The sequence below is a fragment of the Ranitomeya imitator genome, chromosome 2 (genome assembly GCF_032444005.1).
Source record: "Ranitomeya imitator isolate aRanImi1 chromosome 2, aRanImi1.pri, whole genome shotgun sequence".
Classification (NCBI taxonomy): domain Eukaryota; kingdom Metazoa; phylum Chordata; class Amphibia; order Anura; family Dendrobatidae; genus Ranitomeya; species Ranitomeya imitator.
The window spans coordinates 628,713,270-628,827,161 of NC_091283.1; the positions used below are offsets into that span (position 1 = coordinate 628,713,270).

At 43.6% G+C, this 113,892-nt stretch overlaps 1 protein-coding gene and 1 pseudogene across 1 annotated transcript; one reads left to right on the forward strand and one right to left on the reverse strand.

Annotated features, from left to right (window-relative positions):
* Positions 1-23,107: 23,107 nt before the first annotated feature.
* LOC138665257 (zinc finger protein ZFP2-like) lies at positions 23,108-88,307 on the reverse strand. Its single transcript, XM_069752571.1, has 9 exons — positions 88,221-88,307; positions 61,806-61,912; positions 59,717-59,896; positions 59,508-59,631; positions 38,461-38,558; positions 31,268-31,346; positions 30,793-30,890; positions 30,554-30,665; positions 23,108-24,864 (listed from the first exon to the last, which is right to left on the reverse strand). The coding sequence occupies exons 2-9, from the start codon at positions 61,881-61,883 to the stop codon at positions 23,711-23,713; spliced, it is 1,923 nt and encodes a 640-aa protein (XP_069608672.1). The 5' UTR covers positions 61,884-61,912; positions 88,221-88,307; the 3' UTR covers positions 23,108-23,710.
* Positions 88,308-90,149: 1,842 nt separating this feature from the next.
* LOC138665252 (zinc finger protein 665-like) lies at positions 90,150-103,921 on the forward strand (annotated as a pseudogene).
* Positions 103,922-113,892: the final 9,971 nt, after the last annotated feature.

The following is a 113,892-nucleotide window of genomic DNA, read 5'->3' on the forward strand; positions in this document are numbered from 1 at the left end:
GGGGCTCTGTGCCATGTGGGGCCACCTGTGCTGTGTGAGGGGGGCTCTCTGTGCCATGTGGGGCCACCTGTGCTGTGTGAGGGGGGGGCTCTCTGTGCCATGTGGGGCCAACTGTGCTGTGTGAGGGGGGCTCTCTGTGCCATGTGGGGCCACCTGTGCTGTGTGAGGGGGGCTCTCTGTGCCATGTGGGGGCACCTGTGCTGTGTGAGGGGGGCTCTCTGTGCCATGTGGGGCCAACTGTGCTGTGTGAGGGGGGGCTCTGTGCCATGTGGGGCCACCTGTGCTGTGTGAGGGGGGCTCTCTGTGCCATGTGGGGCCACCTGTGCTGTGTGAGGGGGGCTCTCTGTGCCATGTGGGGCCACCTGTGCTGTGTGAGGGGGGCTCTCTGTGCCATGTGGGGCCACCTGTGCTGTGTGAGGGGGGCTCTCTGTGCCATGTGGGGCCACCTGTGCTGTGTGAGGGGGGCTCTCTGTGCCATGTGGGGCCAACTGTGCTGTGTGAGGGGGGGGCTCTCTGTGCTATGTGGGGGGCACCTGTGCTGTGTGAGGGGGGGGGACTCTGTGCTATGTGGGGGGCACCTGTGCTGTGTGAGGGGGGGGGGGGCTCTCTGTGCTATGTGGGGGGCACCTGTGCTGTGTGAGGGGGGGGGCTCTCTGCTATGTGGGGGGCACCTGTGCTGTGTGAGGGGGGGGGCTCTCTGTGCCATGTGGGGCCAACTGTGCTGTGTGAGGGGGGGGCTCTCTGTGCTATGTGGGGGGCACCTGTGCTGTGTGAGGGGGGGGGGGACTCTCTGTGCTATGTGGGGGGCACCTGTGCTGTGTGAGGGGGGGGGGGGGGCTCTCTGTGCCATGTGGGGCCACCTGTGCTGTGTGAGGGGGGCTCTCTGTGCCATGTGGGGCCAACTGTGCTGTGTGAGGGGGGGGCTCTCTGTGCTATGTGGGGGGCACCTGTGCTGTGTGAGGGGGGGGGACTCTGTGCTATGTGGGGGGCACCTGTGCTGTGTGAGGGGGGGGGGCTCTCTGTGCTATGTGGGGGGCACCTGTGCTGTGTGAGGGGGGGGGCTCTCTGTGCTATGTGGGGGGCACCTGTGCTGTGTGAGGGGGGGGGCTCTCTGTGCCATGTGGGGGCACCTGTGCTGTGTGAGGGGGGGGGGCTCTCTGTGCTATGTGGGGGGCACCTGTGCTGTGTGAGGGGGGGGGCTCTCTGTGCCATGTGGGGGCACCTGTGCTGTGTGAGGGGAGCTCCCTGTGCCATGTGGGGGCACCTATTCAGTGTGAGGGGAGCTTAAATTAAAAAGATCTAATTTTTCTACCAAAAATGTTCTTTTAGCCCCAAATTTTGCATTTTCACAAGGGTAACAGGAGAAAATGCACCTTACAATTTGTTGTGCAATTTCTCCTGAGTATGCAGATATCCTATATGTGGAGGAAAACAAATGTTTGAGCGCATGGCAGAACTCAAAGGGAAGGAGCACGGTGTAAGTGTTAGAACGCACAATTTGCTACAATCATTAGCGGATGCCATGTATCTAGAAGTGAGTTGAGCACCTTGATACCCAAGGTGCTTTACAGAAGTTTATAACATTGAGCCGTGAAAATAAAAAATCCTATTTTTCCCACAATTTTTTTTACCCCAGATTTTTTATCTTCCCAAGGCTAACAGGAGAAAATTGAATCCAGTTACCCCATATGTGAGGGAAAACTGTTTGGGCACACGGAAGGGTTCAGAAATGAAGGAGTGACGTTTTAGGGACGGACTAAACTGCATATTGGGATGATGCGATGATGGGATGATGGGCTGCAATACTAGACTCCACCACTAGATGGCAGCACATTTTACAAATGCAGCCCAGGAAATGACTTCTTGTAATATAGCAAGAAGGGAATATGGGTATAATTATTGTTCTGTATGGGGATTATGGGTGAAATATCACAAATACACATGCCCAGGAACATATTTCATCTACTTCTGATAGGAATATGAGTATAATTATTGTTCTGTATGGGGATTATGGGTGAAATATCACAAATACACATGCTCAGGAACATACTTCATCTACTTCTGATAGGAATATGGGTATATCTATTGATCTGTATGGGGATTGTGGGTGAAATATCAGAAATACACATGCCCAGGAACATACTTCATCTACTTCTGATAGGAATATGGGTATATCTATTGATCTGTATGGGGATTATGGGTGAAATATCACAAATACACATGCCCAGGAACATACTTCATCTACTTCTGATAGGAATATGGGTATATCTATTGATCTGTATGGGGATTATGGATGAAATATCAGAAATACACATGCCCAGGAACATACTTCATCTACTTCTGATAGGAATATGGGTATATCTATTGATCTGTATGGGGATTATGGGTGAAATATCACAAATACACATGCTCAGGAACATACTTCATCTACTTCTGCTAGGAATATGGGTATAATTATTGTTCTGTATGGGGATTATGGGTGAAATATCACAAATACACATGCTCAGGAACATACTTCATCTACTTCTGATAGGAATATGGGTATAATGGTTCTTTGTGGGTATTATAGGTGATATATCATGAATACACATGCCCAGTGTCATATTCGATCAATTCCTGGTAAGAACGCGTATGTGTACAATTATTGTTTTATATGTTGATTATTGGTAAAATATGATGAAACATTTCATTAACTTCCGGTAAGAATATGGGTATATTTATTATTCTATATGGGGTTATGGTCAGAATGCTATGGATATACAGATCCTGTAACCTATTTGCATCTGACAGGATTACATGTCCATTGACTTCTCCCACCCCTGGGAGATGTGAGCCCTGGCATCATAGACCCAGTGTTCCCACCTCCTCATTAGGCCGGCCATGTCATAGAGATGAGCAGTCTTGCACCATACTTCTTGCTTATATACCTATATTATTCTCAATACATTGTTCTTTATAGGATGTTGGATCTTTTGCAGGATTTTATTGGTTACTTAGGTTTGTTGACATCAATAACTTTTAATGGAGATATATAGATTTTTTTTTAAATAACTTTTAATAAAATAATAGGTTTTATCTTAACAAAAATATTTGGAAATGGAACATGTATTTTAGTGTATACTGGTCTCTAGGTTAATACGAAGGCCATCATAACAAATCCAACAAAATAGCTTTCATGGAACAATAAATGATCCTGCTTACGTTCACATGTCTGATATAGGACTCGGTATTGCTTCTTCGTCAGTAGGCAAGGCATAATTGAATCTTATGTGCCTGTTTTCCATCCAGGTTCACTTGAATGGGAATGGAAACTTTCATATTGTTCCCCGCTATACAGGGCAGATTTTTTTTTTTTTTTGTGTGTGGCTGTGGGAAAAAGATGAGGGTAACGTATACAGTCATGGCCAAAAGTTTTGAGAATGACACCAAAATTATATATTCACATGATCTGCTGGCCTCTGGTTTTTATTAGTGTTTGTCTGATGTTTATATCACATACAGAAATATAATTGCAATCATATTATGAGTACCAATAGATTATATTGACAGTTAGAAGGAGTTAATGCAGCAAGTCAATATTTGCAGTGTTGACCCTTCTTCTTCAAGACCTCTGCAATTCTCCCTGGCATGCTCTCAATCAACTTCTGGACCAAATCCTGACTGATAGCAGTCCATTCTTGCATAATCAATGCTTGCATTTTGCCAGAATTTGTTGGTTTTTGTTTGTCCACCCGTCTCTTGATGATTGACCACAAGTTCTCAATGGGATTAAGATCTGGGGAGTTTCCAGGCCATGGACCCAAAATCTCTATGTTTTGTTCCATGAGCCATTTAGTTATCACCTTTGCTTTATGGCAAGGTGCTCCATCATGCTGGAAAAGGCATTGTTGGGCGCCAAACTGCTCTTGGACGGTTGGGAGAAGTTGCTCTTGGAGGACATTCTGGTACCATTCTTTATTCATGGCTGTGTTTTTAGGCAAGACTGTGAGTGAGCCGATTCTTTTGGCTGAGAAGCAACCCCACACATGAATGGTTTCAGGATGCTTTACAGTTGGCATGAGACAAGACTGGTGGGAGCGCTCACCTCTTCTTCTCCGAATAAGCTGTTTTCCAGATGTCCCAAACAATCAAAAAGGGGATTCATCAGAGAAAATGACTTTGCCCCAGTCCTCAGCAGTCCACTCCCTGTACCTTCTGCAGAATATCAGTCGGTCCCTGATGTTTTTTTCTGGAGAGAAGTGGCTTCTTTGTTGCCCTCCTTGAAACCAGGCCTTGCTCAAAGAGTCTCGGCCTCACAGTGCAGAAGCACTCACACCAACCTGCTGCCATTCCTGAGCAAGCTCGGCACTGCTGGTAGTCCGATCCCACAGCTGAAACAGTTTTAAGATACGGTCCTGCCGCTTGCTGGTTTTTCTTGGGCGCCCTGGAGCCTTTTTGACAACAATGGAAGCTCTCTCCTTGAAGTTCTTGATGATGCGATAGATTGTTGACTGAGGTGCAATCTTTGTAGCTGCGATACTCTTCCCTGTTAGGCCATTTTTGTGCAGTGCAATGATGGCTGCACGTGTTTCTTTAGAGATAACCATGGTTAACTGAAGAGAAACAATGATACCAAGCACCAGCCTCCTTTTAAAGTGTCCAGTGATGTCATTCTTACTTAATCATGACTGATTGATCGCCAGCCCTGTCCTCATCAACACCCACACCTGTGTTAATGGATCAAGCACTAAAACGATGTTAGCTGCTCCTTTTAAGGCAGGACTGCAATGATGTTGAAATGTGTTTTGGGGGTTAAAGTTCATTTTCTGGGCAAATATTGACTTTGCAAGTACAGTAATTGCTGTTAAGCTGATCACTCTTTGACATTCAGGAGTATATGCAAATTGCCATTACAAAAATGAAGCAGCAAACTTTGGAAAAATTACTATTTGTCTCATTCTCAATACTTTTGGCCATGACTGTACAGCACTTTGCCAGCCAATTTACTGCTTTATCCAAGCATCCAGGCGGCTGCCCAGGGCTCCCCTTTTAGACACAAAAAATGGACAAAAGCGGACACTAGAACATAAAAGAGAGGTAGGATGACACAAAAGGAGGATACTCAGAGGGACAGAAGGATACAAGAGGGACAGGAAGACCCAAAGCGGGACAGCAGGATACAAAGGGGGGCATTTTATTCAGTTGTTTGAGTTATCCCAGTTTTTCACAAATCCAAGCACCCTCTGCTCCCGTTTAGCTTGGATAAAAGAGACTCTACTGGATATTTTTATCAGGTAAAGGATAAATATGGGAGTTGGGATTTGTAGCCATGTTATCCAAATCATAATCCCCATATAAATGAATATTGATAATAATCAATAATATAATCATCCACATCTGATGATCATATCACATTACATTTTATGTGAAATTAGTGGGGTAAGGTGTTTGTTGGTTGACAGCACACGCTATGCACGATTGAGCAGCTAAGTATTAAATTTCACAAGGAAAACACAGGCTATTTTCAACTCGACGCTTTAAAGAGGACCTGTCATCACATTCAATGCCACCAAGCCGCAGCTATGGTGGCATAGTTGACAGGTCCAGCTATGTGGAGAGACCTTTGTCCACCTCCCTGGGTGCCTCATCATTGAAATACTAAACTTTATTGCCCCCTTGGCGCGCGTAACGGGAATCAAGAAGTGGTCCTGTTGGTGTTTTGGAGTGTGAACCAATCAGTGCTTGAGCCCTGCGCTGTGCCGCGTCATCAGTCGCTGGGCAGTAAAAAAAATTCCTGCCCAGCAACTGATGACGCAGTGCATTGTAGATAGCGCAGATTTGTTCACACTCCATCGGACCGATACAGATACTTCATGCTTCCAGTGGTGCCCGTCGAGAGGAATAAAGTGTAATATTTTAGTGCGGAGGCACCAGGGAGGCGGATAGACGGCTGTCCACACTGCTGGACCTGTCAGCTATGCCACCATAGCTGCGGCTTGGTGGCATTGAATGTGATGACAGGTCAGCTTTAAGCCTTTTTTTCAGTACTGAAGATAAGCAGTTAAAAGTCTCTTAAATCAGCCTTTATTTACTTATTTCAGCAACCTTGACGTCCAACCACAAAATATATCAATAAAGTCACAAAAGCTATTTTCAAGTCAATGCTTCAGACAGTTTTCACAATCTTGAAGAAAAAAAAAAAAAAGCAAAAACTTTGTTAAACCCGTCTTTCCAGGCCTGTTTCAGCATCTTTGAGCGTATAAACACTGCATATGTCCAGGAAATCAATGCAGATATTTTCAAATTAATAGTTCAAACTGTTATCGCTATATTAATGAAAAGCCGTCATATAGAGACAATAAACAGCCTATACTGACTTATTACAGCGCTATTGAATGCAGAATTACCAAGCTGTAAAAGGAAATTACTTAGCCTATTTGACGCTGTAATATAAATCTACATATAGGTATTCATTTATTATGGAGCTTAGGTGCCCACAAGTTTTTAAAGATATTTTTTCAAACAAAGCTGCAAAATTATTTGGCCTCTGTAAATATAATATTTCACATTGAATTACCATGGAGGTGAATAATTCTATTCATATTATTATGGGAAATTCATCAAATGTGGTACTGGGCATGACTATTTGGGATAAATATATATGTTCTTAAAATAATGATAAAATATGTTCCTGGGCATGTGTATTTGTGATATTTCACCCATAATCCCCATACAGAACAATAGATATACCCATATTCCTATCAGAAGTAGATGAAGTATGTTCCTGAGCATGTGTATTTGTGATATTTCACCCATAATCCCCATACAGAACAATAGATATACCCATATTCCTATCAGAAGTAGATGAAGTATGCTCCTGGGCATGTGTATTTGTGATATTACACCCATAATCCCCATACAGATCAATAGATATACCCATATTCCTATCAGAAGTAGATGAAATATGTTCCTGGGCATGTGTATTTGTGATATTTCACCCATAATCCCCATACATATCAATAGATATACCCATATTCCTATCAGAAGTAGATGAAATATGTTCCTGGGCATGTGTATTTGTGATATTTCACCCATAATCCCCATAAAGAACAATAATTATACCCATATTCCTATCAGAAGTAGATGAAGTATGTTCCTGAGCATGTGTATTTGTGATATTTCACCCATAATCCCCATACAGAACAATAGATATACCCATATTCCTATCAGAAGTAGATGAAGTATGTTCCTGGGCATGTGTATTTGTGATATTTCACCCATAATCCCCATACAGATCAATAATTATACCCATATTCCTATCAGAAGTAGATGAAATATGTTCCTGGGCATGTGTATTTGTGATATTTCACCCATAATCCCCATAAAGAACAATAATTATACCCATATTCCTATCAGAAGTAGATGAAATATGTTCCTGGGCATGTGTATTTGTGATATTTCCCCAAAATCCCCATACAGAACAATAATTATACCCATATTCCTATCAGAAGTAGATGAAGTATGTTCCTGAGCATGTGTATTTGTGATATTTCACCCATAATCCCCATACAGAACAATAGATATACCCATATTCCTATCAGCAGTAGATGAAGTATGTTCCTGGGCATGTGTATTTGTGATATTTCACCCATAATCCCCATACAGATCAATAATTATACCCATATTCCTATCAGAAGTAGATGAAATATGTTCCTGGCCATGTGTATTTGTGATATTTCACCCAAAATCCCCATACAGAACAATAATTATACCCATATTCCTATCAGAAGTAGATGAAATATGTTCCTGGGCATGTGTATTTGTGATATTTCACCCATAATCCCCATACAGAACAATAGATATACCCATATTCCTATCAGAAGTAGATGAAGTATGTTCCTGGGCATGTGTATTTGTGATATTTCACCCATAATCCCCATACAGATCAATAGTTATACCCACATTCCTATCAGAAGTGGATGAAGTATGTTCCTGGGCATGTGTATTTGTGATATTTCACCCATAATCCCCATACAGATCAATAATTATACCCATATTCCTATCAGAAGTAGATGAAATATGTTCCTGGGCATGTGTATTTGTGATATTTCACCCATAATCCCCATAAAGAACAATAATTATACCCATATTCCTATCAGAAGTAGATGAAATATGTTCCTGGGCATGTGTATTTGTGATATTTCACCCATAATCCCCATACAGAACAATAGATATACCCATATTCCTATCAGAAGTAGATGAAGTATGTTCCTGGGCATGTGTATTTGTGATATTTCACCCATAATCCCCATACAGATCAATAATTATACCCATATTCCTATCAGAAGTAGATGAAATATGTTCCTGGGCATGTGTATTTGTGATATTTCACCCATAATCCCCATACAGATCAATAATTATACCCATATTCCTATCAGAAGTAGATGAAATATGTTCCTGAGCATGTGTATTTGTGATATTTCACCCATAATCCCCATACAGAACAATAATTATACCCATATTCCTATCAGAAGTAGATGAAGTATGTTCCTGAGCATGTGTATTTGTGATATTTCACCCATAATCCCCATACAGAACAATAATTATACCCATATTCCTATCAGAAGTAGATTAAATATGTTCCTGGGCATGTGTATTTGTGATATTTCACCCATAATCCCCATACAGAACAATAATTATACCCATATTCCTATCAGAAGTAGATTAAATATGTTCCTGAGCATGTGTATTTGTGATATTTCACCCATAATCCCCATACAGAACAATAGATATACCCATATTCCTATCAGAAGTAGATGAAATATGTTCCTGGGCATGTGTATTTGTGATATTTCACCCATAATCCCCATACAGAACAATAGATATACCCATATTCCTATCAGAAGTAGATGAAGTATGTTCCTGGGCATGTGCATTTGTGATATTTCACCCATAATCCCCATACAGAACAATAATTATACCCATATTCCTATCAGAAGTAGATTAAATATGTTCCTGGGCATGTGTATTTGTGGTATTTCACCCATAATCCCAATACAGAACAATAGATATACCCATATTCCTATCAGAAGTAGATGAAGTATGTTCCTGGGCATGTGTATTTGTTATATTTCACCCATAATCCCCATACAGATCAATAATTATACCCATATTCCTATCAGAAGTAGATGAAGTATGTTCCTGGGCATGTGTATTTGTTATATTTCACCCATAATCCCCATACAGATCAATAATTATACCCATATTCCTATCAGAAGTAGATGAAGTATGTTCCTGAGCATGTGTATTTGTGATATTTCACCCATAATCCCCATACAGATCAATAATTATACCCATATTCCTATCAGAAGTAGATGAAATATGTTCCTGGGCATGTGTATTTGTGATATTTCACCCATAATCCCCATACAGAACAATAATTATACCCATATTCCTATCAGAAGTAGATTAAATATGTTCCTGGGCATGTGTATTTGTGATATTTCACCCATAATCCCCATACAGAACAATAGATATACCCATATTCCTATCAGAAGTAGATGAAGTATGTTCCTGGGCATGTGTATTTGTGATATTTCACCCATAATCCCCATACAGAACAATAGTTATACCCATATTCCTATCAGAAGTAGATGAAGTATGTTCCTGGGCATGTGTGTTTGTGATATTTCACCCATAATCCCCATACAGATCAATAATTATACCCATATTCCTATCAGAAGTAGATGAAGTATGTTCCTGGCCATGTGTATTTGTGATATTTCACCCAAAATCCCCATACAGAACAATAATTATACCCATATTCCTATCAGAAGTAGATGAAATATGTTCCTGGGCATGTGTATTTGTGATATTTCACCCATAATCCCCATACAGAACAATAATTATACCCATACTCCTATCAGAAGTAGATGAAGTATGTTCCTGGGCATGTGTGTTTGTGATATTTCACCCATAATCCCCATACAGATCAATAATTATACCCATATTCCTATCAGAAGTAGATGAAATATGTTCCTGGCCATGTGTATTTGTGATATTTCACCCAAAATCCCCATACAGAACAATAATTATACCCATATTCCTATCAGAAGTAGATGAAATATGTTCCTGGGCATGTGTATTTGTGATATTTCACCCATAATCCCCATACAGAACAATAGATATACCCATATTCCTATCAGAAGTAGATGAAATATGTTCCTGGCCATGTGTATTTGTGATATTTCACCCAAAATCCCCATACAGAACAATAATTATACCCATATTCCTATCAGAAGTAGATGAAATATGTTCCTGGGCATGTGTATTTGTGATATTTCACCCATAATCCCCATACAGAACAATAGATATACCCATATTCCTATCAGAAGTAGATGAAATATGTTCCTGGCCATGTGTATTTGTGATATTTCACCCAAAATCCCCATACAGAACAATAATTATACCCATATTCCTATCAGAAGTAGATGAAGTATGTTCCTGGGCATGTGTATTTATGATATTTCACCCATAATCCCCATACAGATCAATAGTTATACCCATATTCCTATCAGCAGTAGATGAAGTATGTTCCTGGGCATGTGTATTTGTGATATTTCACCCATAATCCCCATACAGATCAATAGTTATACCCATATTCCTATCAGAAGTAGATGAAGAATGTTCCTGGGCATGTGTATTTGTGATATTTCACCCATAATCCCCATAAAGAACAATAATTATACCCATATTCCTATCAGAAGTAGATGAAATATGTTCCTGGCCATGTGTATTTGTGATATTTCACCCATAATCCCCATACAGAACAATAGATATACCCATATTCCTATCAGAAGTAGATGAAGTATGTTCCTGGGCATGTGTATTTGTGATATTTCACCCATAATCCCCATACAGAACAATAGATATACCCATATTCCTATCAGAAGTAGATGAAGTATGTCCCTGGGCATGTGTATTTGTGATATTTCACCCATAATCCCCATACAGATCAATAGATATACCCATATTCCTATCAGAAGTAGATGAAATATGTTCCTGGGCATGTGTATTTGTGATATTTCACCCATAATCCCCATACAGATCAATAGTTATACCCATATTCCTATCAGAAGTAGATGAAGTATGTTCCTGAGCATGTGTATTTGTGATATTTCACCCATAATCCCCATACAGAACAATAATTATACCCATATTCCTATCAGAAGTAGATGAAGTATGTTCCTGAGCATGTGTATTTGTGATATTTCACCCATAATCCCCATACAGATCAATAATTATACCCATATTCCTATCAGAAGTAGATGAAATATGTTCCTGAGCATGTGTATTTGTGATATTTCACCCATAATCCCCATACAGAACAATAATTATACCCATATTCCTATCAGAAGTAGATGAAGTATGTTCCTGAGCATGTGTATTTGTGATATTTCACCCATAATCCCCATACAGAACAATAATTATACCCATATTCCTATCAGAAGTAGATGAAGTATGTTCCTGGGCATGTGTATTTGTGATATTTCACCCATAATCCCCATACAGAACAATAGATATACCCATATTCCTATCAGAAGTAGATGAAGTATGTTCCTGGACATGTGTATTTGTGATATTTCACCCATAATCCCCATACAGAACAATAGATATACCCATATTCCTATCAGAAGTAGATGAAGTATGTTCCTGGGCATGTGTATTTGTGATATTTCACCCATAATCCCCATACAGAACAAAAGATATACCCATATTCCTATCAGAAGTAGATGAAGTATGTTCCTGGGCATGTGTATTTGTGATATTTCACCCATAATCCCCATACAGAACAATAATTATACCCATATTCCTATCAGAAGTAGATGAAGTATGTTCCTGGGCATGTGTATTTGTGATATTTCACCCATAATCCCCATACAGAACAAAAGATATATCCATATTCCTATCAGAAGTAGATGAAGTATGTTCCTGAGCATGTGTATTTGTGATATTTCACCCATAATCCCCATACAGAACAATAATTATACCCATATTCCTATCAGAAGTAGATGAAGTATGTTCCTGGACATGTGTATTTGTGATATTTCACCCATAATCCCCATACAGAACAATAATTATACCCATATTCCTATCAGAAGTAGATTAATTATGTTCCTGGGCATGTGTATTTGTGATATTTCACCCATAATCCCCATACAGAACAATAATTATACCCATATTCTTATCAGAAGTAGATGAAGTATGTTCCTGAGCATGTGTATTTGTGATATTTCACCCATAATCCCCATACAGAACAATAATTATACCCATATTCCTATCAGAAGTAGATGAAGTATGTTCCTGGGCATGTGTATTTGTGATATTTCACCCATAATCCCCATACAGAACAATAGTTATACCCATATTCCCTTCTTGCTATATTACAAGAAGTCATTTCCTGGGCTGCATTTGTAAAATGTGCTGCCATCTAGTGGTGGAGTCTAGTATTGCAGCCCATCATCCCATCATCCCATAATCCCAATATGCAGTTTAGTCCGTCCCACGTTTTAGAAAGCTGACTTTGACGGAATGGTCTGCGGGTGTCATGTCGCGTTTGGAGAGCCCCTGATTTTGCCTAAACAGTGGAAACCCTCCGTAATTGACCCTATTTTGGAAACTATGCCTCTCAAGGATTTTTATCTAGATGTGTGGTGAGCACCTTGAGCCCACAGGTGCTTTACAGAATTTTACAGCCTTGGTCTGTGAAAATCAGAAGAAAATATTTTTTCCCACAAAAATGTTTTTAGCCCCAATTTTTTTCATTTTCACAAGGATAGCAGAAGAAAATGGACCAAAAAATTTGATGTGCAAATTTTCATGAGTACATAGATACCCCGTATGTGGTTGAAAATGACTTTTGAGGCACAATGCAAAGCTCAGAAGGGAAAGCGTGCCATATTATAATGCAGATTTTACTGTTATGGTTTGCGGGTGCCATGTCACATTGGCAGAGCCCCTGAGGTGCCAGAACAGAATAAACTCCCATAAGTGACTCCATTTTACAAACTACACCTCTCGATTAATTAATCTAAGGCTGGGATCACACATGCGAGAAATACGTCCGAATCTCGCATGGTAATACCCGGCATTGCCGCCATCACTCAGGAGCGGAGCGTGCGGCTGCATGTATTGCTTTGCGGCCGACGCTACGCTCCTGAGTGACGGTGGCAATGCCGGGTATTACCATGCGAGACTCAGACGTATTTCTCTGTGATCCCGGCCTAAGGGTGCAGTGATCATATTGACACCACACCACAGGTGTGTCACAGAATTTTCAACCATTGGGCAGTGAAGGAAAAATAATTCCAATTTGAAACCAAAATTTTGTTTTAGTCCAAGATTTTACATTTTCACATGGGAAATGATAAAAATGGCACCAACATTTGTCCCACGATATGTGGCTGTACAGTACTGCTTAGTAGCCACATGGTGAGACTCGGGAGAGACTGAGCGTTATTTGCCTCCGGGAGCGCAGATATTTCTAGAATAGTTTGCGGACTCCATATACAGAGCCCCTAAGTGCTAGAAGAGCCAAATCCCCCCTCGAGTGACCCCCATTTTGCAAATTATTCCCCTTTAGGAATTTATCTACAGGTGTAGTGAAGATTTTGACTCCATGGGTGTCTTCCAGAAATAAGCAGCAGTGGATGTTGCCAAGTGAAAATTGCAAATCTGCCGTTGTAGTGCCCAGCTCATGGTTCTGGAGTCAGGCACCTGTAAATTAGGCGGGCTCTCATAGCTACAGAAATGCTAAACGTGGATACTAAATGTAGTTTAGGCACACTCGCGCTTGGAATGGAGGAGGGCATTTGAATTTGGGAGTGCAGGACTTGCTGAATTTCTTTTGGGGGCGAGGAGGCATTTAGCTTTTCCAAAGCCTTAGTACTACCAATAACATGGAAGCCCCTTATATTTCTGTTAACTGACCCGAGGTGGGACTTCCTTTTGTTGGGAACATTTTACAGTACATTTTGGATCACATTTATCTGGCGCTCTACACTGAGCACTTACTTTGGGGTTTCCATCTAAATCTCAAAATGACTTGATTCAGATGATACATACATGCTAGCCACCTTAGGGAGAGACCCAAGTTGGGCTAAATGTAGCGGGACGAAAGAGACCGAAAAGCCCTCTACTTAAAGGAAATACATAGTGGATGCTTTCCTGAAACGGAAAGTACTTGCAAGCAGCATAATACAAAGAATAGCAGGTTTACCCAGAATCCTTTGCAGTAGGCGGAGCTATGCAAATCATCTCTTGTTGATTCAGATGAAAACCCCGAGGGATCCATTCATTATAATGAGGCAGCAGAGTTACTCTGGATTCTGTCTGGCCTCTGTTCCGCGGTCTCCTTTTCAGAGGTGCACAAAACTGTTGTTGACCGTGCTTTTATGCATGCCTAAAAAGCCGGACACCGCTGGATTATAGGTCAGACGTGTCCAATGTCTCCATCTGCCTCATTATATGGAATCTTCTGCCTTGGGTTACGCCTAAATCATGTACTTCAGAGACTTACACGGTGTAAGCTCTTGGCGTAGACCGCAGGATAAATGTGCCTTACCGCAGTCTTTGTGGGGTTGAATGAACAAGTCAACAGTAAGTCAAGAATTGGTTTTATTTATTTTTTACGCCATTCCTTGTGCTGTATAAGGCTGCCGTCACACTAGCAGTATTTGGTCAGTATTTTACATCAGTATTTGTAAGCCAAAACCAGGAGTGGGAGATAAATACAGAGGTGGTGCATATGTTTCTATTATACTTTTCCTCTAATTGTTCCACTCCTGGTTTTGGCTTACAAATACTGATGTAAAATACTGACCAAATACTGCTAGTGTGACGGCAGCCTAAGTGATAAGACAAATTTATTCTTCTGCTGGGTGCGATTACAGCGATACCAGATTTATATATTTTTTTTCTGTTAAGCTGCTCTCACACAATAAAAAAAAATTAAAAAACAAATTTTTGTATCACTATACTTTTGAGAGCTATAATTTTTCCATATTTTGGTCAACAGTCATGTGAGGGCTTGTTTTATTACAGGAGGAATTGATGTTTTTATTGGTACAATTTTTGGACACGTTTTTTGATCGCATTCTATTCCAACTTTTGGAAGACAGAATAAACAGAAACCAGCAATTCAGGAATTGATTTCTTATTTTGTTTTTTATGTCATTCCACTTGTGGTAAAATTGATAATGCAGCTTTGTTCTTCGGGTCAGTACGATTACAGTGATACCTCATTTATCTTTTTTTCATGTTTTGGCGCTCTTACACAATAAAAACCTTTATAGAAAAAAAAGTATCATTTTTTGCCCCCACCACCACCCCCCTCCCCACCCTTTTTTTTTTACAGTGTTCACTCAAGGGGTTGTAATATAAGATTCATTTGTTAGTTTATCTAGATTTGATATATTATAGTGCCAATGCACTACAATATGTAAGAGTGAAGACAGTTGCACAATATTACCGATGCAATGCAACAAAGTGTGTGTGTGTATATATACAGTGTATATATATATATATATATATATATATATATATATATATATATATATATATATATATATATATATATATATATATATACAGTGGGGCAAAAAAGTATTTAGTCAGTCAGCAATAGTGCAAGTTCCACCACTTAAAAAGATGAGAGGCGTCTGTAATTTACATCATAGGTAGACCTCAACTATGGGAGACAAACTGAGAAAGAAAAATCCAGAAAATCACATTGTCTGTTTTTTTAACATTTTATTTGCATATTATGGTGGAAAATAAGTATTTGGTCAGAAACAAAATTTCATCTCAATACTTTGTAATATATCCTTTGTTGGCAATGACAGAGGTCAAACGTTTTCTGTAAGTCTTCACAAGGTTGCCACACACTGTTGTTGGTATGTTGGCCCATTCCTCCATGCAGATCTCCTCTAGAGCAGTGATGTTTTTGGCTTTTCGCTTGGCAACACGGACTTTCAACTCCCTCCAAAGGTTTTCTATAGGGTTGAGATCTGGAGACTGGCTAGGCCACTCCAGGACCTTGAAATGCTTCTTACGAAGCCACTCCTTCGTTGCCCTGGCGGTGTGCTTTGGATCATTGTCATGTTGAAAGACCCAGCCACGTTTCATCTTCAATGCCCTTACTGATGGAAGGAGGTTTGCACTCAAAATCTCACGATACATGGCCCCATTCATTCTTTCATGTACCCGGATCGGTCGTCCTGGCCCCTTTGCAGAGAAACAGCCCCAAAGCATGATGTTTCCACCACCATGCTTTACAGTAGGTATGGTGTTTGATGGATGCAACTCAGTATTCTTTTTCCTCCAAACACGACAAGTTGTGTTTCTACCAAACAGTTCCAGTTTGGTTTCATCAGACCATAGGACATTCTCCCAAAACTCCTCTGGATCATCCAAATGCTCTCTAGCAAACTTCAGATGGGCCCGGACATGTACTGGCTTAAGCAGTGGGACACGTCTGGCACTGCAGGATCTGAGTCCATGGTGGCGTAGTGTGTTACTTATGGTAGGCCTTGTTACATTGGTCCCAGCTCTCTGCAGTTCATTCACTAGGTCCCCCCGCGTGGTTCTGGGATTTTTGCTCACCGTTCTTGTGATCATTCTGACCCCACGGGGTGGGATTTTGCGTGGAGCCCCAGATCGAGGGAGATTATCTGTGGTCTTGTATGTCTTCCATTTTCTAATTATTGCTCCCACTGTTGATTTCTTCACTCCAAGCTGGTTGGCTATTGCAGATTCAGTCTTCCCAGCCTGGTGCAGGGCTACAATTTTGTTTCTGGTGTCCTTTGACAGCTCTTTGGTCTTCACCATAGTGGAGTTTGGAGTCAGACTGTTTGAGGGTGTGCACAGGTGTCTTTTTATACTGATAACAAGTTTAAACAGGTGCCATTACTACAGGTAATGAGTGGAGGAATGAGGAGACTCTTAAAGAAGAAGTTACAGGTCTGTGAGAGCCAGAAATCTTGATTGTTTGTTTCTGACCAAATACTTATTTTCCATCATAATATGCAAATAAAATGTTTAAAAAAAACAGACAATGTGATTTTCTGGATTTTTTTTTCTCAGTTTGTCTCCCATAGTTGAGGTCTACCTATGATGTAAATTACAGACGCCTCTCATCTTTTTAAGTGGTGGGACTTCCACTATTGCTGACTGACTAAATACTTTTTTGCCCCACTGTATATATGTATTTGTGTATGTATATATATTACAGTGAGGAAGATCATTGCGAGGGTTGATATGGGTCCCCCACGATGCGCATAGAGGCTGCTGGAGTGCATTGCAGTCACAGGCATAGCTGTAGCTGCAGTGCAAACTAAAAGTACGTGTGGACCTGGTCATGTTATTTTCCAAGGCAAGGTTTAGGAAAACCGGGTTAAGGCCACGTGCACATGTTGCGGAAAGTGGTGCGGATTTTTCCGGACTGATTTTGGTAAATCCGCAGGTAAACCGCACTGCGGAATTATTGCGGATTTAGCGCGTTTTTTTTGCGGATTTTGTGCAGATTCCACTTGCGGTTTTACACCTGCGGATTCCTATTATGGAGCAGGTGTAAACCGCTGCGGAATCCGCACAAAGAATTGACATGCTGCGGAATAAACAACGCTACATTTTCGTGCGTTTTTTTCTGCAGCATGTGCACTGCGGATTTTGTTTTCCATAGGTTTACATGGTACTGTAAACTCAGTGAAACCTGCTGCGAATCCGCAGCGGACAATCTGCTGCGGATCCACAGCAAAATCTGCAACGTGTGCACATACCTACAGGCTTTTCTTTTTGGAGCAAACTACAGGATGGTAGTGGGGTGGAAGGCTCTCTCCAGCCGGGTTTTACAAGTGGCCCATGGCCACAAATTTCATTTAAAAACTCTGCAGTAAAGGGTTGGGTATGTCAGCCTTGGTTTGCAAACTGCAGAGCAGGTGGCTCTGCATGATCTGGCTTGTGTGAAGTAACATGGAGCCAAGCAAAGCCAAAACGCCTGGCACCCCTCAGCATGACAAGGTCGTGCAGCCACCAACGGCAACCGGTCTCGGAGGCGTACTGTCTTGATGCTCCGGCTGCGATCCGTCTCCGCAAGATCACCCGTCCAATGTATTGGACGGCGTGATTTCACACGGTTCAATGAACACATGCAGAATCAACTGCATTCAAAAGTCAGCAGCGCTTTGGACGCAGCAGAAATGTACTGCGTCCAAAGCGCTGCCTAATACTGACCGTGGGGACGTAGTCCAACACTCCCCCATCACGATCAGTGAATTTTGCTTTATTTTGTCGTGCCCCTCACTCTCCTAAAAGGAGATATTTGAAGACCCACATGTGAATGCTGCCACAGTGCGTATGATCGACCACAGCTGCATTTACATGGTGCCCTACAGAGCTACGATTTTCAGGATTATGGGGGTCCCAGTAGCCAGATCTCCGGCAGTTGGAAAGTTGGAGAGGGAATTACTTGGGATAATCAATTTAACCTTGTTTTCCAATATTTTATTTTTATTTGGCCATAGTAATATTGAAAATACTTAACCAATATTGACCCTCCCAAAGTCCAATGTCGACCTCTTTGACAACAGCACAGGAGAAGTGGTACTGTGCAGTGCATACAGAGCCACCTCCAGGTTTTCGTGGGCCCAAGGAAAAAGAGTTTCAGTAAGCCCCTTTAACACATACCACAATTCATGATGCACAGATACGGCAGAGAAATACAGGTATAGTACAATGCCGACTATTTCACTTCTTACATTACATGACATATCTATTGTACATTCTGCAATAGCTCAGAAACCGGACAGTATTGTCCTCCATACAGTATTATGGTCATCACATAGTGCGCCAAACAGAATAATGAGCTCCATATTTTGCTCCATACAGTATTATGGGCACCACATAACGCTCCATACAGAATAATGAGCTCCATATATTGCTCCATACAGTATTATGGGCACCACATAATGCTCCATACAGAATAATGAGCCCCATATATTGCTCCATACAGTATTATAGGCACCACATAGTGCTCAATACAAAATAATCAGCCCCATATCTTGCTCCATACAGCATTATGGACACCACATAGTGCTCCATACTGAATAATCAGCCCCATATACTGCTCCATACTGTATAATGAACCCCATATATTGCTCCATACAGTATTATACACACCACATAGTGCTCAATACAGAATAATCAGCCCCATATCTTGCTCCATACAGTATAATGAACCCCATATATTGCTCCATACAGTATTATGGGCACCACATAGGGCCCCATGCAGAATAATGAGCCCCATATATTGTTCCATACAGTATTATGGGCACCACATAATGCTCCATACAGAATAATGAGCCCCATATATTGCTCCATACAGTATAATGAACCCCATATATTGCTCCATACAGTATTATGGGCACCACATAGGGCCCCATGCAGAATAATGAGCCCCATATATTGTTCCATACAGTATTATGGGCACCACATAATGCTCCATACAGAATAATGAGCCCCATATATTGCTCCATACAGTATAATGAACCCCATATATTGCTCCATACAGTATTATGGGCACCACATAGGGCCCCATGCAGAATAATGAGCCCCATATATTGTTCCATACAGTATTATGGGCACCACATAATGCTCCATACAGAATAATGAGCCCCTTATATTTCTCCATACAGTATTATAGGCACCATATAATGCTCCATACAGAACAGTCATTCCCATATCTTGCTCCATATAGTATTATGGACACCACATAGTGCTCCATACAGAATAATGAGCCCCATATGTTGCTCTATACAGTATAATGAGCCCCATATATTGCTCCATAGAGTATTAAGGTCACCACATAGTGCTCCATACAGAATAATGAGCCCCATATATTGCTCTGTACAGTATTATGGGCACCACATAGTGTTCCATACAGAATAATGAGCCTCATATATTTCTCCATACAGTATTATGGTCACCAAATAGTGCTCCATATAGATTCATGAGCCCCATATATTGCTCCATACAGCATTATGAGCATCATGTAGTGCTCCATACAGAATAATCAGCCCCATATATTGCTCTGTACAGTATTATAGACCCCATATAATGCTCCATACAGTTTTATGGTCACCACATAGTGCTCCATACAGAATACTGAGCCTCATATATTGTTCCATACAGACTAATGAGCCCCATATATTTCTCCATACAGTATTATGGTCACCACATAGTGCTCCATACAGATTAATGAGCCCCATAAATTGCTCCATACAGTATTATGGGCACCACATAATGCTCCATACAGAATAATGAGCTTAATATATTGCTCCATACAGTATTATGGGAACCACAAAGTGCTCCATGCAGAATAATCAGCCCCATATATTGCCATACAGTATTATGGTCACCACATAGTGCTCCAGATTGAGCCCCACATATTGCTCCATACAGTATAGGCACGACATAATGCTCTGTATATTATATATACAGCAGTCCATATGCATTATATAGGAGATACTGCGACTGCTACAAATAAAATATATTGGGGATATTTCTGTATATCTGGGTACTGGCCAGCGTCAGGCAGAAGAGCCCAACGTGCACCGCGGCGGCCCTTCCAAACTTGTGAACGGAGGCCCTGTTTGCGTGCACTCTCATACTTGCATACACTGAAAGGGCCGCAGCCGCGTGCACACACTGACAGGTGGCCCTTTCAGCGCGTGCAAGCGAGACAGCGTGCGAAAACAGGACCTTTAGTAAGACCTTTTGAAAGGCCAGCGGCCTACCTGGCATCTTCGCGCCTTGGTAGGTTACCAATCTGGGCCTGACATATACACACACACTGCATTGTGGTCCGATGCTACATATAAATCTATAATATAACGCTGGGAGCGTCACTCTGTCCGAAGCCTTTATAGACTGCGCAGGCGCGACGCTCCTAGCGTTACATTATAGAGTGTCAGGAAAAAAAAATTGTGCCGGGAGCAGGGGGTCGGGAGCAGGGGGACACCGTGCACATATTTGCGCCCTGATTATGCTGTGGCCCTTCATGCCACAGCAATTTGTTACTTACGCCATTCCTTTCCGCCCATTTTCTTCGTCCTCCTGCTGCCGGAATCGGCGCCGGAAAGCGCAGGCGCCGATTCCGGCAGCAGGAGGACGAAGAAAATGGGCGGAAAGGAATGGCGTAAGTAACAAATTGCTGTGGCATGAAGCTGTGGCACTTCATGCCACAGCAATTTGTTACTTACGCCACCTGATTCCTTTCTCCTGCTGCCGGAATCGGCGCCTGCGCACTGCAGTGTGTCTTCAAGAAAATGGCGCCGGAAAGCGCGGACTGCGCAGGCGCCGATTCCAGCAGCAGGAGGACGAAGAAAATGGGCGGAAAGGAATGGCTTAAGTAATAAATTGCTGTGGCATGAAGCTGTGGCACTTCATGCCACAGCAATTTGTTACTTACGCCACCTGATTCCTTTGTCCTGCTGCCGGAATCGGCGCCTGCGCACTGCAGTGTGTCTTCAAGAAAATGGCGCCGGAAAGCGCGGACAGCGCAGGCGCCGATTCCGCCAGCATGAGGACCAAGAAAATGGCGACGGAAAGGAATCAGGTGGCGCAAGTAACAAATTGCTGTGGCATGAGGCTGTGGCACTTCATGCCACAGCTATTTGTTACTTACGCCACCTGATACGGGGCATATACTATGGAGCATCTTATGGAGCAGCGTATGGGGCATATGGATGGGAGCAGCAAATTAAAGAACGGTGGCGCAGGATGGGAGCAGCACATGACAGAACGGGGGCGCAGGATGGGAGCAGCATATGACAGAACGGGGGTGCAGGATGGCAGCAGCACATGACAGAACGGGGGTGCAGGATGGAAGCAGCACATGACAGAAAGGGGGTGCAGGATGGGAGCAGCACATGACAGAACGGGGGAGCAGGATGGGAGCAGCACATGACAGAACGGGGGCGCAGGATGGGAGCAGCACATGACAGGATGGGGGCGCAGGATGGGAGCAGCAAATGACAGAATGGAGGCGCAGGATGGGAGCAGCACATGACAGAATGGGGGCGCAGGATGGGAGCAGCAAATGACAGAATGGAGGCGCAGGATGTGAGCAGCACATGACAGAACGGGGGCGCAGGATGGGAACAGCACATGACAGAATGGGGGCGCAGGATGGAGCAGCACATGTCAGAATGGGGGCACAGGATGGGTGCAGCACATGACAGGATGGGGGCGCAGGATGGAGCAGCACATGACAGGATGGGGACGCAGGATGGAGCAGCACATGACAGAACGGGGGCGCAGGATGGGAGCAGCACATGACAGGATGGGGGCGCAGGATGGGAGCAGCAAATGACAGAATGGAGGCGCAGGATGGGAGCAGCACATGACAGAACGGGGGCGCAGGATGGGAGCAGCAAATGACAGAATGGAGGCGCAGGATGTGAGCAGCACATGACAGAACGGGGGCGCAGGATGGGAACAGCACATGACAGAATGGGGGCGCAGGATGGAGCAGCACATGTCAGAATGGGGGCACAGGATGGGTGCAGCACATGACAGGATGGGGGCGCAGGATGGAGCAGCACATGACAGGATGGGGACGCAGGATGGAGCAGCACATACCAGGATGGAGACCATATACCAATATAAATGCTCACCACCCGGGCATAGAACGGGTTCAATAGCTAGTATATGTATATACAGTGGGGGAAATAAACAGGCGATGGTTCAGGGGAGATCGGAACCTAGAAAGGATCCGTTGCCCCCATTCGCTCCGTTAAGGGAGAAATAGAATAAAAATGGTGGGGTCTGAAAACAGACCCAAGTGCCTCCTACAGACACTAAGCAAGAACTGGTTCACTTGGAGCCATCAGGAGGGTGTATACTGCAGGGGAAGAGCTATTCTTTCTGTATTAGTGTCCTCCTAGTGGCAGCAGCATAACACCCATGGTCCTGTGTCCCCCAATGAGGCGTAGGAGAAATATAATTTTAAGGGTAGGTTAATTTTAACATTGACAGATAGAATGTTAAAAATAAAATCCAGAAAATCACATTGTGTAAATGATATAAATTTATTTGCATTTTGCAGTGATAAATAGATGCATAAAATACATAATTTCTTTAAAGTTTTTAATTGGTCCTAACTCAATTCCTACATAATTAACATGTAACAGATCCTCCTTGTGGGAATTCTCTGTTGCTGAACAAGCTCTAATTCCTAGGTAAAACATTCTGATCATGAATATTAGTTCTTCCCATTCGGAATTCTCTGGTGATAAACAAGACTAGGTTTCTTGTAAAAAAAACAACAAAAAAAAACAAAAATATTCACACTCAGAATAAGTAAATGGCTTCATCCCAGTATGAATTATCAGTCAACAAGAATAAAACTTTTCCTCCGCGTTAATTCGATGATGTTCAATGAGATCTGATTTCTGCGTAAAATGTTTTCTACAATCTGAATATAAAAATGGTTTCTCTCTCGTATGAATGCAATGATGTTCAACATAAACAAATGTCTGGGTAAAACGTTTCCCGCGTTCTTTATTTCTTCCAAAACCATTTTCCACACACTGAACACAAGCACAGCTGCTCCAAGTGAATTTTTTGATAGTGAACAAGCTGATTCCTGGATTAAACATTCTCTTCATTCTGATCATGAACATGGCATCTCCCCTGTATGAATTCTACGGTGATAAACAAGACTTGATTTCTTGGAAAAACATTTTTCACACTCAGAACATGCGAATGGTTTCTCCCCCGAGTGAAATCGATGATGTTTAATAAGATGTGATTTTTGAGTAAAGCCTTTCCCACATTCAGAACATGTGAATGGCTTCTCCCCAGTATGAATTCTCTGATGAACCTTGAGTTTTACTTTAGTGATAAAGCATTTTCCACAATCGAAACAAGAATAAGGCTTCTCGCCTGTGTGAATTCTCTGATGTTCAACAAGATCTGATTTTTGTGTAAATAGTTTTCCACATTCTGAACATAAAAATGGTTTCTCTCCCGTGTGAATACGTTGATGTTCAACAAGAACTGATTTCTGGGCAAAACGCTTCCCACATTCTGAGCATGGGTATGGCTTCTCGCCTGTGTGAAATCGTTGGTGTTTAACAAGATTTGATTTCCGGGCAAAACATTTCCCACATTCCAAACACTTATGTAGTTTCTCACCTGTATGAATTTTCTGATGTTCAACAAGACCTGATTTCTGAATAAAAGCTTTTCCACATTCAGAACAAGAGAATGGCTTCTCCCCTGTGTGAATTTTCTGATGTTCAGCAAGACCTGATTTCTTGGTAAAATATTTTCCACATTCAAAACATGTTAGTTCAATTGGTTTCTCCCCTGTATGCATCATTTCATGTCTGAAAAGTAATGATTTCTGAACAAAGCTTTGCCCACATTCTGAACATGAAAATGGCCTCTGTGCTGTGTGATTTCTCACATGTTGGTCAAGGCTAAATTTACGGGTAAAGCATTTTCCACATTGTGCACAAGAGTATGGCTTCTCCCCAGTGTGAATTCTTTTGTGTACAAAAAGATTTGACTTTTTTGTAAACAGTTTCCTACATTCACCACATTGAAACACTTTGTTCCGTGTGTGATCTGTACTTGGAGTAACAATCTGTGATTGCTCAGAAGGTTCCTTATGATTTGGGGAATTGGATGATAAATCTGTAATGTGATTGCCTGGATATATAGTTAGAGTAAATAAGTTTTCCACTGAAGAGTGTAGCATATCTTTCTCTTTTGTTTGATGTGACAACAGGCAGTTCCTCTCTGTGTTTCTGCTGAGATGATCTGTTAAGATTAAAAATGGATAGGATTATTATTTTCAGTTTTTTAGACTAAAGTAAACATATACTGTATGTTAAAAAATCCTATTCTAAGTCATCTTTTGTCAAGTCTACAATCATGGGCCACATTTATAACACCCAGCCTCAACAAAACTGTGAAGGTACTTCTGCACTGAAATAAAAGTTGATTTTTCAATGCTGAATTTAAGAATATAAATTTGTTTCAAACCAGCTAACATTGTTGCACTATAGGTGGATTGGGTTATTTGTAAATAATCTTTTTCAGATTTTTCATATAAGGACAACATTGGACATCACCAGACCTATACAGTATTGAGCCCTAATGACATATATAAGGCTAGGTTCACACTGCGTTCAGTGTCTCCGTTTAACGGACTACGTTACACCGCGGCATAACGTAGTCCGTTAACGGCGCCATTGAATGCAATGTTGGGTGCATCGCTAGCGCACGCCCACAATGACATTGAGTGACGGACCCGAGACGCGGGCTTCAGCGTTTCCGGGTCCGTCACCGCTAGCGCAGATGGAGCTAGCAGATGATCCATCTGTGCTAGCGCTGTGCAAAGTCGGCACTCGCGTCAGCACAGTCCGTTTAACGTATGCGTTGAACGGACTGCGCTAACGCAATGTGAACCTAGCCTAAAACATTTGGGGCTTATATCCATTGGAAAGCAAAAGCTTAAAACAGGCACTGGGACACAGTAGATGCCAGGTCCGCTTCCTCATTAAGTACTGAACTCAGCGAGTACAGAGCAGAGTATGGAATATGCATAGTAACACAACCTTGGAATGGATGGACAGTTATAGGGGAAGCAAACCGGCAGCATGGCAGGAAAGAAAAGCGTAAAAAATTGTAATGGAGTGCATCTAAAGAGAACCTGTTAAATCGTTGATAGTCCTTAAACTGCCCCCAGTGTGCGGTTAGTGATGCAATGTACTTTGAAACAAAAGGTATGTGAGGGAATCCCTTAACGATATAGTCAGAGGAGTGGAGCTTTTTTTGTTGCAATCCCCTAATTATATGAAGTGTTTTTTTTTAAACAGAATACTGGGAGCTTTTCTTTGAGAAAACCATGTTAGTGATGCTACTTGCATCACTAACAACACACTGGAGGCAGTTTAATAGGTAAAAACGACATGACAGGTTCCCTTTAAAATATGTAGTAAATCGCTCAAGCTACTATTCCATGAAGTTAAAAAATAAATTACAGTTACTCTACAATTACGGTGACACAGTTCATGATTTTGTTTTTAATATTTTACTATTTTTGCACAAGAAAATCAGTAAAAAAAAATCACCCACTTTTCCCCTCTTTAATAACAAAGAAATAATATAAAGGAAAAAGAATAAGAAGATTTGGTATTGCTGTACCTGTAAGGGTATGTGCACACGTTCTAGGTTTTTTCGCGTTTTTTTCACGTTTTTTCGCGATAAAAACGCATTACAAACTGCAGACATATGCATCCTATCATTTAGAATACATTCTGCAATTTTTATGCACATGATGCGTTTTTTCCGCAAAAAAAAAATGCATTGCGGTAAAAAAAGCAGCATGTTCATTAATTTTGCAGATTTTCTGCGTTTTTCCTGCTATTCTATGCATTTGGGAAAAAACGCACCAAAATCGCGAAAAAAACGCATGCGGATTTCTGGCAGAAATGTCCAGTTTTTGTCAGGAAATTTCTGCTAGAAAATCCTGACGTGTGCACATAGCCTAAAAGTCATATCTTTCAAAATATAACTCAGATTAATCAATATGATAAATGCGGTAAAGATTTTAAAAAAATATTGAAACATCAGAATTGCGTTTTTTTAGTTGCCACCTCCCTAAGTTATTTAGAAGAAAAAATAACACAAATTTTGGTTTTTGGAAAAATGGAAGGAAAGAACAGAAGCACCTGGTCGGGAAGGGATTAGAAGAAAATCACTTTAAACTCCCTGTCACACGTCCTGGTGATTCCGCTTCTAGAAAAACCAGTACGGGTGATGTCCATGGTTCATGTGCCATTCATGTGGCATACATATGTACATGTTCGTGTGTCTCATCCATGTGCACCATCAGTGTGAAAAGCACTGGAATAGAATGAAGAATACAAATGACAGACGTTTAGGTGTTAGATGTTTAAAGATAGAGTTAAGAAAGATAGATATAGGTCAGTGAGGTACCATATTTTTCGGCTTATAAGATGCACTTTTTCCCCCCAAATTAGGGGGGAAAATAGGGGTGTGTCTTATAATGTGGATATACCTTACTAGCAGAGGTGAGGCAGGGTCCCAGGGTCGCTGCTGGGGGAGGCAATAGTGGAGCGTTGCTGCAGGCCGTAAGCTGGGATGAGGAGGTGTTCGGATGTGCGGCGCGCCGCTGCGGGTGTCCGATGCTGTGGGGGCTCTGCCGTCATTTTGTGAACGGCCTGAGCCCCTGCAGTTACAGGGTTTCCTATGCGGTGGACTCTGAGTAAATGGCTGCCGGGGGCGGCGCATGCACAGATGGATATCACGGCACCAAGATCTCGGGAGATGAGATCTCAGCGCTGAAATCTCATCTCCCGAGATCTTGGTGCCGAGATCTCCATCTGTGCATGCGCCGCCCCAGGCAGCCATTTTCCCGGAGTCCAACGCATAGGAAACCCTGTAACTGCAGAGGCTCTGGCCTTCCACAAAATGTCAGCAGAACCCCCGCAGCACCGGAAACCATTAGCGGCGTGCCAAACATTCGATCACCCGCAGCACTGAGCACCCGCAGCGGCCCACCGCACATCTGAACACCTCCTCATCCCAGCCTGCAGCAACACTCCACTCTTGCCTACTCCAGCAGCGACCCCGCTTCACTGCAGCCACCACCCCCGGTAAGCAAGAAGACGCATGGATTATAAGAAGCACCACCATTTTATTAAAAGAAGGTTTTTATTTCCTATTTTTCTCTTCAAAATTTGAGGTGCATCTTATAATCCGTAGCATCTTATAATCCGCAAGATACGGTATATAATCAGTGCTTTGTGTGTGTAGTTTTCTGTTTTTGTATTTAGCACAAAAATAAATGAAAAAAATGGCATTAGCTCCCCCTTATTTTTAATAACCAGCTGAGGGAAAGCAGAGCTGTGAGCTGGTGTTATTATTCTGGAACCAGACCAATATCCATGGAGCATTCCAACCTATTAATAACAGCTCTCACAGCTGTCTGCATAGCCTTTACTGGTTACCGTATTTTGACAAATCATAGAAGTCATCAAAACTATTTATTACCCCGATTGGCACCGCATGGGTATTAGGATGTGCCCGGTAAAGCCCCAGAATTGGCGCATCTAATGTGATGTGCCAATTCTGGAGTGGCTGCAGGCTTCCATTTTTTGACTCAGGATGGGCCATTAACCATGGACCGTTCCAGCCTGATAACAGAAGCTCGCAGCTGTCTACTTTATCTGCGCTGGTTTTAAAATATAGGGGGAACCCTATGCTGTAGTTTTTTTATTTAATTAATGGACTGACTACAACAGTGGTCCCCAACTCCAGGCCTCGAGGGCCGCCAACAGTGCAGGTTTTCAGGATTTCCTTAGTATTGCACAGGGGTTGGAATCATCACCTGTGCAGATGATCACATTACCACTGATGCAATACTAAAGAAATCCTGAAAACCTGCACTGTTGGCGGCCCTCGAGGCCTGGAGTTGGGGACCCCTGGACTACAACTATCTTCAGCGTCGCCTGGTCTCGCTGACAGCAGGGAGACCAGGAGAGGATGAGAGTTGTAGTCAGAATCCGGCACCTGGGACAAGCGCTATCTGTACTGCTTTTCACAGCCGCCGGAGCTTTTCACTAGTGTACGTGTCACACAGGCATCACTCGAATGTCATCTGTACGTCATCACTGTGCACGTGTGCTGCACGCATTTCCTCCGTGCTGTCCATCTGAAAAACCTGACATGCGCGTCACCACTGAATACAATGGGTGTGTGTGTATTTGTATATGCGTTAAAAAAACGGACCACATATGGACCAAAAAAATGGACGTGTGAAGGGGGAACCTAAGGGTATGTGTAGACTGTGACTTTTTCGGGCATTTGTTTGAGCAAGTTCGCTCATAAAAACGCAGAAAAGAGTGCTAAAGAAATCACTAAAAATAATTGTCCTATTTCAATGGAAAAATGACTTGCTGTTGATTTGTTCTAGATTTTGAGTATCTTTAAATGCACCAGGGTTTCAAAGACGCCAAGCATTTAAGAGCTGTGACCTGTCCATTCTACAGGCATTTTCCACCAGAAAGACACTATATGATGTACAATAGAAGCAATTAATAAAGCTAAAAAGAAGACTGGGCGTCTTTTTGAGCAATTTGTAAGTGTATTAGAGACAAAACTCATGAATGTTTTAGTCACTGCTTAATGGATTTCAAAACACTTCAGAAACGGGCCAATAAAAAGACACTCAAAGGAGACTGAAAATATTTTTTTTACTCAAGGTAAAATCTCTTTCTCTGAGCCTTCATTGGGGGACACAGAAAACCATGGGAATACTATTCAAAAGTATTCTTCTCGAAAACTGACAGGTTCAGGGACCACCCGCACACAACGAGACCCTCTTGCCCGATAAGGTCGGCGACTCAGATGTCCACTCCTTGGATGTGCACCACTGAGATTGCCAGTACGTTCCTTTAGGCCCATGACAGGATCTGAGCCACCCTTGACATCACCGCTCAACTTCAAGTTCCTCTGGACAACTGGAGAGAAGGTTCTGCCAGTGTTCCAGAATGTTGATGGGAAGGGACGATTTCTGAGCATTCCATTTGCCCATGACTATTAGGTGTCGAAAATCTGCTCCCAACCGAGCAGACTGAAATCCGTTTTTACAACCTTCCAAAGCATTGGAAGAAACGATCTTCAGTGACGGATGAGGGGGCAGCATCTCCACCATTGCAGGGACTTCTTGATCTGGGAAGGAAGCGCGACAAGTTGGTCCAGGGAGGATGCGGACTTTTCTCATCTTGATACAAGAAAGAGCTTTAGAGGGCGTGTGTGGAACTGTTTCCATTGAGGCTACCATCTTGCCCAGTATGCTCATGCAGAACAGGAGGGAGCAAGGGAAGAGACTTCTGAGAAAGTGAATCCCGTGTAGCAAAACTTAGTACTTTTTTGGGACAGAAACACACTTGCCCGCATGGTGTCAAAACGCATTTCCATGGTTTCCTGTGTCTGCCTATTAAGCTATATAGAAATGTTAATCAAAAACATCAGCGACAAAAACGTCAACAAAATGTTTTAGGAAATGACCAAAAAACATTAACAAAAACCATTCAGGCTTGCATTACCCTAAAGGAGTTGTCAAACTATGAAAACTCTTTTTCCTAAGCATGGACTTTTCCAAATGTATTAATGGTAGCTTCCATCATCCCCATGGATCCAGTCAACATCACTCCGAAGTGATGTTTGCACTTTACAAGTTTGACAGGACAAAGAAGCCTGTGATAGGCTGCAGCGGTTAGATGACATACTGTTCTAGTCAGCTGATCACTGCCTCAGTTTATTATTTTGAGAAGATCCATGTCCAGGAAAAAAAATGTTTGCAAACATTGGACAATCCCTTCAACAAGGAAACAAAGTAATTCGATTGTGTCAGTCTTAACCGTGTTGACATATGTGGAGTAGTCTGCTTCGGTTTACCCCCATGGTTATTACTAACCTGTGCCAAGAAATACTGGATTTTTTTCCTCCTTCCACAGCTGCACACCTTTCACAAACTCCCCCTCTTCTTCCGCTATTCTGTCCACTTTTAAATCAGAGAGTTCTTCACCCTGATTTGACATATGTACAACTGAGAAGACATTTGGAGAAGTTCAACTTATTCTTCTAAAACACAGCAAAAATCTAAGACTACATTTTTGAATGACCAAGAGGTTTCCAAAATTTTAATCCATCTACCTGATAATTTTGTGGGATATTGTGATCCTCTTCTGGATAACCATGGGAATACAGAGACCTGAGATGTCCCTCGGGTGGATTTCTCGGACTAAATTCATCTGTAGGAAATGCGAAGAGAGAATTATAATATTGATGTACAATGAACCGATGATATCTAGATGACTCTCAAATCACCTCTCTCCTTTTCAATTAAAATAACTAAACATTAAGATTTTTTTTTATATAGATCAGTAAGGAACCCAAGACCCCCATTAAACATTCAAAATCACTCCTGTATAAGCACGCACAAAGCAATATGTAGAGACCATACTCTTGCCAATGAGTACACCCCAGGGCGCTTATGTACAGTCCTTTTGAGCAATTGATAGTGTTTCAAGATCCGAACCCCTGCCAATCTACTAGACTTCATATTTTTAGAAAAGAACACATCTATAAAAGTTTAGTTACACGTTAAACGACTTCTCTGCCTTCTTACATTGGTAATCAGAATTCTTGAAAGGCTCCTCTTCCACTTCATCTTTTACTTCAACTTTAATATCAAAAATTGCTTCTCCCTAAACAAATAAGAAAAATTATTGTAAATCATTAGAAAAATATTTAGAATTGAGAGTCCTCAGTGGTTGATACCTTTTAATGGCTAACTGAAAAGATGGTAACAAATTGCAAGCTTTCGAGACTACATACGTCTCTTCATCAGGCAACGACTAAAAGAAATTCTGAAGATTCACATATTTATGCACAACATAGCACAGAAAAAAAAAAGGAAAAACCATGGATAAGACAGGAGACATGAAGCAGAATTACCATGAGTGATAAACAGTTATGTCCATAAATATTGGGCCAGCTCTTAGATAAGGAATGTTTTATTGTCCTCTGATTGGGTCTGTTTCTGTTGTGATGACCCCTCATAGTCTGAGGTAGCAAGGTCCTTAGTTGATGTAAAAAGACATAAATCCGTGCGACACATTCATTCCTGCAGTGAGACTGTCAAAGGTCGTCATCAGTTTATATTCCCAATGCTAAAAAATGCATAGAAGTAGATAACCATTTACCTGAAGCGGAGGATGGTGCTGGAGATAATGTTCATATATGCATAAAGCAATAATATTCAGACTAAGGAAAGGAAAAGAAAAAATGGATCTATATATAATCCTCAGGAAAAATAAAACATGTGCAGTGTTATATGTTCAACATATAACTTAGTAAATAAATATAGATGGTAAAAAATATATATATATATATATATGTGCGATATAAAAGGGCAACCAATAATATGAAGGCTTACACCGTAAAAGCTTCCTTCAAAAAGCACACAATGGTAATTCAGGAACGATTATACGTACTGTCCATTGTAGCGGCACATAGGTCTGAAGGATATCAACAGGAGCAGCAAACGTGGAGCGGTAAGATAAAGACTTGATGTTTACTTCCCTTAGATATTTGTAGTGGAGTTCGGAGGTAGTAGTCCCTCGGCGCGCTGTCCCGGCCGGTGACAGCCGCCCTTACAGCAGGAAGTAGGTAGGCTGAGCGCTCTAGTTCGTTGCAGCTGACAGGACCTGTAGAGACTTCGGGTCACGTGTCCTGTATGTCACGTGGTGCCCCTGTTGAAAGTACGGAGCACCGTAGGAGCCAAGAATAACCGACGCGTTTCGGAATACCACAGATTCCTTCTTCAGGAAGGAATTCAGGAATCCTTCAGGAAGAAGGAATCTGTGGTATTCCGAAACGCGTTGGTTATTCTTGGCTCCTACGGTGCTCCGTACTTTCAACAGGGGCACCACGTGACATACAGGACACGTGACCCGAAGTCTCTACAGGTCCTGTCAGCTGCAACGAACTAGAGCGCTCAGCCTACCTACTTCCTGCTGTAAGGGCGGCCGTCACCGGCCGGGACAGCGCGCCGAGGGACTACTACCTCCGAACTCCACTACAAATATCTAAGGGAAGTAAACATCAAGTCTTTATCTTACCGCTCCACGTTTGCTGCTCCTGTTGATATCCTTCGGACCTATGTGCCGCTACAATGGACAGTACGTATAATCGTTCCTGAATTACCATTGTGTGCTTTTTGAAGGAAGCTTTTACGGTGTAAGCCTTCATATTATTGGTTGCTCTTTTATATCGCACATATATATATATATATTTTTTACCATCTATATTTATTTACTAAGTTATGTGTTGAACATATAACACTGCACATGTTTTGTTTTTCCTGAGGATTATATATAGATCCATTTTTTCTTTTCCTTTCCTTAGTCTGAATATTATTGCTTTATGCATATATGAACATTATCTCCAGCACCATCCTCCGCTTCAGGTAAATGGTTATCTACTTCTATGCATTTTTTAGCGCAGGTATATACTAATTATTGCAATTCATTGAGTTTTACCTCTGCCCTGTGTGGTTAAGGGCTATACTTGCTGCTTCTTTATGCCTTTTTTTCACTAGCGCCGCTGCATCTTTTGTTTTTTAGTTTATATTCCCATACTCTCCTGTCTCTCTTAGATTTGAAGCTACCTTTTAACACAAGTAATTTCATGTCCATAATGTTATGATTTGGGAGACAAAAATGTATTGTCACAGGTAGATCCATTCTTTTTGCTCTTATTGTGTGGCGGTGAGAATTCATTCTTGTTCTAAGCTTTTGCCCTGTCTCCCCCATACACAGACCCCCAGTTGGACATTTAGTACAAATAATTAGGTACACCACATTAGAAGTGACGCAGCTGAAAGTGTCTGGTATTTTGTAGTCCTGATGTGAATTGGGGATCTTTATCTTGTTCGTGGTCATTATAAATGGACAGGTTTTACATTTTTTCTGATTGCAAGGAGCTGCAGCTGTTGGAGAGGACAGGGAGCTCTTGACAATGATGCTTCTTAGATTTGGGGGCTGCCTAAAACACAGTAGTGGGGGGTCTGGGAAAATGGATTGTAAGCGGGCATCTTTTTGTAGTAAAGGTTGTAATTTCCGTGCAGCTCCCCTTATCACCTCCAGATTTGGATTGTAAGTAACTACTAGAGGTACCCGGTTATTTTCTTCTTTAGCTTTGTAATGTAGCAGGTGATTCCTTAGTATTCTGATGGCTCTTGTAATCTGGTTTTCAATTGTTCTTGGATGGTAGCCCTGATTCAAAAAGGTCTTTCTGAGGCGACCAAGGTGTTCATCCCTATCCACTGGGTTGGAACATATACGATTGTAAAAAATGTAAAACCTGTCCATTTATAATGACCACGAACAAGATAAAGACCCCCAATTCACATCAGGACTACAAGATCCCAGGTACTTTCAGCTGCGTCACTTCTAATGTGGTTTACCTAATTATTTGTAGTAAATGTCCAACTGGGGGTCTGTATGTGTGGGAGACGGGGCAAAAGCTTAGAGCAAGAATGAATCCTCACCGCCACACAATAAGAGAAAAAAGAATGGATCTACCTGTGGCTATACATTTTTGTCTCCCAAATCATAACATTATGGACATGAAATTACCGTATATATTCGAGTATAAGCCGAGATTTTCAGCCCAAAATTTTGGTCTGAAAGTGCCCCTCTCGGCTTATACTCGAGTCACGGTGGGCGGCAGGGTCGGCGGGTGAGGGGGAGAGGGCGCTAAGGCATACTCACCTAGTCCCGGCGCTCCTGACGCTCCCTCTGCCCGTCCCACGGTCTTCGGTGCTGCAGCTCTTCCCCTGTTCAGCGGTCACTGATTAGAGAAATGAATATGCGGCTCCACCTCCCATAGGGGTGGAGCCGCATATTCATTTCTCTAATCAGCGGTGCCGGTGACCGCTGATAGAGGAAGAGGCTGCGGCACCGAAGACCGTGTGACAGGCAGAGGGAGCGGGACGCCGGGAGCAAGTAAGTATGTAATATTCACCTGTCCGCGTTCCACACGCCGGGCGCCGCTCTGTCTTCGCGTCCTCTTGCTCTGACTGTGCAGGTCAGAGGGCGCGATGACGCATATAGTGTGCGCGGCGCCCTCTGCCTGATCAGTCAGTGCGGAGAGACGCCGGGACGAGACGCCGGGAGCTGCAAGCAAGAGAGGTGAGTATGGCATTTTTTTTTTTATTGCAGCAGCAATGGCACAGCTTTATATGGCAGCTATGGGGCAATAATGAACGGTGCAGAGCACTATATGGCACAGCTATGGGGCAATAATGAACAGTGCAGAGCACTATATGGCACAGCTATGGGGCAATAATGAACGGCGCAGAGTACTATATGGCAGCTATGGGGCAATAATGAACGGCACAGAGCACTATATGGCACAGCTATGGGGCAATAATGAACAGTGCAGAGCACTATATGGCACAGCTATGGGGCAATAATGAACGGCGCAGAGTACTATATGGCAGCTATGGGGCAATAATGAACGGCGCAGAGCACTATATGGCCCAGCTATGGGGCAATAATGAACAGTGCAGAGCACTATATGGCACAGCTATGGGGCAATAATGAACGGCGCAGAGTACTATATGGCAGCTATGGGGCAATAATGAACGGCGCAGAGCACTATATGGCACAGCTATGCGGCAATAATGAACGGCGCAGAGCACTATATGGCAGCTATGGGGCAGCAATGAACGGTGCAGAGCACTATATGGCACAGCTATGGGGCAATAATGAACAGTGCAGAGCACTATATGGCACAGCTATGGGGCAATAATGAACGGCACAGAGCACTATATGGGGCACAGCTATGGGGCAATAATGAACGGCGCAGAGCACTATATGGCAGCTATGGGGCAATAATGAACGGCGCAGAGCACTATATGGCAGCTATGGGGCAATAATGAACGGTGCAGAGCACTATATGGGGCACAGCTATGGGGCAATAATGAATGGCGCAGAGCACTATATGGCAGCTATGGGGCAATAATGAACGGCGCAGAGCACTATATGGCAGCTATGGGGCAATAATGAATGGTGCAGAGCACTATATGGCACAGCTATGGGGCAATAATGAACGGCGCAGAGTACTATATGGCACAGCTATGGGGCAATAATGAACGGTGCAGAGCACTATATGGCACTGCTATGGGGCAATAATGAACGGCGCAGAGTACTATATGGCAGCTATGGGGCAATAATGAACGGCGCAGAGCACTATATGGCAGCTATGGGGCAATAATGAACGGTGCAGAGCACTATATGGCACAGCTATGGGGCAATAATGAATGGCGCAGAGCACTATATGGCAGATCTATGGGGCAATAACGAACGGCGCAGAGCACTATATGGCACAGCTATGGGGCAATAATGAAAGGTGCAGAGCACTATATGACAGAGCTATGGGGCAATAATGAACGGCGCAGAGCACTATATGGCACAGCTATGGGGCAATAATGAACGGCGCAGAGCACTATATGGCAGCTATGGGGCAATAATGAACGGCGCAGAGCACTATGTGGCACAGCTATGGGGCAATAATGAACGGTGCAGAGCACTTTATGGCAGCTATGGGGCAATAATGAACGGCGCAGAGTACTATATGGCAGCTATGGGGCAATAATAAACGGCGCAGAGCACTATATGGCAGCTATGGGGCAATAATGAACGGCGCAGAGCACTATATGGCACAGCTATGGGGCAATAATGAATGGCACAGAGCACTATATGGCACAGCTATGGGGCAACAATGAACGGCGCAGAGCACTATATGGCACAGCTATGGGGCAATAATGAACGGCGCAGAGCACTATATGGCACAGCTATGGGGCAATAAAGGCGCAGAGCACTATATGACACAGCTATGGGGCAATAATGAACGGTGCAGAGCACTATATGGCACAGCTATGGGGCAATAATGAACGGTGCAGAGCACTATATGGCACATCTATGGGGCAATAATGAACGGTGCAGAGCACTATATGGCACAGCTATGGGGCAATAATGAACGGTGCAGAGCACTATATGGCACAGCTATGGGGCAATAATGAACGGTGCAGAGCACTATATGGCACAGCTATGGGGCAATAATGAACGGTGCAGAGCACTATATGGCACAGCTATGGGGCAATAATGAACGGTGCAGAGCACTATATGGCACAGCTATGGGGCAATAATGAACGGTGCAGAGCACTATATGGCACAGCTTTCTATGGTACATCTATGGGTAAATAATGAACGGTGCAGAGCACTATATGGCACAGCTATGGGGCCATAATGAACAGTATGGAGCATCTATTTTTGAAATTCACCGGTAGCTGCTGCATTTTCCACCCTAGGCTTATACTCGAGTCAATAAGTTTTCCCAGTATTTTGTGGCAAAATTAGGGGGGTCGGCTTATACTCGGGTCGGCTTATACTCGAGTATATACGGTACTTGTGTTAAAAGGTAGCTTCAAATCTCAGAGAGACAGAAGAATCTGGGAATATAAACTGATGACGACCTTTGACAGTCTCACTGCAGGAATGAATGTGTCGCACGGATTTATGTCTTTTTACATCAACTAAGGACCTTGCCCCTCAGACTATGAGGGGTCATCACATCAGAACCAGACCCCAATCAGAGGACAATAAAACATTCCTTATCTAAGAACTGGCCCAATATTTATGGACATAACTGTTTATCACTCATGGTAATTGTGCTTCATGTCACCTGTCTTATCAATGGTTTTTCCTTTTTTTTTTTCTGTGCTATGTTGTGCATAAATATGTGAATCTTCAGAATTTCTTTTAGTCGTTGCCTGATGAAGAGACCTGTGTAGTCTTGAAAGCTTGCAATTTGTTTCCATCTTTTCAGTTAGCCATTAAAAGGTATCAACCATCAAGGACTCTCAATTCTAAAGGCCCCGTCACACATAGCGAGATCGCTAGCGAGATCGCTGCTGAGTCACAAGTTTTGTGACGCAACAGCGATCTCATTAGCGATCTCGCTATGTGTGACACGTACCAGCGATCAGGCCCCTGCTGTGAGATCGCTGGTCGTGTCGGAATGGCCTGGGCCATTTTTTGATCGTTGAGGTCCCGCTGACATCGCTGAATCGGCGTGTGTGACGCCGATTCAGCGATGTCTTCGCTGGTAACCAGGGTAAACATCGGGTAACTAAGGGCAGGGCCGCGCTTAGTAACCCGATGTTTACCCTGGTTACCATCCTAAAAGTAAAAAAACAAACGCTACATACTTACCTATCGCTGTCTGTCCTCGGCGCTCAGCTTCTCTGGTCTGGCTGTGAGCGCCGGGGAGCCGGAAAGCAGAGCGGTGACGTCACCGCTCTGCTTTCCAGCCGCTGTGCTCACAGCCAGACCAGAGAAGCAGAGCACCGAGGACAGACAGCGATAGGTAAGTATGTAGCGTTTGTTTTTTTTTACTTTAACGATGGTAACCAGGGTAAACATCGGGTTACTAAGCGCGGCCCTGCGCTTAGTTACCCGATGTTTACCCTGGTTACCGGGGACCTCGGGATCGTTGGTCGCTGGAGAGCTGTCTGTGTGACAGCTCTCCAGCGACCAAACAGCGACGCTGCAGCGATCCGGATCGTTGTCGGTATCGCTGCAGCGTCGCTATGTGTGACGGGGCCTTAAATATTTTTCTATCTACTGGCTAACACGGTACCAAGATATATATCTTTCCTGTAAATCATTAGTTAGATAAAAAAAAACCTTTTGTTAAATGAGTCACTGTTAATGATATTTTAATATATGCTGAGACTTCAGCTCAGTTTACCTCATGATCTTGTGAGACACATTCATTTAGCTCTGAAAAATCCTGGAAATGTAGAGAATGAAGACATTGTTCAGACTGATATTTGGTACTGATCCTATCTGTAAGAGACACATACACAATAACTATGCATGTTTTATATGTGATGTGATCATTAAGTGACATAATTTTAGATATTATGTGGGTGAACTGGGATATCAGATATGTTTATTGAGCATTTTCAACTAAAAACAAAAATGGTATCAATACAAATTTCAAATTGTCCGACAAAAAAAAAATCACACACAGCTTTGTTGGTGAAAAAATTTAACCCTTTCATGACCCAGCCTATTTTGACCTTAAAGACCTTGCCGTTTTTTGCAATTCTGACCAGTGTCCCTTTATGAGGTAATAACTCAGGAACGCTTCAACGGATCCTAGCGGTTCTGAGATTGTTTTTTCGTGACATATTGGGCTTCATGTTAGTGGTAAATTTAGGTCAATAAATTATGCGTTTATTTGTGATAAAAACGGAAATTTGGCGAAAATTTTGAAAATTTTGCAATTTTCACATTTTTAATTTTTATTCTGTTACACCAGAGAGTTATGTGACACAAAATAGTTAATAAATAACATTTCCCACATGTCTACTTTACATCAGCACAATTTTGGAAACAAAATTTTTTTTTGCTAGGAAGTTATAAGGGTTAAAATTTGACCAGCGATTTCTCATTTTTACAACAAAATTTACAAAACCATTTTTTTTAGGGACCACCTCACATTTGAAACCAGTTTGAGGGGTCTATATGGCTGAAAATGCCCAAAAGTGACACCATTCTAAAAACTGCACCCCTCAAGGTACTCAAAACCACATTGAAGAAGTTTATTAACCCTTCAGGTGCTTCACAGCAGCAGAAGCAACATGGAAGGAAAAAATGAACATTTAACTTTTTAGTCACAAAAATTATCTTTTAGCAACAATTTTTTTATTTTCCCAATGGTAAAAGGAGAAACTGAACCACGAAAGTTGTTGTCCAATTTGTCCTGAGTACGCTGATACCTCATATGTGGGGGTAAACCACTGTTTGGGCGCACGGCAGGGCTTGGAAGGGAAGGAGCGCCATTTGACTTTTTGAATGAAAAATTGGATCCACTCTTTAGCGGACACCATGTCATGTTTGGAGAGCCCTCGTGTGCCTAAAAATTGGAGCTCCCCCACAAGTGACCCCATTTTGGAAACTAGACGCCCCAAGGAACTTATCTAGATGCATAGTGAGCACTTTGAACCCCCAGGTGCTTCACAAATTGATCCGTAAAAATGAAAAAGTACTTTTTTTTCACAAAAAAATTCTTTTAGCCTCAATTTTTTCATTTTTACATGGGCAACAGGATAAAATGGATCCTAAAATTTGTTGGGCAATTTCTCCTGAGTACACCAATACCTCACATGTGGGGGTAAACCACTGTTTGGGCACATGGTAAGGCTCGGAAGGTAAGGAGCGCCATTTGACTTTTTGAATGAAAAATTATCTCCATCGTTAGCGGACACCATGTCGCGTTTGGAGAGCCCCTGTGTGCCTAAACATTGGCGCTCCCCCACAAGTGACCCCATTTTGGAAACTAGACGCCCCAAGGAACTTATCTAGATGCCTAGTGAGCACTTTAAACCCTCAGGTGCTTCACAAATTGATCTGTAAAAATGAAAAAGTACTTTTTTTTTCACAAAAAAATTATTTTCGCCTCAATTTTTTCATTTTCACATGGGCAATAGGATAAAATAGATCATAAAATTTGTTGGGCAATTTCTCCCGAGTACGCCGATACCTCATATGTGGGGGTAAACCACTGTTTGGGCCCACGGCAGGGCTCGGAAGGGAAGGCGCGCCATTTGACTTTTTGAATGGAAAATTAGCTCCAATTGTTAGCGGACACCATGTCGCGTTTGGAGAGCCCCTGTGTGCCTAAACATTGGAGATCCCCCAGAAATGACAAGCGACCCCATTTTGGAAACTAGACCCCCCAAGGAACTTATCTAGATGCATATTGAGCACTTTAAACCCCCAGGTGCTTCACAGAAGTTTATAACGCAGAGCCATGAAAATAAAAAATAATTTTTCTTTCCTCAAAAATGATTTTGTAGCCTGCAATTTCCTATTTTGCCAAGGGTAATAGGAGAAATTGGACCCCAAATGTTGTTGTCCAGTTTGTCCTGAGTACGCTGATACCCCATATGTGGGGGTAAACCACTGTTTGGGCGCACGGCAGGGCTCGGAAAAGAAGGCACGCCATTTGGCTTTTTAAATGGAAAATTAGCTCCAATCATTAGCGGACACCATGTCACGTTTGGAGAGCCCCTGTGTGCCTAAACATTGGAGATCCCCCAGAAATGACCCCATTTTGGAAACTAGACCCCCAAAGGAACTAATCTAGATGTGTGGTGAGGACTTTGAACCGCCAAGTGCTTCACAGAAGTTTATAACGCAGAACCATGAAAATAAAATAAAAAAATTATTTTCTCAAAAATGATCTTTTAGCCTGCAATTTTTTATTTTCCCAAGGGTAACAGGAGAAGTTTGACCCCAAAAGTTGTTGTCCAGTTTCTCCTGAGTACGCTGATACCCCATATGTGGGGGTAAACCACTGTTTGGGCACATCCCGGGGCTCGGAAGTGAAGTAGTGACGTTTTGAAATGCAGACTTTGATGGAATGCTCTGTGGGCGTCACTTTGCGTTTGCAGAGCCCCTGATGTGGCTAAACAGTAGAAACCCCCCACAAGTGACCCCAATTTGGAAACTAGACCCCGAAAGGAACTGTTCTAGATGTGTGGTGAGCACTTTGAACCCCCAAGTGCTTCACAGAAGTTTATAATGCAGAGCCGTGAAAATAATAAATACGTTTTCTTTCCTCAAAAATAATTATTTAGCCCAGAATTTTTTAATTTTCCCAAGGGTAACAGGAGAAATTTGACCCCAATATTTGTTGTCCAGTTTCTCCTGAGTACGGTGATACCCCATATGTGGGGGTAAACTACTGTTTGGGCACATGCCGGGGCTCGGAATTGAAGTAGTGACGTTTTGAAATGCAGACTTTGATGGAATGCTCTGCGGGCGTCACGTTGCGTTTGCAGAGCCCCAGATGTGGCTAAACAGTAGAAACCCCCGACAAGTGACCCCATTTTGGAAACTAGACCCCGAAAGGAACTTATCTAGATGTGTGGTGAGCACTTTGAACCCCCAAGTGCTTCATAGAAGTTTATAATGCAGAGCCGTGAAAATAATAAATACGTTTTCTTTCCTCAAAAATAATTATTTAGCCCAGAATTTTTTATTTTCCCAAGTGTTACAGGAGAAATTGGACCCCAAAAGTTGTTGTCCAGTTTCTCCTGAGTACGCTAATACCCCATGTGTGGGGGTAAACCACTGTTTGGGCACACGTCGGGGCTCAGAAGTGAAGTAGTGACTTTTGAAATGCAGACTTTGATGGAATGGTCTGCGGGCGTCACGTTGCGTTTGCAGAGCCCCTGGTGTGCCTAAACAGTAGAAACCCCCCACAAGTGACCCCATTTTAGAAACTAGACCCCCCAAGGAACTTATCTAGATATGTGGTGAGCACTTTGAACCCCCAAGTGCTTCAGAGACGTTTACAACGCAGAGCTGTGAAAATAAAAAATCATTTTTCTTTCCTCAAAAATGATGTTTTAGCAAGCATTTTTTTTATTTTCACAAGGGTAACAGGAGAAATTGGACCCCAGTAATTGTTGCGCAGTTTATCCTGAGTATGCTGGTACACCATATGTGGGGGTAAACCACTGTTTGGGCGCACATCGGGGCTCGGAAGTGAGGGAGCACCATTTGACTTTTTGAATACGAGATTGGCTGGAATCAATGGTGGCGCCATGTTGCGTTTGGAGACCCCTGATGTGCCTAAACAGTGGTAACCCCTCAATTCTACCTCCAACACTAACCCCCCCCACACCCCTAACCCTAATCCCAACTGTAGCCATAACCCTAATCACAACCCTAACCACAACCCTAATTCCAACCCTAACCCTAAAGCTATGTGCCCACGTTGCGGATTCGTGTGAGATTTTTCAGCATCATTTTTGAAAAATCCGCGGGTAAAAGGCACTGCGTTTTACCTGCGGATTTTCCGCGGATTTCCAGTGTTTTTTGTGCGGATTTCACCTGCGGATATTGTCCCTACCTATGGGGGTGACAAAGGGGAAGGAGGTCATTTATTATTTTTTTTATTTTGATCACTGTGATAGATTATATCTCAGTGATCAAAATGCACTTTGGAACGAATCTGCCGGGAGGCAGATTCGGCGGGCGCACTGCGCATGCGCCCGCCATTTTGGAAGATGGCGGCACCCAGGGAGAAGACGGACGGACCCCGGCAGGATCGGTAAGTATGATGGGGTGGGGGGGAGCACGGGGGGGAGGGGGATCGGAGCATGGAGGGGTGGATCGGAGCGCGGGAGGGGTGGAACGGAGCACGGGGGGGTGGAACGGAGCACGGGGGGGGGGAACGGAGCACGGGGGGGTGTAACAGAGCACGGGGGTGGTGGAACGGAGCACGGGGGGTGGAACGGAGCACGGGGGGGTGGATCGGAGTGCAGGGGGGGTGATTGGAGCACGGGGGGGTGATTGGAGCACCGGGGGAGCGGACAAGAGCACGGGGGGAGCGGAGCACAGGACGGAGGGGAGCCGGAGCAGTGTACCGGACAGATCGGAGGGCTGGGGGGGCGATCGGTGGGGTGGGGGCACATTAATGTTTCCAGCCATGGCCGATGATATTGCAGCATCGGCCATGGCTGGATTGTAATATTTCACCAGTTATAATAGGTGAAATATTACAAATCGCTCTGATTGGCAGTTTCACTTTCAACAGCCAATCAGAGCGATCGTAGCCACGGGGGCTAAACTACCACTCCCCCTGTCCCTGCAGATCGGGTGAAATGGGAGTTAACCCTTTCACCCGATCTGCAGGGACGCGATCTTTCCATGACGCCACATAGGCGTCATGGGTCGGATTGGCACCGACTTTCATGACGCCTACGTGGCGTCATGGGTCGGGAAGGGGTTAAAAGTTACACCTCTCAGAATTTGACAATGTAATAACAAGTACATTTTTGCAAAACATTATTTTTATTGTGAAAAAGTAGAAAACAACAAAAATATATATAAATCTGGTATCGCTATAATCGAACTGACTCGCACAATGTACAGCGTAAAAATAAAAACAATCACTGAATTGCTGTGTTTTGTTTATTGTGTGTCTGAAAAATCTAAAGTTATCAAAAAATGTTATGCACCACAAAATGATAATAATAAATACTTAAACTCATCCTGAAAAATATACCGTAAGCCCTTTTAGGCTATGTGCACACGTTCAGGAATTCATGCAGAAAATTCCTGAAAATTCCGGACATTTTCTGCATGAAATCCGCAAGAAAACCGCATGCGTTTTTGCCGCGATTTTGACGCGTTTTTGCCGCGGTTTTTTCCAAACACTTCCCAATGCATTTTGGAGTGGGAAATCCGCAAAAAAAACGCAAAAAGATAGAGCATGTCCGGATTTTGTGCGGTATGCGTTTTTTTGGCGGAAAAAAACGCATCATGTGCACAAAACATGCGGAATTCATTCTAAATGATGGGATGCTTATTGTATGCGGTTTTTTTGCGGTTTTATAGCGTTTTTATCGGGAAAACCCGCGAAAAAAACGCGAAAAAACCGCAACGTGTGAACACAGCCTTACAGTTCTGTAGGCCAAGAAAAAAAAACCTCACTGACCTGAAGAATAAAGTCTGCTTATTACCTATACCACATGATGAACTGCATAAAAATAAAAAAGGTCCTTGAACTACTGTTTATTGTTCAGTCTGCCTCCCAAAATCAAATTAAGGCCCAGTTCACATTTATCCCATGCTCTATACTAGATAATAATATCCAGTTTTCCATTTAAATCCCCAAAAATTGTAATTCGGAAGAAACTCCCAAAGGAGCAATTCACTATAATGAGGCAGAGCACATGGAATCATTTTGGATTCTCTAAAGTCTCTGTTCCGGCGGTGTCCTGTCGACCATAGTTGCATGCATGCCTAAAAAGACAGTATCGTAACCGAAGCCATACAAAGGCCAAAGTGACTCCATCTGCTCTGCCTCATTTTAGTGAATGAATGTGTTGGGGGGGGGATTTTGTATGAATATTTTTTGGGGGGGAAGACTTACATGGAAACCCCGACAATAGCATTCAGCATAGTGCACAGAATAAATGTGATCCGTTGCAGATTGTGAAAAACCGATGCGACTAACTGATCCAGCTAATTGGATCCCCCCCAAAAAATGAAGCATGCTCAGTTTAAAAAAATGGAATCCGTTGTTGGATTCCATCATTTGACGGATCTAGTGCCATAGGGTTCCATTGTAGGAAACGATGGACGGCGATAGATCCGTCGCTGTCCGGTTTTTCATCGGACACAAAAAAACTTTACTATGTCCGTTCTTTTCGGTCACCGGAAAACCAATTTTCAACAGATCTGGAAAAAACGGATGAAACGTGAGACCATCCGTCGCAATCCGTCGCTAATACAAGTCTATGAGGGAAGTAAACGGATCCGGCGGCAACTTTTGCCGGATCTGTTTTTTTCAGAATTCGCCGGATTGAGACTGATGGCAAAAAACTGAAGTGTGAAAGCAGCCTAACTGTAATTTCTGACAACATATGGGGTTTCCCCGCATTTGGAGGAAATTGTGTAACAAATTGTAGTATCCAGTTTCACCCATTACTCTTGTGTACATGAAACATTTGCACCTAATAAACAAATTACATTTTTATCACTTATGTGCACACATAGTTGAGTATTTGATTGCAGAAATTTCTGCAACGTTTCTGCATCTCTAGGAATGTGTTGGCAGCAAAAACGCACGTTTTTGTACAGCAATGAAAACTTTTGGGAGCTAAAGATACTTGAAAAAAGGAAAAAAAATGTTTTATGGTGTAATTTCCGTGTTCAACACCTTCTTTTGTTATGCTCACTTGCCCGTCCCAAGCCAAAAATACCAGCCCTCAGCTCTCCCAGAAATGGCATTTCATATTTGAAGCGCCAATTCTGGCACTTAGCCAAGGATCTTCCTGATGCCCAGGTGCAGTCCATCAGGGTAATGGGATTAGGGGTTTGTGTCAGCAGCTGTCACTGACACCAAGCTTTAGGTTTAGTAATGAAGAAGTGTCAGTTAGATACCCTCATTATTACTAAACCTGTAAGTAAAGAGTTAGATAAACAAACAATGCGAATAAAACACTTTATTTAATAATAATAATAATAATCTTTATTTATATAGCGCCAACATATTCCGCAGCGCTTTACAGTTTAATAGTTTCAAACACAAAAGTCATAAGTAACAACGTTAACAATACAATAATTATAGCAAAATAAGATGACCCTGCTCGTGAGAGCTTACAATCTACAATGAGGTGGGGGAGATGCAAAGTACAGGTGTGTATTTACAATGATGTATTTACAATCATGGTCCGGCCATCTTCAGGGGTTGGGGAATAGATGGGGATAGTGAATGGGCTACACACACAAACATAACATAACTTTGATTAGTGAACGTGATAGGCCGCTCTGAACAAATGTGTTTTGAGCGAGCGCCTAAAACTATGCAAATTATGGATGGTCCTAATATCTTGGGGTAGAGCATTTATTTGAAATAAAACAGACAAGTTCTCTAACCATTTAAATTAACCCAATATACTCACCCCCGGTCCGATGGTAATCCAAGTGTTAAAGCGATGTCCCACGTTGTCACCAGCCTATGGAGGAGTGTTCACAGAAAGAACCTACATAGGCTGTAACCAAACACCAACTGGCAGAACTCGGAATGCAACGCCTGGTGGCGTTGATATGCGTTAGGCTATTAGGGCTCATACTCATCTGCGAAAAAAACAAACAAAAGCAATCCAAAAAAAAAAAAAAAAAATCGGATTGTACTCTGACCAATGTTAATCTATGAGTCCGTGCTAATCTGCGATCTTTTTTCTCAGCTGAATTCAGACTGAGAAAAAAATCGTAGCATGCTGCGATTGTCCTTGTATATCGGACAAGATTCACCAATGCAAGTCAATGGGTGCAAGAGATAGAACGGCCGGCATACTGACCATGTGAGTGCCGTCCAATTTTTAAACACCAGTGTCCTTGAAACCCTGACATTTCATCTGCTGCGTAAACTAAAATCACAGCTTCACCCGACTGAATAGAATATAAATTTTATTAACCAGCAGAGGGAAAGCAGACAGCTGGGGGGCAGATGTTTATAGCTTGGGAAGGGGGTAATACCCAGGGAGCCTCCCAGGCTATTAATATCAGCTCACAGCTGTATGATTAGCCTTTACCAGTTATTAAATTGGGGAACCCCCCAAAAAAATGATGATTATAATTAATGACCAGCAAAGGCTAGGCAGACTGCTGTGGGCTGATATTAATAGGCTAGGAAGGGGCCATAGATATTGCCGCCTCAGACTAAAAACATTGACTCTCATCCACCCCACCACCTCGCTCTACCCACTTGACTTGGTGCATTGTGGGGGGTTTGATATCACCTTTGTAATGTCAGGTGACATCAAGCCCAGAGGTTAGTGATGGAGAGGCATCTATAAGACACCCCCATTATTAACCCCATAGTTATATTGTATATAAAAAAACACACCCAGAATAAAGTCCTTTATTTTAAATAATGACAGACTCAATTAATGACTCTAAATTAAACCATACTCTCATCATCACCCAGTCCACTGAAGCCAACGTCTTCTGTACATTAAATAAAATAATAAACAACAATATTTCTCACCTGTCCGAAGTGAAGAGATTATCCATAATGTCCCACGACGATCCTGATGACTTTGAGAGCAGTCACTGATGCAACTGCTCTCAAGGACAGCAGGCTACACACTGACACAGAAGGTAATCATTCCTGCACTGTGTAGCGCTGAGCTGTGGTGAGAAAGTTCACTGGAATTCATCAGTTGATGAACCCCCATGATCTCACTGACGGAGCTGCTGTGTGCGAATATTCTCACGCAGCAGTGCCATAAGTGAGGTCACTAGGGCTCTTCAGCTGATGAACTCCGGTGAACTTTACCACAGAGCAATTACACACTCCTGTCAGTGTGTTGCTGACTGGCGGGTAGAGCAGTCGCATCAGCTGATGTGACTTGTTATGAACTGGTGATTTAGAACCACAATGGACCTGGTGGTTAAGAGCACTGAAAATGACCTGATAGTTACTAATAACATAGGACGAGCTCTGAGACGTGGGAACTCTGCTGACCGCAATCCCTAATCCTATCACACCACACTAGAGGTAGCCGTGGAGCGCTCCTGACCAGACCTAGGCGCCTCGGGCACAGCCTGAGAAACTAGCCAGCCCTGAAGATAGAAAACTAAGCCTACCTTGCCTCAGAGAAATTCCCCAAAGGAAAAGGCAGCCCCCCACATATAATGACTGTGAGTAAAGATGAAAATACAAACACAGAGATGAAATAGATTTTAGCAAAGTGAGGCCCGACTTACTGAATAGACCGAGGATAGGAAAGATAGCTTTGCGGTCAGCACAAAAACCTACAAACAACCACGCAGAGGGCGCAAAAAGACCCTCCGCACCGACTAACGGTACGGAGGTGCTCCCTCTGCGTCCCAGAGCTTCCAGCAAGCAAAACAAACCAATATAGCAAGCTGGACAGAAAAAATAGCAAACAAAAGTAACACAAGCAGAACTTAGCTTATGCAGGGCAGACAGGCCACAAGAACGATCCAGGAGAGAACAAGACCAATACTGGAACATTGACTGGAGGCCAGGAACAAAGAACTAGGTGGAGTTAAATAGAGCAGCACCTAACGACTTAACCTCGTCACCTGAGGAAGGAAACTCAGAAGCCGCAGCCCCACTCACATCCACCAAAGGAAGCTCATGGACAGAACCAGCCGAAGTACCACTCATGACCACAGGAGGGAGCCTGACCACAGAATTCACAACAGTGACTGCTCTACAGGTGATCCGAATTGGATTGGCAGATAGGTGAGGGATATAGTGGTTTATTATTTTTCTCATTTTCAGGTGACATGGGCATCGGGGATTAGGTGTTAAGGTTGGTATTTGGTGTGTTTTTTATTTTTACAGGAGACAAGGGCTTCAGGGATTAGGTGTAAGGTGAGTTTATACTGTCTTTTATTTTTGTTTCAATATATATTTCTATTTTTTATTTTTTTTTTACTTTGAGCACAGGCACCGGCTGATGACTACGCCCATCAGCCACCGCCTGCTATCACTGTAATCAGTGACAGCAGACCTTGGTTGATGGAAGCAATAGTCTCTTATCAGCCGACGACTATGACCTGTGGTAAGCTTTTTACCGTGGGACAGAGTCACAGCTGTGGGATCACCCTGACATCTGACCTCGCAGTGCTCTGTACGGTGGTAATGATCTTAACGGGGGTAACATTAACGCTGATCAGAGCTGTCGCATCAGGGTTTCTCACTCTGTCACACAAATGACAGACTGGGAAACCTTTTTATACCTGCGTTTTTGCTACGGATTTGACTAACTCAATTTAAGTCAGTGGGTGATAAATGCGGCAATAATGCAAAGAATTGACATGCTGCAGATTTAAACAAACAGTAAATCCTGAAAGGAAAATTACTGATCCTGTGCACAGCACTATAGGATTCTTATTTACTTAGCTGAAGATCAGCTATAGTGTATTGTGTCAAAATTCACTATTATAGTACCCTCGAGATTAGCAGGAGTATAGCTTGGAGAGTTAAATATAAATAAATAAAATATAACCTTTAATTCAATATTATTAAAATGGATAACTCTGGACAAAAAGTAACACAAAACTATAAGGGTATGTGCACACGTTGCAGATTTGCCTGTGTAATTTTCTGAGCAGAGTCTGCATCTCGTGGCAGAAAACGCAGGTAAAAATCCACACGGATGTGATGCGTTTTTGATGCTTTTTTTATGCAGATTTTAAAGCTTTTTTTTCATGTGGATTTGTATGCGTTTTTGTAAGCTAAATAAAGATCTATTATTTAAAAAAAAAAAAAAGAATTGTAATGTCACTTCTTGTCCAACCACTTCATTTACATACTCCATTGGAGAATAATTTTTACACACACAGATAGATAGATAGACAGATAGATAGATCTATAGATATATAGATCTATAGATAGATAGACAGATCTATACTCCATTGAAGAATATACATACTCCATTGAAGAATAATGTTTACACACACAGATAGATAGATCTATAGATAGATGGATATATCTATAAATAGATAGATAGATCAATAGATAGATCTATAGATAGATAGATCTATAGAGCTATAGATAGATCTATAGATATATAGATAGATCGATCTATAGATAGATGCTAGATCTGTAGATAAACAGATCTATATATAGATGCTAGATAGATCTATAGATAGATAGCTAGATCTATAGATGGATAGATATATAGATAGATAGATCTATAGATAGATTGATCTATGATAGATCTATACATAAGTAGATCTATAGATAGATCTATAGATAAATAGATAGATCTATAGATAGATAGATGATAGATCTATAGATAGATGATAGATCTATAGATAGATAGCTACATAGATCTATAGATGATGGATCTATAGATAGATATATCTATAGATAGATAGATAATACCAAGCCCGATGTTTAGTAATAAACATAATAAAATGGTACATAGAGTTAAATAAAGACAATACACACAAAATCTGCGTTAGGCCGGGGTCACACTTGTGAGAAACTCGCACGAGTCTCTCGCATCAATACCTGGCACTGCCGCAGGCACTTCGGACCAGAGCGTTCAGATGCATAGAAATACATGCAGTCCCATCGGACGATGCCTGCCTACATACAGACCCGCGCGCACAAACATACACAGCCCCGCAGACACACAAAAACACCCGCACACAGACATGCACATTTTCTCCGCACACATACAGTCTCCGCCCACACACTCTTCCTCCTCCCTATCTGCAGCGTTTCTCGCACACAACTCTGCAGCAAATCCGCAGACCTTTTTAAACCTGCACTTTTGCTGCGGATTTGACTGACTCAATGGAAGTCAATGGGTACAGAAGCACTGCAGATCCACAAAAAGAATTGACATGCTGCGGAAAATAAAACGATGCGATTCCGAGTGGTTTTTTTTCCGCAGCATGTGCACAACAATTCTCAATTTCCCATTGACTAACATTGTTTGTGCACTACACTGCGGATTTGATGCAATTCCGTGAATCCAAAGACGCTACTGAAACGCATCAAAATCCGCAACGTGTGCCCATAGCCTATACCCACATACATAAAGTGCTTGTGCATAATCAGTGCTCAATTAATAATTGGTTTGGTCTCAACAGTATAATGGAAGTTCTCTGTAGTAGGTTCGCATTAGATAGGAGCAGGATGTATAGTCCACATATGTGTGGTCGGGGGGGATTTCTCTCATTCCCTGTCATGCCCCTCTAACCCCCCTCATGTGGAGCAAACATCCTGCTCCGGTCTAATGCGAACCTACTGCAGAGAACTTCCATTATACTGGTGAGACCAAACCAATTATTAATTGAGCACTGATTATGCACAAGCTTTATGTACACTGCTCAAAAAAATAAAGGGAACACTTAAACAACAGAATATAACTCCAAGTAAATCAAACTTCTGTGAAATCAAACTGTCCACTTAGGAAGCAACACTGACAATCAATTTCACATGCTGTTGTGCAAATGGAATAGACAACAGATGGTAATTATTAGCAATTATCAAGACACACTCAATAAAGGAGTGGTTCTGCAGGTGGGGACCACAGACCACACTTCAGTACCAATGCTTTCTGGCTGATATATTGGTCACTTTTGAATGTTGGTTGTGGTTGCACACTTGTGGCAGCATGAGACGGACTCTACAACCCACACAAGTGGCTCAGGTGGTGCAGCTCATCCAGGATGGCACATCAATGCGAGCTGTGGCAAGAAGGTTTGCTGCGTCTATCAGCGTAGTGTTCGGAGGCGCTACCAGGAGACAGGCCAGTACACCAGGAGATGAGGAGGGGGCCGTAGCAACAACCCAGCAGCAGGACCGCTACCTCAGCCTTTGTGCAAGGAAAAACAGGAGGAGCACTGCCAGAGCCCTGCAAAATGACCTCCAGCAGGTCACAAATGTGCATGTGTCTGCACTTAGCTGGCATAAGGATTCCACTGCGTTTTTGGGGCCAATAACGTGCGGAGAAAAAAAAATACCAAAAACGTACAGTGTGCACACAGCCAAAAATGTATGCATATACATGAATCCTGAATTCCTAGGGCAGTGAAGATTCCAAAACAGGGTCACAAATTTTTTTTAATTTGTGTTCTGGCACCTCAGGGGCTTGGTTAATGGCACTAACAATCTATTTAAACAAAATATGCATTCTAAAAGCCAAGTTCCATCCAGTCCTCGCCATGTGCTCGAACAGTATGCAACCGCATGGAGTACTAACAAATTGTGTGGTGCGACGGTGTTCCGCTGATGGTACCGCGCAAGAGGCTGGTACCACCAGCAATTTCCATATTGGGACACCCATCACTTGGGTGTCACAATATGGAGGTCGGTGAACTTTCGCTGCTTGGAATTCTGGGATCCGGACACATCTGGATGGAACAGGATGTGAAGAAAGCAGAAAGAACATACCATTGTTCGAAACGCGTAGCTTGCTACTCTTCACTATGTAATTTATTGGATTGGACTGTACTTTGCCTTTTATCCTGAATAAATTTGTAAGTTTTTGGAAGCTGGATTTTTTTCTCTTTTTTGGATTGACAAACATAACCTTGGTAAATACAAGTGAATTGAATGAGGCTGCACCTGTCTAGTCGGGATGTCACCGAGAGTATACATATTTCATACTTGCGCTCATAGAACCACCTGCACTTGAAGCTAGTGAATCCTAACAGCGCTCACCATGAGGATTCACAAGTCTGCAGTCACTCTGTCACACCACTGATTGGCAACTTGCTGCCCATGTAGAGTGTGACAAAAGAACTACCAATGACTGGTGGGGGTCTGGCTATACAGAGCTCATGACTGACAGGCTGCCAACAAGTTTACCAGTCCTCTAATGATAATCTCCTGTTGATAAAACAGTGGTTTTATCAAAACTACACCAAGCAATCCAGTAAGTGACACACTGCTGAAATTAGGATACCTGTTTTTACTTCATGTTGCTCTCAAATTAGTTAGAAAAAAACCTGGTGATAGATTCACTTTAAAGGGAAACTGTCACCCTCGGGACATATATGACCTATAAATATGGGCATACAGGTAATTAAAATGTTACACTAGTCCTACCTGTCTGCTTCATATTAATGGTCTTGTTGCTGAGAAATATTATATTCTGTCTTTATGCTAATGATTTCTTCCAGGCTCCAGGGCGTGCGGTCACTGGAAGAAATTCCTGCCTCCTGTCATCATTACGATACTACCCCCGTCCCATGCACGTCAGTTATGGCTCCAGAGTCCTGCACCCTGCAGTCCCTCAGAAAACAGGATTTTTGGTTGCTTACCGTAAAATCTGTTTCTTGCAGCCTCCATTGGGGGACACAGGAACCATGGGGTGTATGCTGCTGCCACTAGGAGGCAGACACTATGCAAATAAAAAAATTAGCTCCTCCTCTGCAGTGTACACCCCACCGACTGGCATTATACTCTTCAGTTAGTGAGAAAGCAGTAGGAGATAAATAAAAAGGTTGAAAAACCATAACCACAAACTTGAGAACTGGAAACGTGAGAACAGTCATAGAACATAGAAACATTGGGAGGGAGCTGTGTCCCCCAATGGAGGCTCCAAGAAACAGATTTTACGGTAAGCAACCATAAATCCTGTTTTCTTTATCGCCTCTCATTGGGGGACACAGGAACCATGGGACGTCCCAAAGCAGTCCCTAGGACGGGAAAAACAGACTTCCATCAGGTCAGAGGACTCACCACTGCCGCCTGCAAGATCCTTCTGCCTACGCTGGCGTCCGCAGGTATGGACCTTGTAAAATTTGGCGAATGTGTGGATGTAAAACCAAATTGCCGCTTTGCAAAGCTGTAGGGCAGAAGCCCTGTGGTGCACCGCCCAGGAGGCGCCGACTGCCCGGGTAGAGTGAGCCTTGATCCCAAGAGGGGGCACTCTGTTCTTAACCCGGTAAGCCTCCAGAATTGCCGTTCTGATCCAGTGAGCAATAGTCGCCTTAGAAGCCGGTTGGCCTCTGCGTGGGCCATCAGGAATGACGAAAAGAGAATCCGTCTTCCGGAAAGTGGACGTTCTATCCAGGTAGATCCTCACTGCCCTGACGAGGTCCAGCTTGTTCAACGATCGCTCCAAAGGATGAGTCGGAGCTGGACAAAAGGAAGGTAGAACGATGTCCTCGTTGAGGTGGAAGGTGGAAACCACCTTAGGAAGAAAGGAAGGCGGAGGCCTGAGGACCACCTTGTCCTGGTGGATGACCAAGAACGGAGGACAGAGCTTCAGCCGGGTGTAGTAGTATCAAAAAGAAAACTTATTTCGCCATGAAGCAGCAACGTTTCGACCAGAAACCTGGTCTTTTTCATGCTTGAACTGGAAGGAAGGACCTGCCCTGAGAGACGAGAGGTGACGTGAGCCACCAGTTGAGAGACCGTTTGACCTGGGGAGAGAGTCGGATCGGGCGGACCAGGGAGAAGACAGACCTATTCCACTGAGACAGGATGGCTTGCTGAAGAGGCCGCGAGTGAAATTGGGCGAAGGGAATCGCTTCCAATGTTGCCACCATCCTCCCCAAAACCTTCATGGCCGATCGGAAGGATGGATCTCTTGTCTTCGGGAAGACCTTCATCTGACGAGTGTCGAAGAGTATGCCCAGAAAGATGATGCGCTGAGAAGGAATAAGGCAGGACTTCTTCCGGTTGACCAGCCACCCAAAACGGGCTAGGGTGTCGAGAACGATGGACAGGCTTTCGTGGGCCTGAGAAAAGGACGGAGCCTTGATGAGGATGTCGTCAAGGTATGGAAACAGAACCAGGCCTCTGACCCTCAAGATGGCAATCAGCGCCGGCATGATCTTCGTGAAAACTCTTGGGGCGGTTGCAAGACCGAACGGCAGGGCGACAAACTGAAAATGTTCCTGAAACACTGCAAAGCGCAGGTATCGCTGTGATGTCCTGGGAATATCGGAACGTGGAGGTAGGCGTCCTGAATATCTATGGAACACAGAAATTCCTGAACCTCCATGGAAGCAATTACTGAACGAAGGGATTCCATCCTGAAGTGCTTCAGACGAACTCTCCTGTTCAGCAATTTGAGGTCCAGAATGGGATGCACCCTGCCGTCTTTTTTCGGTACCACAAAAAGGTTGGAATAGAAATCTGTGAACCGCTCTTTTTCTGGGACGGGAACAATTACCCCGGCTTTGAGGAGAGAAGTGATGGCTGCGAAGAAAGCCGGAACTAGAGCGGGATCTCTTGGAGGTCGGGATTCGAAGAAACGATCCCGGGGTCGAGAAACGAACTCTATCTTGTATCCCGAGGATACAACTTCCCTGACCCATGCGTCCTCTACTGAGGAGATCCAGACGTCCCTGAAGAAGAAGAGACGGCCGCCTAGCCGGGGAGGTGGGTTGTCGACTAGCCGAGAGTCAGGCCGAGGTGGTTCTTCCAGTCCTGGACCTGGAGGACCTACCCTGGGAGTAGCGAGGACGCCAGGAAGGAGTGGGCCTAAAGGACACTGCCTTCTTCTCTTGACGTGCCTGTGGCCTTTGTTGCTGCTGGGAGAAGGAGTTTGATGCCGCGAAGCGACGAAAAGGCCAAAAAGACCGAAATTGACGTCTAGGAGGGGGGCGACGAGGCTTGGCCTGGGGAAGAAGGGAGCTTGTGCCCCCAGTAGCGTCCTTCATGATTTGGTCCAGCTTAGTACCAAAAAGACGAGACCCCTGAAAAGGCAGGCTGTAAACTTTTTAGAGGACAAATCCGCCTGCCAGGCCTTAAGCCAAATGGTCCGCGTTGCTAGACGCCTGAGTCGCACAAGACGCGGCGTCCAGGGAGGCGGAGACCGGATATTCACCAGCGTGAGAAATCTGGTTGGTAAGTTCCGCCAGCTGTCCGGAAGGAACCCCGTCCAGAATGCCCTGACGTAGCTGTTTGACCCATTTGGATATGGATTTTGAAACCCAAGTGGAAGCAAAGGCAGGGCAAAGACTGGCTGAGGCCGCTTCAAAAGCTGACTTAGCAAAAGATTCTATGACTCTATCGTTATAATCCTCCAGAGATGCTCCGCCGGACAGTGGGAGGACCGTGTTGGTGGATAGTCTGGAAACCGGAGGATCCACCGAGGGAGAAGCCGTCCAATTAGCGGTGAGCTCCGGAGGAAAGGGATATAAAACGCCAAGTCACTTTCCTCTCTGAAAGCGTCTGGTCGGGTTCTCTCTTTCTCTGGTCATAATCTCCTCGAATTCCAGGTGAGGAGCGAAAAACTTGGAAGGTGGTTTAGCCCGTCTAAACGAAACCGCCTGATCTGCGGGTTCCGTAGAGGACTCCTTGATGCCGCAGGTTAGATTTATCGCTCCAATGAGATTCTGAACCATATCCCTCATGGTAGCGATTTGGTTCGAATCCAGCTCCGAAACATCCTCCGAAGGGGCATCAGAGAATGCCTCGCCTGACTCAGAGGAGGAGGATCGGGAGGACGCCGACCGCAGAGGAGGACCAAGTGGCGAGTTGGAGCGAGAAGAGGACTCAGACCGACGTTCCTGTCCGGACCTTTTGCGGCTAGCAATGGAGGGCTCGGACGGAGCTTCCTGCGACCCGCTGGCTACTGCGGGGGTCTGCAGGGGTAATCGATCCAGCACGGACACCAAAGTTTGAGACACCCGAGTTAGATCGGCCACCGATTGTGACAGAGAGGAAGCCCAGCCTGGGATGGGGGGTCTCACTCTCGGGCGGATCGGCCGGAGGATCCTGGGCGGTGGGCACAATCGGGTTGCTGCAGGCCTGACAGAGCGGAGAGGACTGACCTGAGGGAAGTTTGCTGTTACAGGACAAACATGCAAAGTACTTGACTAAGGCAGAAGAGGAAGAAGTAGGAGGACGAGAGCGGCCCCCTTTAGAGTTAGACATTTTTAAGGTGGTCCCTGAAGAAAATGCCAGCAGGTTAGGGGACAGTGGGGCAGAGAGTGGTGTCAGTCTGCAGCGCAGAGCTACTCATGGCAGACGAAAAACACGGATACCAGGTTGCTGCAGGCCTGGAGGAAGATGCCGTGGATCTCCGGCGCTGTGCTGTGCACCCAGAAAAGGACGATCTGTGGAGTTCTACGGCGGACGTGCGTGGCACGATGCAAAAACTCCTGTCCTGAGTGTCCAGCAGCGGCGTGGAGGAAGGGGCGGAGCCAGCCAGGATGGCGCCGGTGGGTGGGGAATGCAGGGCACAGTTTGTCGGGCGGGAGAAAAGCCCGCCCGATGAAAAAGGAAGTGGGCGGAGTGCGGCACCGGAAGTAGGCCCCGGGAAAAGCCGGGGCCTAAATTAGAAGCCGGTGACCGCCGAAATGTGTGCGGGCGCAAAAAAAAAGGTGCGGGCGCCCCGGCTGATAGGCATGGCAGCCGCCGCATGTAAAGAGGAGCGCTGGTGCCGGCGCCAGAAGTAGGCCCCGGGAAGAGCCGGGGCCTATATTAGAAGCCGGCGGCCGCTGGAGACGTCCACGGCCGCGAGTCACCTAAAAAGGTACGGCCGCCGGGGAAAAATCGGCGCGGCTGCCTGTAGGGGGCCGCGCCGCAGAGAGATGAGGATCCGGCCGCAGACAAGGCAGTGCGATTGCCTGTAAAATGCAGCCGCCGTGGGGAAGCAGCGCGGCCGGTCATCAGGACCGCCGCGCAAAAGATGGGCCCCGGTTTTTGTCCCTAATTGTCGCCCAGTGCAGAAAAGGTGCGGCCGCAGGGATAGAAGTGCGGCCGCAGAAATAGCAGTGCGGCTGCCTGTAAGGCGCCGCGCTGCACAGAGTCGCAGAAAAGGCAGGGAATCCACAGAGGCCCCCTAAGATGAACTGATAGGGAGCACAAAATACTCACCTAACATCCCACGCCGTCGTACTAACCTTAAAAACTTGGAAGATATTAGACGTCCGTGGAACTGGTGACGGACGTCCTCATCTCCTCCGACCGACAGGATCTGGTAGGCGAGTGGGTGGGGGACGGGGCCAGGACCGGACTTCTGAGCATGCTTGTGTGCTAGGTTCTTGGTCCCGAGAGGGATCTATGAGGATACGGGGTGGCAGTACACGCTGTACTCATAGTCCGCCTTGTGGGACTACAGGTGTGACTACTCACCCTGTATCCCTTCCAGAAAACCTGAAAAGAAACGACGCACATTGAGGTTGATAAGGGTCTAATGAAAGACCCGTGTCCACCTTCTACTGACACTAAACTGAAGAGTATAATGCCAGTCGGTGGGGTGTACACTGAAGAGGAGGAGCTAATTTTTTTTTATTTGCATAGTGTCAGCCTCCTAGTGGCAGCAGCATACACCCCATGGTTCCTGTGTCCCCCAATGAGAGGCGATACAGAAATACATACTCCATTCTCCCTTCTGTGAGCACTGCATTCAGGGATCTTTTGTGCAGGCACCGGCAACTTCCACTCCAGTGACCTCTGGTGTGCGAGCCGATAAGGTGCTCTCCCCACTTCCTCCCTACATAGTCATCGCCAAGTAGACATGGTTCCTAGTGGTGAGTGTGCAGGGAGGAAGTGGGGAGAGCACCTTATCTTCGCGCATGCTGGAGGTCACAGTGACCTCCGGCATGGTCACTGTCAGAGAGTAGTGCCCACAGAAGAGAGGATGAGGTACAGTATGTAATACTGAGGGAGTGCAGGGTGCATGATTCCGGGGCCGAAACTGACGCTGATGTGAGGGGGTACGTACTGTAATGAGGAGAGGAGGCAGGGATATCTTCCAGGTACCGCACGCCCTGGAGCCTAGAAGAAATCATTAGCATAATAAAATAAAATAAGATTTCACAGCAACATTACCATTAATATGAGGCATATAGGTAGGACTAGTGTAATATTTCTGTTATCTTTATGCCGCCCATATTAATAGGTCATATATCCAGGGGGTAATAGATTCCCTTTAATTATAGGCTAGGACTTTCAGCAGTGTCCTTACCTTGGAGGTTACTGCGTGTTGTAAGGTCATGATATCAAGAAGTGCACTGCAACCTTAAGATACACCAAGACCTCCGAGACCTGGCTGGAAGTACTGGCCTCTAGTGAGGAGGTTGGAGATGCAGTGCGCTACGGCAAAAAGAAGAAGAGCAGACAGTGGGCAGCAAGACTCATGTGCCTAAAGAGAAGGAGAGACTACATATACAAAATAGAAACAGGAGCTATGCAAGTAATATAATTATGGGTAGAAATGGAGAAAAACAAAATGTTCCGGTAATATGCAGGTGTATGTTGTCCTTGCATGACCGTAGTGTTTGGCACCTGTCTGTCAGGCAACCACTCAATTATAAAGAACACAGAGCGCTCGGCGGAGTAAGCAATCCTTTGTATGGGAGACCCTGCCGAGATGGCTGCCAACCAAATGGTTGAATCATTGTTCAACCGACAGCCATATAATTATTATTATTATACATTTATCTAATGTGTATGGCAGCTTTAAGGATGGTTCAATTGGGCCCTTCACTACCAATAACCACTAAAAATAGTAGGGCAAACAGTATATCACGGGCAAACAGTATATCACGTTGTCAAAGACTTTGCAACTAAAGATATGTTGAGGCATGCGCCGCACCACCAAGAGCAGACCTCATTGTTATATATTTCAAAAGTTTATTTTAGCTCACAAGTTTACTTTGCTTTCATGGATTGTCATGTGCTTATGCTAATACTAAGTTTTGAGTCTCATTTATTCTGAAATTTTGTTAGTTTGGTCTAATTTACTAGATACGATAGCATACATTTGCTACTTTAGAATGTAGCCTAAAAATGTCTCCTCTTACCTGGTGATATGAAGGCCTGGTCACTCTCCTCTATGACATCCTTGTACAGATCCTTGTGTCCTCCTACATACTCCCACTCCTCCATGGAGAAATGGACAGTGACATCCTGACACCTTATAGGAACCTGACACACAATGATACAGTCATCATCCAGACACATCATCCCTTGTGTTACTGTATAATGCCCCAGTATTCCCAGCAGCGCTCACCTCTCCAGTCAGCAGCTCAATCATCTTGTTGGCAAGTCTAAGGATCTCATGCTCCTTGCTTCTTTCATGTATCACTGAATGAGTAAATGGGTTCTGGGTCCTGCTACATCCCCCTGGCTTTTCGAGGCAGCTGTTTAGGGTCGCACACTCACCAGTTGTATTCTTTACTACTGTGTAATCCTGTTGATGGATATATTCTTGTTACATATCATTATATACATTGCCAAAATCACCCTATTTTATTAAGATAGACAAGATTAATATGTGAAGTGAAATAGACCCCAGAATTCCTCTCCTCACCAGCTGAGCTCTGGTTTTCGTAAAAGAGGTAACAATCATGTCTTAATCCCATTGCTATAAGATTACATTTCAGCCCTTCCACAACTCACTTCATTAAGCTAAAACCAGGATTAGACTGGCCCACCAGAGAACCAGAGAATCCTCCGGTCGGCCCTGGCTTTTCCTTCAGGGGAGTCTATAGTGCAGAACTTGCAGATGCTATGGATCTTCTTCAGTGAGGGAAAACCCGATGCCACCATCTGGACTTAAATACGGTAGTTTCTGAGCAATTACAAGGTAACCGAATCAGCAAGCAGTGACGAAACCAAACATTGTGTATCTTATGGTTTTCTCACTTGTTACAGTGCCTGATGAAAATTAGCCCAGGTCCAATGAAAATGAATTGGTTTTGTATAGCTGAAAGGTGGGCCCTCAGGATGAAGACCTCCGGTAAGCCCAATGTTCCTTAGTCTGTCACTGGCTACAATCTAGGCAATGAAATGTCACCATTCTAGTTCACAACTTCCTCTGAGCCAAAAGGTTCCCAAATAAATTAGACTAAAGTTAGTCTAAATCGACAGGTAAAGAAAAATGGTCTAATTTGTATAGGGGCGTCATCCGACTAATACTTGTTGATTGTTCATGTCAAATTTCAAAATGTTGATCCTATACAAAGCAGCACTTGGCCGAAGGAGCACTCCTGTGTATGGGAGTCAGCTGAAGTAGTTGTCGGCCTAAGCATCAATCAGATGACAGCCATCTAATGCATATGGCCAGCTTAACATCCTCATTTCTTTCTTCTATTTTACTTTTTGATCAACATTTAAAAGCATCAAGAAGCCACAGGTGCCCCAATCGAATTCATCCAGTCTGATAAAGGACTCTTTATTCTAAAGATGTTTATACACATTGAAGCGATCGGCTGAACCCGGCTGGTTATCTTATGTGTATGGAGGCCTCCAGACTTTCCAAGGATTGATGAAGTCAGGAGGAAGAAGAATTGGGCATTATACATTTCAGCACCCCATCCTTTTCTTTTCAATGGAGATAAGATGCCATGGGGTGCATGTGACAAGGAGGGTGGAAGGAGTTGATGGGAAGAAATAAAACAATAGGGAGAATAAAAACTATTTCCTCCCTGTAGCTGTTTTTCCCGTTAGTCGGCCAGTCATGATTTAAGAGCTATTTATCCACAGATTACCATTATATCTTCAGGTAAATAGCATTTTTGGTGGTGAAATTCCTGATAAGGTACTTTGCCAACAGCACTGTCATGTGCCCTACAGCAAAACCTGCAACTCGCTAAGCTGCAGTATGGATGTCTGACAAACCCTGAAGCTATTATCTTGAGGGGAGAGAGTTTCTTGCAATCTCTAGGAATAGACAAGTTACCGACACAGACAGGAATATACCTGTGTGCTGTTACAAATATAGATGGTAATGTTAGAACTATTTTCAATGTATACATTATATAGAATTTCGATCTCTTCCTTCCACTTGCCCTTGGTTTGCAAGGCTCCAGAAATGAGGTTTACCTTAGGCATAAGTTTCCTAAACCATGGTGCCCTCAACCACATATTCACATGCACCATGACATCAGTTCGGACCCTAGTGAGTCTGTTTAGCAAGGAACAACCAACCCTGCAGCAAACAATCAGGAGGTGAAAAGGAGATTGTCTTGATGTGTCCATATTCCCTTATCTCTCTGTAACAAAAGTGAAAGAAATGACGCCCAGACTCCTTTGTCTAGTTGTGCCCCCATTTTATTAGGAGAGTGGTATCACAAGACATAGTTCCCCAAATCTCTCACCTCTCCAGTCAACAGGTAGATGATTTCAAGGGTAAAGTTCAATATAGTTTTGGTGAGTTTATTCCTCCGCTTGTTCATTCTTGAAATCAGCGAGATGTTTCCTATAACTGAAAAACAAAGTTCTTACATCAACCAAGGACATATACGGTACATACATACGTATCGTAACGTTACAGAAGATATTGGTGGACATTTTTGAGCATTTATACAAATCTTTGCATAATGTGTACTCAAATATAATGTATTCTGTTCTTCATAAACCATAAAATCCTCAATTGGATCTATGTGTTGCTCACATAGGCACCAAAAAAATCCTGCATGATGATAGAACATGGGAGAAGAACAGTTATCGGAATGGATCTCCTCTTGGTACAGCAGTACAGGAGTAATTAAAATCAAACAATGCTGAACATCTTTCCAATAGATATAGGTACATTGTCAAAAACTTTTTCCCCCCACCACAGAACTATTGGTTAAACTTTTTGAAATTTGACACAGTGGGTAACAAAAATGTACAGGCAGTTTATCAGAAACCTGTCACACAATTCATGATGCCCAAACCATGGCAGTATAAATCAGAGCCTCAAAATACAGTTGGAAGATTTGGCCGGAGACTATAGCCAAGGAAGAGACTAGTCCAGCGCTACCCCAGGCCGGCTATTCCCAGGGTCACTTCAAATGACTCACAGGTCTCTCCCATAGTGGGAAAAGTCAGCATGGCCGGTCTAGTCTCGTCTCTAGCTACCGGCCCCAGCCTGATCTTCTAACTAAATTTACTTTGAAACCCTAGAGTTCATGCAGCCAGGCTCTGATTCATGCTTCCTGTGGTTTGGGCGGCATGAATCAGGTGACAGGTTCCACTTACAGGGAATCTGTCACCAGCTTTTTGCAATGTTATCTGATAGCAGTATAATGTAGAGGCTGAGAGCTCATTCCAGCGATGTATCACTTCCTGTACTGCTTGGTGCAGTTTTTATAGAATCCTTGTTTTCTCAGTTATAGATGTAGCAGCAGTGGCATAACTAGAGTTTGATGGGCCCAGATGCAAGATTTGGACTGGGCCACCCATCTTGAATAAAATATATATATGCGCCCTCCATCCTGGTATATATGTCCCTAATAATGGCCTCATTCTGGTAGATATATGTCCCATCCTGGTATATATGCCCCCAGTTCTGCCGCTGTTCTTTAATGTATAGAACAAAATAAACCATTAAATTCACCAGGAGCGTACATAGAAGTCACGGGGCTTCATAGAAGAAGTATAAAGCACCACCATAGTCCTCCATATAGTATAATGCAACCCACAATCCTATATATAATATAATGTACCCCCATAGTCCTTCATGTAACATACTGCACAGCTGATAGTCATCCATGTAGTATAATGCACAGCCCATAGTCATCCATGTGGTATAATGCACCTCCATAGTCATCCATAAAGTACAGTATAATGACTCCATAGTACTTCACAGCTTTATAATGCACCCCCATAGTCTTCCAATAAAGTAAAATGCACCCACAGTCATTCATAATAGTATAATTCACTCCCATAGTCATCCTATAAAGTATAGTGCACACCATAGTCATCCTATAAAAGTATAATGTACCCACATGGTCATCCTATAAAGTATAATGCAGCCCATAGTCATCCTAAAGTATAATGCAGCCCCAGAGTCATATGTAAAGTATAATGCACCCTCATAGTCATCCATAAAGTATAATGCACCCCATAGTCATCCATAAATTATAATGCACCCCCATGGTCATCATATAAAGTATAATGCACCCCCATAGTCACCCTACAAAGTATAATACACCCACATAGTTATCCATAAAATATAATTTTTTTCTCTAGCAAAATGTAGCCGATACAGCTGAACCTGCGATGACAGGCGAGGGGCCCACTGCTGGCACCGGGCCCCCCCGCCTGCTCAGGGGCACCATAGTGGCCAGGCGCAGAGCAGGGAGATCGATTCTCCCTGCTCTGCTGCAGAATGGAACTGTATCGGCACGCTGTGCACACGCCAATACAGTTACAATAGTGCAGCTCCGGGTGGGCCCCCTCAGAGCGGGGGGCCTGGGGCGATGGTCCCCTCTGCCCCACCCCCAGTAGCTACACTACTGGATCATTGTCCTGCTGCAAGACCCATGACTTAGGATGCACACCCAGCTTTCTGACACTGGGCACTACATTGCAACCCCAAATCCTTTAGTAATCTTCAGATTTCACGATGCCTTGCACACAGCCAAGGCACCCAGTGCCAGAGGCAGCAAAACAACCCCAAAACATCTTTGAACCTCCAACATATTTGACTGTAGGTACTGTGTTCTTTTCTTTGAAGACCTCATTCTATTTTCAGCAAACAATAGAATGAGGTATTTTACCAAAAAGCTCTCCTTTGGTCTCATCTGTCCACAAGACGCATTCCCAGAAGGATTTTGGCAAACTGCAATCTAGTTTTTTTATGTCTCCGTGTCACAAAACGTAGATGGAAAGTTAGTGATGACAGTGATGCACCTTGAGCCTGCAGAACAGCTTGAATTTCTTTAGAACTTGATTGGGGCTCCTTATCCACCACTCGGGCTTTGCTGTGCTGCAACCTTTCATCAATTTTTCTCTGCTGTCCATGTCCAGGGAGATTAGTTACAGTGCCATGGATTATATACTTCTTGATTATGTTCTGCACCGTGGACAAAGGTACATCAAGATCTCTGGAGATGCACCTGTAACCTTAAGATTGTTGACATTGGTCAACAAATTTGGTTCTAAAGTCCTCAGAGAGTTCTCTTCTCCTCTTTCTGTTCTCCATGTTTAGCGTAGCGCACACACACACACACACACAATGCAAAGATTGAGTCATCTTCTCTTCTTTTTATCTGATTTCAGGTGTGATTTTCATACTGCCCACAATTGTTACTTGCCCCAGGTGTGTTTGAACAGCATCACGTGCTTACCCACAATTTTAGAAGGGTTCCAAAAATGGTGTCCATTTGTGTGAAATTATGTCCAATTTGCCTTTTTCCTCTGTTATTTTATGTGTTGTTCCAATACAAACAGAGGAAATAAACATGTGTATAACAAAACATGTGTAACTGCAATAATTTTTTGGGAGAAATACTTCATTTTCTTGAATAATTTCAAGGGTGTCAACACTTTGGCCATGAATATATATGCACGAAAGTGTCCACAAACCTAGTGTGTGTTGACAGGTTCTCTTTAAATCATGCTTGAAATCTATATATATAATTGTCTAAGGGGTACTTCCGTCTGTCTGTCCTTAACTTCCGCGGAAATCCCGCGTCGCTTATTGGTCTCGGCAGCTGCCTGTCATGGCTGCCGCGACCAATCAGCGACGGGCACAGTTCGATTAGTCCCTCCCCTGCACTCACTGCCCGGCGCCCGCTCCATAATCCCCTCCAGTCACCGCTCACACGGGGTTAATGGCTGCCTATGCAGCATCAATAGTAAAAATATGTCATGTTAAAAATAATAAAAAAAAAACAAAAAACCTGCTATACTCACCATCCGCTGCCTTTCTCGCTCTTCGCGACGCTCCGGTGACCGCTCCATTGCAAGCGGCAGCTTCCGGTCCCAGGGCTGGTATGCGACAAGGACCTGCCATGACGCCCTGCACCCCAACCAGCCACCTTCTTGGTTTCTGGGGATCAGGTGCTCCTGGATGAATGACAGTCCAGACCAGTGGTATCATTGCTCCACTGGCCTGAATTATGTGTTCTCCAATATTCCCAGATGAGGCAACTTTGTCACTGCAGCATGAGAGGACCTCAGCAACACTGGCTGGGATTGGGAACCAACAGTGCGCCCCTATAGGAAAGAGCTTATAATCACCGCACATGCTACACCATAGCAGCAACCAGTGTCTTTACGAAATAAACAGGAAACCATATAGAAAAATGACAACTGGCAATATCAGGTGTACGGAGGGAAGTTTGAACATACCTTTAAAAGGAATTTCTCACCAAGCTTTTGGAACTTAATCTGAGAACACTTACTGGGCTGCATGCTGCAGTTTTGATAAAATCTTTGCGTAATCAGCAGGAGAATATCACTAGAGGACTAGTAAACCTGCTGCCAGGTAGTCCTCCATAGTCATGAGCTCTGTATCAGATGTAACTCCACCATCACCAATGATTGACACCGCTCTGCCTATGCACAGTACACAGACATATGCCACTCAGCGGTGTGGGTGGGATTACATACAGCTCATGTTTCAGAGAACTGGTAGATCTGCAGTAGATAAAACAGGGATTTTATCAACAGTGCGGCAAGCAGTCCAGTAAATTACAACACTGGAATCAGGGTCTCTGCACCTATAGCATGCTATTCTCAGATCGAGTAGCTAAACCTGGTGACAGGTTCACTTTAAATGGAGAAAAAGTGCATGTATTCAGCCTCTGGTTTATTCATTGTCTATGGTACTGTCGCAAATAACCAATCGCTATTCAGTCACACTCCCATAGACAATCTATAGAGTAGAGATTGAGCATGCACAGTTACACACCTTAACGCTATTCAAACAGGCCTGTTCTTAGGATCTTGGGGGTTTTCCTCCTCACAGTAATCCATAGGTGTGCAGGTAATACAACATGGTGTTGCTGCCTTCTTAATACTTTCATATTTGGTGTCCCCCAATATATCTATAGTTTCCCTATATCTATATTTATTCTATTTGAATGCACTTGCACTTTACTTAGATTCAGTTTTGGATCTTTATTAGATCCTTTTTTGTATAGATAGTATACACTAGTATACTGTATAGGATTCCTACCTATATACTTTACATACTCATACTTTGGGGGCCATATATGTGCACTTTAGTGGTTTATATACCTTCACTTTGTAGGCAGCCCTGTGCATATTTTGAAAGTTTTCTTTCTATATTCCAGCGCCTGCTGATGCATGGTTGTGCTATATTTATTGTATTATCTGATTTTACCTATTATTGAGATTTGTATTTGATTGACTTTTTATACTCATGCTATGGATTGCTTTGAGCTCACTATACCTTGTTTAAATTCCCTTTTTGTACAATTATGATGATTTCTACTTTTAATTCATTTTTGCACTTCCCTTTCTCTTTGGTCCCTGTTCTTAGGAACGCTGCGCGGTCGATACCCAAATATGCTATCCCCTTTCCTGGATTCTGGTTATAACCGTTTAATAGAGGCACCACAGATGACACAATGAATGGAGGGTACAATAACGGAGGCACCCCAGATGACACAATGAATGGATGGTACAATAACGGAGACACCCCAGATGACACATTGAATGGAGGGTACAATAACAAAGGCACCCCAGATAACACGATGAATGGATGGTACAATAATGGAGGCACCCCAGATGACACAATGAATGGATGGTACAATAACGGAGGCTCCACAGAAGACACAATGAATGGATGGAACAATAACGGAGGCTCCACAGAAGACACAATGAATGGATGGTACAATAACAAAGGCATCCCAGATGACACGATGAATGGATGGTACAATAACGGAGGCACCCCAGATAACATAATGCATGGAGGGCACAATGACGGAGGCACCCCAGATGACACAATGAATGGAGGGTACAATAACGGAGACACCCCAGATGACATAATGAATGGATGGTACAATAACGGAGGCACCCCAGATGACATAATGAATGGATGGTACAATAACGAAGGCACCCCAGATGACATAATGAATGGATGGTACAATAACGAAGGCACCCCAGATGACATAATGCATGGAGGGTACAATAACGGAGACACCCCAGATGACACAATGAATGGAGGGTACAATAACGAAGGCACCCCAGATGACATAATGAAAGGAGGATACAATAATGGAGGCACCCCAGATGACACAATGAATGGAGGGTACAATAACGAAGGCACCCCAGATGACACAATGAATGGAGGGTACAATAACGAAGGCACCCCAGATGACACAATGAATGGATGGTACAATAACGGAGGCACCCCAGATGACATAATGAATGGAGGGTACAATAACAGAGACACCCCAGATGACACAATGAATGGAGGGTACAATAACGAAGGCACCCCAGATGACACAATGAATGGATGGTACAATAACGGAGGCACCCCAGATGACACAATGAATGGAGGGTATAATAACGGACACACCCCAGATGACACAATGAATGGATGGTAAAATAACGCAGGCACCCCAGATGACATAATGAATGGAGGGTACAATAACGGAGGCACCCCAGATGACACAATGAATGGATGGTACAATAACGGAGGTACCCTAGATGACACATTGAATGGAGGGTACAATAACAAAGGCACCCCAGATAACACGATGAATGGATGGTACAATAACGGAGGCACCCCAGATAACATAATGCATGGAGGGTACAATAACGGAGGCACCCCAGATGACACAATGAATTGATGGTACAACAATGGAGGCACCCCAGATGACACAATGAATGGATGGTACAATAACGGAGGCTCCACAGAAGACACAATGAATGGATGGTACAATAACAGAGGCACCCCATATGACACAATGAATGGAGGGTACAATGACGGAGGCACCCCAGATAACACAATGAATGGAGGGTACAATAACGGAGACACCCCAGATGACACAATGAATGGATGGTAAAATAACGGAGGCACCCCAGATGACATAATGAATGGATGGTACAATAACGAAGGCACCCCAGATGACATAATGAATGGATGGTACAATAATGGAGGCACCCCAGATGACATACTGAAAGGAGGGTACAATAATGGAGACACCCCAGATGACACAATGAATGGAGGGTACAATAACGGAGACACCCCAGATGACACAATGAATGGAGGGTACAATAACGGAGGCACCCCAGATGACACAATGAATGGAGGGTATAATAACGGACACACCCCAGATGACACGATGAAGGGATGGTAAAATAACGCAGGCACCCCAGATGACATAATGAATGGATGGTACAATAATGGAGGCACCCCAGATGACACAATGAATGGAGGGTACAATAACGGAGACACCCCAGATGACACAATGAATGGAGGGTACAATAACGGAGACACCCCAGATGACACAATGAATGGATGGTAAAATAACGCAGGCACAACAGATGACATAATGAATGGATGGTACAATAACGAAGGCACCCCAGATGACACAATGAATGGAGGGTACAATAACGGAGACACCCCAGATGACACAATGAATGGATGGTACAATAACGGAGGTACCCTAGATGACACAATGAATGGAGGGTACAATAACGGAGGCACCCCAGATGACACATTGAATGGAGGGTACAATAACAAAGGCACCCCAGATAACACGATGAATGGATGGTACAATAACGGAGGCACCCCAGATAACATAATGCATGGAGGGTACAATAACGGAGGCACCCCAGATGACACAATGAATTGATGGTACAATAATGGAGGCACCCCAGATGACACAATGAATGGATGGTACAATAACGGAGGCTCCACAGAAGACACAATGAATGGATGGTACAATAACGGAGGCACCCCAGATGACACAATGAATGGATGGTACAATAATGGAGGCACCCCAGATGACACAATGAATGGATGGTACAATAACGGAAGCACCCCAGATAACATAATGCATGGAGGGTACAATGATGGAGGCACCCCAGATGACACAATGAATGGATGGTACAATAATGGAGGCACCCCAGATGACTAAATGAATGGATGGCACAATAACAGAGGCACCCCAGATGACACAATGAATGGATGGTACAATATCGGAGGCTCCACAGAAGACACAATGAATGGAGGGTACAATAACAAAGGCACCCCAGATGACACGATGAATGGATAGTACAATAACGGAGGCTCCACAGAAGACACAATGAATGGATGGTACAATAACGGAGGCACCCCAGATAACATAATGCATGGAGGGTACAATGATGGAGGCACCCCAGATGACACAATGAATGGATGGTACAATAACGGAGGCACCCCAGATGACACAATGAATGGATGGTACAATAACGGAGGCACCCCTGATGACACGGTGAATGGATGGTACAATAATGGAGGCACCCCAGATAACATAATGCATGGAGGGCACAATGACGGAGGCACCCCAGATGACACAATGAATGGAGGGTACAATAACGGAGACACCCCAGATGACATAATGAATGGATGGTACAATAACGGAGGCACCCCAGATGACATAATGAATGGATGGTACAATAACGAAGGCACCCCAGATGACATAATGAATGGATGGTACAATAACGAAGGCACCCCAGATGACATAATGCATGGAGGGTACAATAACGGAGACACCCCAGATGACACAATGAATGGAGGGTACAATAACGAAGGCACCCCAGATGACATAATGAAAGGAGGATACAATAATGGAGGCACCCCAGATGACACAATGAATGGAGGGTACAATAACGAAGGCACCCCAGATGACACAATGAATGGAGGGTACAATAACGAAGGCACCCCAGATGACACAATGAATGGATGGTACAATAACGGAGGCACCCCAGATGACATAATGAATGGAGGGTACAATAACAGAGACACCCCAGATGACACAATGAATGGAGGGTACAATAACGAAGGCACCCCAGATGACACAATGAATGGATGGTACAATAACGGAGGCACCCCAGATGACACAATGAATGGATGGTATAATAACGGACACACCCCAGATGACACAATGAATGGATGGTAAAATAACGCAGGCACCCAAGATGACATAATGAATGGAGGGTACAATAACGGAGGCACCCCAGATGACACAATGAATGGAGGGTATAATAACGGACACACCCCAGATGACACAATGAATGGATGGTAAAATAACGCAGGCACCCCAGATGACATAATGAATGGAGGGTACAATAACGGAGGCACCCCAGATGACACAATGAATGGATGGTACAATAACGGAGGTACCCTAGATGACACAATGAATGGAGGGTACAATAACGGAGGCACCCCAGATGACACATTGAATGGAGGGTACAATAACAAAGGCACCCCAGATAACACGATGAATGGATGGCACAATAACAGAGGCACCCCAGATGACACAATGAATGGATGGTACAATATCGGAGGCTCCACAGAAGACACAATGAATGGAGGGTACAATAACAAAGGCACCCCAGATGACACGATGAATGGATAGTACAATAACGGAGGCTCCACAGAAGACACAATGAATGGATGGTACAATAACGGAGGCACCCCAGATAACATAATGCATGGAGGGTACAATGATGGAGGCACCCCAGATGACACAATGAATGGATGGTACAATAACGGAGGCACCCCAGATGACACAATGAATGGATGGTACAATAACGGAGGCACCCCTGATGACACGGTGAATGGATGGTACAATAATGGAGGCAGCCCATATGACACAATGAATGGAGGGTACAATAACGGAGGCACATCAGATGACACAATGAATGGATGGTACAATAACGGAGGCACCCCAGATGACACGGTGAATGGATGGTACAATAATGGAGGCAGCCCATATGACACAATGAATGGAGGGTACAATAACGGAGGCACCCCAGATGACACAATGAATGGATGGTACAATAACGGAGGCACCCCAGATGACACAATGAATGGATGGTACAATAACGGAGGCACCCCAGATGACATAATGAATGGATGGTACAATAATGGAGGCACCCCAGATGACACAATGAATGGAGGGTACAATAACGGAGACACCCCAGATGACACAATGAATGGATGGTACAATAACGGAGGCACCCCAGATGACACAATGAATGGAGGGTATAATAACGGACACACCCCAGATGACACAATGAATGGATGGTAAAATAACGCAGGCACCCCAGATGACATAATGAATGGATGGTACAATAATGGAGGCACCCCAGATGACACAATGAATGGAGGGTACAATAACGGAGACACCCCAGATGACACAATGAATGAATGGTACAATAACGGAGGCACCCCAGATGACACAATGAATGGAGGGTATAATAACGGACACACCCCAGATGACACAATGAATGGATGGTAAAATAACGCAGGCACCCCAGATGACATAATGAATGGATGGTACAATAATGGAGGCACCCCAGATGACACAATGAATGGAGGGTACAATAACGGAGACACCCCAGATGACACAATGAATGGATGGTACAATAACGGAGGCACCCCAGATGACACAATGAATGGAGGGTACAATAACGGAGGCACCCCAGATGACACATTGAATGGAGGGTACAATAACAAAGGCACCCCAGATAACACGATGAATGGATGGTACAATAACGGAGGCACCCCAGATAACATAATGCATGGAGGGTACAATAACGGAGGCACCCCAGATGACACAATGAATTGATGGTACAATAATGGAGGCACCCCAGATGACACAATGAATGGATGGTACAATAACGGAGGCTCCACAGAAGACACAATGAATGGATGGTACAATAGCGGAGGCACCCCAGATGACACAATGAATGGATGGTACAATAATGGAGGCACCCCAGATGACACAATGAATGGATGGTACAATAACGGAAGCACCCCAGATAACATAATGCATGGAGGGTACAATGATGGAGGCACCCCAGATGACTAAATGAATGGATGGCACAATAACAGAGGCACCCCAGATGACACAATGAATGGATGGTACAATAACGGAGGCTCCACAGAAGACACAATGAATGGAGGGTACAATAACAAAGGCACCCCAGATGACACGATGAATGGATAGTACAATAACGGAGGCTCCACAGAAGACACAATGAATGGATGGTACAATAACGGAGGCACCCCAGATAACATAATGCATGGAGGGTACAATGATGGAGGCACCCCAGATGACACAATGAATGGATCGTACAATAACGGAGGCACCCCAGATGACACGGTGAATGGATGGTACAATAATGGAGGCAGCCCATATGACACAATGAATGGAGGGTACAATAACGGAGGCACCCCAGATGACACAATGAATGGATGGTACAATAACGGAGGCACCCCAGATGACACGGTGAATGGATGGTACAATAATGGAGGCAGCCCATATGACACAATGAATGGAGGGTACAATAACGGAGGCACCCCAGATGACACAATGAATGGATGGTACAATAACGGAGGCACCCCAGATGACACAATGAATGGATGGTACAATAACGGAGGCTCCACAGAAGACATAATGAATGGATGGTACAATAATGGAGGCACCCCAGATGACACAATGAATGGAGGGTACAATAACGGAGGCACCCCAGATGACACAATGAATGGAGGGTACAATAACGGAGACACCCCAGATGACACAATGAATGGATGGTACAATAACGGAGGCACCCCAGATGACACAATGAATGGATGGTACAATAACGGAGGCACCCCAGATGACACAATGAATGGATGGTACAATAACGGAGGCACCCCAGATGACACGGTGAATGGATGGTACAATAATGGAGGCAGCTCATATGACACAATGAATGGAGGGTACAATAACGGAGGCACCCCAGATGACACAATGAATGGATGGTACAATAACGGAGGCACCCCAGATGACACAATGAATGGAGGGTACAATAACGGAGACACCCTAGATGACACAATGAATGGATGGTAAAATAACGCAGGCACCACAGATGACATAATGAATGGATGGTACAATAACGGAGGCACCCCAGATGACACAATGAATGGATGGTACAATAACGGAGGCACCCCAGATGACACAATGAATGGATGGTACAATAACGGAGGCACCCCAGATGACACAATGAATGGATGGTACAATAACGGAGGCACCCCAGATGACACGGTGAATGGATGGTACAATAATGGAGGCAGCCCATATGACACAATGAATGGAGGGTACAATGATGGAGGCACCCCAGATGACACAATGAATGGAGGGTACAATAACGGAGGCACCCCAGATGACACAATGAATGGATGGTACAATAACGGAGGCACCCCAGATGACACAATGAATGGATGGTACAATAACGGAGGCACCCCAGATGACACGGTGAATGGATGGTAAAATAACGCAGGCACCACAGATGACATAATGAATGGATGGTACAATAACGAAGGCACCCCAGATGACATAATGAATGGATGGTACAATAATGGAGGCACCCCAGATGACACAATGAATGGATGGTACAATAACGGAGACACCCCAGATGACACAATGAATGGAGGGTACAATAACGAAGGCACCCCAGATGACATAATGAAAGGAGGGTACAATAATGGAGGCACCCCAGATGACACAATGAATGGAGGGTACAATAACGGAGACACCCCAGATGACACAATGAATGGAGGGTACAATAACGAAGGCACCCCAGATGACACAATGAATGGATGGTACAATAACGGAGGCACCCCAGATGACACAATGAATGGAGGGTACAATAACGCAGGCACAACAGATGATATAATGAATGGATGGTACAATAACGAAGGCACCCCAGATGACATAATGAACGGATGGTACAATAATGGAGGCACCCCAGATGACACAATGAATGGATGGTACAATAACGGAGGCACCCCAGATGACACAATGAATGGAGGGTATAATAACGGACACACCCCAGATGACACAATGAATGGATGGTAAAATAACGCAGGCACCCCAGATGACATAATGAATGGAGGGTACAATAACGGAGGTACCCTAGATGACACAATGAATGGAGGGTACAATAACGGAGGCACCCCAGATGACACATTGAATGGAGGGTACAATAACAAAGGCACCCCAGATAACACGATGAATGGATGGTACAATAACGGAGGCACCCCAGATAACATAATGCATGGAGGGTACAATAACGGAGGCACCCCAGATGACACAATGAATTGATGGTACAATAATGGAGGCACCCCAGATGACACAATGAATGGATGGTACAATAACGGAGGCTCCACAGAAGACACAATGAATGGATGGTACAATAACGGAGGCTCCACAGAAGACACAATGAATGGATGGTACAATAACAAAGGCACCCCAGATGACACGATGAATGGATGGTACAATAATGGAAGCACCCCAGATAACATAATGCATGGAGGATACAATGATGGAGGCACCCCAGATGACTAAATGAATGGATGGCACAATAACAGAGGCACCCCAGATGACACAATGAATGGATGGTACAATAACGGAGGCTCCACAGAAGACACAATGAATGGAGGGTACAATAACAAAGGCACCCCAGATGACACGATGAATGGATAGTACAATAACAGAGGCACCCCAGATGACACAATGAATGGATGGTACAATAACGGAGGCACCCCATATGACACAATGAATGGAGGGTACAATAACGGAGGCACCCCAGATGACACAATGAATGGATGGTACAATAACGGAGGCACCCCAGATGACACGGTGAATGGATGGTACAATAATGGAGGCACCCCAGATGACACAATGAATGGATGGTACAATAACGGAGGCACCCCAGATAACATAATGCATGGAGGGTACAATAACGGAGGCACCCCAGATGACATAATGAATGGATGGTACAATAACGAAGGCACCCCAGATGACACAATGAATGGAGGGTACAATAACAGAGGCACCCCAGATGACACAATGAATGGATGGTACAATAACGGAGGCACCCCAGATGACACAATGAATGGAGGGTACAATAACGAAGGCACCACAGATGACACAATGAATGGAGGGTACAATAACGAAGGCACCACAGATGACACAATGAATGGATGGTAAAATAACGGAGGCACCCCAGATGACACAATGAATGGATGGTACAATAACGGAGGCACCCCAGATAACATAATGCATGGAGGGTACAATAATGGAGGCACCCCAGATGACACAATGAATGGATGGTACAATAACGGAGGCACCCCAGATGACACAATGAATGGAGGGTACAATAACGGAGGCACCCCAGATGACACAATGAATGGATGGTACAATAACGGAGGCACCACAGATGACACAATGAATGGATGGTACAATAACGGAGGCACCCCAGATGACACGGTGAATGGATGGTAAAATAACGCAGGCACCACAGATGACATAATGAATGGATGGTACAATAACGAAGGCACCCCAGATGACATAATGAATGGATGGTACAATAATGGAGGCACCCCAGATGACACAATGAATGGATGGTACAATAACGGAGACACCCCAGATGACACAATGAATGGAGGGTACAATAACGAAGGCACCCCAGATGACATAATGAAAGGAGGGTACAATAATGGAGGCACCCCAGATGACACAATGAATGGAGGGTACAATAACGGAGACACCCCAGATGACACAATGAATGGAGGGTACAATAACGAAGGCACCCCAGATGACACAATGAATGGATGGTACAATAACGGAGGCACCCCAGATGACACAATGAATGGAGGGTACAATAACGGAGACACCCCAGATGACACAATGAATGGATGGTAAAATAACGCAGGCACAACAGATGATATAATGAATGGATGGTACAATAACGAAGGCACCCCAGATGACATAATGAACGGATGGTACAATAATGGAGGCACCCCAGATGACACAATGAATGGATGGTACAATAACGGAGGCTCCACAGAAGACACAATGAATGGAGGGTACAATAACAAAGGCACCCCAGATGACACGATGAATGGATAGTACAATAACAGAGGCACCCCAGATGACACAATGAATGGATGGTACAATAACGGAGGCACCCCATATGACACAATGAATGGAGGGTACAATAACGGAGGCACCCCAGATGACACAATGAATGGATGGTACAATAACGGAGGCACCCCAGATGACACGGTGAATGGATGGTACAATAATGGAGGCACCCCAGATGACACAATGAATGGATGGTACAATAACGGAGGCACCCCAGATAACATAATGCATGGAGGGTACAATAACGGAGGCACCCCAGATGACATAATGAATGGATGGTACAATAACGAAGGCACCCCAGATGACACAATGAATGGAGGGTACAATAACAGAGGCACCCCAGATGACACAATGAATGGATGGTACAATAACGGAGGCACCCCAGATGACACAATGAATGGAGGGTACAATAACGAAGGCACCACAGATGACACAATGAATGGAGGGTACAATAACGAAGGCACCACAGATGACACAATGAATGGATGGTAAAATAACGGAGGCACCCCAGATGACACAATGAATGGATGGTACAATAACGGAGGCACCCCAGATAACATAATGCATGGAGGGTACAATAATGGAGGCACCCCAGATGACACAATGAATGGATGGTACAATAACGGAGGCACCCCAGATGACACAATGAATGGAGGGTACAATAACGGAGGCACCCCAGATGACACAATGAATGGATGGTACAATAACGGAGGCACCCCAGATGACACAATGAATGGATGGTACAATAACGGAGGCACCCCAGATGACACGGTGAATGGATGGTAAAATAACGCAGGCACCACAGATGACATAATGAATGGATGGTACAATAACGAAGGCACCCCAGATGACATAATGAATGGATGGTACAATAATGGAGGCACCCCAGATGACACAATGAATGGATGGTACAATAACGGAGACACCCCAGATGACACAATGAATGGAGGGTACAATAACGAAGGCACCCCAGATGACATAATGAAAGGAGGGTACAATAATGGAGGCACCCCAGATGACACAATGAATGGAGGGTACAATAACGGAGACACCCCAGATGACACAATGAATGGAGGGTACAATAACGAAGGCACCCCAGATGACACAATGAATGGATGGTACAATAACGGAGGCACCCCAGATGACACAATGAATGGAGGGTACAATAACGGAGACACCCCAGATGACACAATGAATGGATGGTAAAATAACGCAGGCACAACAGATGATATAATGAATGGATGGTACAATAACGAAGGCACCCCAGATGACATAATGAACGGATGGTACAATAATGGAGGCACCCCAGATGACACAATGAATGGATGGTACAATAACGGAGGCACCCCAGATGACACAATGAATGGAGGGTATAATAACGGACACACCCCAGATGACACAATGAATGGATGGTAAAATAACGCAGGCACCCCAGATGACATAATGAATGGAAGGTACAATAACGGAGGTACCCTAGATGACACAATGAATGGAGGGTACAATAACGGAGGCACCCCAGATGACACATTGAATGGAGGGTACAATAACAAAGGCACCCCAGATGACATAATGAATGGATGGTACAATAACGGAGGCACCCCAGATAACATAATGCATGGAGGGTACAATAACGGAGGCACCCCAGATGACACAATGAATTGATGGTACAATAATGGAGGCACCCCAGATGACACAATGAATGGATGGTACAATAACGGAGGCTCCACAGAAGACACAATGAATGGATGGTACAATAACGGAGGCTCCACAGAAGACACAATGAATGGATGGTACAATAACAAAGGCACCCCAGATGACACGATGAATGGATGGTACAATAATGGAAGCACCCCAGATAACATAATGCATGGAGGATACAATGATGGAGGCACCCCAGATGACTAAATGAATGGATGGCACAATAACAGAGGCACCCCAGATGACACAATGAATGGATGGTACAATAACGGAGGCTCCACAGAAGACACAATGAATGGAGGGTACAATAACAAAGGCACCCCAGATGACACGATGAATGGATAGTACAATAACAGAGGCACCCCAGATGACACAATGAATGGATGGTACAATAACGGAGGCACCCCATATGACACAATGAATGGAGGGTACAATAACGGAGGCACCCCAGATGACACAATGAATGGATGGTACAATAACGGAGGCACCCCAGATGACACGGTGAATGGATGGTACAATAATGGAGGCACCCCAGATGACACAATGAATGGATGGTACAATAACGGAGGCACCCCAGATAACATAATGCATGGAGGGTACAATAACGGAGGCACCCCAGATGACATAATGAATGGATGGTACAATAACGAAGGCACCCCAGATGACACAATGAATGGAGGGTACAATAACAGAGGCACCCCAGATGACACAATGAATGGATGGTACAATAACGGAGGCACCCCAGATGACACAATGAATGGAGGGTACAATAACGAAGGCACCACAGATGACACAATGAATGGAGGGTACAATAACGAAGGCACCACAGATGACACAATGAATGGATGGTAAAATAACGGAGGCACCCCAGATGACACAATGAATGGATGGTACAATAACGGAGGCACCCCAGATAACATAATGCATGGAGGGTACAATAATGGAGGCACCCCAGATGACACAATGAATGGATGGTACAATAACGGAGACACCCCAGATGACACAATGAATGGAGGGTACAATAACGGAGGCACCCCAGATGACATAATGAAAGGAGGATACAATAATGGAGGCACCCCAGATGACACAATGAATGGAGGGTACAATAACGGAGACACCCCAGATGACACAATGAATGGATGGTACAATAACGGAGGCACCCCAGATGACACAATGAATGGAGGGTACAATAACGGAGGCACCCCAGATGACACATTGAATGGAGGGTACAATAACAAAGGCACCCCAGATAACACGATGAATGGATGGTACAATAACGGAGGCACCCCAGATAACATAATGCATGGAGGGTACAATAACGGAGGCACCCCAGATGACACAATGAATTGATGGTACAATAATGGAGGCACCCCAGATGACACAATGAATGGATGGTACAATAACGGAGGCTCCACAGAAGACACAATGAATGGATGGTACAATAGCGGAGGCACCCCAGATGACACAATGAATGGATGGTACAATAATGGAGGCACCCCAGATGACACAATGAATGGATGGTACAATAACGGAAGCACCCCAGATAACATAATGCATGGAGGGTACAATGATGGAGGCACCCCAGATGACTAAATGAATGGATGGCACAATAACAGAGGCACCCCAGATGACACAATGAATGGATGGTACAATAACGGAGGCTCCACAGAAGACACAATGAATGGAGGGTACAATAACGGAGGCTCCACAGAAGACACAATGAATGGATGGTACAATAACAAAGGCACCCCAGATGACACGATGAATGGATGGTACAATAACGGAGGCTCCACAGAAGACACAATGAATGGATGGTACAATAACGGAGGCTCCACAGAAGACACAATGAATGGATGGTACAATAACGGAGGCTCCACAGAAGACACAATGAATGGATGGTACAATAACAAAGGCACCCCAGATGACACGATGAATGGATGGTACAATAATGGAAGCACCCCAGATAACATAATGCATGGAGGATACAATGATGGAGGCACCCCAGATGACTAAATGAATGGATGGCACAATAACAGAGGCACCCCAGATGACACAATGAATGGATGGTACAATAACGGAGGCTCCACAGAAGACACAATGAATGGAGGGTACAATAACAAAGGCACCCCAGATGACACGATGAATGGATAGTACAATAACAGAGGCACCCCAGATGACACAATGAATGGATGGTACAATAACGGAGGCACCCCATATGACACAATGAATGGAGGGTACAATAACGGAGGCACCCCAGATGACACAATGAATGGATGGTACAATAACGGAGGCACCCCAGATGACACGGTGAATGGATGGTACAATAATGGAGGCACCCCAGATGACACAATGAATGGATGGTACAATAACGGAGGCACCCCAGATAACATAATGCATGGAGGGTACAATAACGGAGGCACCCCAGATGACATAATGAATGGATGGTACAATAACGAAGGCACCCCAGATGACACAATGAATGGAGGGTACAATAACAGAGGCACCCCAGATGACACAATGAATGGATGGTACAATAACGGAGGCACCCCAGATGACACAATGAATGGAGGGTACAATAACGAAGGCACCACAGATGACACAATGAATGGAGGGTACAATAACGAAGGCACCACAGATGACACAATGAATGGATGGTAAAATAACGGAGGCACCCCAGATGACACAATGAATGGATGGTACAATAACGGAGGCACCCCAGATAACATAATGCATGGAGGGTACAATAATGGAGGCACCCCAGATGACACAATGAATGGATGGTACAATAACGGAGGCACCCCAGATGACACAATGAATGGAGGGTACAATAACGGAGGCACCCCAGATGACACAATGAATGGATGGTACAATAACGGAGGCACCCCAGATGACACAATGAATGGATGGTACAATAACGGAGGCACCCCAGATGACACGGTGAATGGATGGTAAAATAACGCAGGCACCACAGATGACATAATGAATGGATGGTACAATAACGAAGGCACCCCAGATGACATAATGAATGGATGGTACAATAATGGAGGCACCCCAGATGACACAATGAATGGATGGTACAATAACGGAGACACCCCAGATGACACAATGAATGGAGGGTACAATAACGAAGGCACCCCAGATGACATAATGAAAGGAGGGTACAATAATGGAGGCACCCCAGATGACACAATGAATGGAGGGTACAATAACGGAGACACCCCAGATGACACAATGAATGGAGGGTACAATAACGAAGGCACCCCAGATGACACAATGAATGGATGGTACAATAACGGAGGCACCCCAGATGACACAATGAATGGAGGGTACAATAACGGAGACACCCCAGATGACACAATGAATGGATGGTAAAATAACGCAGGCACAACAGATGATATAATGAATGGATGGTACAATAACGAAGGCACCCCAGATGACATAATGAACGGATGGTACAATAATGGAGGCACCCCAGATGACACAATGAATGGATGGTACAATAACGGAGGCACCCCAGATGACACAATGAATGGAGGGTATAATAACGGACACACCCCAGATGACACAATGAATGGATGGTAAAATAACGCAGGCACCCCAGATGACATAATGAATGGAGGGTACAATAACGGAGGTACCCTAGATGACACAATGAATGGAGGGTACAATAACGGAGGCACCCCAGATGACACATTGAATGGAGGGTACAATAACAAAGGCACCCCAGATGACATAATGAATGGATGGTACAATAACGGAGGCACCCCAGATAACATAATGCATGGAGGGTACAATAACGGAGGCACCCCAGATGACACAATGAATTGATGGTACAATAATGGAGGCACCCCAGATGACACAATGAATGGATGGTACAATAACGGAGGCTCCACAGAAGACACAATGAATGGATGGTACAATAACGGAGGCTCCACAGAAGACACAATGAATGGATGGTACAATAACAAAGGCACCCCAGATGACACGATGAATGGATGGTACAATAATGGAAGCACCCCAGATAACATAATGCATGGAGGATACAATGATGGAGGCACCCCAGATGACTAAATGAATGGATGGCACAATAACAGAGGCACCCCAGATGACACAATGAATGGATGGTACAATAACGGAGGCTCCACAGAAGACACAATGAATGGAGGGTACAATAACAAAGGCACCCCAGATGACACGATGAATGGATAGTACAATAACAGAGGCACCCCAGATGACACAATGAATGGATGGTACAATAACGGAGGCACCCCATATGACACAATGAATGGAGGGTACAATAACGGAGGCACCCCAGATGACACAATGAATGGATGGTACAATAACGGAGGCACCCCAGATGACACGGTGAATGGATGGTACAATAATGGAGGCACCCCAGATGACACAATGAATGGATGGTACAATAACGGAGGCACCCCAGATAACATAATGCATGGAGGGTACAATAACGGAGGCACCCCAGATGACATAATGAATGGATGGTACAATAACGAAGGCACCCCAGATGACACAATGAATGGAGGGTACAATAACAGAGGCACCCCAGATGAAACAATGAATCGATGGTACAATAACGGAGGCACCCCAGATGACACAATGAATGGAGGGTACAATAACGAAGGCACCACAGATGACACAATGAATGGAGGGTACAATAACGAAGGCACCACAGATGACACAATGAATGGATGGTAAAATAACGGAGGCACCCCAGATGACACAATGAATGGATGGTACAATAACGGAGGCACCCCAGATAACATAATGCATGGAGGGTACAATAATGGAGGCACCCCAGATGACACAATGAATGGATGGTACAATAACGGAGACACCCCAGATGACACAATGAATGGAGGGTACAATAACGGAGGCACCCCAGATGACATAATGAAAGGAGGATACAATAATGGAGGCACCCCAGATGACACAATGAATGGAGGGTACAATAACGGAGACACCCCAGATGACACAATGAATGGATGGTACAATAACGGAGGCACCCCAGATGACACAATGAATGGAGGGTACAATAACGGAGGCACCCCAGATGACACATTGAATGGAGGGTACAATAACAAAGGCACCCCAGATAACACGATGAATGGATGGTACAATAACGGAGGCACCCCAGATAACATAATGCATGGAGGGTACAATAACGGAGGCACCCCAGATGACACAATGAATTGATGGTACAATAATGGAGGCACCCCAGATGACACAATGAATGGATGGTACAATAACGGAGGCTCCACAGAAGACACAATGAATGGATGGTACAATAGCGGAGGCACCCCAGATGACACAATGAATGGATGGTACAATAATGGAGGCACCCCAGATGACACAATGAATGGATGGTACAATAACGGAAGCACCCCAGATAACATAATGCATGGAGGGTACAATGATGGAGGCACCCCAGATGACTAAATGAATGGATGGCACAATAACAGAGGCACCCCAGATGACACAATGAATGGATGGTACAATAACGGAGGCTCCACAGAAGACACAATGAATGGAGGGTACAATAACGGAGGCTCCACAGAAGACACAATGAATGGATGGTACAATAACAAAGGCACCCCAGATGACACGATGAATGGATGGTACAATAACGGAGGCTCCACAGAAGACACAATGAATGGATGGTACAATAACGGAGGCTCCACAGAAGACACAATGAATGGATGGTACAATAACGGAGGCTCCACAGAAGACACAATGAATGGATGGTACAATAACAAAGGCACCCCAGATGACACGATGAATGGATGGTACAATAATGGAAGCACCCCAGATAACATAATGCATGGAGGATACAATGATGGAGGCACCCCAGATGACTAAATGAATGGATGGCACAATAACAGAGGCACCCCAGATGACACAATGAATGGATGGTACAATAATGGAAGCACCCCAGATAACATAATGCATGGAGGATACAATGATGGAGGCACCCCAGATGACTAAATGAATGGATGGCACAATAACAGAGGCACCCCAGATGACACAATGAATGGAGGGTACAATAACAAAGGCACCCCAGATGACACGATGAATGGATAGTACAATAACAGAGGCACCCCAGATGACACAATGAATGGATGGTACAATAACGGAGGCACCCCATATGACACAATGAATGGAGGGTACAATAACGGAGGCACCCCAGATGACACAATGAATGGATGGTACAATAACGGAGGCACCCCAGATGACACGGTGAATGGATGGTACAATAATGGAGGCACCCCAGATGACACAATGAATGGATGGTACAATAACGGAGGCACCCCAGATAACATAATGCATGGAGGGTACAATAACGGAGGCACCCCAGATGACATAATGAATGGATGGTACAATAACGAAGGCACCCCAGATGACACAATGAATGGAGGGTACAATAACAGAGGCACCCCAGATGACACAATGAATGGATGGTACAATAACGGAGGCACCCCAGATGACACAATGAATGGAGGGTACAATAACGAAGGCACCACAGATGACACAATGAATGGAGGGTACAATAACGAAGGCACCACAGATGACACAATGAATGGATGGTAAAATAACGGAGGCACCCCAGATGACACAATGAATGGATGGTACAATAACGGAGGCACCCCAGATAACATAATGCATGGAGGGTACAATAATGGAGGCACCCCAGATGACACAATGAATGGATGGTACAATAACGGAGGCACCCCAGATGACACAATGAATGGAGGGTACAATAACGGAGGCACCCCAGATGACACAATGAATGGATGGTACAATAACGGAGGCACCCCAGATGACACAATGAATGGATGGTACAATAACGGAGGCACCCCAGATGACACGGTGAATGGATGGTAAAATAACGCAGGCACCACAGATGACATAATGAATGGATGGTACAATAACGAAGGCACCCCAGATGACATAATGAATGGATGGTACAATAATGGAGGCACCCCAGATGACACAATGAATGGATGGTACAATAACGGAGACACCCCAGATGACACAATGAATGGAGGGTACAATAACGAAGGCACCCCAGATGACATAATGAAAGGAGGGTACAATAATGGAGGCACCCCAGATGACACAATGAATGGAGGGTACAATAACGGAGACACCCCAGATGACACAATGAATGGAGGGTACAATAACGAAGGCACCCCAGATGACACAATGAATGGATGGTACAATAACGGAGGCACCCCAGATGACACAATGAATGGAGGGTACAATAACGGAGACACCCCAGATGACACAATGAATGGATGGTAAAATAACGCAGGCACAACAGATGATATAATGAATGGATGGTACAATAACGAAGGCACCCCAGATGACATAATGAACGGATGGTACAATAATGGAGGCACCCCAGATGACACAATGAATGGATGGTACAATAACGGAGGCACCCCAGATGACACAATGAATGGAGGGTATAATAACGGACACACCCCAGATGACACAATGAATGGATGGTAAAATAACGCAGGCACCCCAGATGACATAATGAATGGAGGGTACAATAACGGAGGTACCCTAGATGACACAATGAATGGAGGGTACAATAACGGAGGCACCCCAGATGACACATTGAATGGAGGGTACAATAACAAAGGCACCCCAGATGACATAATGAATGGATGGTACAATAACGGAGGCACCCCAGATAACATAATGCATGGAGGGTACAATAACGGAGGCACCCCAGATGACACAATGAATTGATGGTACAATAATGGAGGCACCCCAGATGACACAATGAATGGATGGTACAATAACGGAGGCTCCACAGAAGACACAATGAATGGATGGTACAATAACGGAGGCTCCACAGAAGACACAATGAATGGATGGTACAATAACAAAGGCACCCCAGATGACACGATGAATGGATGGTACAATAATGGAAGCACCCCAGATAACATAATGCATGGAGGATACAATGATGGAGGCACCCCAGATGACTAAATGAATGGATGGCACAATAACAGAGGCACCCCAGATGACACAATGAATGGATGGTACAATAACGGAGGCTCCACAGAAGACACAATGAATGGAGGGTACAATAACAAAGGCACCCCAGATGACACGATGAATGGATAGTACAATAACAGAGGCACCCCAGATGACACAATGAATGGATGGTACAATAACGGAGGCACCCCATATGACACAATGAATGGAGGGTACAATAACGGAGGCACCCCAGATGACACAATGAATGGATGGTACAATAACGGAGGCACCCCAGATGACACGGTGAATGGATGGTACAATAATGGAGGCACCCCAGATGACACAATGAATGGATGGTACAATAACGGAGGCACCCCAGATAACATAATGCATGGAGGGTACAATAACGGAGGCACCCCAGATGACATAATGAATGGATGGTACAATAACGAAGGCACCCCAGATGACACAATGAATGGAGGGTACAATAACAGAGGCACCCCAGATGACACAATGAATGGATGGTACAATAACGGAGGCACCCCAGATGACACAATGAATGGAGGGTACAATAACGAAGGCACCACAGATGACACAATGAATGGAGGGTACAATAACGAAGGCACCACAGATGACACAATGAATGGATGGTAAAATAACGGAGGCACCCCATATGACACAATGAATGGAGGGTACAATAACGGAGGCACCCCAGATGACACAATGAATGGATGGTACAATAACGGAGGCACCCCAGATGACACGGTGAATGGATGGTACAATAATGGAGGCACCCCAGATGACACAATGAATGGATGGTACAATAACGGAGGCACCCCAGATAACATAATGCATGGAGGGTACAATAACGGAGGCACCCCAGATGACATAATGAATGGATGGTACAATAACGAAGGCACCCCAGATGACACAATGAATGGAGGGTACAATAACAGAGGCACCCCAGATGACACAATGAATGGATGGTACAATAACGGAGGCACCCCAGATGACACAATGAATGGAGGGTACAATAACGGAGGCACCCCAGATGACACAATGAATGGAGGGTACAATAACGAAGGCACCACAGATGACACAATGAATGGATGGTAAAATAACGGAGGCACCCCAGATGACACAATGAATGGATGTTACAATAACGGAGGCACCCCAGATAACATAATGCATGGAGGGTACAATAATGGAGGCACCCCAGATGACACAATGAATGGATGGTACAATAACGGAGGCACCCCAGATGACACGGTGAATGGATGGTACAATAATGGAGGCACCCCAGATGACACAATGAATGGATGGTACAATAACGGAGACACCCCAGATGACACAATGAATGGAGGGTACAATAACGGAGGCACCCCAGATGACATAATGAAAGGAGGATACAATAATGGAGGCACCCCCGATGACACAATGAATGGAGGGTACAATAACAGAGGCACTCTAAAAAGTACAACTACCGAGGACACACAATTAACAGCGGCGCCCCAAAGGGTCCAATTTCTAACAGAGGCAGATCCATAGATATTACACATAAACACGGAGATCTTGAGATTGATGACTCTCACATCTTGAACTGTTAATTACTTTCCTGCTGATTATTAACACGAGTAAGGCTGCCGTCACACTAACAGGATTTGGTCAGTATTTTACATCAGTATGTGTAAGCCAAAACCAGGAGTGGGTGATAAATACAGAAGTGGTGCATATGTTTCTATTATACTTTTCCTCTAATTGTTCCACTCCTGGTTTTGGCTTACAAATACTGAGGTAAAATACTGACCAAATACTGATAGTGTGACGGCAGCCTAACACTCTTGCATCCCTGCACTAATAACATAAATAATGGCGCCATGTCTTACAGCTAATACTGACCAAATGCTAATAAATGACAAGAGAAATGTAAGTTGTCACCTGTTCCAGCTTCTTCTTAAAATTCTGCACAAATACAGCAATCCTATAGTGAAGAAGAACGAGACGAACCAGACATGCCCCCTCAGTAATGTGCGCATGCGCTTTACCCAAACAATAGTTTTGCGGCCATTTTGGATAAGGATTTTGCCCGGTCTCGGTCAAACCAATGGAGAAAGTGACGTTTTGCCAGGTTGCGGAAGTGAGCGGTGCAGCAGAGTAATTTGCCGTAAGCAGTAAGCACCAGTGATGAATAGTTCCGGTGCACTTACTGGGCGCTGATAGTGAATGCGATCAGTGTATGTAGAGCCTGTATTGTTATTTGTATGCTGCATGTGGTGCATCAGGAAGTGTGGGGGCGGGGAGTGACTCCTCGGGGGACTATAAGTGCCAGCAGGCAGAGTATTGGGTGAAGTGGATGGGAAGCAGCCCTGTGATGCAGTATTGGATTATGCCCATAGTGACAGGCAGCACATAGACCCCCAGAGCCTCCATGATGGGATGACTTATGGCTAGTGTCACATTGGGGGCTTGGAAGGTGATATATGCACACACAGTTTTTCCAGTACTTTGCTTAGTCCTCTCCAAACACCTCAAAAACGAAAGAGCCATTAGCTTGAAGAGTAACCATCGCGTAATTTTTATTTCATAACTCACATGAAAAATTAGAAAGTTTGGAACATATTTTATGAGAGAAATCTTCTGAACTGAGCCGTCACTTTCAGTCTGTATTGAGTAAAGATAGAGTTTTCCATTATTGAGATAGGAGATGACAATTGGCGGTTTTAAATTCTATGGCGAGACGAGCTACAGGCAGAGACATTCTGCTGCAAGCTCTTCTGAAAGCAGTTCCATTTCTCCATAGAATTTTCTGAGCACCAACTGTCATCTTCTATCTCAGTAATGGGGGAATCTTCATTCACTGAAGACAATTGTAACCTGGAATTGAGAATTTTGATCAGTGGCGGATGAGAAAGAACCAGAATTCTCTGCTAAGATATATTGCAAGATTTCTTATAGGGAGTAAAAATACTTACTGATCCCCCACTGGTTTGGTATGACATCTTAAATGTATCCCCTTTAAAGCTGCATATTGGCAGCAGTGCTGCTAGCTTTACAGCAGCACTTATCACACACACGACGGGGGGCACTTACTTATCACACACAGGATGGTGGCACTTACTTATCACACACAGGACGGGGTGGACACTTATCACACACAGGACCGGGGGGGCACTTTTCACACACAGAACGGGGGGGGGGGGGGGCACTTACACACAGGACGGGAGTGCACTTACTTATCACACACAGGACCGGGGGTGCACTTACTTATCACACACAGGACGGGAGTGCACTTACTTTTCACACACAGGACCGGGGAGCACTTACTTTTCACACACAGGACCGGGGAGCACTTACTTTTCACACACAGGACCCGAGGGGCACTTACTTTTCACACACAGGACCAGGGGTGCACTTACTTTTCACACACAGGACCGGGGGGCACTTACTTTTCACACACAGGACCGGGGGTGCACTCACTTTTCACACACAGGACGGGGGGGGGGGCACTTACTTTTCACACACAGGACAGGGGGCACTTATTTTTCACACACAGGACCGGGGGGCACTTACTTTTCACACACAGAACGGGGGTGGGGGGCACTTACTTTTCACACACAGGACGGAGAGCACTTACTTTTCACACACAGGACCCGGGGGGCACTTACTTTACACACACCAGGACCGGGGGGGCACTTACTTTTCACTTACTTTTCACACACAGGACCGGGGGTGCACTTACTTTTCACACACATGACGGGGGGGGCACTTACTTTTCACACACAGGACGGGGGGGGCACTTATTTTTCACACACAGGACCGGGGGGGCACTTACTTTTCACACACAGAACGGAGAGCACTTACTTTTCACACACAGGATCGGGGGTGCGCTTACTTTTCACACACAGGCTGTTAGCCAATAGGCAAATTTACAGTTTTAAAGAACAACTCCAGCATTTTTTCTTTTTAATGTCTGGAGTGGTGCTTCAAATCTAAGATCCCTGACTGTTCCCTTATACTTACCCGCCAGCGTCTTCACCTTTTATTGACGCCGCTTAGATATTGATGGCTTATCCTGAGAATAGGCCATCAATAAAGAAGTAGTGGTCAGCCCCTTTAAGGCTATAATAGCTAGAGGATATAAGTGATCAACATTAATATAGCCATATATACAGAGCACTGATGTAAAAGCAAAGCCCCAAATGAGGTAACAGTTTCTGAACAAATTCATTTGGTGCACTTCAGTATAAGAATATACATAAGGTATAGATCCAGATCTAGTACTATAAGAAAATACAGAAGGTGAGTATGCAGATGAATTACCGTAATAATGATAATGCAGGGACTCAACAGATGGTAGTAATATAATGCCAGTAGTATATATTAACGCTATGTGCACACATTGCGGATTAGGCTTAGCAATTTCTGGTGCGGATTCTGCCTCTCCTGGCACAAAACGCACCTGCGGATTTGTCGCGTTTTTGCTGCGGTTTTCTTGCGGATTTGCGGCGTTTTTTTACCCTTGTGGTTTTCTACAATGGAATGGGTACAAGAAGCTGTAGATTCACAAAAAAGAAGTGACATGCTACTTCTTTTAAACCGCAGCGTTTCCGCAGCGGATTTTCCGCAAAATGTGCACAGCATTTTTTTTTCTCATTGATTTACATTGTACTGTAAATCATTTGCGGATCTCCAGCGTTTCTGCACCGCAAAAAGCGCTGCGGATCCGCAGAGAATCCGCAATGTGTGCACATACCCTAATAGTTATTTGCAGGACAAAATTAAATTGCCCCAACCACTAAAGAGGATTGATACACGTTTCGCTATGCAGCTTCATCAGGGAGTCATTAAGAAGTTAAGATGGAACATCATCACATTACACTATACTACACACTGTCAATCTATCTCCATCTGACATCAGTGAGGTTCTCTACTGCACACACTCGCAGGCTCCAGTCCTATTATCATTCTAGGACAGGTTTCTGTCAGTGTAACAAGACAGCGGCTATTTTAATTCTTCAGTGATTACAGACAAAATGAGTGTGATTTGCCAATTAAAAGTATTTATTAATAGTAACATTTTATTTTCTGTTTTTTTTTCTATTCCCAAATAATCCCTTTAGGGGTTACTTAGATACTCTTATCCTCTGAACAACAGGTAAAAACAATGTACTCAGTTGACAGATAAATCCAATAAATGAAAATCACCAGGGGGATGTCTTACTCTGAATTCCCAGGATTGGGTCCTGATGAAGCTATGAAAACAGCGAAACACACGTGGTAGTGTGAGCTGTTGAGGGTCCCAGCAAACATGGCTGAGGGTATGTGCCTATTTGCTTTCTGCTTGTAATAAAATTGGATCATTCAGATGTCTGTCTTTTTCACGTCCGCAAAAAAAAAAACTGGTACTGGCGTCATCAGTGTTTTGGATCCGTGTTTCCACGGTGTTGGTTCAGTATTTTTCACCTATGAATAAATAAATTACAAAGCTTCTCCTATCCTTTGAAATGTTAAACATGGATGGCCCATGAACGTCATCCGTGTTCTGTGTGTGTTTTTCATGGCCCATAGACTTGTATTAGCCCTTTTTATCCGTGTTAACGAAAAAAAGGACGTATCTGTAAGTTGTGCACGACCACACGGTTTGCAAAAAAAACCACGGATGTGAATGGCACCATAGATTATAATGGGTACGTGCTGTATCCGTAAAAAACAGAGATAGAACATGGACGTCTGAATGAGGCCTTCTACTGATGGCTTATGGATTATTTGTATTGGAGTTAGGCTTAAGCTGCAGGTAGCCGCTCCAGGGCAGTCCCCGGTACCTCGGCAGCTGACCCCAAGGGTCCAGATTGCAGACACAGACTCGGAGTTACTGGCATAACAGCATACTGGTGCTGGTTAAGACAATGTGGATTCTGAGAACACTAGACAGGACAGACACTGGTGCTGGTTCAGACAGGATGGGCTCGGGACTTGGGTTCAGACAGGATGGACTAGGAACAGGTTCTAAGTAACTGATCAGGTGCGGAAACAGGGACCTGACAACACACTTATCAGCTTGAAGACTAGCTAAACACTGATGTTGCTCAGGCACCTCTCGACAGGGGAGGGTGTCTTAAATACCTCATGACTCTCACCTATAGGCTGGGGATATTTCCAGAGTGTGCTTGCTGCCCCTGTAAGACGGAGAAGAGCGCCCTAAGCCCATTTCTGGGAGACCTGCGCGGGCCTTGGGAGTAGGAAGCCGCAGCAGGGATCAGAACAGAGCGGCCGTAGCGGTATGTCGACGTCTCAGTTGGGGAGAAGAGGCACCATGCAGAGTCACTGACATTACAACGTTAAAAGCAATCAATATGGAGAAAAAAACATTATTGAGACTGACACGTTTCTGATCTTATGGTCAATATTCATAGTCCAAAAGGCAATGTGTGTACAGCTTCATTTATACCAAAAACCGGAACACAGACACACCCCGTTGTTTCCTGTCACATGTGATATAGGAAAATGTATAATTAAATTTACAAAACCAAAAACATATGTACAAAATAATGCAGATATACAGAGTACAATTAATATTGCATTATGCAGTCTGAACAATGGTGTAAACCAGTTGGGTGGGTTGAATTCAACATCAGAATCAGGAAGGCTTTCCAATTCAGTCAGTAAGGACCGTAAGGTCAGAAACACGTGAGTCCTTGTCAGGTTTCTTTCTCCATTTTGATTGTGCCTGACTTTAAGTTATAGATGAAGATATAAATAAATGTCTTCTTTTATCCATAACGTTGTTCTGGCATTTATGGATACACTTTCTGTGTATGCACTGTGTGAGGATTGAGTTATATTATTTATAAATAATGTAGATATTATTGCCGAGCCCACTCCATTATTCTTAGTGGTAAGTTTGTCTTATTTAAGCATGAACATGTCTATATAATTTTATTTCTTTTACTTTTGACAATGATTTATCTTTCATATGGTTGTTTCTCCGCTCTGTATTTGGTGGGTTGGAGTAAAATTTATTTAAAAAAGTATCATATAAATGTGTTATGATTATGTTAGTGTTCTTTGCCTTCTTATTCTATCTGTTTGTCCACCAGAGAGAAGTTCTAGCCCCTTTTATTCCCAGGATTGTCCAGAGGAAGATAAGTGTTCTGCAGGATAATCAGGTAAATGTTGTAGCAGTTAAAGTCACGTTATGCAAACCAAAATAATTTTGATGCTTTTTTTTTACTCCTTTTTAGGCTGAAGATCTGCTTGACATTAAAGTTGAAGTCATAGGTGAAGAAGATCAGATGTATATGAGGGCTGATCTGGAATGTAAGGAAGAAGAGACTTTCGTTAATGATAAAGGAGGTAGGCGCTTTAAAGTTTCCAGTAATTCCCATAATCTGATGATCCTGTGTGTAAGCCATGTCTCCACTTTGTGTATCTGTGTTTCCCATAGATGGATCCAATAAGAAAAATGTATCAGAAAGATATCCCAGTCCTGTAAATACCCTAGACCGTTCAGTAGAACATTACAGTGTCCCCAAGGATCTACAGGTAGGTGAAAATGAGAAATTAATACATTAAGTCTTCATATTGCCTAAAAAAACCTACATTTATCTGCTATCCCAACATAATAATGTATCTACTCTTTAGTAAGACAGGAGGAAGTTGGCAGGTTTTGGGAGGATTATCCAGTGTCAGAAGTGGCGGTCATGGGACCCCAAGTATGCAATATGTATATTCCCGGCCACATTCCAACTAGATGGGCGCAGTCTCACTTCATGCAAGTGTATTGAGCAAGGCCGGAAACAGTCTAGTCGAAATGTGGCCAGGGGTGTGCTCCCGTCATTGTATAATTCTTACAGAGTGCAGTGTGCACGATGTGAGGATTCTCAAGTCTGCAGTCACATTGAGTGACTTCATACTTAAGGCTGGACAACCCCATTAAGAATGTCTGCACGGTTCTTTTCTATCAGGGATATGTGAAAGTCTAAATTCACACTTGGAGAAGCCCAAGTTCACTCACCTCTCCTATCACTCAGTCTTTGTGATGATTGTCAGATGATAACTTACCTTATACCTGCTCAAGTGGAATACCAAAGGAAGATCTAAAACAAATCTGGCAAGATATAACTTAAACCACCAATGAGAATAAAAAAAAAGATTATGTATTGAAATGTTACACTCAGTCTCTATATGTGAATACACTGTGAAATAGGCCAGGTGGCCACAAACATAGATTGAGACAAGGGGAAGTTGGTTAAATAAGGTGTTGCTTACCCATGGTTATGGAGGAATCAGTGAGGCCCACCAGCGCTACCCTGACTCACTTTTTGCCTGTTGCTTTCTCAAGGGGAGGTATCTCCCTTTATTCCTCAATCCCCCCTCCGTTTTTAACCCCTTCATGACCAGAGGTATTTTCAATTTTTTTGCGTTTTTGTTTTTTGCTCCCCTTCTTACCAGAGCCATAACTTTTTATTTTTCTGTCAAAATGGCCATGTGAGTGCTTGTTTTTGTGGGACAAGTTGTATGTTTGAACGACACCATTGGTTTTAACATATCGTGCAGTGAAATTGCAAAAAAAAGTGCAATTCCACAGTTTTTTTTTTTACCATGTTCATTAAATGCTAAAACTGATTTTCCAGGTCATTACGAGTTCATAGACACCAAACATGTCTACGGTAAGTTGTGAAAAAAAAAATCCAAACTTTGTTTTTAAAAAAATGGCGCCATTTTCCGAGACCTTTAGTGTCTCCAATTTTCGTGACCTGGGGCCGGGTGAGAGCTTATTTTTTGCACGTTACGCTGATGTTTTAATTGGTACCATTTTGGTGTAGATACGATCTTTTGATCGCCCGTTATTGCATTTTATTGCAATGTAGCGGCAACCAAAATAAATCATAATTCTGACGTTTCGAATTTTTTTCTCGTTACGCCGTTTAGAGTTCAGGTTAATTCTTTTTTTATATTGATAGATCGGGCGATTTTGAACGCGGCGATACCAAATATGTGTATGTTTGATTTTTTTGTTTTATTTTGGATGGGGTGAAAGGAGGGTGATTTGAACTTTTATATATTTTTTTATATATATTTTTAAAGGGAACCTGTCACCACTTTTTTGCTCTATCAGCTAAAAATATAATTTAATTGCTTGTCAGGTATGCATATCACATCTACATTTGTAACCCCCCGACACCCCATGCATCACACGTAAAAACCTTTTTAATTTGTCCCGCGCTGTAGGTTAATCTGTTCAGTCTGGTCCGATAGGCGTTGCCTCTGTTCCCTCACTCCACCCCCCCTCAGCTTCCTGTACGCATTCTTCGCCGTGAAACATTCTTTGCGCGTGCGCATTGCAATTTGACCTCGCGCGTGCACAGTTTTTTGCGGGCAAAGCCAAAAAACAGTATGACGCATGCGCCGTACTGCTTTTTGGCTTTGCCCACGCGCGAGGTCACATTGCAATGCACACACGCAAAGAATGTACGCGCTCTGCAAGATTCACTGCGAAGAATGCGTACAGCAAGCCGAGGAGGGGTGGAGTGAGGGAACTGAGGCAACGCCTATCGGACCAGACTGAACAGATTAACATACAGCGTGGGACAAATTAAAAAGGTTTTTATGGGTGATGCATGGGGTGTCGGGGGGTTTCAAATGTAGATGTGGAATGCATACCTGACAAACAATTAAATGATATTTTTAGCTGATAGAGCAAAAAAGTGGTGACTGTTCCCTTTAAAAACATTTTTTTAACTTTTTGTATGCTTCAATAGTCTCCATGGGACCTGCACACAGGTGATGATCAGATCGCCTGTGTGTAGCAGAAATGCTCACTTGCTATGAGCGCCGACCACCAGGCGGCACTCATAGCAGTCCAGCTATGACAACCATAGACCTCTTGTTGTCATTCCAACTCATCGGTGACCCACGATCACGTGACGGGGTCACCGATGGGTGGGATTTCCAGCACGCTTCCAGTAAGTGCGAGTTAAATACCACTGTCAGAAATTGAGAGGTAAACAGCAGCAGGTGGATCGTGATTCTACCTGCGGCTGTTAGAGGCACATGTCAGCTGTTGAAAACAGGTGACATGTGCCGGGAAAGATGTGGGCTCTGCGCTGGAGCGCACATCAGAGGGAGGGATTCCGACATGGGCGTATATTACACCCAATGTCGGTAAAGGGGATAACCATTTATAATGTTCCTTCTATTTTAATGCTACCATTAAAAGTCATGTTTTAACCCTGTTATGCAAGGCGGATGCGGGTATCCCCTTCCTTTTCTGTTGTGAGAGAACAGTGGTTTCCTCAAGTGTGAATTGAGACTTTTACATGTCCCCAATATAAGAGCTGGTAACAAACTCCAAAGACTCATTTGACTTTCATGAATTTTGGGACTCCTTTGGTGTAGACTTGGTCTCTATTTTGGATGGATTGATACCATGCGCCAAAAAAAATATATATTTTTTGCTTTGATATTAATTAAAGTAATACTGCAGGAATCTTATTTTTGTTACGGTTCAAAGTTACAATTAATTTTCAGTTTCTTAAAGCTTTTGTTTTTCTTGATTTGTTAATTATTTTATCCACATGTAGAATCATGGTGAACACCTGATTGATATTAAACCTGAGGTGACTTCGAAGGATGATGAGGCAAATGCCAGGAATGAGCAACAGTGTAAGGAGGAGGACATTCCTGTTAATATTGGCCAGGGTGAGAGATAACCACTAACTTTGGAACATTATTTGATCATCATGTATAGACAAGTGTATTCAGAAACTTTTGTGTGTTTTCTGCAGATGGATACAGTAACAGTAATGGTGTGCCGCAGGATCATCAGGTATTTAAATCTTGGTGGTATCATACACCAGTATACCAATGTAGGATCTGTTTCACAGAGATTGGCCACGCACTCAACTTGCTGTCCTTATCAGTAGAGTTGTTGCACATCGGTTGGCAGGACCCAGTCCGTTGATCATGTCGGTTAGCTGTCCATGCTGGGCAGGAAACTATATAGTGCCTCGTACCTGACAGCATCCACGGCTCTTCTTTTGATAAAATGGCCTGGCGCGATGTCATCTTTGTAGCATGGCGCTGGACAAGTTTCTGTGATTTGATTTGCACCAATTCTGTTCAGCAAATAGCAAAATCCAATTATTATAAGGGTTGTCCAGGACTGAGATATTGGTGATCTGTCCTTAGGATAGGACATCAACATTAAACCCCTCTACCACTGGTCATTTTCTGTGTTTTTGTTTTTTTCTCTTCTTCTTCCAAGAGCCATAACTTTTTATTGTTCCGTCCTCATAGCTGTATAAAGGCTTGTTTTTTGCAGGATAATTTGGACTTTTGAATGACTTCATTCTTTTTACCATGTATTGCATTGGAAAGCAAGAACAAATTCCAAGTGCAATGAAATTGCAGCAAAAAAAGTACAATTCCGCTATTTTTATTATTTTTTTTTAACTTACCGTGTGGACTAGATAGTAAAATTGACCTGGCAATATGATTTTCTGGTCAGTATGAGTACATAGATGCCAAACATGTACAGTTTTTGTTATCTAAGTGATGAAAAAAATTTCATAAATTTGCAAAAAAAACACCTAGAACTGAGTTAATCAGTTTTTACCATGTTCACTGTATAGTAAAAAGCATCGAATGTGATATGTTAATGACCCTCGGCTCCTGCTCTGCTGCGAGTGTGAGCCGAGTGTCAGTGCACTGTGCTTCGATCCTCTCGCATGACAGCTGAGGAGGAGACGGACAAAGTAATTTCTCCATCTCCTCCATTGCCGGCATGATATCTGAGTGCAATGCGATGCTTCACACGCACTCATAGACTTAAGGTACCGTCACACTTAGCGACGCTGCAGCGATACCGACAACGATCCGGATCGCTGCAGCGTCGCTGTTTGGTCGCTGGAGAGCTGTCACACAGACAGCTCTCCAGCGACCAACGATCCCGAGGTCCCCGGTAACCAGGGTAAACATCGGGTAACTAAGCGCAGGGCCGCGCTTAGTAACCCGCTGTTTACCCTGGTTACCAGCGTAAAAAAACAAACAGTACATACTTACATTCAGCTGTCTGTCCCTTGCCGTCTGGTTCCTGCACTGACTGCTGGCCGTAAAGTGAAAGTGAAAGCACAGCACAGCGGTGAGTCACACAGCGGTGACTCACCGCTGTGGCTGTGCTCTGCTTTCACTTTACGGCCAGCAGTCAGTGCAGGAACCAGACGGCAAGGGACAGACAGCTGAATGTAAGTATGTACTGTTTGTTTTTTTACGCTGGTAACCAGGGTAAACAGCGGGTTACTAAGCGCGGCCCTGCGCTTAGTTACCCGATGTTTACCCTGGTTACCAGTGAAGACATCGCTGAATCGCTGTCACACACGCCAATTCAGCGATGTCTACGGGGAGTCCAGCGACGAAATAAAGTTCTGGACTTTCTTCCCCGACCAGCGATCTCCCAGCAGGGGCCTGATCGCTGCTGCCTGTCACACTGGACGATATCGCTAGCCAGGACGCTGCAACGTCACGGATCGCTAGCGATATCGTCTAGTGTGACAGTACCTTTACAGTATATGGGTGTGTGTGATCCGATTCACGGATGCAATCGCAGCATGCTGCGATTGTTTTTCGCATGTTGAAGCGGCATGAGAAAATAATCAGAGATGTGAGCTTTCCTCATAGGTTAACATTCGGCTGAGTGCAATCCAATTTTTCATTGGATTGCACTCGTCAGATTACATCACAAGTTGAGCGAGCCCAAATGCTGGATTTCCCCGGAAGATTATCATGACATTACGGAGGTCTTCAGGAAAAAGTGGAAGGCGCACACAGCTCGTAGAAATTAGAGGTGCTGGCTGAACAGGATTAATCAAAAATGTTATAAAACAGGAATCAACAGGAATCTTAAGCAATGTTTGAAAAAGACCCGGACTAGGTCGAAATTTTACTCGCTGCTTAACACTCACCAATTTTTGCATTATTTTGATTGTGATGTAATTTCCTTCTGTACAAGAATTAAATGATTCATTTTGCATCCACCTGAGAGCGGCTGATTAACTCCTTTTTATAAAATTACAAAGCAACCCATTGGCACCCCACTCTCATATCACAAGCTTGCCGATGGGCGTGTGAATTTCCAAGATTAACAGCTGTACTGGAGCCTGGGTCAAAGGCAGAGACATGGCTTGTGATGTACATGTACGTCAAAGGGGTTAAATCAATTGGAATCGGGCACCCCAACTGATCAGCTGTTAATACGTGTCATGCCCCTCCTGAAATATTAAGAACAAGTTCCACTGATACATAACAATCAGAGACTCACAGGGATGCACCCTTATAATGGACATGCATTAAATAACAGGGAAAAACTCCACTACTAGATATATCCTACACAAAAAACACGGAGCAAATATAATCCCGAGACCATAACTTACTAAAAAAGTAACAAATTTATTAATGAACACAAAATGTATACAGACTTGATAAACAGGGTACAGACAGAGCTCGGATACGGAAGACAAAAACCACTGAAAATCGCACCACAGGCAAAATAGAACAGAGCCAGAGACACTAAAAACATGTCATGCTAAGTACCTATGTAAGGAGCTAGATCATAAAAGTGCATAGTGCCTGATAAAGTGTAGCAGTGCATGTTCCTAGTGCGGCCATGTTTGTAACTGGTCATATAAACCTTAATAGGAAAAAAGTGATAGTAAGGCCAAGTCAATCTTACCCATAGAGTTAGTGCCAGTGTCAGTCCAGCAGCCCCGACGCGCGTTTCGCGTGGGCTTCCTCGGGGGGCTGAAGTATGCAGTTATCCATTCTTGGGTACTGGAGTCATAAGGATACGTCATGAATATTTTAGTCCTGGACTATAATGTTCTAAGCCTTATGCCATAGAGAAATTGAAATTTCTCATATTCTAAAATAAATTACGCTTTTCAGATTTATATCAAGGAGGAGATAAAGGAGGAAGAGGAGGAGGAGCTACTTGTGACCATTAATCAAAGATCCAGATCCCCAGATCATATCACTACAGGTGAGCCTTATCTCCATAATAGAGAAAAAACATATTTTACGTTCAGTCAATGCATTGGAGAGCATTTGTAAAGTATTTCTTGTTAGCACCATTCATTTAATTGATCGGTTTAATGGATATGGATTCTAAAAGTGCATGTCTGGAATATAAGATATGCTTCAAGGCACATTTTTAAATGAATTGAGATAAGAATTAGTTGAGTAACATTTTGGGGCTGTTTTCCTTATTGGTTGCAATAAGAAAACACTGGATTCTTCTGGTTATCCCTAAGAACATAAAGGCAATTTCGGATGTATGTAATGGAATTACTGGGTTTAGATGTTGAAGGATGACTATATTGAGTGAGTCTTACAAAATCAAGCAACTTAGAGTACCTATCAGCAACAAGGGTCTACCTTGATATGTAATAAAAGAATGAGCATCCCCAGGCTGGTTATTGTGAACAGTATGCAGTAGGGTCAATGATGTCTCCCAAAAACAGTTCAACTTTCTAGCAAAAATCAGGCGCAAACTTCCTGCTTGTATGATCCTGACATAATGAGTGGGATCCCACAGCATTCTGCGCCCTCTTTTTGCAGTGAAAACGCAAGAGTTCATGTGTTATCATGAGATCTTGCTCTTTGCGCTATTCCGATGCTGACAAATCCTTTAGTAAGACTTTACCGAACGGTAACTTCCTTAGAGCAGTTACCATCTGGTAACTATTTAGTAAGTAATGCAGCAGTGCTGGGAAATTTAGAGAGCAAGATCTCAAAATAAAATATAAGAGGAGCCACAAAGGATTGTGGGATCCCACAACCCGGAAGTTCGGGCCTTACTTTTGCTAGCAAGAGGCAGTTAGAAGAGACATTGGGAACCCTTCTCCCATTTGACAGTAAATTGAAGAAGAAAAATAACCAGTCTGGGGCTGCCCGCTTTCTTTTAAAATTATAAGGGCAGCCCAAGACTGATGATGAAGGTGGTTAATTACAGCAGCCCAACAATATGTTGCTATTTTATGTTTAATTAGTATAATAATAAAAATGTCCTTTTTTATGTTCAGTATTTGGCCACAGGATGAACACTAAGACAAAAATGTTATGTCCTGTCTATAAAGGAAAAAAAATCATATGGGATTCTCCAGGACAAAAGAACATTGCTCAAGCTATACATGGTAGACATGAAAATACAGCTCTAGTACCTGATATTTGTAATTACGAAAACGTTTTTGAGACATCAGCATGTTGTGACAGTTCGAACAGAACTCGTATTGGTGAAAAATTATTCACGAGGTCAACTTTTGGAAAAGATCCTAAAAGACAATCATTTATGTGTTCCAGATGTGGAAAATGTTTTAAGCACAGGGTGTTTTTCCTCTCTCATCAGAAAATCCACAGAGGAGAGAAGCAATATCACTCAGTACATGTTAAAAGGTTTAACTCATATGCTCTTCAACAGAGTCACAGCAAGAAGAGACAATTTTTTTGTTCAGAGTGTGGAAAATGTTTTGTAAAAAAGTCAAGTCTTGATGAACATTGGAAAATTCACACAGGACTGAGACCGTTTTCATGTTCAGAATGTGGAAAATGTTTTGCCTACAAATCATGTCTTATCGATCATCATAAAATACACACAGGGGAGAAGCCTTTTTTATGCTTGGAATGTGGGAAACATTTTGCAAAGAATTCAAATCTTGTGAGACATCTCAAAATCCACACAGGTGAGAAGAGGTTTCCATGTTTAGAATGTGGAAAGTCTTTTATCGAAAAAGCTGGTCTTTTGAAACATCAAAAAATTCACACAGGAGAGAGGCCATTTTCATGCTCGGAATGCAAGAAATTTTTTATTACAAAATCAATTCTTGCTCAACACGAGAGAATTCACAGAGAGCGTCCATATTCCTGTTCAGAATGTGGGAAATGTTTTCACAACAAATCAAATCTTGATGACCATCTGAGAACTCACACAGGTGAGAGGCCATTTTTATGCTCTGAATGTGGGAAATGTTTTGCCCACAAATCTTATCTCACTGACCATCTGAGAATTCACACAGGAGATAAGCCGTTTTCATGTTTGGAATGTGGGAAATGTTTCGCGTACAAATCAAGGCTTGTTCAACATCAGAGAATTCATACGGGAGAAAAACCATTTTCATGTACAGAGTGTGAGAAAAGCTTTACTAGCAAGCTAAGTCTCGTTATACATCAGAGAAATCACACAGGAGAGAGACCATATTCATGTTCAGTATGTGGGAAAAGTTTTACCAAGCAGTCAAATCTTAGTAAACATCGGCGATTACATTCAGAGGAAATACAATTTTCCTGTTGGCAATGTGGGGTTAGTTTTATAAAAAAAGCTGATTTTGTAAAACATTACAGAATCCACAGTGAGAAGAAACCATTTTCATGTTTGGAATGTGGAAAAAGTTATACCCGAAAATCTGTACTTGTTGAACATCAGAAAGTTCATACGGGAGAGAGACCATTTACATGTTCAGAATGTGGAAAAACTTTTGCCCACAAATCTGTACTTCAGCATCAGAGAATTCATACAGGGGAAAAGCCATATTCATGCTCAGAATGTGGGAAATGTTTTGTCAAGAAATCAAGCCTTGTGAGACACCAAAGAAGTCACACAGGGGAGAAGCTGTTTCAGTGTTCTGAATGTGGGAAAAGTTTTGCTGAGAGATCAGGTTTAGTAAGGCACCAGAAAATTCACACAGGGGAGAAGCCATTCTTATGTTCAGATTGTGGGGAATCCTTTTCTGTCAAGTCCAAACTTGTTAGGCATTTGAAGACTCATAAAAGGTAGAAACTGTTTACACATGGAAGATTTGTTGCAGAAATTTCGGTGACTAAAAATCCATCTATTTAATCTAAATGTTGTGTTTTAGTGGATAAAATCATTTGGCTTCCTAACCTGGTTCTAGTGAATATGTGCTTAAAGGGAATCTGTTAGCAGGTTTTTGCTATGTAATCTAAAGACAGCTGAAGATAGAGACTGAAACATAGAATTCAGAGATGTGTCACTTGTCAAAGTGCACACTGTTGTTTACTATCTGTGAAGGATTTATCACCACGTGATTAACACTGCCAAAGTATACTAGTCCGACAACGCCCCCTTCCCCTGTGATAAGCACCTCACTGTCTATGGACTTTGTACATGGAGAGCCTGGTGTAGGGGGGAAGCTATTCTAAATCTAAAAGCTTTTATTGTGTCACAACTGCTGCACCGAGTAAACTGAGTGATACATCTTTGGACTCTGCTTCTCTTTGTCTATATCAGATTGCTCTCAGATGAGGTAGCAAAAACTTACTGACAGATTCTGTTTAAAAAGAAATGTGAGAACTTCCAGGCCACCTAATCCGCCTCCATAATTATTTCCAGCCATATAGCTATTAATGTTTGCACAAAAATTGCATCCGAATAACTAAAGCAATTGTTACCATCCACCTCTCGTGTCTCCCCTTTTCCTCATAGTTTGTAAGCTTGCGAGCAGGGCCCTCACTCCTCCTGGTATCTGTTTTGAACTGTATTTCTGTTATGCTGTAATGTCTATTGTCTGTACAAGTCCCCTCTATAATTTGTAAAGCGCTGCGGAATATGTTGGCGCTATATAAATAAAAATTATTATTATTATTATTAAAAATTACTTTTACTTTTATTGCCCTCATTCACATATGCAAATTATCTCTGGCCAGTTTAGTCGGTAATCTAGGTAAGTGGACTACCAATCAAGTTTACAATTGCACGGTCGACAAGGTAGGGCGTATTAATAAAATATAACTTTTAATACAATATCTTAAAAAGGCTAAGGTTCGTGATGTACAATATAGAAATAGACACACAAGCTTAAAAATTATCATCACTTATCTGGGTTACGCTAGAATGTATTTGTTGTCATTGTGATGCGCATCTAGGTGGTATATATCTAATATATAAAGCTGAATGTGTGTGTGTGTATGTGTGTTTATGTATGTGTGTATGTCCGGGATTGGCATCTGCACCGTCGCAGCTACAGCTACAAAATTTTGCACAGTCACAAGTCTGGACCCCGAGAGTGTCATAGGCTATGTTGTGAGGCGAATTTTTAACCCCGCGTGTTCCAATTCACCAAACAACTTTGCCCCTATCTACATAATGGGGAAAAAGTGAAAGGAAAAGTGTTGGAGGCAAATTGACAGCTGCCAGATGTGAACAAGGGGGACTTAAAGAATGAGAGTGATGGCGCCAAAAAGTATATACCGTACAGTTGCTAAGGTGGGGCCCCGACATGGGATACTCACCACGCACGGGGATATGAACACACACGCAAAATGCGCCACACACTACCACGTGCTTTAACACATATACCACCTTCATCACACATTTTACCACACATACACCAACCTCGCTACATAAAAGTCGAAACAAAAAAGTCGCCACTCAAAACTCGCCACGCGCAAAATTCACGTCATGGAAAACTCGCCACACGCAAAACTTGCACACGCGGAAAAATTGCCACATGCACAAAAGTTGCAACACATGCTAAAGTTGCCTCACACAAAACTTGCACATGCTCAAAACGCACCACACGTAAAACTCGCCATGCGCAAAACTTGCTGCACATCACTTGCTACACTAACCTGTCAAATGCAACTCGACACACAAAAAGTTGCTACATGCATGTCGCCACACAAAACTCATCTTACAAAAGTCGCTACATGCATGTCGTCACACGCAACTCAACACACACAATTTGACACATGAAACTCGCGCTAAAAAACACACAAGTCTGGTATTATCCTTCAGTAATAAAAATCTGATTAATAAGCAGACAAACTACAAGAGCAACAAATGTACCATATAGGACATACGGCAGCTGTCAGTCACAAGACCTGTCTATTATGTGCATGTGTGAGCTAATATATACTGCCAGTGGGGAGGGCTTCCTGTTGGCTGGGGATTTATCAGGCTGCCAATTTAGCTTACAGATACTGAGGTAAAAATATTGACCAAGTAACGTGTAAACGAGGTCTAATACAGGAGGAGATGACACACAGGTATATACTATATACAGGAGCAGATGACATACAGATATATACTGTATACAGGAGGAGATGTCTTACAGGTATATACTATATACAGGGGAGATGACACACAGGTATATACTATATACAGGAGCAGATGACACAGTTATATACTATATACAGGAGGAGATGACTTACAGGTATATACTGTATACAGGAGGAGATGACATACAGGCATATACTATATATAGGAGGAGATGACCTACAGGTATATACTATATATAGGAGGAGATGACATACAAGCATATACTATATACAGGAGGAGATGACACAGGTATATACTATATACAGGAGGAAATGACATACAGTTATGTACTATATAAAAGAGGAGATGACACATAGGTATATATAGGAGGAGATGATATACAGCAGGTATATACTATATACAGGGGAGATGACATACAGGTATATACTATATATAGGAGATGACATACAGGTATATACTATATACAGAAGAGATGACATACAGGTATATACTATATACAGGAGGAGATGACACATACACTGTGTGCAGAATTAGTAGGCAAGTTGTATTTTGATCACATGAAACTTTTTAAACATGTTGTCCTACTCCAAACTGTTCAGGCTTGAGAGCCAACTACCAATTAAGTAAATCAGGTGATGTGCATCTCTGTAATGAGGAGGGGTGTTGTCTAATGACATCAAAACCCTATATAAGGTGTGCTTAATTATTAGGCAACTTCCTTTCCTTTGGCAAAATGGGTCAGAAGAGAGATTTGACGGACTCTGAAAAGTCGAAAATTGTGAGATGTCTTGGAGAGGGATGCAGCAGTCTTGGAATTGCCAAACTTTTGAAGCGTGATCACCGAACAATCAAGCGTTTCATAGCAAATAGCCAACAGGGTCGCTAGAAGCGTGTTGGGGAAAAAAGGCTCAAAATAACTGCCCATGAATTGAGGAAAATCATGCGTGAAGCTGCCAAGATGACATTTGCCACCAGTTTTGCCATATTTCAGAGCTGCAATGTTACTGGAGTAACAAAAAGCACAAGGTGTGCGATACTCAGGGATATGGCCAAGGTAAGGAAGGCTGAAAAACGACCACCTTTGAACAAGAAACATAAGATAAAACGTCAAGACTGGGCCATGAAATATCTTAAGACTGACTTTTGAAAGGTTTTATGGACTGATGAAATGAGAGTGACTCTTGATGGGCCAAAGGCTGGATCAGTAAAGGACAGAGAGCTCAACTCCGACTCAGACGCCAGCAAGGTGGAGGTGGGGTACTGGTATGGGCTGGTATCATCAAAGATGAACTTGTGGGACCTTTTCGGCTTGAGGATGGAGTGAAGCTCAACTCCCAGACCTACTGCCAGTTTCTGGAAGACAACTTCTTCAAGCAGTGGTACAGGAAGAAGTCGGTATCGTTCAAGAAAAACATGATTTTCATGCAGGACAATGCTCCATCACATGCCTCCAACTACTCCACAGTGTGGCTGGCCAGTAAAGGTCTCATAGAAGAAAAAATAATGACATAGCCCCCTTGTTCACCTGATCTGAACCCCATAGAGAACCTGTGGTCTCTCATAAAATGTGAGACCTACAGGGAGGGAAAACAGTACACCTCTCGGAACAGTGTCTGGGAGGCTGTGGTGGTTGCTGCACACAAAGTTGATCGTAAACAGATCAAGCAACTGACAGAATCTATGGATGGAAGGCTGTTAGTGTCATCATAAAGAAAGGTGGCTATATTGGTCACTAATTTTTTGTGGGTTTTGTTTTTGCATGTCGGAAATGTTTATTTCTAAATTTTGTGCAGTTATATTGGTTTACTTGGTGAAAATAAACAAGTGAGATGGGAATATATTTGGTTTTTACTAAGTTGCCTAATAATTCTGCACAGTGATAGTTACCTGCACAAACAGATATCCTCCTAAGATAGCCAAATCTAAAAAAAAAAAAAACACTCCAACTTCCAAAACTATTAAGCTTTGATATTTATGAGTCTTTGGGTTGATTGAAAACATAGTTGTTGATTAATAAAAATAATAATCCTCTAAAATACAACTTGCCTAATAATTCTGCACACAGCGTAGGTATAAACAATATACAGAACGAGATGACATACAGCAGGTATATACTATATACAGGGGAGATAACATACAGGTATATACTATATACAGGAAGAGATGACATACAGGTATATACTATATACAGGAGATGACATACAGGTGGTGTATACTATATATGAGGGAGATGACAAACATGTATATACTGAGGTGAAAATGAGAGGTGTGAGGTGAAAATGAAAAGGTGTGAGTGCAAAATGAAAGGAGTGAGGGAAAATAGTGGAGTGATCGGAAAATGACAGATGTGAGGTCAAAATGACAAGTGTTAGGGGGGAATGACAGGAGTGAGGGGAAAATGAGAGGTATAAGGGAGAAAATGAGAGGTATAAGGGAGAAAATGAGAGGCATGATGTGAAAATAAGAGACGTGAGGTGCTATAACTAACCACAGATATTCACTATGCCCAGGCAACGCCGGGCTCATCAGCTAGTTCCATATAAAGAAATAAAAGGAACAGTCTCAACGTGTGATCAGGTGGTGTCCTATGGAGATAGATCCAGGTCAGATCCCTTATGTTGGATAGATCAATTTCTGTATGCCTGATAGTCAACTTGTACAGATATGAATAACTGTAGGCTACATTTTACTGCTGGATTATGGCTGGAAATCATGTGGCTGTTTGAGAGGCCTAAGGGATCTGACAGATTCCCTTTAACCCCTTTCTGCCATCGGACAAAATTGTACGTCCGATGGCAGTACCCCCCGCTGTGACGTGGGCTCCGGCGGTGTGCCCGCATCAAAGCTGGGACATGTCAGCTGTTTTGAATAGCTGACATGTGCTCGCAATAGGCGTGAGTGGAATTGCGATCCACCCGTGCCTATTAACTAGTTAAATGCTGCTGTCAAACTCTGACAGCGGCATTTAACAAGCGCTTCTGGCCAGAAATGCGCGCACTGCTGACCCCCGCGCATGATCGGGGGTCATCGGCGCAGTGGCATGACAACCAGAGGTCTCCTTGAGACCTCTATGGTTGTTGATGCCGGAGTGCTGTGAGCGCCACCCTGTGGTCGCTCTTGACAACACTTCTATGTAGCTGAGCCGATCAAGTTGTGCCAGCTTCTAGCCTCCCATGGAGGCTATTGAAGCATGGCAAAAAAAATGTTTCTAAGAATATGAAAAAAATAAAAATAAAAGTTCAAGTCACCCCCCTTTCGCCCCTTTTAAAAAAAAAAAAAAAAATCAAACGTTCACATATTTGGTATTGCCGCGTTCAGAATCGCCCGATCTATCAACAAGAAAGGATTAACCTGATCGCTAAACAGTGTAGCGATATAAAAAAAAAAAGTCCTCGCGACATTGCATTAAAATGTAATAATGGGCGATCAAAAGAACGTATCTGCACCAAAATTGTATCGTTAAAAACGTCAACTTGACACGCAAAAAATAATTCCTCACCCTACCCCAGATCACGAAAAATGAAGACACTACGGGTATCGGAAAATTGCGCAATTTTTTTTTTTTATCAAAGTTTGGAATTTTTTTCAACCACTTAGATAAAAATGAACCTAGACATATTTGGTGTCTATGAACTCGTAATGACCTGGAGAATCATGGTGGCAGGTCAGTTTTAGCATTTAGTGAACCATGCTGATTTGTATGTGTTTTTGTAGGCTAAATAAAGATCTATTATTTAACACAAAAAAAAAGAATTGTGATGTTATTTCTTGTCCAACCTCTTCATTTGCATACTGCATTGAAGAATAATGTTTACACACACAGAAAGATAGATAGATGATAGATAGATAATAGATAGATATGATGGATAGATAGATCTACAGATAGAAACTCACGAGTCTCGCACCTCAATACTCGGCACTGGCACTCGGACCGGAGCGTTCAGCTGCATAGAAATACATGCAGCCGCACACTCCGATCCCGAGTGGCGGCGGCAGTGCCGGGTATTGATGTGAGAGACTCGTGCGAGTTTTTCACAAGTGAAAAAATGAAAAAAAAAGGCTTGGGCTCCTGCGCAATTTTCTGCGCCAGAGAGGGAAAGCCAGTGACTGGGGGCTGATGTTTATAGCCTGGGAAGGGGTTAATACCCATGGAGCTTCCCACGCTATAAATATCAGCCCACAGCTGTATATTTAGCCTTTACTGGCTATTAAAGTAGGGGGACCCCCCCCCCCCAAAAAAAAAAAAAAATGATGTGGGTTCCCCCTATAATTAATAGCCATAAAGGCTATGCAGACAGCTGCAGGCTGATACAGCCTAGAGAGGGGAATATTTGGCTTCAAATACCAGCTCCCAGCCACCCCAGAAATGGCGCATCTCTAAAATGCGCCAATTCTGGCACTTAGCCTCTCTCTTTCCACTGCCCTGTAGCGGTGGCATATGGGGTAATAAGGGGTTAATGTCACCTTTGATTGTAAGGTGACATTGAGCCCGGTTAGTAATGGAGAGGCATCAATAAGACATCTCTACATTACTAATCCTATAGTAGTGAATGAGTTAAATAAAGACACAGCCAGAAAAAAGTATTTTAATATTCTTAATTTCACCATACGTACAACCACGCCTAATTCCCTGAAGCGTGCAAAAAAGAAAAAATAATAAACCAACAGTATAATCTCTGTTCCGACGCAGTCCAATTAATAATGAGTGTCCCACGACGATCTCCCCTATAGAGCTGTCACATCAGGAAATGTGACAGTTCTGTAGGCCTCCAGTGACACACTGACAGGAGACAATGGCTCCTGCAGTGTTATCACTGAGGGTTCATTGGCCTCTCACTTTTCGGCACTGCTGTGTGAGAATTTTCCCACGCAGCGGTGCCACAAGTTACAGTATGAACTATACTGTACTTACAGCGGCGGAGGGATACAGTGCGGAAGGATACCTTCCGTCATTGTATCCCGGGGCTCCTGGAGAGCAGTCGCATCTGCAGATGTGACAGCTCTCTATGGGAGATCGTCGTGAGACACTTGTTATTACATGGATTACATCAGATCAGGGAGTATACTGTTGGTTTATTATTTTTATATTTGTTACAGGTTATCGATGGCTTTGGGGATTAGCTGTATGGTGAGTATGTACTGTATGTCTATATGTGTGTATGGTTTTTTTTTTATACACTTAAACAGTAGTCGGATGATGGGATTACTGCTGTACCATCATCCGGCTATCTGTCACTGTAGCAGGCATAGCTGGATGGGAGTAGTCGTCCCATCGGACGATGCCTGCCTACACACAGCCCCCAAAATTGAAGAAAGCAACCGCACTCAGAGTGCGGTTGTTTTCTTCAATTTTGAGTTGTCTGGATTCAATCCAGGTTCAGCCTGCACTAGCTCCATACTCCCATAGTGCACGCCTTTCCTCTTAGAACTACACACAGCCCCCCACACACACACAGCCCCGCACACACCCGCAGACCCCTGCACACACATACACAAACACCCGCACACAGACACGCACATCTTCTCTGCACACACAGTCTCCACCCAGAAAAGAACAATCATCTAATGTATACGTTGTGTAATTTTGTGTGAGCCCCTTTTTTAGGTGTGTCTGTTTGAAGTTCTAGACCCAGAAACCTATAAGATGGATTCCATTTACCATTCTAAATTCTGTATTTTTATTTGCTATTTACATATGGCAACAGATACTGTGCCAAATAGCAACTCCAAATCAAGAATTGCACCTAAAGTAAGTAGGTTGTATATATAAATTTCTGATATTTTTGTACGTTTTCATATGAAGACCTGTGCCTTTTTGTGGATGGTTGTGTATTCTTTTTTTTTTTTTTTTCCTTTTTCAAGCCAGATAATTTTTTTATTGTGAAAGCAATCAACATGAATTCATATCTTACTTTTGTTTTTAGAAAAAATCGAAACTAAATAAAACAAACATAAGTAATTGTGAATCAAATAAAAACCAATTTTATTATCAGTCGCTTACTACAATGTACATACATGAATACAAATATAAATGAATACCTTCTGACTGCTTGTGTATTGCAAAATACTAAAATAGAGCAATAAACTATGAGGCCAAAATAAAATTACAAAACTTTATTTTAACAATCTGATATCAAGGTACAATGATATACATAAATAAAAAGAGAAAAAAAAAAGACTTGAGGCAATAGGTGAGTAGACCTGGACCAAAAAATTGTAAGGTGTAATATATACCAAATACAAAGTATCAGCAATAATTTCCTCCAATATTAAAAAGAAATAAATAAAATGGATATATTAATGCATGGGTATGTGTAGTTAACTAAAAATGTTAAAGGCTATTTTATATGGCAAGTGTCACGATATGGTATGAAATATCATATAAGTTTAGTTGCTCTTCAGCTCATGAGGTGGGCTAAACCCCCCCTTCACTAGCTGACTCTACTTGTTTCTCTCTGGGCTACAGACTGTATGCTAGAAGGGGGTTTTATTGCCCTGGGGTCGTAAATTCCAGGCTCAGAGGAAAGTCCCTCACCCCTCCCACCTTCACCAGTTAGAAATGGAAAAGTGGCTCCAAAAATTCATGAAAGATTCTTTATTTAGTTTTTGTTAGATATTAGGCAAACGATTTAAGCTAGAAATACGAAAATATATATTCTTATTCTCACTCAGTGTATCTACCCATCCCTTGAAACTCGGGCTTCTAACTCCGTCTGGTAAAGAAGTAAGGTTTTCTCTGTAAATATGTATCCCAGTTAGGACATATTTGATCTCATTAGAATGCTCACGTTAATCCGAGATGAATGATAGGTTGAGTCTGACTCTGTCATGTTTTGTAGCAAAGTTATAGCAAGTAGATAAATTTAAGATTGAAGTACTCAGAATGTAGAGAGAGCAGGGTCTGGATAAGCCAGCCTTTCTGTGATGTCACAGCCTTGAAAGTATAACTGGCTGCACACATCCCCAGCTGTGTCTCTGCTAGATTTCTCCCTGACTTCTTGTCTTCTCCTGAAGCCAGCAGCATCCCATGGACTGGGATATATGGAAACTGCCCTAGCCTGATTGCCTGCAATGCTTTTAACATGTGAGTGTTATCTTTTCTCTTTTATTCCCTATATGTTATAATTACCCATGTACATATTTGCAATTGTCTCATTTGTAACATCTTTATAAAATATTTTTGATAAAGCACTGCCTAATTTTTTATGGGATATAATATTATATATTAGTCCGTTCTCCTGTTCTAAACCGTACCCTAAGTCTCTTGAAGGGAAAATACGCTACTGTTACTGTTGTGTTGGGTTAGCTTCGGACCCGTTTAATCGAAGCTGGTGGCAGCGATATGTGTGCCGACTGTTGAGGGATGCTGTAGTGACTGCTGCGTTAATAATTATTGTTCCTGCCTGAGTGGGAGTAGTTATCGCGTCGCTGCAGCGTGCCCAATAGCCAGTACATAGCAGGCAGTCTGTCTGGCGACTAATTACCCAGGGTGCAGTACCTAATCTGACCTGAGAGTAAGGGGGGCGCCAGAGAGCTGCAAGTGTTAAGTGGAACTGTAAGCGGGATATACATAAATCCCTGCAGTTCGTGGTATATAGAAAAGCAGTGGGATACCTAGAATAAGCCCCTGCTGTAAACTAAGAGGTCAATAGCCTTGTGTGTGGTTTTTCATCACATCGTGGAGTGGAGGGATAACTAAGATAAGCCCCCCTGCACATGTGATAGCCGTCTGTTGGCCTAAAGTCACCTCAATCCGTGACGTAGGGGTGACGGTCACGGTGGGAATCCTGACCAATTTGTGACAGCGGTCAGGGGAATCATGACAATTGGTGGCAAGGCGGTGGGATATCTTAGAGCATTAGTGATTTGGTTTGAGTAATCATTCCTCTCACTAAAAACTTGCAGAAAGTTCTTGCGAGGACTCTGCGCAAATAAGTTTGGAGAACGAACTCAGTGTTTTATTAGTCTTGAGACAATTGTGTACGGGTAATTATCCCCTCCCTTTCTCTTTGTTTTTCTATCCTATCTTTTATTTGGCAACCATGGTTGTGCTGGGAGAAACCTTCTATGAGCAGCAGACCAGAGACACCCTTGTCGCCTTATGCAAGTCACAGCACATTGACTTTGCAAGCAAAAACAAAGCCCAACTGGTCGCAGATCTGGTGCAATGGGAAGCCGCTCGAGACCAATCACAGAGCCCAGAGGCCGCAGAAGCCAGAACCAGCGAACATGGTGCTGCAGCAGAGGTCCAACCACTGAATGCTGGCCCTGTTAGCAATCCGGGCGAATTGGACCCCCACCTGCAGGCGGCCTTGAAAGAATTCCCCATTGACGACCATGAGGGACGTCGGCAGCTGATTCAGCAATACCGGCAGGAGGCCCAGCAAGCCGAGAGAGAGGCCCGAGCTGAGAGAGAGGCCCGAGCCGAGCGGCAAGCCGAGCGAGAGGCTCAGGCCCAGCGAGCCGAGCGGGAGGCTGAGAGAGCCGAGCGCCAAGCCCAGCGAGAACATGAACTGGAGATGCTCCGGCAGGGGGGGATGC

Bases quoted from the DNA above. Each gene is read 5' to 3' on its own strand.
- LOC138665257 (XM_069752571.1), bottom strand. From the start codon at position 61,883: ATGAACAAGCGGAGGAATAAACTCACCAAAACTATATTGAACTTTACC. The intron at 31,347-38,460 runs GTAAACTGAGCT...TTATTTGTTTAG, and splicing joins GTGTCTCACAAGATCATGAG to GGAGAAGCAATTTTTGATAT. The intron at 30,891-31,267 runs GTAAGAAGGCAG...CATTTCCTACAG, and splicing joins CAAGAATTCTGATTACCAAT to ATGAATTTAGTCCGAGAAAT.